This window comes from Dermacentor andersoni, chromosome 8, assembly GCF_023375885.2.
Source record: "Dermacentor andersoni chromosome 8, qqDerAnde1_hic_scaffold, whole genome shotgun sequence".
Classification (NCBI taxonomy): domain Eukaryota; kingdom Metazoa; phylum Arthropoda; class Arachnida; order Ixodida; family Ixodidae; genus Dermacentor; species Dermacentor andersoni.
Window position 1 is genome coordinate 132,148,834 of NC_092821.1, and position 144,179 is coordinate 132,293,012.

The window sequence follows — 144,179 nt, forward strand, 5'->3', positions numbered from 1 at the left end:
CTCGCTTACACCCGGCGGACAGCCCGACTGCCCGGCTTACGCCGGATGATAGATGAAGGAAACGTTCGGATTGCAAAGCACGTCCCTGCGAGAGAGAGAGAGAGAGAGAGACGTGAGAGCCAGAGACAATGCTGCCAGTGTTTCGGGAAGCGGTTGGTGGACGAATATACAGCCGGTTCGACGGTTTATTTTTATTTAGTTTGGCTGGCAGATATCCTCGACTTCTTGTTTCGAAGCACGTATATATATATATATATATATATATATATATATATATATATATATCCTTTGAACGTAGGAAACGGGGTGTCGAGTGAAGAGAGGGAAAACGTCACGGTGGGAAAGAAGTAAAGTATCGGAGAAGAAGACGGGCTCGTCATATATACTGTTCGCTGCGCTTTCGCGGTTGGAGAAAAGTGGCTCTTGGTGTATATAGCGGTATAACCGCGGGCTTTTCTTCGGCTTATCGGTATTCAGAAAGCGGTGTTTCATTTTGGAAGAGATAGCGGGCTATATGCTACGTGGCCACTCGCTTTAGTGTATATACTGAGGGATAGATTGCGTTTCGCCCGGTGTAGGGAACGAACCTGGCGGGGCAGCTACAGTTGATGAACATGATGGACACTAGGATTGTACGACGCTGAAAGTAAATCTTGCGAGCTTCATTGCGTCGAGGTATAATTACACTGAAGAACAACGAACGTACTAAGTGTATATATTCGTCGATTTCAGCCTGCTGTTTATAAATTTTTTAGCGGCATTGTTTATATAGTACCATTTCGTAGTGCTATTGTTGGCCCTTCTGTCGTTCCTGAGCTTTATGTAATTATTTCTTTCGTGGCTCACACTGAATAACGTTAATTACCCTGATACGAAATGTGCAGTGCGGCCGACTTTTGTGAGGAACGGATAATCAAGCGGAACTGGCATGGGCTCATATGCACAAGTTAACTTCTAATAAAGTAACAGTTACATGTATTCAACCTTCTCGTGGAAGAAAGAAGATGACCGATATATGAATGTTTATACAAGAATACAACGATTGACGATTATTTTGCACGATTCGGTGCAAGATGTGATCTCTAATTAGTAAGTTATGACAGTGAAAGTGGGAAAAGCTTTGACCTTTTACCATCGATTATTGTCAAAGCGTAGTTATACACTTTGAGAGTATGATCATGTGGAAACAATAACGACACCTTTGCTAGATGACGCAAAATTGAGGTTTTGGCTGAAGAGGGAAGAGGTGTTCGGAACGGAACGGCACATAAATGTGCTAAACTGATAAGGATTTCATCATTTTAAGCTTGGTTCTAAACCTCAGACCTGCGCCTGGACTATTCTACATGCCTCAGTATAGGGGAGTTCCGGATCACTTTTGATCACTCGAGGCCACTTATGAAAGAACGATTCTTTTTACCCCTTTACCCCAAAACGAAGCGCTTCCAGCTAGGAATGGTAACCCGTCATAGATGGAGTCGTTGCGCGAACATAAAAAGTTTTACCTCCGCCTTTTCTCGACACCATTCTGCGCGATCGACTTGCCTTCACTTAAAATGAAACATTTAACGCAGCAGGTAAATTTACCTAGGGGCAGGAAGTGTTTTCGTGCAGGCATCCACTAGGGTTTTAGTACGCCCACTTAAATGTGAGCCCTAGTTCGCCCGTGTGCTTTTACAGAGACGATATGTGGGACGATGGCATTTGGTGGTCCCAAAGTTTCACGAGGCTATCAAAGGGCCTCCTCAAACACAACTCACGTGTACAACGTGCACTTAACAGCGACGTGGTTAATGTCGAGAAATATATTTGGTTTTATAAAAGAAACTAAGGACAAGTGCTATAGAATGCGATGCGAAATGAAGCAGCATGAAAGTAGCCAGAACAACGTAGTCCAATATCTAGATATTGTATACATTAGTTAGCAAAGGTTGATGACTATGCAATGGCAAACTTACAAATAAGGAAAGAGCATAACCGTTTAAGAAACACTATAACCTAAATACAGAGTATTACACGCCGGTTCATTGGTTGCCAGGTTACGCAGTAGACTCCGCTTAAGCGCCACTTCGAAAGGACAGAAAATAGAGTTCCGTTTATCAGAAGTTTCGTTTATGCGAAGGATGAAAGAAATAATGAGATATCGTTTGATTTCAAAATCATCGAGTGTTTTGGTTTGACTGGGTTGAAAAAAAATACGTTATTGCACTTTTCTTCGAATATCACAACTTCTTTCGCACAATGCGCTTGTTCATGCGATCTCGCTTATTTGATATTTGACTGCCGCCATCACGGTGCACAAAGAAACGCGAAAATTAGGCGATTGAGCAACTTGAACGCCGCAGAGCAGTTCCAGTCGCCAAGACAGCGCAAATCGCTGATGGTTTGGGTTTTCTTGAGTACTTGGCACCATCATTTGACATGCTTTTTCGACATACTGCTGTGTCATATGAAGCAGTACAGCCGACGAGGCAGGTGAAGCGTTGGTTCCTCTTCCGTTCAACCGGCGTTCACTAAAAAGAAGCGTTCCGTTTCGACGAAGTTTCTAAATATTGCTCCTAGAGCTGGCGAAGCAACGTTGCTATCCTCGTCCCGTTTATCTGGCATTTCCGTTTTGTTTATCCGGAATGCAATCTAGTTAGTAGCTATGCTAAAGAAAGGCGAAAAACGAACGAAACAGCGTCAACAATACTTCCTAAGAGCCATATAATTTAGGAGGGCCTCAAAGAGAGGGTTCGCGCTGTTCCTGCATCGTAAGAACGGTCACTAGCCGAACCCGCGACCTTTCATTTAGCGACGACAGGCTAGAGCCACCGAACCAGCGAGGCAGGTGGTTACGGCACATCAATCACAAGCGAAAGCATAGGCGCCGCCTACCTGCGCAAAAACATTCCGACCAAAATGTTGCCCCCCGAGAAGGAACAAAAATACAAAAAGCGGGCTAAAGAACAAAGGAAATCAATCGATCACTCCAATGCCCGCTTTCGAGTGCGCGTTGTACGCGATGAGGGACAGAGACGAGTTCAAGGACCCGGGAATGAGGCAGCGTGGACGAATGCCGAGCGACGAATCGTGCCGTTTCAGTGGTGACGTCAGAACGTTATAGGTTAGCGTAACCTGCACGAAGGGCTGATGCAATCCGCTCTTGCTAAGAACGCGGCTCAGGTAGTACGTGTCGCGCCGAATAAGCCTTCGCCGGAGGCGACTAAAGATTGTCGCGTTTAACTGTCCCGAAACTGCACGGAAGTTTATGAAAGCCGTCTCAGTGTAAGTGTTCCGGATTAATGACGACTACCTGTTTTTTTCTTTCTTTTTTCTTAGCGTGCTTCCGGAGCATGATACCCGAGCTTCCTTGCATTCCGTCCCCATCGGAATGCGGCCGTAGTGGCAGGAGATCGAACCCTCGACATCGTGCTCGGCAGCTGAACACCCTAGCCACCACATCGGGTCGTGTAACTGGAGAAGATCGCAGACTACGTAACAGTATAAAGGAACACTTAAGTAGAAATATTAGTTGAGCCAGGATTGATTGATTACACGATTGGAACTGCCAATACGCCAAACAAAATTTGAATGAATGGATGCTTTCTAAGCAGTTAATAAATATACGGAGACATCACAGTAGCTGCAATAATTAATATGCTCAAAGCAACTCCAATATCGCACACACATGGACACGTGTAATCTCCGCGTCGTAACGGTTGCGGTGATGTCGGCGGTGGTAGGATGAGGTCGACTGACAGGACCATTCACGCTTAGAAAAATTTACACCCTTTGGGGCGTATCTTGTCCCACAACAATAATCGTCATCTGTCTTGCCCGCGTTTCCTTTCTTTAACGCTGCGAGCCCGGTGCTTCCCGTCACGAAAGGCATGCGCGTTATCAGTTGACGCAGCATTCTCGACAGCAAAGTAGCGAGCGCCGAGTTTTCAAGAAAGGAAACACAAGCAAGGCAAATGACGATTATTGTTGTGGGACAAATATACACCCCAAAGGGTGCAACCGTTTTAAGAGCGTTGCTTGTGGCAGCGCATCGCAGTAGACACAGCACCGGTCAAAACCTAAGAGCAAGTGCCGCGCGGGAGGCAGCGACGCTTTGTACACTTCGTACATTCGTGACGTGGCGCCACCTCCTCCCCATTGGCTGCGCCGTCACGTGCCCAATGACGCGCGCACTAGGCCACAGCCCCAGTCAACCAGACGGCTGCGACGTGACGTGTGCGATTGCGCACGCCCTATAGGCACGCCTTTACTCAGCCGGAACCGCGGAACCGCCATGGCGGCGGGGAAGCGCGATCGTCTAGTAATCCCCGGGCCCGGGTCACATTCCCACACAGACAGAAATGTAGCAAATTTTATTTTCAACGCCGTTAATTAACTTTGTTTACAGGAACCTACCTGACAATTTTGATGCCAACCCGAGCATTTTTTACCGTGTTCTTCTTTTTTTAGTCTTTGCGCCGTCGGCCATTTTTAGTACCATCGCTCGGTTACACCGACGCCGACGGATTTTCGCGAAATGGGGCATATGATGATTTCGCATTAAACAATTATTAATATTGCATCTGATCCCTAGTCATGGGCTACTTGGGTATTTATTAGATAAATCTCAGTTTATTATAGCAATTGGAACCGCGCACGCGACATAGTAAAAGATTGAAAAATGTGCACTAATACAAGGCACACAATGCTACTCAGAATGCTGGTGCCTCGTTATGCCAGGCCGCTAGCCTAGGGCAATAGTCTGTCATCTTATGTTATTCGCATCGCATAGCCTCACTCGCCCTACAAACGACTTGCGCATTCCAGGAACGTATCACAAGGAAACCGTGTATTCGTCAACCAGTATGTCAAAATACCTGCGCGCTTGTGTGAGAAATCTTAATAAGGCGGAAAGGTTGGACGAGCAAGCGAAAACCTCGGAATGCTATGCTACAGGTTCAATATATAACGAGAGATCAAAGGGCCGGAGAAAACAATAGAAAAGAAGGTAGACGGATTCACTCGCACAAACAACTGAGAAGGGGGCAAGCAGTGAGCATCACGAAAGGAACAAAATAGAGGTTTATGGCACCGTCAATAAACAAAATGCTATCCGTATCTGTGGTGCAGTCAAACGGACCAGGGACGGATACTATATTGTTTATTGAGGACGCCATAAACCTCCATTTAGTTCATATCGTGATGCCGACTGCTTGCCCCCTTCCGAGTTTTTTGTGCAAGTGAATCCGTTTACCTACTTTTTTATTGTTTTCTCCGGTCCTTTGATCTCTCCTTATATATTAAACCTGTAGTATAGCATCCCGAGGTTTTCGCTTGCTCGTCCAACCTTTCCACCTTATTAAAATTTCTCACACAAGCGCGCACGTAATTTGACATACTGGTTGACGAATACACGGTTTCCTTGTGATACGTTCCTGGAATGCGCAAGTCGTTTGTAGGGCGAGTGGGGCTGTGCGATGCGAACAAGATGGCAGACTATTGCCCTAGGCTAGCGGCCTGGCATAACGAGGCACAAACATTCCGAGCAGTTGACATCACAGGATCCAAATGGAGAGCATTATAGATCTTGTTGTTCCTCGCAGCATATGCGTGTGTAACTTTTCGTTTTGTGTATAAATGTTCACTTTTCTTTGTTCTTTATTTTTCTACATTTTTGCTATATTTAATTTACTACGCCACGCGCGCGCACTCGACTGCTCGAATAAATTGATAGTTACTTATTGGATCCCAATTAGCCCACGTCTACGGTAAGATGCAAAATTAAAGTTTTTGTCTGTAATACAAAACAAGCGGCATGATCTTGATGATATCTCGCGAGAAAGGGCGTTTTCTACAGAGAAACACCTTACAAACGGCAATCATTCGCAATATTACACCAGCAGGTGTCTGAAACATCAGAATAGCATAGTCGTAAGTACAAAAGCTGCCTGAATTTTTCAGTAAAAAAATGCAGTTAAAGAAAGCACCATACCTCGATGAACCCCCTCCGTGTGAGTATAATCGCTTAGCGCAAGACAGCCTCGTAATCATGCAGCAATAAGCGCCAGGTTTCTGTTTAACAACCTTTTTACGCAATAGTATTAACCAGCTCGGCGACCTGCCGAAACTCGTGCACGAAGTAATAAGCAAAAGCTGTACATTCCGGGCTAAAAAATAGAAAAGCAATCTTGCTTTTGTGGAGAATATTTAGATTACTCTGCGCAATGTTTAGACAACGCAGGCCGCATGTATATCCAGTTCTTATTTCAGGGCTAACCACTTGATGGCCACGTGTACTACCTGCCACTTCGTTGCACAAAGGGAAATCTGTGGCTTCTCTTGATAAAAAAAAAGAAAAAGGAAGATTCATCAGTTATACACGTGATTCTACCAACCCAAATATTTTGCAATTGCTGCTTCTCTTGTTTTGTTCAGAATCGATAACAATACAGATAAGACGCACGAGTTCGCGTTCACTTCGCTAAACACACGGAGCAACAAAGCTGCCTCACCTTCGCTTAAGGGTTTATCGTCACAATCGGTACCGTTTTTCTTTTATTTTTGCAGCGATAAGATAACCGGTCTCACGAGAGCTCGTTGCAATTACATATGCATCCCACTTTGTCCGCCACAGTTAACCGTGCAATCGCTATTTTCCCGCTCTCCGCCTGCCATTGAAATGTTTTGTCTTTCTTCTTTTCTCAGATGGCAGCTTGTACAAGGACATAGATAAACAAGTACCGTGATTCTGCCAGGACAGCTTCGAGCGGACCGCAGCAGCTTTCGTACCTCTTTTCGTTACGATGTCGTTATATCTGTAGTTACTTTGGCTTTGCGACAACTGTCTAGAGGGTCACGCAAAAAAAAAGAAAGGAAAAAAAGGAAAACGTTTAGGCTTTCGGTGATAATACTTGCAGATGTTATTAAATGCGCCTGTCAGCTTCAACCTTTGCCCTTCAACGGAGAGCTATTCACTGCACAAACTTAAACAGAACCCCCACCCCCCCCAAAAAAATAATAAAGAAAGGAAATAAAGAAGAAGAAAACGCTCATGTCATTTGTAGTACGGCTACGGTTCTCGCCTAGTCAGAGGCTCGCTGTGACCAACGTGTCAAAAGCAATAAAATGAAATCGTCCGCGCATGCAACCAATGTTTTTGCAATTTTTTTTTACTCTTGAAAATTAATCTATCTCCAACTGTTCACGAAGGTTAGTGGATTATGTAGGCGTAGTTCAGAACCGAGTTATTCTATATATACCGGGCGCTTTTCTTTTCTTTTTTTAATATTTCAAACGGAATGAAAAAGTCTGATGAGCGCGTGGCCGCTGCAGGACCTGTACAGGTTGGATGAGCTGAAGGGAGGGACATTAGTGGCCCGACAAACCGCAATGTCCAGGTAGGTATTTGAAATACAAAAATAGTCAGCAAGCAATTAACTTTCGCAGTATTCATTAACTAAGGGTTCGTGTCACAAACACACACACGCACACACACATAGCACGCGTCGGACTGGCCCTCTTCCACTCCGACGAAGCCGGTCACACAGCCGAAATGTCAGTAAAGTCGTCATTTTTTTCTACGTGCTTCTATTTGAACTATTTCATTGCCGAATTCTGTGATCAACGCTTCATTGATATATATATATATATATATATATATATATATATATATATATATATATATATATATATATATATATATATATATATATATATATATATATAATAAACGTTACACTTCCATCAGGAAAAAAAAAAGCACTGCGACAATGACACCAACGATGAGCGATTTTGATGTACTCTTAATTGTCAAATCGCAGCAAACTATTTCGGGGATAAGAGACGCATTCATTACAAAGCGTTCGAAATAGCACGGAGAAGAGAGAAAGCACGCGAGAAAGATACGGTTGCACGATGCAAGAATATGCGAAAGCATGCCGTATCATTCGATTAATGAGTCCCCCACAAATCGAGGCGACCGCGCACTAAATTAAAGGGCATTTACACATGCCCTAACAGCGATCGTTGCGCAAACGCTTGAACTGCAAACTTTGGAGTATTGTTAGTGCACTTCGACGAGGCGGTTCACGTGCGTGCTTCGCTTTGTGCGACATAAGGTGATTTTTTCATCATCATCATCATCATCATCATCATCATTATCATCATCATCATCAATTCATGTCCCCTGCCAAGGACGACGGCTGGTTCCACCAATCATTTATTAACCCTATCTAGCGTTAGTCGAGTGACCTGACCTAACCATGCAGTGAGAGGTCGAAAAGAGCAAGCGTAGCTTAGATCTTGCATACTGAGAGAGAGAGAGAGAGAGAACTGTTTGGTCCATTAAGGGTTTAGCGTTGGGTCTTCGTCTTCATCGTTGCAGACGCTTGACCTTCTTAGCAGGGTTGGGCAAAGATTTTGCGCCAAAAAACAACACACACAAGAAAGCCGACGACACCACGGGCGCTGTTTCGTCGTCTTTCTTGTGTGTGTTGTTTTCTGGCACAAATTCTTTTCAGTGTGCAAGATCACCAACTAGCCCAGCAGTTAACCCTTCTGTAGCTTAGATCCCTCGATTAAATAATTAATTAACCAAGTTCAACGTTCCGATGAAACACAGCAGGTGCGAGAGACGCCGTGGAATAGGCCCCCCGGGTTGCATTTCGACCGATCCACGGTTTTAGAAACAACGCGCACCGGACGCATGTACACGAGGGTTTACGAATTCTCGTTTCGGACTTTTTTCTCCCTGTGTGCGAGTCGCGGCTCTTTGGCCGAGTTACTGTGAGGTCACGATCAATTCGTGTATCAAAGAAACCCTCGAGTGGTCAGGTTAAAAAAAATAGAGAGAGAGATGACAGACGAACGCCCGTCTGCCGTCTATTTTTCTTTATCTTTTTTATATTATATCCGTTTGTGCGTAAAAATTTGTAGTGATCCCGATTTGTCGCTCGTATCATATATATTCGGTGAACGAGAAGGAGCGGAATCTAGGGGCACCATTCACCGCCATGGCTACGGGTGGCGCTGGTTAGCACTCTCAAAGTCAAATCTATACCGTACATATAGGCGAATGCGCGAGGATACCCACGTGACAACAAATGCCACCGTATCTCAATGAGTAAGAGCATCGCACGCGAAATACCGAGGACGCTGGTTAAGGATCTCATCGTCGGCAAGTAGTTTTGCGTCCACTTTTAGATCCCTTATAAAGTTTATTCAAAGTTTATTTGAAAATAGAAAGAGAGAGAGAGAGCAAATGATAAATGAAAGGTTGGGAGGTAAAAAGCTGATCTATAGTCAGCTTGATTGGCCCTTCGACTCGCCACTCTTCAAAGCAGAAAATAGTGGTATGCGGTAACGTTATTTACGACGAGCAATCAAGGTCTCTTTGCCTTATCACTTCTGCATTTTATTATAAAACAAGAAATAATATTTTTTGTTTGTTTCCATAGGCTTCTTATGCTTTATATTCGGTATACCAAACGTTTAAAGCGTTCAGATGCTTCGTCTCAGGTGACCAAGAGCGAAGTGCTCCTTTCGTCGCATTATGTAGCGATCACCTCTCTCTCTCTCTCTCTTCGCGTAACCAACACTGCCCTATGTTTAATACACGAATGCGAGATTTCACTGCAAGTTCCTATGCCTATACGCGAGTATTAAACTGACATTTTCGTGAATCGACTTCGCGACCTTCAATGCGGAGCTTACTATAGTTCGTACTTCAAAAGCTACGACAGCGGCGCTTTCCTGCTCCCGTATTTACTCGCTTAAACTCGGCGGGCGCCAAATTTGTCGTCTCGCAAAAAGTTGCTAGCGCCATGGTAATGACAACATTCATCATCATCATCATCATCATCATCATCATCATCATCATCAGCCTAGTTACGCCCACTGCAGGGCAAAGGCCTCTCCCATACTTCTCCAACTACCCCGGTCATTTACTAATTGTGGCCATGTTGTCCCTGCAAACGTCTTAATGTCATCCGCCCACCTAACTTTCTGCCGCCCCCTACTACGCTTCCCTTCCCTTGGAATCCAGTCCGTAACCCTTAATGACCATCGGTTATCTTCCCTCCTCATCACATGTCCGGCCCATGCCCATTTCTTTTTCTTGATTTCAACTAAGATGTCATTTACCCGCGTTTGTTCCCTCACCCAATCTGCTCTTTTCTTATCCTTTAACGTTACACCTATGATTCTTCTTTCCATGGCTCGTTGCGTCGTCCTCAATTTCAGCAGAACCCTTTTCGCAAGCCTCCAGGTTTCTGCCCCGTAGGTGAGTACTGGTAAGACACAGCTGTTATACACTTTCCTCTTGAGGGATAGTGGCAACCTGCTGTTCATGATTTGAGAATGCCTGCCAAACGCACCCCAGCCCATTCTTATTCTTCTGGTTATTTCAGTCTCATGATCCGGATCCGTGGTCACTACCTGCCCTAAGTAGATGTATTCCCTTACCACTTCCAGTGCCTCGCTACCTATCGTAAACTGCTGTTCTCTTCCGAGACTGTTAAACATTACTTTAGTTTTCTGTAGATTAATTTTCAGACCCACCCTTCTGCTTTGCCTCTCCAGGTCAGTGAGCATGCATTGCAATTGGTCTCCTGAGTTACTAAGCAAGGCAATATCATCAGCGAATCGCAAGTTGCTAAGGTATTCTCCATCAACTTTTATCCCCAGTTCTTCCCACTCCAGGTCTCTGAATACCTCCTGTAAACATGCTGTGAATAGCATTGGAGATATCGTATCTCCCTGTCTGACGCCTTTCTTTATTGGGATTTTGTTGCTTTCTTTGTGGAGGATTACGGTGGCTGTGGAACCGCTATAGATAGCTTCCAGTATCTTTACATATGGCTCATCTACACCCTGATTCCGTAGTGCCTCCATGACTGCTGAGGTTTCGACTGAATCAAATGCTTTTTCGTAATCAATGAAGGCTATATATAAGGGTTGGTTATATTCCGCACATTTCTCTATCACCTGATTGATAGTGTGAATATGGTCTATTGTTGAGTAGCCTTTACGGAATCCTGCCTGGTCCTTTGGTTGACAGAAGTCTAAGGTATTCCTGATTCTATTTGCGATTACATTAGTAAATACTTTGTAGGCAACGGACAGTAAGCTGATCGGTCTATAATTTTTCAAGTCTTTGGCGTCCCCTTTCTTATGGATTAGGATTATGTTAGCGTTCTTCCAAGATTCCGGCACGTTCGAGGTCATGAGGCATTGTGTATATAGGGCGGCCAACCTTTCTAGGACAGTGTTCCCGCCATCCTTCAACAAATCTGCTGTTACCTGATCCTCCCCAGCTGCCTTCCCCCTTTGCATAGCTCCCAAGCCGTTCTTTACCTCTTCCGGTGCTACTTGTGGGATTTCAAGTTCCTCTAGACTATTCTCTCTCACCTTATCGTCGTGGGTGTTACTGGTACTGTATAAATCTCTATAAAACTCTTCAGCCACTTGAACTATCTCATCCATATTAGTAACGATATTGCCGGCTTTGTCTCTTAACGCACACATCTGATTCTTGCCTATTCCTAGTTTCTTCTTTACTGCTTTTAGGCTTCCTCCGTTCCTGAGAGCCTGTTCCAATTCTATACATATTATAGTTCCTTATGTCCGCTGTCTTACGCTTGTTGATTAACTTAGAAAGTTCTGCCAGTTCTATTCTAGCTGTAGGGTTAGAGGCTTTCATGCATTGGCGTTTCTTAATCAGATCTTTCGTCTCTTGCGATAGCCTACCGGTTTCCTGTTTAACGGCGTTACCACCGACTTCTATTGCGCACTCCTTAATGATGCCCATAAGATTGTCGTTCATTGCTTCAACACTATGGTCCTCTTCCAGGGTTAAAGCCGAATACCTGTTCTGTAGCTTGATCCGGAATTCCTCTAGTTTCCCTCTTACCGCTAACTCATTGATTGGCTTCTTGTGTACCAGTTTCTTTCGTTCCCTCCTCAAGTCTAGGCTAATTCGAGTTCTTACCATCCTGTGGTCACTGCAGCGTACCTTGCCGAGCACGTCTACATCTTGAATGATGCCAGGGTTCGCGCAGAGTATGAAGTCGATTTCATTTCTAGTCTCACCATTCGGGCTCCTCCACGTCCACTTTCGGCTAACCCGCTTGCGGAAAAAGGTATTCATTATCCGCATATTATTCTGTTCTGCAAACTCTACTAATAACTCTCCTCTGCTATTCCTAGAGCCTATGCCATATTCCCCCACTGACTTGTCTCCGGCCTGCTTCTTGCCTACCCTGGCATTGAAATCGCCCATCAGTATACTGTATTTTGTTTTGACTTTACCCATCGCCGATTCCACGTAATAATAAACAATAAAAACGAAATAAAATAATAAATAATACAAACGAAAAGAAAATGAAAAAAGGAGAATAGAACTTCCGGCTCCCACAACACATATTTAACAACAAAAATCAGAGGTATAGTAATAATGATTGAGTTTTCAAACACTTCATTAATGTTGAAACTGTCACCACTCTTTTCTCTGTTCGGCAGTGCCCATACATCATTTATTCTAGATGACAATTCCTTTTGCTGCCTTTTAAGCTTCTTTTGGTTGTTGTTCCTATTCGAACTTCTATAAGATTGTGTGACTTAAGTTATTTGGCATTGTCCTCTACAAATTTTTGCTGTTTGCATATTCTATTGTTGCGTATACTTAGATGCACGTTTCACTATATTTGTTGTTGCACCACTTAACTCTTTTCAATGTTCCTTTTTTCTTGCATTGCAGAGTTACATTGATTTCATCGCGTTTCTAATTCTGTCTATGTATTCTTTTTTACGTTTACTTGTTTTCCTTGCATGCATTTCTTTTTCACTGTTTTAGTAAATAACCAAGGTCCCGTTATACTCGTCGAGATTAGGACCCTTTTCAGAATGTTAATATGCCACCTCTTTTGACATTTTCATGAACTCAATAGACATTCTGATTTATTGATTCTGCCAGAGGAAACAAAAAACGAAGTAACAGACCGCAGATTTCACTATCAGAACGCGCGCGTTAGCTACATTAAAATTTCGCTCCTTCTCTTTTTTTTTTTCTTTTTCCTGATTAACCCTTGTTCCGAAGACGTTTCTAGCACCGGACTATACAACACCTGGCGCGACAGAGTAATACACATTGTGCTGGCGCATAACTTTCCGTAGCAAATTAAAGCGAAGTCGCTGGAACGGATCTTTTGCGCACGCGCTACTCCGCCAAGTAGTCCGGCAGAGGTTGACAGCGCTTGAGGCTTCTTGAAAGCAGACACTGAATCAAAGTAGCTTCCACTACGTGCGAAGGTTTCGCATTTGCCCTAACGCCGAAAAGAAGAGAGTGAAATCGGTCAAACTTGACCCTCGAGCGTTCTATTTTCGTCTTACTCCGCAGTCGCGGTACAGCACGCATTTACGTTTTATCTTCCACGGCTTAATGTAAAGTGAATGAGAATGTCGGGACTACTTTCAGGCGCGCCTTTATACTTGCGCGGCGAGCTTTAGCCTTCATTCCCACGGAAAGATGTCCGCGAGCATGGCTTGAGCGTTTGTTTATTCGGACGAGGCAGAAAAAAATGGCGGGAGAGGGTAGACGTAGCTGCAGATCTCGTTTCTAACATTGACGTTGAAAAGGCAAGTAACAAGAAAAAAGGAAGAGAAAAACGAAAGAGAAGAGAACGAGGAAGTTAAAAGGCAGAAAGTGTAAAATGCTGGACCGCATCGGTTTCGCAAGCGTGAGTCGTGTTTGCACTTTCGCGCGTGAGGGAAGTGCGTACACACGGGGAGGAGGACGGTCTGCCTTCCGTTATCTTTGCTCTCCCTCTCCACCAGCGTCCCACCCACGTCCAACGTTTCCTAGGCACACACCTCGGCGCGAATGCCTCGAAGGTGAGTCAGGGTGTGCCGCACGCGCTATTAAGAGGAAGCCTTAGCTCGGGTCCAACTCCGACGCGGCCTATTCAAATGCATGTAAGACGCAAAAACACTTTTCTGAGATAACCCAAGGACCAATTTTAATGAAATTTGCTGCATTTGAGAGAGAAAGTTAAATTCTAGTGACTGTTCGAAGCGGAATTTCGATTTAGTACCTGAATTTCATTGAAGGAATTTTCAAACATTCGTACGTTCGAAAAAAATATATGCACCAAGTTTACAAATTCATAGCTCTCCATCAAAAGCAGATATAGCGGTTCTGTCAACGGTATTCATTAGCTCACTCAAAGAGAACAAATTAGATAGGTCAATTTATATATTACGTGAATTTGTTACGTTGGATACAAGGGTTTTGCAAAAGCTGCATTTGCACATTACTTAATTTTTTGAGAATAATGTTTAAATACCAATTTTGTCCGCTTTAGATTTACTATCAGAGGCAATTCACAGAATTCAGATATAATTTTTTCTTGCTGAGTTACAGAGTTCTAACTTGATAGTTTCGTTTCTTCAAAATGTTTGATTTTCGCCAATCTTTGATAAAAAATTGACGATCTAAATAAAAAATTTGAAACGAACAGTCACTAGATTTTAAGGTTTTCTTTTAAATGCAACGTACCTCGTCAAATTTGGTGCTGTGGTTGCCGAGAAAACGAATTCTCCTTTTACATGTATTTAGATAGGAGCACCCGAGCTAAAGCTTCCTTTTAACACGACGCCTCTTTTTCGCAAGCCTATATATACACCGCCAGCACGTTTTTGCGGGGCGCAGTCCGGCAGTTAACAGTCCAGTCGCCGCATTCACTCTTCAAACGGTTGCACCCTTTGGGGTGTATATTTGTCCCACAACGACAATTGTCATCTGCCTCGCTTGCGTTTCCTTTCTCGAAAATTCGGCGCTCGCTATGCTTTCCTGTTGAGAATGCTGTGTCACGCTGGTAACGCGCAAGCCGTTCGTGACTGGCAAGTACCGGGCTCGCTGGCGTTAAAGAAAGGGAACGCAGGCAAGTCAGAACACGATTATCGTTATGTGGCAAATATGCACCCCAACGGTGTATGTAGTACATTTGTTTAAGAGTGTACGTGTAGACGCGGGCTCAATGGGAGCTGCAATACGGTGCCCGCGTTCGAAGGTGTTTCAAGACTGCACGACAAACAAACAAACAAAAAAAGAAAGAAGAAACGTTAGAAAATGAAACACCGTTAGAAACGATTTTCTTTTTTTGCGTACGTCGACGCAGCCGTGACGTCTCGTAGCCTCAGCGCCCAGCGGGCTCCGTGTTAGAGCTCGCATTGAAGCCGACTTGCAGTAAAGTTTGCAGAAAGCGGCGCCGATTGTGAAGTACGAACCCCTCCTGGCTTGTCACGCCCCACCCCCCCCCAAAAAAAAACGGAATAAAAAGAAAGAACGCTTCCTTCTCTTTCCGCTTGCTGCCTGAATGTCCAACGATGACGGAATGTCCGATGGTGGACATTTAGTCTCGCCGCCCGTGCGACCCGCTGGGCATTCCCGTCGGACATTCGGCCTCGTTAAACGTTCACGCTCTGAACTGTTTCTGCTCCGCCGGGGAAGAGGGCTACTCTGGCACCATCACCACCATCATCCTGATTACGCCCACTGCAGGGCAAAGGCCTCTCCCATACTTCTCCAACTACCCCGGTCATGTACTAATTGTGGCCATGTTGACCCTCCAAACTTCCTAATCTCATCTGCCCACCTAACTTTCTGTCGCCCCCTGCTACGCTTCCCTTCCCTCGGAATCCAGTCCGTAACCCTTAATGACCATCGGTTATCTTCCCTCCTCATTACATGTCCTGCCCATGCCCATTTCTTTTTCTTGATTTCAACTAAGATGTCATTAACTCGCGTTTGTTCCCTCACCCAATCTGCTCTTTTCTTATCCCTTAACGTTACACCTATCATTTTTCTTTCCATAGCTCGTTGCGTCGTCCTCAATTTAAGTAGAACCCTTTTCGTAAGCCTCCAGGTTTCTGCCCCGTACGTGAGTACTGGTAAGACACAGCTGTTATACACTTTTCTCTTGAGGGATAATGGCAACCTGCTGTTCATGATCTGTGAATGCCTGCCAAACGCACCCCAGCCCATTCTTATTCTTCTGATTATTTCACTCTCATGATCTGGATCAGCAGTCACTACCTGTCCTAAGTAGATGTATTCTCTTACCACTTCCAGTGCCTCGCTACCTATCGTAAACTGCTGTTCCCTTCCGAGACTGTTAAACATTACTTTAGTTTTCTGCAGATTCATTTTTAGTCCCACCCTTCTGCTCTGCCTCTCCAGATCAGTGAGCATGCATTGCAGTTGGTCCCCTGAGTTACTAAGCAAGGCAATATCATCAGCGAAGCGCAAGTTACTAAGATATTCTCCATTTACTCTTATCCCCAATTCTTCCCAATCCAGGTCTCTGAATACCTCCTGTAAACACGCTGTGAATAGCATTGGAGAGATCGTATCTCCCTGCCTGACGCCTTTCTTTATTGGGATTTTGTTGCTTTCTTTATGGAGGAGTACAGTGGCTGTGGAGCCGCTATAGATATCTTTCAGTATTTTTACATACGGCTCGTCTACACCCTGATTCCGCAATGCCTCCATGACTGCTGAGGTTTCGACTGAATCAAACGCTTTCTCGTAATCAATGAAAGCTATATATAATGGTTGGTTATATTCCGCACATTTCTCTATCACCCGATTGATAGTGTGAATATGATCTATTGTTGAGTAGCCTTTACGGAATCCTGCTTGGTCCTTTGGTTGACGGAAGTCTAAGGTGTTCCGGATTCTATTTGCAATTACCTTAGTAAATACTTTGTAGGCAACGGACAGTAAGCTGATCGGTCTATAATTTTTCAAGTCTTTGGCGTCGCCTTTCTTATGGATTAGGATTATGTTAGCGTTCTTCCAAGATTGCGGTACGCTCGAGGTCTTGAGGCATTGCGTATAGAGGCTGGCCAGTTTTTCTAGAACAATCTGCCCACCATCCTTCAGCAAATCTGCTGTTACCTGATCCTCCCCAGCTGCCTTCCCCCTTTGCATAGCTCCCAAGGCTTTCTTTACTTCTTCCGGCGTTACTTCTGGGATATCGAATTCCTCTAGATTATTCTCTCTTCCATTATCATCGTGGGTGCCACTCGTACTGTATAAATCTCTATAGAACTCCTCAGCCACTTGAACTATCTCATCCATATTAGTAATGATATTGCCGGCTTTGTCTCTTAGCGCATACATCTGATTCTTGCCAATTCCTAGTTTCTTCTTCACTGCTTTTAGGCTTCCTCCGTTCCTGAGAGCTTGTTCAATTCTATCCATGTTATGCTTCCTTATGTCAGCTGTCTTACGCTTGTTGATTAACTTCGAAAGTTCTGCCAGTTCTATTCTAGCTGTAGGGTTAGAGGCTTTCATACATTGGCGTTTCTTGATCAGATCTTTCGTCTCCTGCGATAGCTTACTGGTATCCTGTCTAACGGAGTTACCACCGACTTCTATTGCACACTCCTTAATGATGCCCACAAGATTGTCGTTCATTGCTTCAACACTAAGATCCTCTTCGTGGCTTAAAGCCGAATACCTGTTCTGTAGCTTGATCTGGAATTCCTCTATTTTCCCTCTTAGCGCTAACTCATTGATCGGCTTCTTATGTACCAGTTTCCTCCGTTCCCTCCTCAGGTCTAGGCTAATTCGAGTTCTTACCATCCTGTGGTCACTGCAGCGCACCTTACCGAGCACGTCCACATCTTGTATGATGCCAGGGTTAGCGCAGAGTATGAAATCTATTTCATTTCTAGTCTCGCCGTTCGGGCTCCTCCATGTCCACTTTCGGTTATTCCGCTTGCGGAAGAAGGTATTCATTATCCTCATATTATTCTGTTCTGCAAACTCTACTAATACCTCCCCCCTGCTATTCCTAGTGCCTATGCCATATTCCCCCACTGCCTTGTCTCCAGCATGCTTCTTGCCTACCTTGGCATTGAAATCGCCCATCAGTATAGTGTATTTTGTTTTCACTCTACCCATCGCCGATTCCACGTCTTCGTAGAAGCTTTCGACTTCCTGGTCATCATGACTGGATGTAGGGGCGTAGACCTGTACAACCTTCATTTTGTACCTCTTATTAAGTTTCACAACAAGACATGCCACCCTCTCGTTAATGCTATAGAATTCCTGTATGTTACCAGCTATATTCTTATTAATCAGGAATCCGACTCCTAGTTCTCGTCTCTCCGCTAAGCCCCGGTAGCACAGGACGTGCCCGCTCCTTAACACTGTATATGCTTCTTTTGGCCTCCTAACTTCACTGAGCCCTATTATATCCCATTTACTGCCCTCTAATTCTTCCAATAGCACTGCTAGACTCGCCTCACTAGATAATGTTCTTGCGTTAAACGTTGCCAGGTTCATATTCCAATGGCGGCCTGTCCGGAGCCAGGGATTCTTAGCACCCTCTGCAGCGTCGCAGGTCTGACCGCCGCCGTGGTCAGTTGCTTCGCAGCTGCTGGGGACTGAGGGCCGGGGTTTGATTGTTGTGTTCATATAGGAGGTTGTGGCCAAGTACTGCACCAGGGTGGCCAATCCTGCTCTGGTGAGGGAGTGTGTTACCGGTTCTGGTCACCGGCATCAGGCCACATTCCAGGCCTGTTTATGCAATTTTATCAACACGCGGATTTTTTTTTTTTTTTTTTTAATCCGGTGGAAAATTGCGCGGCACCGGGATTCGAACCACGGACCTCTTGCACGCGAGGCGGGTGTTCTACCTCTACGCCACCGCTGCCACCTACGCCACCGCTGCCACTACGCCACCGCTGCCACGGCTACTCTGGCAAGGTAACTCAATGACTATCTGCGCACGTCTCTTTACCCTTTCTCTCCCTCCTCTCTCTCTTACCCTTCTCCATTCCCCCACGGTGGGGTAGCCAACCACACTTATGACTGGTTGACATCCCTGCCTTCCTTATATCCTCTCTCTCTCTCTCTCTCTCTCTCTCTCTGGCAAAGGTAGCGCTTTACGCAAGGCTATATAATATGCTTGATCGGACTCGCCACGTCGCTGAAGGAGTCACGGTGATGTATCGAACACCATTTGCTGGAGTATTAGAGAGTTCTTTATTGTGCACAATAATAAGGTTACAAATGGGGATTATACATACATACAGAGGAAGAGAGGTCCCATAGTCAACAGACTGTACAGGGGACCTCCCATTACAAACGAGTAGGATATGTAAATACAAGGCAGCTATGTGCAAACACACAAAACACCACATTAAGTTAGTCACTGACTAACGCTGTAAAATATTTAATGATAAAAGGCACTTATAAATATAACGTGTCGTGCACTCGGCTGCGGAGCGCAATATATTCGGTCGAATCATTCCAGCATCGAGGCGCTGAACACGCTTGTGTGTCCGTGCTTGTCAATACACTGGAGATTTAAGAGGAAAGTGATCGGGCTCCTCGTGAAACTCTTAAGTGACGTGTGGATTCTGTATGACGCAAATATACCCGGTGTTTCATCGAACACTTTCAATTTCTTCTCTCTTTCTTTAATTGCCTGAGGCACGTACTACGATTCCAGTTCGTGAGCTGGTCTACTCGAAGAGGTGGACATTACTTGCGCCGAAAATTTAAGTGCATCGTCGACTAATTAACAAAAGATCACTAATAAAGTTATTAGCTATAATGGCCTTATGGGGCATATTTCAATTTACAGATTCTAGACGGGGAGCTCGCAAGGCGGATCCACTTGGAACGTATTCTCGGAATGACATTAGCTACGACAGATTAATTCTCGAATTTTGCGGAGGAATGCACTGGCATTCCCGTTATTTTTGTACTTCAATGCATAAAACGCCGTTTTGTTAAGAAAGTAAGTGTAACTAAAGTGCGTTTTTATCGCAAGGTCGACGGCGCATATTCTTTTCAACCGCATATGCCTTGCAGTCTCATCCACCAGAATTTGTAAATTGCGTTATGTGCTATAAGGTAATTAGTCAGAAGCTTAATTAACAATTTATTGTCAATTAGTCGATTATGCATTTCACTTTTTTGTCCAAGTAATGTCCGCCTCTTCGAGTTGATCAGCTCACAGACTAGAATCGCGCTATTTGCCGCAGGCAATTAAAAAAAATTGAAAGTATTCCCCTGAAATACTCTTTAAATAAAAGTCATTTGTCTGCTCTAAAAAAAAAGTGCACGTGATACGTGACACCGTCGGCCAAAAGAATGCTCTACATTCCCAGTCGCGGCATTCAGCAGTGCTGGCTAACACTCCCATAGCTATATATCTTGTAAACACATAAATGCCGAAGACTGTGAACGTGGGAACAGCCGCCGCGTTATAAAACTGTTAATGGAACGGTCGCACGTAATGGGGAGGTTGGTGGTTTGGATCCCACCGGCGGTTAGTCGTTTTTTTTCGTCCATTTTCATTTTCCTTTGCCTCATCATTTGTATACTTCAATGAAAGCTACAAACGATATCCGTGTGCTTTTCCCTGGCTTCGTTATCTTTTGGCTTCATTTGATTGTGGCGGTGTGGATTAGAGAGCAAACGACGATGGCCGTTATTCAAGTTGGCAATAAGAGAAAATAGAATGGAGCTGGGCAGACCATGTAATGCGTAGGGTGGATAAACGATGGACTATTACAGTTACTGAATGGGTACCAGGGGAAGGGAAGCGCAGTGGAGGACGGCATAAAATTAGGTGGGGTGATGAAATTGGAAAATTTGCAAGCGCACTTTGGAAACAACTAGCGCGAGACAGGGGATAATTGCAGTGGAGATAAGAATTAGATGATGATTGTGGAGAACAAAAATGGGGTTTCCCCTTCTCTTCGTTCACTGGATTCTGTTTGTTATCTGGAACGTTTAGTAGATTCACTTCAAGAAGATGTGTCGAAGAGGTTCCCTGTAAAATAATTTACGCCCTTGTTATCATTTAGGGATGTAAATTGTTTTACAGTGTGGACGGGTCTCAGCGTGGCATCGGGCTCTGGATGGATGAAACGCGGCGGGCTATACCTAGCGAGAGTCGGTCGGGCGGAGCAATTACCGGCATACTTTTTGAAAGCCTGGATACGTATCAACACAGCCCATAAAATTTTCGCCACCGAACACATTCAGTGACGAGCCAAGAGTTTTAACGTGGTCAGCAGCTACTTGAAGAGCTGCACTTGTTGCACCTCTGAAAGAGTTGTTCGGCCGTCACTGATGACGTCGACAAATATTAGGAAATAAGCGAATGGTTTTGTCTGGATACAATGACATCATACGTTGTTTTTCGTTTTGAAGCAGTAATGTACACGTAGACGTTTCCCTCTTTAGTGACATTTTGTGTTTTACGTATGCCTGCTGCGTTTGTGACATTTGAAGCTGTGTTTACTTGCGCGACATGTTGTGCGCTGAGTATTTGTTGCATTTGTGTCACCTTAAGATGAGTTTTTTCTACTTCTTTGATGGCATATGACGTGTGATACGCATGTTTCGATTATGCTCCTGTGTGGACGAGTAGTCGGAAACATCACTTGGTGCCAACATCGCCTTAATAAGTAATGTCAAGGAAAAAAAAGCAGTGACATCATTCAGCTAGTGTACTCCACGTCTGAAATAAATGCGCGTAAGCAGTAGAGCAACTCTACTGTGGCGAATTCTCGGAATACTCGGCAGAATACTCGGCAATCAGAAGCAAGATGACCGTGGAAGTTGGAGGTGGGGGCTGGGGGGAGGGGGGGTAGCGCTGATGGCCATTTGCCCGTTAAGGCAAACAAATCCTGGCAGAACAGTCGGAATCGCTTGGTGGCTTACAAGTGGGAAACAGAAGAGGTGCCTTCCTCCCCTCTCATCTGGCATCCCTGTGGAGGGAACGCATCCAGGAGAAAGTGAAATCAGGTTTGTGGCAAGTGGGGTTGCGTTTGAGAAAAAGCTCCTCAGCCTTCAATCTCTACCGTCCTCCCCTTCCCGAAGATGTGTTAACAAGTTTGTTGCGATTCGAGCGCATCGCCACAGCGTGGCTTCTCAAGAGTAATACATTTGCGTTCGAGCAGGGTAGCCTTCATTGCGTAGTTCGGAAAAAATGATCAACAATCGCGTTATGCCCCACATTGTCCACCAGCCTCTTTTCTTCCTTTTTTTTTTTGTGAGCAGTTGAACGCGCAAGCAGCACCTGTCTCCGTTGTGCCAATTACAAAGCTTCGAGAGGAAGTGGCAGTTGTATTCGCCCAAAGGATCTCACGTTGTGCAGACAGCTATCGGTGCAGCTGGTATATGGAAAAAAAAAAAAGAACATTGAGAGTGAGAGAAAAATGTCGCGTCTTAACGCCAACCGAACAGACGAAGAGTGACAGCGGCATATCGCCGCCTCTTCATGAGCAAATTGCAAGCTCACCTTGTAGGCGCCATCGACAAGTCGCACCATTTCCTCGTACTCCGCCATGGTTGTTCCGCTCGCTGATCGGGGGCCCTCGGAATAATCCTCCGCGCACGACACAAGGGCACACGTCACCACGACGAAAAACACTTATCATACGCTGCGTCGACACACGTTCTGAGCAGTCTGCATCATCGCGCTTCTGGCAGCCGCGCAATGAAAACAATTTACGCTACGAAGGCCTGCAGCGGCGTTAAACACCGACGACAACGCAACGACGCACCCGGTAACGTGCACGCTGAGCCCGGCGCTGCGTTTCACTCCGAAAGATCCTCCGAAAGCGACGAACCCGAGCCTATCTTTCCTTCCCCGGTGAAGCGCACGCTGCCCGTAGAACAACCGCGACCGACAAGCGCTGGAAAGGCGCTGGCCAGAATCGCATACCGATGCTGGCGAGAGGAAGAGACAAGCGCGTCTGCTCTCAACTCATCCGTCCAATGGGAAAGCGATGCCGCTGCGTCACTTCCGGGAGCGGCGGCGCGGTTCGCAGCTGCGGCTTTCCGAAAGTAGACGCGCTTTCGTTTTCGTCGTCTGCTGCTGTTCTCTCTCCCCCGCCCGCGCGTGCGTCGTCTGCTATCGCGTGCTCGTCGTAGCATCTTCCTAACACGTTCCCTCACCTAGAACAGTCTAAAAGTCTCACGTGCTAATACACACAATTTGAATATGAGTCACGCCGTAGTGGAGGACTCCGGAATAATTTTGACCAGCTAGGGTTATTTAATGCTTGATTAAATCCAAGTATACAAAGGTTTCTGTATTTCGCACTATCGAAATGCGGCCACCGCGTCCGGGGTCGAACACGGCACCTAGAACTCAGCAGCGCAATAACCACTACACTATTAAAAAATTTTACACCCTTCGGGTCGCATCTTGTCCCGCAATGATAATCGTCATCTGTCTTGCCCGTATTTCCTTTCTTTAACGCTGCGAGCCCGGTAGTTCATAGTCAGGAACGGCTTGCGCGTTATCAGAGTGACGCAGCATTCTCGACAGGAAAGTACCGAGCACCGAGCTTTTAAGAAAAACGAAAACAAAGCAAATGATGATTATCGTTGTGGGACAAGATAAGCCCTAAACGGCGTAAACCTTTAAAAACGTTTACACCGTGTAAGCTGCAGCGGCGAATAACAGTTTAATGATGCAATCAAGAGCCCGTACGCAGCTGCGATCATCGAGTAACAATGACAGTGATGGAAAGCGAACCAGAACTCATATTTATGACCTTAATTGGCAGGGCTCAGAGAAAATAATGCTGCTTTATTCTCTGGTTGTTCTCATGTTCATTTTTGTTGTGCTTGTCGCCATTGCATTTTTCTAAGAATGCGGAGGCGCATTGCTCGGGAACTTAGTACATATACTAAAAGCGTAATTTTTATTCCATAAGGCAAGTGAAAATTGTCATTTAGTTAGGTTTAGTAATTGCACAAATATAGGTGCCTGGGCAACGTTAATGGCAACCTTACTGAGTGTACTATCAAAAAGTAAGAAATGTACATTTCGAAATTGTGTGGAGGAGTCGATGACATCTTTTTATTCTTCGGTGATGCAAGTCAGTAAAGGGGGCGGACATTCATATATGCAGAAGAATTACATAATAGCTAAATAACTAACCGAAATTTGCTAATGAACAAATTAGTGTTTTTTTGTGGGGCCGATATTTTATACAAACGAATCGAAGAAGTTGTAGCAAGTGCCAGAAAGTTATTGACTGGGAAGATAGTTAGCAAAAGTTAGGTTTATTTCGGTAGCACTTGTCGTAACTTAATCAAGAGGACGCTTTACTCGGACTCAACAACAATGTCGCCTATTCAAATACATGTAAAACACACAAGTGCTTTTCAGAGACAACCCCTAGGCCGATCTTAAAGAAATTTATTGCATTTGAGAGAAAAAGTTATATTCTGATGAGTGTAGGAAGTAAAAGCTTGATCGAGAGCCTGGCACATATAGAAGAGTTGTCGAAAAAAGGAAAGTCGCAAAAAGGAATATGGAACATCAATCTTTACAAATTTATAACTCTGCTCTAAATACCGATTTTACTCTTCTGTAAATTTCATCTCGTGAACGCTCCAAAGCGGAGAAACTTAATAAATGAAGTTGCAGCGTATGCGAATTTGTTACAATGCTTACAAGGGTATTGCGAAAGTCGTACTCCCATGTTAATCGTATTCTACAGAGCACTAATACGACAATTTTGTTCGCTTTAGATGCATTAGGTGCAGTTTACATAATTGTAACAACACTTTTCTTTGCTAAGTTACAAAGTCTTAAACTTAGTAGTTTAGTTTTCTGAAATTTTGCGATTCTCAACAATTTTAATCAAAAGAAATACATGATCCAAATAGAATATCCGCTTGTAACAGTAACAAGAGTTAAGTTTTTCTTGAAATGCAACAAGCCTCACCAATTTTATTGCATTGATTGCCGAGAAAAACAATTTCTCCTTTTCCATGTATTTGGATTGGAGACCAGAGCCAAAGCTTGTTCTTATTTATTTATTTATTTATTTATTTATTTATTTATTTCCTCAGAGCCAAAGGTTGTGAGAGGGGATTGGGTTACGAATGATCAGGAATTAAAAAAGAAAGATTATCAAGAGCATAAAAAAAATCTAATTATGTAATGTTAGCTACGGCGTTCTTGAACAGGTGATGGTCTGTGACGGTGGTTATCTGCGCAGGAAGGTGATTCCACTCTTCTGATGCCCGCGGTAAAAATGACTAAAGAAAGAGCGGCAGATTTGCAGACAGGAATTGCAACTTTTTGTACATATTTTAAGCGAGAGGAAACACACTGCAGAGGCAATATAAACTCTGTGCGTAGGTGAGCATGATGAAATGTGGCGTGAAACACGCTCAGACGATATAACTTACGACCAGATTCAAGGGATGATAAGTATAGCTTCATTTCTTGTAAGATATGCTCGCTCATCTGTTGAAGTTACAGAGAATGAAACTATCGGAGTTATTTTGAACAATTTGTGGCGAATCCTCGTGGCTTGGATGTTAGTCTGAGGTAGCGTATGCTAATTTAGAGCGAATTAGAGTTTTCTGCATGACTAAATTTAAGAAGGCAGGTGATTGCGCGTAATTACTGCCGTCCTCGACTGCGCTTCCCTTGGCACCCGTTCGGGTAACTTGGGTAAGTCGCCATCATCACTACAGGACATGTTGCTGCCGTCACCGTCTTGACACAGGGAAGCAGTTCCGCCGTCTGCCGGATTTGTTGTGTTTTAAGACCTCTAGCGAACGCAGCGCCCACCAGGGGACACCGGTGGAGTTGCGAATTAACCGAAGCGGCATGCCTTTCGCGTTCCAACTAAACTAGCCTTCTTTTCGCGCCCAATGTATGGTTTCCTGGCGGGACTTTCTAGTGCGTTCGAATTAAGCGAGAGGTCGAATTAACCGAGACCTTAACGAACGGGAGCCGACTGTATAAATAAAATCACCTAGTTTAGGAACCCCTTTCTCAAAAGCTACGAGAGTTACGGAGTCACGGCTTCATAAAATGACCAATGTCTGCCTCTTCAAGCCATAAAGAACTTGTGAACTTGCGAGTTATTAAAGCGATTTTTCTAAACGAAAATTAGTTAGCAGCATAGCGCCCATTATGTCGTATATATTTTTTCTTCGGGTATGTTTTGTGCCGTTGAATTTCCTGAATTATGAGTCACAAAATAGACGCGGACTAGTTTTCTGTTAGAGCCGTTGCTGATTCAGCCGCCGCGTCAGAAGCTTCCGTACACGCGGGAAACGCCGAGGTTTATGTCCAGCGATTTTGTTAGGAGCTCTCTGTGCACTCGGGTCGGTTACCTTGGAACCAACGAGGGGGTGAGGTGAGGAGGGGAACGGGCTGGAATGTATATTAGTAGGCACGTGACCGCGCAACTTACATTAGGCCTGAATCTCACTCACTTAAGATTGTTCTTTGTTTTCTTCTCTCGCGTTGTTAGTTCAACCTTCTCAGGTGGATGCTGAAAACCCCGAGCGGCTCGGAAAACGCGGGCTTTAATTTGAGCCGGGCAGCACTTAGAGTGCGCGTATCGCACTGCCCAGTCGCAGCAAAGGGGCGCAATTAGGCCATAGCGCGTTGGTGGGAATTGCATAATCTCCTCTTAGCCGACACGTTTATGCGAAAACACGCGTCGTCTCTGAAGAGAGTGCGGTTGGGAAAGGCTCTCTTTAGGCATCGCGCATGAAGGAGGAGGAGGAAGATGAAGAAGGAGGGAAACGGCAACAACAACGACAACAACAACAAGGCATCACAAAGTTTAGCTTTAAAATCCCGCAATTCAAATAGCAGTATGCGTACTACGAAGTGTTTTGATCTAAATATTTGGAACGCCTGGTCAATACATGAATACGATACAACTTCAAAATTTACTTGCTGCTTCTTTAGGTTCATTCTGTGTCGTTGTGCGTGTTTAAAGATGTTGCGTATTTATTCTTTTGTGCCTCGAAATAGTCCGCAGCAACGTTATTCATCTATGAGCCTGTTACTTTGTCTAATGCGTATGCTTCGTCGTTCCTCTTTACCAGGCTATGTTGCAACTTTATTAAACACTGGAGCGTTCACTCATCCTCAATTTTTAAGTGCATCACCGCGTATTGTAACTTTGAACAAAACGCAGCCCATGCCTTGTAACGGCTATCGGGACGCTCCGCCAAGCTGTTTCAATTATAACTATTAGTGTATAGGCAGCCACCCAGACCATTTCTGGGGAATAAAGTGAACTTGAATTCGAAGCACACTCCAAGAGTCAGTCCCGTGCGTACTCGCAGAACCGCTCGACGTTGGGTTAGTTGGTTCAATATGGCTTCTGACGGAAAAGGGTTGACCTGCCTGCCTTTTCTATCTATCTATCTATCTATCTATCTATCTATCTATCTATCTATCTATCTATCTATCTATCTATCTATCTATCTATCTATCTATCTATCTATCTATCTGTCTGTCTGTCTGTCTGTCTGTCTGTCTGTCTGTCTGTCTGTCTGTCTGTCTGTCTGTCTGTCTGTCTGTCTGTCTGTCTGTCTATCTATCTATCTATCTATCTATCTATCTATCTATCTATCTATCTATCTATCTATCTATCTATCTATCTATCTATCTATCTATCTGTCTGTCTGTCTGTCTGTCTGTCTGTCTGTCTGTCTGTCTGTCTGTCTGTCTGTCTGTCTGTCTGTCTGTCTGTCTGCCTGCCTGCCTGTTTGTCTGTCTGTCTGTCTGTCTGTCTGTCTGTCTGCCTGCCTGTCTGTCTGTCTGTCTGTCTGTCTGTCTGTCTGTCTGTCTATCTATCTATCTATCTATCTATCTATCTATCTATCTATCTATCTATCTATCTATCTATCTATCTATCTATCTATCTATCTATCTATCTATCTATCTATCTATCTATCTATCTATCTATCTATCTATCTATCTATCTATCTATCTATCTATCTATCTATCTATCTGTCTGTCTGTCTGTCTGTCTGTCTGTCTGTCTGTCTGTCTGTCTGTCTGTCTGTCTGTCTGTCTGTCTGTCTATCTATCTATCTATCTATCTATCTATCTATCTATCTATCTATCTATCTATCTATCTATCTATCTATCTATCTATCTATCTATCTATCTATCTATCTATCTATCTATCTATCTAATCTCGTTCCTGACGGACGGCGTACAAAACGAGACGGGCAGCACACATCAGACTGCATTCCTTGTGTGAGTCTTAATGTTCTGCACTGTTTGACGCCAAAGGCAGACTTACTCTTTGGAAAACGGTGAGACACTGCAATGTGGCAAGTAGCAGTTCGAACCGCAATACTTTGTTCCTACGCCGCAAATGTGGTCAAATATTCAATAAGCCTGACATACGACAGTAAACGACGCTCGGGGGCAGGCCGAGCATGCGATCGATTACGTTATTGCATAGCTAGTTATACCAACAATATGGCGCGAAAATGGTGGTTTCTGACATCAAACTTTTCTTTTTGTGCACAATGTTTTCTTTTTTTTTTTTTTTGAAAGGAGCTACGCTTGTCTTCCCTGCGCTAGTGGACTTTCGCCTCACTGGCACGAAGAATGAAAGAGATGTTGGCAGTGACCGTGGTTATTTCCTTTTGCACGCGAAACGTGGACATATATATCGCACGTCACATATCACGACAAAGGTAAAATAAGCATATCACAGGACGGCACGAGCACAACAGAAACAGCCTCTCTTTCAAAAAGGGGCACGCGGGTTAAAAGCCGAGTTAGTGCTAATTTTCGTTGCATGTAAACTTAACATAAACATAATATTTCAACTCCGTGGGTTACGTTATCCTCGTACTTTATCTTCGTATGCTCGCGCGTGTAAAATACTGCATGCTCTAGATTTTTCGACCTTATTACGCTGTCTTCTCAGTTCTATTGTTATTAATATATTAAAACAAACAGCTGTCCCCATTATAGTGCGACTACATCACTTTCGTTCATTTTCATATCAGTAAAAAAGCACATGCTTAGTCCGTAGAACGGCGCCTGTTATGGCCCCACCAACAAAACAACGGTGCAAATGTCTTCCGTTGTTTACATAACAGAGCCCAGACTTCTGGAGTGTCGTGCAGACGTTGAGAGCTAGCTTAAAGAGGAAAAGAACCCCGACTTCAGACGGGACGTGAGACGAAGTATAGTGGACAGGACGAGCGGCATGTAGGAGAAATCAGGCTCAAGAGGGGGAGAACTTTGGGCCAGTTGGTCCTACCCGTTTAAAGAGCTAGCGTTGTTTAAGCATGTTTAAATTGCTAACACGTTAAGAGACTTCATTAAAACTTCTTTCTGGGCGAGTTCATGCATGCTTGATTTGAAAATTACAACAGCGCTAACACATGCAACCGCAAAGGAACTCGTTCCTATGTGGTTGCATGTGTTAGCGCTGTTGTAATTTTCAAATCATGTTTTGGTAGCATTTTAAAATAAGTTACTCTTTAAGAGGTCTTCGGCCAAAGCGCACTATCGCGATAGCGAGCGATCGTCTCTGTATATTATAGCGAGGACAGTCACAGAGAAGGGGTTGAAGAGCCTCCTCGTTACCACAGTCATAACACGAGGCGTCGTCGGCCCATCCGATTCGGAAAGCAAAAGACTTGGTGAAAGCCACCCCTAGCCGTATTCGACAAAGCAGGGTAGCTTCGTGACGGCAGAGTCCAGCTGGAATGCTAAGGCGTAGAGTTCTACTGCGCTGTGCGGGGACAGTACGCGGCGAAAGTGACCGACTGTGATTTTATGTGTATGCTCCTTTCTTTCTTTGTCTCTACATTGTTATTATTTTACCTCCCCCTCTTCTCTTTCCCCAGCATAGGGTAGCAAGCCGGATATTCCCATCTGGTTAACCTCCCTGCCTTTCCCCTTTCATCTGTCTCTCTCTCTTCAAATCATGTTTATAGAGCTAGCGTTCGCGCGCTCAAGAGGCGGTCAACGTTTCGAGCAGAAGGTCACAGCGTCCTAGCCTTTATTTGTATACTACGGTCGCGACAGCGAGCCTTGTGACCGTCTCGGAAAAGGTCCCTCGACGCATAGCCCAGGCTGCGAGCTCGTCACGTGGCAGGCGCCGCTCGCGAATGTCACATTTGCTCGTTGCTCGTGCTTCTCTGCGTCTTCCGGCAGGGAAACACGGCTCGACCCAGATAGGCGAGGTCAGGCCAGGTGCTAAACAGGTGCGCAGACGCGGTGTTGCACGCGCATGTGGAACACGTCTGCGTAGCTTTGCCGTAGTGTCGTACCTTGAAGAGCGGAGAGATACGCACACACAAAAAAATCCGAACTAGAGTGCCTCGCACAATAGAGCGCTCTTTTTGGAGCGTCGAGCTCGCGTCACATTGGCACCATTTGGTTGTCTCGACAGAGCGCGTCTTGATGAGCGAGGACTGGGTCAGCTTGTCCGAGCGACTGCTGCTGTTTGATTCTGTTGTTCTTGTCGACGTTGTTGTTGTTGATTGCGGTTTATGTGACAAACGCTTTTCGGTAGTACCTACATTACGAAAAAAGAAAAGGACGACAGGTGAATGAGCGAGAGACGGAAAATAAAAGTAAAGCAGGTTAACTAGGTTGCACCTGGTGTCCTGCCCAATGCCGAGAGGAAGGGAAGGAATGGAAGCAGGGAAAGGAGGAGAACTCACGGGCGCGCACAACAGGGTTCACCGTGCAATCCAACGCTGTTGCACATGCCGGTAGTTTATAAAAAGTGAAGCAGGTCTCTAGTGACTTTCCCTGAAGAAGACGGGCGAGTTTGTGGCCGCAGACGAAAGGTAGCCTTTGTTGGGTGCTTCAAGCCGAATGGACAACAAAGCTTTCGAAGAAGAAATGGTACTAACACAACCCAAGAGAAGGAGCAAGGGACCGAGGACCCGACCTGGCTTTAGCGAAAACTATATTAAGCTCCATGTCCTCTCTAATACGCCCAACGCCTCTCCAACCAATTGGACTCGAGACCGTTCTCTGAGTCAAAGTTACTCAGACCATGACCACATCCGTCACTAATACCAAAAAGTGATTCGTGCACTAGTACAGCACTTGATGTGCACTGGTTACAGAGACCGCCTATAGTGGCCCTTTTCATCCCCCCACGTGCGCTTCCACAGTGAACTTTCACTTCTTCTCCCAATTTCTCCCTCCCCTTTTCCCCCTTCCCCCGTGTAGGGTAGCCAATCGGGTACAGTCCTGGTTAACCTCCTGGCCTTTAATGGATGATTTTCTTTCTGTCTCCCACGTGCACTAAGTGCTGACTCTCTTTCCCTCTTTCTATTCCCCTTTCCCTTGCCCCCTGTGCAGGGTAGCAAACCGGACGCTCGCCCGGTTGACCTCCCTTCCTTCCCTCTCCTTGGCTTCTCTGTATATTCGGCTCCACTACACAGGTGAAATAAGTTCACGCGTTCACTGCCCACCGGTTTGTGAAAGCTGGACTCTCGCAATATGCACATATACGATGGTCTTTTTAACCTACAGGGCACGCGCGGCTCATATTCAATTGGCGTGTACATACTGTGACGCTCTTCTTTAATGAATCGGCTGGCGCTTTGCCATTGGTCTTTCATCCTCGCCCGCCGCGATATAGCTCAGTGGCTGTGGCGTTGCATCGCTGAGCTCCAGGTTGTGGGTTTGATTCGGTTGCCGCATTTCCATGGCGTTCGAATGGAAAAAGAAAAGAAAAGAAAAAAAAAATACTCGCGTACCATGCTCTTCTATTGGCAGATTTTTAGGAAACCAAGGTATTCAAATCTTAGCCGTAGTCCGCCCCCTCCCCCTTCCCCGCTATGGCTTGCCTCGGAATCAGATCGTGGTGGCAGCGCGTGAAACACCCGAATATAATTTTTAAAACTGTCTTTCATTGTTTTGTATTATTCGGAATTGACAGAAGTAGTGCGCGAAAAATTAACACGAACCAGCTCCCTCAAAATGTCCCGGTCAGTGGTAAGCACGTGCGTGCCAAAACAAACGCACCCCAACGGCCGACGCGTCAGAAACACGGCCAATCGGGCGACTGTAAACGCGTGGACACTTGCTAGAAGCGCGTCGAACGCGTTCTTAGTGCGCGAAATAATCGTACTGTGAGCCGAACGGTTTCCACTGGCGTACGTTTCACTCTGCACGAACAAGTCAAAATAACTGGGAAACATATTGCCTCTCGATAAACTCACCACAGCTATTCGGCTTCACCGTGCAGCGCATTCATGCGTCCCAGCAACACATAGCCCTACACCGCCGTTCCAGTTACCAGTCCCGCCGATACACTCTTAAACCTTGTTCTACATACATCAAGCTGTATGTTTACAGCTTTCTTGCCAGGGTGGCCTTCAACACTGTACTTTGTACATGTTGTAAATAAACTTGACTTGACTTGACTTGACATAAGTTCGACTACGTAAGCTGAACATATTCGCAAATATGTTCCTTTTACTGACGGTTAAGATGGTAAACTAAGCAAGTCGGACACTTTTGCCGGTAGGTTTCACTTTAAAGGAACATCTGTGAAACGAACTTAGGAGTGCACGGATGAAAATTCTGCAATTCCAGAACCTCGCCTTCGTTTTCTATATAAGTCTTGTAGTTCTACCAAGGTCGTCGTTTTCCTTCTCATACTTGTTACTGACGTGATTTACCTAATACTATGTCGGGAACGTCCGCAACAAAACTGTCGCTGGTTTCTCCGCAACGTTCACTTGCCGTGTGAACGAAGGGATGATGTGAGGTTAAATGCATCGCTATAAATAAATTAAGTAGTCCGTTTACTACCCCCGTAGCTATATTGAAGCTCAGTTTATTCCCTTAAGCAACCCCCTCTGTTAAGGATTGCACATAAGGGGTTGGGTTACATGCTGGCGCTTTCTAGAAATACATCTGTTAGCCTTCGCAAGAACGCCGGTGAACGACTGATAGATGGACTGATAGATGCAACTTGCCGTATTGTGGAGCACTAATGGTTTTATTCTCGCAATCCCCCATCGATGATTTCTTCATTTATTTTTCTTAGCTCACTTCCATACGGTTTCATTCATCCGCTGTTGTAGCTTCGTTCATAATTACAAAGTTGAAACAAACAAGCATCGCGGGTCATTCTGTTACCAAGCTGTGAATATTGCAGGAGTCATTTCTTTCCTAACCCTCGGCACCGTGTTTTCGACACGCCGAAAGGGGCAATGCATTCTTTTTGTTTTGTCTCGTTTCGTTTTACTTTTTTTTTCTTTACTGCTCCTCGATTTCAAAGTACCGAATAGATTCGTTGTACAGGGTGGAAGCGTGGCGCGGTTCATTTCGCTAAGAGACGCCGTGGCACTGCTCGAACGCACCGGGGTTACACTGGAAGCGCGTTTGCCTCGTTACTAAGTGGCCGCATTCTCCGGCAGCCTTGCAGGGCGTCGAGACTCCGGCGTAAAATCTTAATGCTTCTCCCAACGCGCGGAGTCGTGTACATTATCTCACCCCTTATTGAACTTGCTCTCCGCGCTATAAACTTGTTTTTGTCCGCCACTATCTTTTTCATTCTTTCTTTTAGCCAGCTATTGTCCCGGCTCGGCAAAGCCAGCATCATCCCGGTCGTGATCCCCTCTCCTGCGATTTCGGTCGTTTGATTTTGTTTATTCCTCGCCTGCGCGATGATAGCGCTCGGACCAATCAGCTTAAGTTGCGGCCGAGGTCAATGTTTACTGCGCTTGAAATACTTCCCTGCTGGCCTCCCCTTGTGCTCTGTTCTGGTTCGCGACGTGACGAGAACGTAGGAGGAGAAGCTATACTATACACGAGGCAGTTTTTTCTTAGAGTTAATTTAATTGGTAAAAAAAAAAAATCTCCTGTGGGAGGTATCCCAATGCTAATAGTTGAGCTTGATTGCCCGATGATGCTAACATTACTGGCAGGACAGACAGAAATTACCTGAATGATTTACTAAGTTTTACTAAGCAACTTGAGATCTAATAACTCTAGGGCATACGTTGCAATTTGCGGATTGTAGAAGGTGAGATGGCGCGCGAAGGTCCATTTGGAACAAACCCTGAGAATGATACCGGATTTGATACATGCGCGCTCAAATTTGAAGTAATATGCGCTGTTGTTTACACTTTATTTTAAAGCGTTAGCGGTAGGAGTCTGAAGCCACCACGCCGACTTGGGCACTACCGTTTATGAACCTCGCTAGTCGCCAACTTACATCTGCTCATTCCCCGCATGTCTCTTTCCCTACTTGCATCCATTGGGCTTAGCTTCGAGGCGGAGCTACTCGTGAAGATGAGGAGTGCGTCTCTTGGTTGTCTGACCTTCAGGCGTAACAGTATATATATATATATATATATATATATATATATATATATATATATATATATATATATATATGGGCCCGATCTTTATTAGTCCTATGAAAAGAAGCCAACAAACACCGGCACCGAGGACAACATACGGGAAATTACTTGTGTTTAATAAATAAAATAAGAAATGATAAATTAATGGAAATGAAAGTTAATTAAAAAACAAGTTGCCGCAGGTGGAGAACGATTCCAATTGGTAGACTATCGCACGCGAAATGCGAAGGTTGTGGGATCATTCCCTACCTGCGGCAAGTTGTTTTTTCATCCACTTTTAACACTTTAATTTCCATTAACTTATCGTTTCTACATTCGATTTAATAAGCACAAGTAATTTCCCCTATGTTGTCTTTGGTGTCAGTGTTTGTTGGCTTCCCATGATATGACTATTAAAATCGGGCCCCTCGGTTAACCCCCTTTCTTCTCGTTTATATATATATATATATATCGCAACTGACGGTGGTCTGCTTCGGTCAGCCATCCGTTGCACCTTTGTCCTCGAAGAGGCAGGATGTGTGTCGAGTGAGCAAATGAACAACACATTGCAATGTGGTGAACGCTCTTTATAAATCGAATATGCAGCACCTCAAAGAGGTGAAGCGCAATGCCGAAAAATCATCGCTCATCTTTTTTTTTTTTATTTAACGAGACGCATTTTCGCATTCTGTGGGACAAAAATAACTGGAACTTGAATGAATTCATTTTGTCCTACAATATGAGTAGCACGACGAGCGTTCTTGTATGGGCACGTTAAACAACCGGAGGTGGCGAAAAAAAAATGTTATTCCGGTCCCTCTGCTACGGTAGCTCTCATACATCCTCGGTGCTGTTTCGGGGCATTAGGCTTTATGATTCAGTTCGCTGTACTGCGAATGCCGACGACATTGCGGTCTATGACATTACAGCGAAATACGGCAATGACACCGTAAGTTCGAGTTAATGTCCCAACCATTAGTGCACATCCGTTCGTGGAAGTACTGTGGCGCCGAGAAATACCGAACGCATTGAAAATTGAGCGGCATCTGGAATGCATAACACCATTTCCTCGCCATAAAAAAATTTTTAACGCAGAGCTGCTGGCTGTGCAAAGCCATATAACTGTACTTTTCGGAGGCCGGCTTTTCATTTGAGGCTTCGTTATTGGCCGCCCTATAAAACTCCCCCGCGAACCAAAATGGTTCGCTCGAATTGTTCGGGCGGAACGTGACTGGTGGACGCGGCGACAGATTTGGAATGAAAACTGCCACCTATGGTGAATTGCTGTTTTTTCGACAGCACTCGACGCTATTTTGTGCGCGGAAGGCGATAAAAACCGGGCATCTCCTCGTCCTCCTCATCTATATGCCACATTAAAATTCCGCCACGCGGATCAGAGTGATTGAGTTTGTTCGCGAACGAAACGTCAAAAATAAAATAAAATAAATAAAGCGAGGCTTTTCGGGAATGAAGTGAGCACTGCTTCGCAGGCAGCTTCGGTACGGTTTATCGTCGCTCATTCGTGGCCATTGCTATCTACCGACACACACACACACACGCACGCAGAGAAAATGTTCAAATTCGAAATCACCCAAGTTCGCGCATTCTGCTTTCGAAATCGAAAGAGAGATATTGCGCGAACAAACACAACTCTAGTACGAACGCAGCAGTTTTCCCTCGGTTGCGGCTTTGATGACGAATTCCGCGAATTCTCTTTGATCGCTTTGCGGTTTTGTCGCTTGCTTGCGCTCCGGCTCTTCTGAATAGATTGAAATTGGTGCCGCAGATGCGATGATAAAATGTTGAGAGGCTTTTTCGAAGGCACGAATGACACGATGAGGCAGGGAATTATCGCAAGTACTTGGCTTCAAGCATTCAAGCTGTGCTAGATGACTCGCCATTAGAGGCAGCTGCAGTGTGATGTAAGTTTGGAGGAAAAGTATAGAAGGGCCTAAATTCAAAAGCGTTTCATCTCATGAGAACTTTCTGTCATCGGTCGGCTTCCTTCGCGATAAACTCGAACATTGAAAAAGATATGCTCACTCACTCACTCACTCACTCACTCACTCACTCACTCACTCACTCACTCACTCACTCACTCACTCACTCACTCACTCACTCACTCACTCACTCACTCACTCACTCACTCACTCACTCACTCACTCACTCACTCACTCACTCACGTACAAGCGATTATGATTGGCTGACGGCCTTAAAAATAACTTAAGCGTATGAAGGACGCGCTATCAGTTGGATCAGCCGACCTTGAATGGTAGATGATAAGAGCATCATAGAATCGAGCGTAAGGAATCACTGCGGAATCGTGGCCCAAGTCTTCACATTTAATTACACTCTCTTCTGCAATCGTGCCACCTTAAGCGGGAGTCATACGACGTCACTGAGTGCCGATTAAGTCAAGGTTCGACGATGACGTAACTCAGTGCCACCAAATCATGCCACACACAAGAACGACGCAGACAAGCTGCTAGCGGAGCGATTCATTGCAGCTCAATTTGATTGGCTCCACAGTTGCCTGCGGAGTCAATCGGCGATCGGTCACGCCACGTGAATCCAGTTTTGCCAAAACAGACGGCCGTCCACGCAACGTGGAAGGAAGAGCACCCCCCCCCCCTCGCACCCCCTCTAAAGAAGAAAAAGAAGAAGTTTCGCTTTACTAGAAACTGGCGTTGGCATCAATGATTGATCCACCAGTTTGTATGTATCGCCAGATCCCCAGTGAACGTCTATGTCGTCTGAGTGACGTAGACGTTCTAGATGCTTACGTATCCTGAGTGAATAGTTACCATTCGCTCCCCTCATACGGAGGGGTGTTGCAGTAAATCCTGAAATCGAAGGTACATAGAGATCAAAGAAGCATCAGTGAACTGACCAAAGCACGCTGCTCCAGCTTCTGCGACGGACATTCACCACCTGTTGGGGCTCTGTCCAGAAACCATTAGGCTACTCGAGGAAGGACACCGAAGCTGCGGACGGATCGGACAGACAGTTATACGAGTGTGAAAGTTTATATGGACGATAAGTTCTCTAAGCCGCTACTGTAATTTCCTGCTTGAACAGGACCTGCACACTTTTATTTAAATGAGCGTCTATGGCACAGGGCAAGTTTCACAAAATATTTTCATGTCTTCAGACAAATGTTCCGCACCGTTCAATGCTTTTCGCTGTGCCGATATCGATGGCCGAGGGCCGAGAAATCTTACGAGTGTGAAAGGTCGGTGGTGATCTATTGCGTACAGTTCTTTTTGCAACCGTCGCCTGTGAAAATGCCATCTGCGGACTGATGGACCACTGATCTGCGCCGCCTCTTCTGAGTGAATAGTTACCGTTTGCTCCTCCCATAGATGGGGAGTGCTTCGGTAATTGCCAAAGTCGAAGGCAAAGCGCATACAGAAAGGTCGAAGAATTAAGCATCGAAGCACAAGTAAGAAGCGCACGCGCTAACGCGGAGTGCAGACCGCGTCGGGGGGAGAGGGGCAAATCCAGAAAGGCTTAGCGATCCAATTACGGGGCGAGCACGCATCGGTAATCTAGTTTGGCTCCCGACACCGGCTTCCGCTCCTTCTCCCCTTTCAATGCCGGGAGCCCCTTTTGCGCTCCGGTCTATACGCGGAAAGGAAGGCGCGTTAGCGTCGCTATTCGGGACGCTTGCCTTTTCCCCGATCAAGCCTGGGAACGCCGCTGTCCTCGCCCCCTTGTGGGTAGTGTCTCGTATGTACATGGAGAGCATCTAGATACGCAGTACGCTCCGCAAGTATTATGCTTGCTTTTGCTGTTTGTTTGAGTTGAGAGAGGGGAAAAATGTTTATCGATTGGAAAGGTACGCGGAGGAATCGGCCGTAGGAGCTTGTCTCTGGCTTACTATACTCAACAACTGCGTTAAAGTGTTAGGGAGAGATAGGGAAAAAAAGAGGGGAAAACGAGGTGAGTGTGCAATACTACATTGGATACTACAGTCATCAGTCCGGTGTACTGCGAACTCCATGCCCAGTTCTCACAAATACATGGCATGTGCTGTCTTCAGCTTATTTCGGACTGTATGCTACCTATAGCGATAAGGTGTCCCTATGCCCTCACGCGCAGATGTGCCCTCAATACGAAGTACACTGATTGATTGATTGATTGATTGATTGATTGATTGATTGATTGATTGATTGATTGATTGATTGATTGATTGATTGATTGATTGATTGATTGATTGATTGATTGTGGGGCAGCAAGATTGCTGCTCCGGCTTTGCGTGCGAAACCGTCTCTTCTAAGATACTGCCCTAAAGGAATGTAATGTGTTTAGAACACGTGTATTACCGCATTGACGACTGAAATCTAATAAAAGTACAATGTACTTACTATACACTAGCTTCACATCCTGGAAGATGCAAGTCAGATCGATATCACTGCAATTCCACAACAATCACAACACAGCAATCAAATTTCAATTACACAGGCTTACGAAGTCAGTAACATTCATGAAACAATACGTTCAATGCTGTGTCACAAACATGGCGATATGTAAATGAACATGCGGCAGATGTGATTGCAGATGTACATTGGATGCCTTATCGGCAGACACGGAAATGAGCGACGATTATGTAAACACGTGGCTTTATTGTTAATAAAAAAGCCCGTTAATTTGCCTACCAAAACCAGGCAGGCCGTGAAAACAAGTTTCACGTGCCCCTCAGTGACCGACACGACGGGACACTGCCATTGTCGAAGGAGTTCCTCTTCACCGAGGCGTAAGAGCTCCTCCGACAAAGCAGCTAGAAGCTCAAGAACGCAACCGCTCTAGGATGGGAAATGGGAAGTGGCAGCGACGGCCTGCGGCAATCAACTCACACCGGTTACGTCATAAAGAGAAGGCACCGGCACCCCCCCCCCGCCCCCCCCCCCTCGTAATAATGACTAGAACAAATGAAAGGATCTATTCTAAAGCCGCGAAATACGACGTACGCGGTCGTTCACCATATGACGCGATCACCAGCACATTGCCTCAGAACATGCTGATTCTTCTCTTGGAGGGAGCAGTCTGGACACGCTGTTCACCGCACCATTACGCACCGCTCCATGTGGTCTATAGTTGGAAGCAGACCCCACCCGACGCGCCACACGAAGTGGCGGAGATGGCCCGGCAGCAAAGATGCCGTTAGAGCTCCGCGTGACAGACGAATGGGACTGGCTTGATATGCCGGAAGAACTAATGGCAGTAATAAGGCTGCGTAAGGGTTAACGATGGGATTGTTAGGCACGTCTACTCCTGGACAGGTCAATTGTACATGGCCAAAAAAGAAATGCAACAGCCGTTGCATAAAATGCCGGGAGCGTTAATGACTGTGGACCCCCTGTTGAGAGGCACATTGGACATGACATTAGCTGCCGAAGACGAGTGCCCAGGAAGTAAGGCGCAAGAAATCGCGTGGGACGTGTATCTCCTTGCACTGAACGTAGCAGGAAGCACAGTGCTAGTAGCCGGCAGCGGACACACACACACACACAAGGGAAGGTAAGGCCACCCTGGAAACGCTGCTGTCCTAGTGCCGGACTGCAAACAAACTCCGTGCCATCTTGCTCAGAGAAAAGAACAGAGAAGCGACTCCATTATTGTCGCGATGCATAGGCGGAGGGGGGGGGGGATGCAACTCGTGGCAGAGATGCCACGTACGCCCACAAAAGAGTGTCTGCGCTAAGTATCTCCGGTTAAGAAGCGGAAAGTCCAAGTCCCATGCGTCTTGAATTCTTTTTGCCTTATTTCTTTAAGAACCGTCAAGCAAAGGCAGCCATAAATGCCTAGTGATTATACGCAACAACCAAAATACGAAGACATGTATCTGGTATGGTTATAAGTAGTGAGCTAATTCTGGATGCAGGGGAGCCAATGAACAAATGTAAAGATTTTGATGTTAGAGCAGCGCCAGAGATGTGACCATTACTCAACGTACAGACGTAGACAGCACGTGCGACAGGCTATCTTCAAGGGCAAGGTACACTTCTGAGGACAAATAGTATAGGGGATAAAGGACAGCCTTGATGAACCCCACAAGTAACTCGGAAGGGGGCGCTTAACCAGCCATTTAGGATCAAGGCGCTGTGTATGCCAGTCTAGACATTTACAAGTAAATCAACGAATGACTGCAGAAAGCAAAAAGCTACGAGGGGGTTGAGGTTCGAGTGCACGTACAAAAGTTTTTGCACGCGATCCTCTGCAAGCCTGTTGCGTAGCTTGGTGTGCACGTTTCCAAACTCGGACCAGCTTATTTCACATGCCGCAGAAGAAGGGGGGAATCTGCAGCACGCGACAGGCTAGATGGCTCAAGGGCTGGTTGAAGCAAAGTCTTCGCCTCCACGCGGATGCATCCAGGTGCTTCGCAGACTCCTAAACTCCTTATTTGGACCAAACTTCTAAATACATCGAAAGGAGTCGCATCGCAACAGAAGAATTCTGCGGGGAAGCTGGTTTTTGTTTCTTATTTTCTTCAATTTTATCCTGACAGAAAAAAAGTTTTCGTTCCAGAATTTTTAATGTTTTTTTTTTTCAACCACTCACATCTCTGCACAGTACACGAGCGTTTCTTGAACTCCGGCCCCATCGAAATACGGCCCCAGCTGCAGGGATTTGAACCTGCGACTTCGAGTCTAGCAGCACAACGACACAGCCACTTAGCTATACCGCGGCGGGTGAAGAGACTCTTGTAGTGGCGAGGAGGATGAGGCGCAATCGAGGTGTACATACTTGTGTTACTTTTACAACCAGATGAAGTCGACATGTTCGATATGGTTGGACTGCTCCAGTTACCTTAAATGGCCCTGCGTTCTGAGCGTATGCCGAAAATTGCTCAAATGTAACGCGGTGCTCGTGTTGAAGTTGTGCTATATGTTCTGTTAGGGATCGGGATAGTCGTGGGTCACTCATTCCCGTTCCGCGAGGCCTGCAAATGACAACAACAAATAGGAAGAAAAAGAAACCACCAATGTCTACACAAACACAGGGGGATAAATGAGCCATCGTTTGGAATATAGCAAGGTCTGCTCTGTCAAAACGGCCGTACTTCCGTGGGAGCGAAAGGCAGAAAACGCTCGCACGGGGCGAAGCTTAATCCGGAGCCTTTCACTGCAAAGTGCACGTACGGCCCCCGTATGGCGCACTGCGCAGATTGGGGCGGTTAAACTTCACCATTTAATTTATGTGTAATTTATTAATTTAAGTGTAATTTAATGACAGTTAAACAAATTAAGCCGAGTTATATTCGTGCGGGTACGTAGCTCGGTGCCTACGGGCCCATAATAACGGGACACTACTGCACACGGGCAAGGAGTGTCCAGCGAGGAAAGCATAGAAGGCTCAAGACAGGAAAGTACGCACTGAAAGCCAACCGCGCGATATAAGCGTGCTCTGGAGAGCCTAGAGTATAGCCCCCTCCCACCAGGCGCCCCCTTCCCCACGGCATCGTTTCCCCAGGGGGGGAAGCTAGTGGCCGTCACTGCCGCCATTCGAGTCCGGAACCGGAAGGGCAGCGGAAAATGAGAGTATACGTCGGCCGGAAGTGGAGCGCCGGAAGTAGTTGTTTCGCGCGCCGACTCCCTTTTTGCCCTCTCGCCGTGTGGCGTTCTCTCGGCGAGGCCAGTGGTCGGCGAGGAACCGTATTTCCCCATCGCTCCTGTCACCGTCCGCACTGTGGTGTCCATCGTCTTCCCGAATGACGCGGGAAGCGTTTTCCCGTAAACCATCACTAGGACATCGCGCTTCCGTGGCATTCATCCGTAGCGGATTTGACGTGGGCGTTGGGAACTGCCTGTCGGAGCGACGCGTTAAATATGCGACACTGTCCCCATCGCAGGGAATCCGGGTCCTAGCGGCACGTCGGCGAACCTTTGATTTGCTTACATAATTAGGAATGGGAAGTAGAAACAGAGAAATGAAAAGGCTTGTGCGATCGACAAAACCAGAGTGTGATTCGCTAAACTACGCACGAGGGGTGTGGGAATGGCAATGTTAAAATAAATTATATTCTCGGCTTTTACGTGTCAATGCCGTGATATGATTATGAGGTATGCCATAGTGAAACACTCCGGAATAATTTTGACCGATCGGGGTTATTTAACGTGCACCCAATGCACGGAACACGGTGTTTTAGCCAAAGCCACTACGCCACCGTGCCATGTGAAAAGTAATGTTCATGATGATTAGTGGGGTTCTTTATGGCGCAAGGGCCATGGAAAAGAGTAATGTTCAATGGCGAACCGAATACAAATCGAATATTGCCAGAAGAGAATTGAATCGGTTCTCCAATACCTTTCCAGTAACGGCACTCGTTTCTTTTTCAGCATTAATACAAAACGACCTTGACATCCTAGTAAATTCGCAACGTTAGCAAGTTTCCGTCATTAAAGAACAAACGTAGCATTAGGAGCAAATAAGCAGTTCCTCTGCATGCTCAAGACTCACTGGTGTGTGCACATGCTGCCGGTTTAGCCGGTAAAGTCCGGCTGCCTGGGCCGACGTAACAAGCTCCACTATACTTATTTTACCGAATTTTGTATCAGCTATGGCGGCTGGGACCAAATGTATCACACGTTCGCTTAAATTTCATGCTTGATCGCGCGCAGTTGATGATATGAAATATTCAAAAACAATTCTAAAAATATTCGTATTCACTAACAGCGACTATTCGATTCGAAGAGCTAATCGAATAGGACGATGTGGAATTCGTTATTGGATGGCTTCGAACATTCGCACACCCTTAGTATACGAACGGCGAATGAAGATAACGGCAGATTAAAAAATTTGGGGTTGTTTCAGTAGCTGCGCATCACAGACGGTAATGATGTTAGGTTAAGCTGTATTAGTAACTTACACTTTTACAAAAGGAAAACAGCCACATATATCCGCCCTCTTCCTCCAGCACAGACACAAAAACCAAAGACACTTGGCCACACCGCCATGAAGTTTCCACACCATCCCCTAGAGACGTCACTTATAATGACAACAATTGTTCAATTTGAGCAACCGTTTATTGCTAAAGAATGACTTTGGTGAATGCCAATGTAACCACAGGCTCTACCTAGCATGTTTCCAGAACTTGCTCTGTTGACCCAATTGAACAGCCCTGATTGTGAACACTGCCAGATGCCTGAAACACTGGAACACATACTGGGCGATTGCCCAGCACATATGCTGGAGCGAAGGACGTTAGAAAGTTTCCTAGCCAGAGTTGGCAGGCAACCACTGTCGGAGGAAGCTATCCTCGGCCCATGGCCTGACACGGCAACTTCAATGCGCGCAACTGAAGTGTTGAAGTTTCTGCAGGACACCAAGCTCGACGAGCGGCTCTAGCAAGGCAGCTAGCTGTCTCATGTACATAAGCACTCACCATTTCTCTTATCATCATCATCCATCCCAGTACTTTCACTCCCCTTCCCTCTTCCCCTGTGCAGAGTAGCAAACTAGAGCGCACTAGCTCAGGTCGACCTCTCTGTCTTTTGTATCAATAAATTCTTCATTCTACAGTCTGCTCTGTTGAGCCTAGGTTGAACTACTGCTGCTAGTTAGGTTGTTAGGTAGCACTAACTATGTTAAACTAGCAGTGAGGTTCTTACTCGAAATTAAGAAAGGTGCCGATAGCTTTCCTTTTCAAATTGTTAATTGTATATGTTAGGTTTGTAATAAAATGTAGCCGAATCAATCTTATCTAGCCGAGCGAATAAAGATAAGGCTTTGAATTGATTATTTGCCGGTTTAAGCTGATTTAATGTTGGTCATTAGTGCCAGTGAAATGCAACAAATTTATTTTAATTTTAAACCTTCTCTACAATTGATCACACAGTTAAACTTCAAAACAGCAGTAGTGTCTCTCCCATACGGTTTGCTCAACTTCATTGTCTGCAGGCTTCTTGTGGCTGTTATTATGCCATGCTTTGTCACATTCCATTGTTTGTACCCGACAACGGTTTGCAGGATGTTTCGAAACTGTCGCGACGATGTTTTCGCGTGTTCAAGCAGCCCCACATGCATAGGGAAGAGTGGACACCGGCGGATTCTGAAAACGACTGCTCTGGTGGCCATTGTTGCACCACGTGACCCGTTCTCTCTCAGTACAGCCCGGTCCTTCGAGATGTATGCGCGTGGCGTCCCGGCAGGGATACCGGGAGGAGGAGAGGGGCCGGTTGAAACGGCTAGAATCCAAGCCAGAGCCTGGCTGGCTTGGGGGCATGGCATCTGGACCTGTCAGGACGCGAGTCTCAGCACACCACCGCGGGGCCCCAGCCAACCCCCTCCGGTGCGACCTATTGTTCTACAGATTTGCGGGGCTACGTCTAAACCACCCCCATCACCCGAGTTCTGTGCAGCACTGTATAGGCTACGGCACGCTCGAGGCTTCAGATCGATTCGAGGCAAGTTTTTTGTTGCCAACGCACACTGAAAACAATACGAACAAAGTTGCACCACTAGGATTGTTGGAAAGTTCGGGCTCTAATAGAGAATAAATTTTGAGTCAGCTTCGGAAATTCAAAAGTTAAAGCTAGCACATCGCACGACGCTACCACACCGTTGAAAAGAAAAGAGGTAGATCACAAGTGACAGGCAATAATTGCATGCCTGTACAATTTCAACAATATAAAGAAATCTTTGGAAACGTAGAGAGTGAGAAAGATGATGCATTTAATTAAAAGCGTACATCTTTGCTTCACTGACTGATTGGCATGCCACTCCAGGTGTTGCGTCAACGATATTATGCACACCGTTATCAGACGAACACACAAACGCACACACGGCCTATGGACACATAACCCACTAAATTTGACCACAAATAACGTAGTTTGAAATAATGCTAGAAGGACTTCCGTTGCAAGAAGTGCTCAAGGACTGTTGTTCCATGGGCCAAGAATGTCGTGGAGTTTTAGCTAGACAGCCTGCTCAGTATAACGTGAATCACTTTCGATGAGAAGAGTAAAATTGGGAGCCACAGTTTTAGGTCTGCAGTGGTAATCTGTTCCGTGCAGTTGGGAGGACAGCGAACTCGTATGGAGAGCATGTGTAACCGCCGTTGCTTGCTTGATCGATTCGTTAACAAAAGGCTCTAGCGATCCAGTCGGTGCGTTGTTTAACAATGGGCTGTGATCTCAGCGTGAGAGGACAATGAGGCGTTCGTGCAATTGTTTGCAGCGTGGAGGTTCTCTGATCGTTTAGTTGGTGTTCGTCGGTTGTTGCACGGCCCGTTACCGTTGTGCTTACGTGCACAAATCACAAATATTGAATCATCATTAACAGACAGACAGACAGACAGACAGACAGACAGACAGACAGACAGACAGACAGACAGACAGACAGACAGACAGACAGACAGACAGACAGACAGACAGACACGTACATACATACATACATACATACATACATACATACATACATACATACATACATACATACATACATACATACATACATACATACATACATACATACATACATACATACATACATACATACATACATACATACATACATACATACATACATAGGTTAAGCCTTGTCAGTCGTAGCAGGTTCTGACTGCGGGCTGGTTTATACAGCGGAATAAGATATATGATAAAATCGCGTTGTCCACGCAACGCAGAGAGAAAGAGACAGAGAGTGGTGTTAAGAGAAAGGTAGGGAGGTTAACAAGGACTGACTGAGTTTGGTTATCCACCCTGCACTGGGAAAGGGGTAAAGGGAAGTAGATATTAAAAGAAGGAGAGAACGTGAAATAATCATATCACAGGTGTAATAGCGAAAATTCTGAGCACTGCATCAGAGACGGTCGCTCAGGCCGGTTGCGTGCAGGAATCCCGGCAGCGCTTTTGTGCCCTTCTCCGTGTAGCTATGATATGCAAGACTGTATTCTTAAGGAAATAGGTACACGGGTAAGGTGACAGGGCAGGAGCGCATGGACGCAGGCAGAGCCGTTTTTCTTCCTTCTTTTTTTCCCCCGGCCTTTCTTTCTTTGTCATCCTTCGCGGGGGCTCAGTGGCATTGGCCTTCTCTGGAGTACGAGGTGGCGGGTTCGATGCTCGACTGGCTGGCCTACGATCCTTTAATCACGGCGACCGAATTCTTGTGAGATCCACATCCTCTCAACGACGACGTGTCTCATAACCGACTGCGTATATTTCGCGTCACTAACGCCGTCAGTTCCATTTATTTTAATCGTTTTATGGACGCATACTTTATATTTTCTGTATTAAAACATTTTACGAAACCAAATGTAAGCTTTCTTTTTTACATGTGAATTGTCCTTCAGCTCGGTCAGCATAGGGGGTCGCTCGCTAAATTGCATGTAACGGAAACATGTAATACTTTACCGCTCTTATGTTTCTAACCATACTATCCACGCGCCTTAGTTCGCTCTCTTGTGTTGCGTTATCGTTGTGCAGAGGAAAGAAGCCATTACTCGATCGCGCATGTTCTGTCCCGCCAGACGTGAACAACCGGAGCTAAATTTAGCCCCTCACACGGCGTTCAGAGAGGCATATAGCTCGGCACTAGATTTGTCGAACCAAACGGGAGTGGTCGCGCGTCTCAGGGAGCTCACTCGGCCATAGTACTAAATAAGTATTATCCATCGAACTCAAACCTGCGTTCAGAAGGCGTTACTAGGCTTAGAAGTGCGCAATTTGTTGCAGAAATTTGTCGGTTGCTCGACTATGGCAAAGCCTGTTCGACAAGTAAAGGTCCAGAAAAGGTGCGTGGAGACTCGGGAAGAAAAGCAGAAGCGAAATGGCGCCCACCACCTTCCTTCTGCACTCTCTCTCCACTCTACTTCCAGTTGTATCAAAAATTAAGCGTGCCAGCCTAATAATGCTTCAATAAGTGCCACTTGTGCACTTGGCTTTGTCATTTCTGTACCCTAGTGCCTACGCACCCTGAGCAGCGCGCCCAAGTCATCTCTGGGCGTACCCCGCTGCGGCAGCATCCACGAGAAAGCCTACTCGATAACTTTTTAGTTCAGATTCCGGACGACCAGCGCTTAAACGAAGCGCGTACTATGCATAAGAGTGACAGACTGAGGGAACATGCCGACTGATTGAAAGGATTCGCTCCATAGCAATCTCGCCGACCACTGTAGCGAGCGCGCGCGTCCGCTACGTTTCGATGGGGCTAAGATTGTGCGAAAACGCCGACAGCAGAATGCCCTAGTAATATACGAGACGTCCTGTGTAAAAAAGAAAAAAAAAAAGAGAAAGAGGATACAGGTGCCTCGTCACGCCATATATCTGGTTCTGCACAAAAAGGAGATATTGTATCGATTGCGATGGGCTTTACATGTAACGAAGCTCAGTAATAAGTTGGCTGTACATGAAAATAAATAAATAAATAAATAAATAAATAAATAAATAAACAATCTACTTATTTCGAACCTCCTCTTTCTTCTTTCTTTAATTAAGGATGTACTAAGTTCAAGGCCCAACTTCGTACATTATTGCAGTTCCTTTATATTTTCTTACTGTTTATCTATCTTCTAATCTTTCCACAACTTATTTATTTTCATCTATTTATCAGCTGTTTTTCTTTCTTTCTTTCTTTCTTTCTTTCTTTCTTTATCTGTCAATAACAATGCCTAAACGGATGCCTCTGTCACTTTCTCAGGAGAGGCATACCGAACGAGACACGCCCGCAGTGAAAAAAAGGAAAAAAGAAAAAAACGAAAAACAGAAGAGGACACGAAGGCGTTACTGTAAGTGCGAATGAACAGCGCGACAAGCGCAAAAAACATGCGTACAGGATCCGACAGATCCACTGGAGGGGCAGCGCGGCCATTGATTTCAATCTCAGTTTCTCCTTGTCGCGCGCCCGGTGCTTGCAAAGCGAGGACGACAGCCGTTTTTCACTCCAGCCGCCTCGCCGCGTGCTCGAAAAAAAGAGCGACACGTGAGTGGTCAGCGGCCCGCGAAACAACATTTTGTGCTTTCGTTGCTTCTATATATGCATATAAAGGACGTGGGTTGTGCCTCGGTACGCTATACTGGCTGCCTTGTCGTCCCACAAGAGTACTGCGGCAAGATGCACATTTTCACAGCGTGCAAGCAACAAGATTTTTTTTACAGCGCACCGTTAGTCCGCGTGAACATGTAGCCCGTAGAAGAAAGTAATCCGTCAATATCCCACTGCGCGCTGGCGCAATGGAGTTGCGGCTGCTTCGGTCTCCCTCACACAGAAGACAGAAAAAGAGTACGACATGACCGGGGTAGTTGGAGAAGTATGGGAGAGGCCTTTGCCCTGCAGTGGGCGTAACCAGGCTGATGATGATGATGATGAGGGAGCGCTGCAAGTAACAAAGTTTGAAGTTGAAGCCAGGAACAGTCGGTCCAGCACGTCATTACGTCACGGCAAGATTTAGTGTCTTCCACAGCCACGTTACCCATCCTCAGCGGACGCTTTTCCGAAAAAACAACAACAACAACAACGGGGTGGCAGCAACTTGCGGCTGCCGCGGTAACACGGTAACAACGAAATCGATAATATGTACGTTGCAACGCAAACGAGTTAAGTTGCGCAAGCACTTCAGGAGAACGTGTGCGCAGTGCGCCGAGCCGGTTGAAAAACACAGGAACCGAACAAAGTGGGCCGAGGGTTCAATATCGCCACGCGTAAAGTCACGTGTTGGACCGACTTCATTTTTTTTTTGTGAGAGACGAAAGGCAAAGGTGACACCTTCATGAGATGTTACCTTGCAAAGGCTGGCTCTGTGACGTGATGCTCGGTCATAGCTTTTTTCCTTATTCCATGTTCCTACAAGTGCTGCAGATGCCAGACCTTTACGCTATAAACAGACAAAAGCGACATTATCCAACATCAAGGGGGAACCGACAAGAAACTTGAGGAAAAGTGCTTGACGATTGTCGATTGCCCCTGCAAGAGACATTGTCTTCGTAATCACTGGAATGAGCAGATATTGCTATGGCAAGAGTAGGGACAAAAAGAAAAGTCAATACAGACACAATCGAAGTATTACCCAATAAACTTGACATAAATGAAGAGCAATTTAGTATTCATCCTACAAGGACATACGGTTGGTTCAGCAGAAACGGCAAAGTATAACTCTGAACACTCTGAACAGCACCCTGAACTACGGCAACAGACGCGCAGCCGTTTCATGGCTTACTTGAACTATATAAGCGATATCATACCACATCCACGACAGCGTTAATATCAGTTAATATAGTTTCACGTTAATATCATGGGCCTTCGCCACCAAGTCCAATATTAAAGAACTGAATGCGCACTGTCACTGCCTTTAAGGAACGTGGAAACTAAAGAGATAATTCATGGCTAGAGGACGCCGCAGAAGCGTAACTTATCCTGCAATACATGCTTCCTTGGCCCTCTAGGCTATGTGGTCTACCTTTGTTGTCAGTAAGCATCGACTGATACGCGCTGCGCCTGTACTCCACCTAAGCAACTCTGTGCAACGCGGTGAAAGCTATACACTGTGTCAGCCTATTAGAAAGGGAAAACCGGAAGGGCTCTTTCTTCTATTGTGGGCCTCTGGTCGCCTTGTGCGAGACGGTGACTCAATGAAGGCGTTACGGAAAGGTTATTAGCTCACAACGGGCAAGGCCTCATCATCCTTTCTCTGGAACAGACAGTCCGCTCTCCTCATCTGTTTGGCTGACACGAGGCTTAGCCTTCACTGCACTGTAAGGATGTAGTGATAAGCTTAGAAGCTAGGATGAGTTTGGAAATGTAGGCATAGGTGCGGTTTCCGCGCCGCAAGCGTATCAGAGCAGCTTACAGGAAAGAATTTTTTTTTATGTGTAAACACGGTAATGCTAAAGGAGTCTCGCAAGAGTATAAAAGTGACACGGTGATTAAGAAGATCAAGGAAAGAAGTAAAGACAGGGCCACAGGCCCAATAAATGCGTAAACTTTCAAAGTTACAAGGAACAATTTTATATGAATGCTGACGAGCTCGGGCGTCCTACACATAAGGCGCCCCAGCAAACGACGTTAGCAAAGCCACTAAAAATAAAAAAAAAAAATCAAGGAAACGCTGCAGTATACAAATATCAAACCTAGGGTGCTCGGCCTTCAGACCTCTGGTGACTAACCACCACAGATCTGATAATCGTACCTTGCACCGTGCATTTTATTCTTTTTTTTTATTTAACGTTAGGTGGCACACGCAGTATCGCACCGTACAATATGACGTATGATATGTACCATATCCAAAAGTGCATTTAATTGTAGCGTGTCGTCTGTTGACCAAGCGCCTGGCATTCTTCTTCCGCTGAATGATCGGCAATCTAGTGCCAGTTAGCAACCCGTAAGTCTCCGGCTCATAGGTCATGAACGACTGGTAAAATGTAATGCGTATACCTGATAACCGGCGTCGTCTTATTAGAGTAACGAGTATTCTTCACCGTGTTTTATTTTTATTGTCGTGACCGTGCAGATAGAGACTGTGTTGGTCACGTGCGCTGGGATTGGAAGTTCGCATGTTTCTGATGCAGCGCGCTTTACAAATTTCTTAAAAATGAAACTAATATTAAAGCATAAGTACTGTGACCAGGGTCTGACGCAGCCATCGCGTCACAGTGAGGAGGAGCTTTGAGGAGGTCCTCAGGGTCTTGCCCGCGTGGCACACACGAACACACGAACTGAGGTGAAAATCTGCAAACCGATATCTCAGAACGCAGTTGAGATATCGTGCAGTCGACGAAGGTAGAATATTAGGGAGGGGGAGAGCAGAGGGTGATAAAGTTAGGAAATTCGCAGGCGCAAGTTGGAATCAGCTGTCGAAACGCGGTCACGCGAGAAGAATTCTGCCAAATGGAGTTGCGTAGGATTGCGACAGCCTGCAAGTTTCCAGTGCAAGCATGCCCGCTTACTGCAATAAAAAAAAGTTCATTATTCGATTTTAATTATTTGGCGGCTCACGGGGACAATGATTATCCAACTTTGTGCCCCCTGGCCCCATATAACTTATGCGTACAAGCGGATTTCTCTAACCTCCCAGTGCCTAATTTTAAGAAATACACGAAGCTTAATTTTGATCGCCCTGTATATTGTATAAGACTACGCCACAGTTAAGCGATGCTTTATACTTTTGCTATTTTACATTACTGCTTTTCTTCTCGTTTAGGAAGTCAAATAAATAAATAAATAAATAAATAAATAAATAAATAAATAAATAAATAAATAAATAAATAAATAAATAAATAAATAAATAAATTAATAAATAAATAAATAAATAAATAAATAAATAAGTAAATAAATAAATAAATGAACAGGCTATGGTCCGGCGGACAGCCTGTTTAGTTTCTGAGCCTCGTCTGATGACCGCGATCAAACGTGCGTTCCAGTAGGCCGTCGTTGGCTGCGACGACAGATGCGGATGCCAGCAGAAAGCGGGCTTTCTCGCATAGCCTCTAGGCGAGCAGGTGGAGCGAAAGCAAACGCAAGCTAGTACGAGAAGGCAACAGCGGCGGCACTTAGGCGGTCCTGCTCGACAAGAGGCGGGTGGGAAGTGGGGGGGGGGGGGGGGGGGGGCATCATCCAGCTACAAGCGCGTCGGGTGCCGTCTCCTGTTTCCCAGAGACGACCTACGGGTGGTCCCATCGAATTACGATATCTCCCCTATTGAGCGGATCGACGTGGCCGTTGTTTTTCTTGTGTGGGCGAAGTTGTTGCTATACGTAAACAATGACATCCATTCTTCCATTCATTCGCCGTGCTCATTTATTTATTGAACTGCAATATATCGCGTCGCAAGCCGTGCGCACCACACACACACAAAGAATCATGATCTATGTTGATCATTTGTAAGTTATGACACGTGTTTCTTCTCCTTAACGATCTGAACTTTTCTGCAAATACAAACGTGCATTTCCGGATTCATGGTACTGTTTAGCAAAGACCCTGTGGAGCTCTTTTACCTGAGGGACATAGAATCACCTAGCGCAAGACAGAGGTAATTTGAGATCGCAGGGAGAGGCCTCCGTCCTGGCAGTGGACATTAAAAAAAAAGGGGGGGGGGCTGATGATGAGGATGATGATGGAATAGAACGGCCGAGTTCTGGTTACAGTAGACTGAATATATACGACTGGTAAACATGCTTCTAGAGGTTTGTATCCTTAATGATCTGAAACGACGGAAATCGAACGTGCAGACATCAAAGGTTTCTTCCACCGGGCAAATAGAATACATGCCAAACTTCGACCCCATCGAGAGAGATAAAAAAAAAAGCCCGCCCAAAAATTTTGAAGCTGCTTCCTCTTTATTATTCGGTGATTTTATTTCGCACGACGCATGCACGAAAGAGAATGCGCCTTGAATTGGTCTTCTCGTCTTACAAGCATTACAGGTTTTTTTTTATCGATAGGGCGGCATGCAGTTCTAGCCTCTTTATTTCAAATTTTCTTCTTAACCCACGCTATGTCTCTCAGAAGAATATAGAAACACAGAATGAAGATCCCTTTGCTAGCAGAGCATGGAGGAGTTCTTGAGCAGCACAGGAAGGTACTCGGCAGAGGAGCGCTTCTGAAGACGAACCTGTACACGCGACGCATGCGCTTGGAGCTCGATAAGTAAAAACAGGATAAAAACTTGACTAGGAGAGATAATAATAAAGGCGCGACAATGACAGAGGAACTGAGAGACACTCACAATGTGATACACGTGGAAGTTGCAAGCTGTGGCATGACCCAACGTGATATGCTGTAGAAACTGAAGTTACAAAGGTTTATAAACGTTCTACAGACGTATTTACTTTCAAATGGACATTAGAGCAAAAAAATCACTGCCCAAGCACTCCTTACAGATGATTAACCAGCAAAACTGAAACGTGCCGCCCCGGTGTTAATCACTGGGTTAATCCCGACGGTTTATTAAACGACTGCTTAAGAGGCTGTCGGAATCCTCGGTAAGCAGTTGCCGCTTGCGCTCGGCTGCACGAGCCTGTTCTTGTGTCTGGGCTGCAGCATCAGTACGGTGTAGACGAGCGCGTTCCCGATTCCGTTCGCGGCGTTGCTGATCGAAAGCTGCCTGCTCCTCAGGAGTACGTATTACGCGTGGCCTACCCATTTCGGAGCCGGAGAGAAACTGCTGCACGCGCGCTCGGCTGCGAAGGAGAGCAACAACGTCACTAGTGGCGCAGCCAATCGCGCGCCTCTCTTCTTTTTTCGCGCATGCGCATGAAGTTGCGCCGGAGGAGTTTTAGGCGTACACGCGACAGACGGACGGACGGACGAATTGGGTAGCCACAAACAACTTCACTGTAATTGAGCCAAGATAAATCGATAGATTATTCGTGTAAAAGTATATCATCGTCTTTGGCGTGTCAGTGCATGGAGTTGTGGTGCAGAAAACTGCCACCGAAGGTCTCGCCTGCTGCTCTTCTATTTCGTTCACCCACGCCACAATGGGCGAGTTGATGTAATTCCCACGTGACCTACGTCTGTGCGACTCTCTGAATTAGCCAGTACTGACGTCACAGGGAAGTTACCGTAGTTCACAAGAGGTAGCGCCACTCTGATCTTCCATTTTCGTCATTTTCTCGCTTACAAAATTTCTGTACGCTCTATGGATGACGAACTCATTATTGTAGAAGCTTAACTTTCCACTTGGCTTCACTTAATATTTTCCTTTAGAGTCACTTTAAATATTTCCGTACCATCGTGTGGCGGCTGTCCTATCTACATTTCCTTAAGAGGAAGCTTTAACTCGGGCCCAGCTGCGATGCCGTCTATTCAGATACATATAACATGAAGAAACGCTTTCCTGAGTTAACCACTGGGCGAATTTTAATAAAATTTATTGGTTGTGAGAGAGAAATTTAAATTCTAGTGAATGTATGAAGCAGAATTTCGATTTTATGCCTGAATCTTTAAAGAGTATTTTAAAATTTAGTGTATCCGCAAAAAATAAAACACAGAAACACGAAGTTTACAGATCCATAACTCTGCACCACAAACAGATATCACAGTTCTGTCAACTGCATCCGCTAGAGCATCGAAATTGTAAAATTTTGATGCCTCAATTGGTATCTTATATGAATTTGTCATATTATTTACAAGGGTTTTCTAAAAGTCATATTCACATGAGAACGGTGCATGTACTGCAGAGCGGTGTTTAATGCATCACTTTTATCCTGTTCAGATGTACTATTAAATATAATTTACAGAATTGGGATTGCTGAGTTATCGACTTGTAAACGTGATATATTCGTTTTCTGAAATTTTGTACCTTTCGATAATACTTATAAGAACATTCACGGCCTAAATCGATAATCCAGTTCCAGCAGTCACTATATTTTAACGTTTACTTTTAAATAGAATAAACCTCATCAAAGTTGGTGCAGTGATTGCTGAGAAAAGCAATTTCTCCTTTTCATTCGTAATAATTAGGAACTCCCAGAGATAGAGCTTCCTCTTTAAGTTGCTCTAGAAAAGGAATTTCAAGTTAAGCCAGCAAATTAATGCTCCTGCGATAGCAATACGGCCACTCTAAATGCGAAAGAAGGCTTTGTTAGAGCCAGCAAAAAGGCAAGAATGAAAAACGGCTCGCGACAGCACCGGGAAGTTCTCGCACTATAGCTTGGCGAGACGTCATTCTGTTTCACACACTCTTACAATAAAGGTCGCTGTCCTCACTACCCAGTTGACGCACTATTTATTACCTTGATAAATAAAAAAAATGCGGTTGGTATACGTAGACTTCGTGACATTACAGACTAAACAAGCTGTTTGCTGTTACTAATCGGTTTCAGCTACCAATTCCAACGTAATTAGCATCACTACATGCAAAATTTCTAGCCTATAACGCGTATATCAGACCAGCACTGGCGTACTCCCGAGGTTGTCTGCAGAGTGTATTCCAGAGCTATAATAAGTTGCAGTTTCGCCCGCAGGGGCGAAGCATTGAGAGGTATAGCAAAGTTTAGGCAACCAAACGAAGTATAAAGTACGCAGTTTTATCGGCCATGTAAATTGCCCTAAACATTCGCTAAATGATTAAATTTCCAAATTCCCGCACAGGCAAAAAAGAACACAGTTCATGCACAGTGATGCTCGCACAGGCGAACAAGGACCATGAACACTCGCTGTTACAACACTAGAGTGACTATAAGAGCGCTGGACTTGGGGAGCAAACGCGCCCGGTTGGCGCTCGCTTAAACGCGTGTTCAGCACTTGAAATTACTCGACCTCCAACACTAAGCGTGCGGTAAGACAACGCACGTGAAGCGACCAGCCATGTCTGTTCAGGTGTCAGCCTACCTCTCTAGATAGTTACTATGGTCAGCAGCAGTTTCCCTTCCTTTCCTGTTTTTTTATTAAATGAGTAAGCCTGTCTATGCTTACCGCACGAGAAAATCGGCCATCCGTCCGTCCCGTAAGACGACCGCTTTCGAGACAGCACCCGGAGCAGCGACTGAATTGACCTTCGTGCTGCATCTCGCGTCAGCGCCAACGAAGCCGCAAGAAAGCAGTGCTGACGGAGCCTTCAGCCCACGCCTCACTCTGCCACTTTCGCAGATCGCTTTCAAGATACGGGACCGCGCGTCTATCTTCAACGCTAAGTATAAGCGGCGAAAACACAGAGCGCGAAGCTATCAGCAGTCGCCACTCTTTGTCGGCATCGCAAATCACCTTTCAAGGATTACTACTACGCGGCGGTGCCATACGAAGCCGCCACCTGAGTACGTTTGGTCACGATTCATAACGGTTCGACGCCGATGGATAAGGCGCTAAAGAGCGATAACGGCTGATAATGAGCGGCGTACCTAGCACCGCCACCTGCAGTACATTGCTTGCGTCATCAATGCTCCTTGCGCGGCCGTCTGCACCAGTTCGCGTCGCCACGATGCTGTCGTTTGTACTGGCCGGATCAAGTTTCATAACGTTGATAATGACACCAGGATGCGTGGAGATGAGAAAGTGGCGCAACGCTTACACATACTTATACAATTTCCAGATGAGTTTTTGCGTGAACTTTTTTCTACTACATATTTTAGTTAGCGACCAATTACTGCTGCACCAAACCTCGCCCAGGCTTTGCACCCGCCGCAGATTACGTCAGAGACAGGGCGCGCGGCCCGCGTATGCGCTCATCCACGCTGAAAGTCACGAGCAGTCACGGCCGGGGTAGAAAAGGAGAGGCGCGTGCAAAAACTGAACGCATACAACCGTAAGCAAAGTAGAATAAGTGCTAGCGGTTGCACAATTCACGATGCTTTCTGGAATGACACCTTTCGAGTAGTGTACTACTAACACGTGTCTTAGTTTTAGTTCTACCACTCGCGCTTAAGTTTGCGCGGGTTATACAGGCTATCGCAAAAGTACAGAGGCCAGCGCTGTTGTTGTTGTAGAGTAGTGCCAGCTCTCTGTACATGTTGTAACTAAGGGCGCTGAACTTTTGTAGTAGCGAAGTGTCAGTGAACACAGTGACCACTACTCATTTCACTACTACTACTACTGCTACTACTACTACTACTACTACTACTACTACTACTACTACTACTACTACTACTACTACTACTACACTGCTACTACTGCTGCTGCTACTGTTATACTACTACTACTACTACTACTACTACTACTACTACTACTACTACTACTACTACTACTACTACTACTAACTTTACTACTGCTCACGAGGACAGGAACACGCCGTCAGGGAAGGTGGTGGTCGTCAGGCTTTTAAGACAGAACTGTACATTGTGTCACACCAGAATCCGCGAGGGCCTCGACAGAGACGGGGGGGGGGGATGCTTTTAGCGAACGACGGCAGTCTGCCCCCATCATCTGTCTCCACGGTGGGCAAGCTTTACTCTACACACGGAAGCGCGCGAACGCCAATTTGCTCCCGCACAAATGACTGCTGGTCACGCGAACTGACACTTTTCTTCGGATAGGAAAATCACTCTGCGTGCCCTGTTTGTAGGTCGCCGTAACGACGGGCTGGATACATTGAGCAAAGAGTTTGCTTGCTGCAAGGCGCGAGGAAAGAATTATGAGGTCAGGAGGTCCTTAAGAGGAAGCCCTTTAGCTCGGGGCTCCCGTCTAAATGCGTCGCGCTACCGAGAAATCGTTTATTCTCGACAACCACCGCACCAAATTTGGTAAACCCGCTGTATATAAACAGAAAGGATAAAATCTAATTTGTGTAGGAACCAACTATTTCATTTAGCTCGTCAATTTTTTTAACAAAGTTCTTGAAAATTGCCAAATGAAAAAAAAAAGCGGAAGTGTGGAGTTCACAACTTTCTAAGACTGCAATGGAAAACGATATCGCAATTCTGTAAACTGCACCTAATAAGATGTCTAAAGTACGCAAAATTGATGTACTGCACAATGCTCCGAAGTATACCAACAGTCTGTGAGTACGACTTTTGCAAAACCCGTGTAAGTATTCTGGCAAGTTCTGTTAAGCTGTTAATTCAACATCGAAAATATTCCGGTTTAGGTGCTCTAATGCAGGTATTTTGCAACATCTGTTTTTGTGCAGAGTTACAGATTGGTAAACTTTGTGCTTCTATTTTGTTTTAAGCTTGCCGATTTTCCTCAATTCTTGGAAAAAGATCCAGGCCCTAAATAAAAATTTCACTTATTCAGGTCCCTAGAAGGCAACTTTCCTCTCAAGAGCAACAAATTCTGTTCAAAGAGGTCGGCGGGCTGTCTGATGAAAACATTTCTGCGTTTTTCATGAATTTGAATACGCGGCATTGGAGTTGACATGGACATAAAGCTTCCTCTTAAGAAGAATCTTTACCTCAGGATAAAGAGAGAGGAACGTCTCTCTCTCTCTAATATGAATGCGTGGACACGGAAAGAATTCATTGTCCGGTATCCGCTGCACAGTATTTGATCAGATTTGTTGTACTTAACAGAAAATGTTGAAACGTATGGGCTGTATGGGAGCAGATATTCAATTTATACAACCAATAAAAAATTCTTGGTAATTGCGAAATTGCTAAACATTCTCAGCAATATAAAGCGTCTAACAGTTTGGTGCACTGCATATGGTAAAACGTCCAACACGGTAAAAATTGGTATCTTATATACACCAATATGTTTTGCACCATTCTTCAAAAAACTAGGACTTACAGAGCCATCGTAAATACTGTAACAATTTCACGTAAAGCGTAAACTGATGTATCACACTTTTTCTCATTTTAGGTGCTCCAATGGATGCAATTTACAGCACATCCGTTTGTGGTGCATCGTTACATATCAGTCAACCTTGCACTTAAGTTTTTGTGAAAGCTGAAGATTTACGGCAATTTTCGTACAAACAAAAAAGAAGAGAAAAGAACTTTGAAGCTCCAAATCAAAGTTACGCATTCCAGAATTCAGATTTCTCCCCTGAATGCAACAAATTATATTAGAATTGGCATTGCGGTTCTCGAACGAGAGAATTTCGGCGCTTCACGTGTACCTGAACAGGGGAGACGGATTTGGCCCCGAACTTCCTTTTGAACTTCCTTTTGAACGCTTTTTCTAACTAATCATAGAATGACGTCGCTATTAAATTACGTCGCCTCCCGAATCTCCTGCTTAAAAATTTTTTTCGAGTCCTTCAAGCGCATGTGAAGTTGGACGTAGTTATCGGATCGATCGCCGGCTTTTTTGTCTCCACCGGCGCGCTGTAGGCTACACAGGGGAGACGGCAAGCGTGTGCCATGGAGGAATGCTCCGCTGACCCCGCCCAAAGGTTGAACGCGAGATAACGCGAGATTAACGCGAGATTAACGAGAGATTAACGCGAGGCAGATCACGGCAGCACCCCGTGGACGACATGGCATCTAAGCGAAGAATTTAATATCGGATGCCGCGTGCAGCAGATGCAGCACGTGCACCTGTCGTGTTTATACAGGCAGCGCGAAATATAACATAGATATTTTTTTTTTTTTACTTTCAGAGATCGCATACGTATATCTGTCTTTTTTGTCATTTATTTAACTCAAATGACCAATCGTTGCATTACTGAGAATGTTCTCGGTGATCACGAGATCAACCAACAACTGTGGTACAACAGCTGTTGCGGGTCAAGCTCCTAGCGATCTCGCTGCGCGACGAGATGGCAGAAGCGAGAGCGAGCGATTTTTTTTTCACTGCTTTTCAGGTGACATTCTAAATTCCCTGCTTCACACAGTGCGACAATATTTGGCTCACACGTTCACGGGAGCCTCATTAACAGATCGGCAAAGCTTTATTACCATGTTTAAAGAGTGTTTTATGGCCCCCTTATACTGTAGAATTTGTCCAGTCTCCTGCCCGACCCACGTTGAGGGGAATGGGATCGAAAGGAAAATGCGAAAGGTAGGGAGTTCAGGCAAAGTACGTTTAATAGACAATCCCCCAGAGGTTGTATGGGCCACTAACGTCTAGGCTCTACATCTACATCCACATATATAGATGCGTGCAGCATTCCAGGTCTTCTTATGAGGCACGCCAGCGCCTCATAAAGGGGAGGGTGGATCAGTATCAGCCAAGAGAAACGCAAGCTTCAAAGTTCTCCCACAGGGCAAGTGCTGTCCCCAAGGTGCTTTTCAGAGCAGGTCGCTGACCCCTGCCACAGTTATCTCGGAGGCTCAGCAACCCGGCTGATCCTGGAGATAGCAACAGCTTGCATTACGATTAAATTATAAACCAGTTTGAATTCAGGGGTTCTAGTACGTTCCAGAACCACATGAGCTGATTATGAAACACGCCGTAGTGAGGTGAACTCCGGGTTCATTTTGATCACCTGAGGTTCTCTGATGTGTAACCAATTCACCGGCACGCGAGCGTTGTTACATTCAGCCCGCCGTGGGAATGCGGCCTACGAGGCTGGGACCGAACCCGCTACCTCGAGCTCAGCGGCGCAGTGCCAAGGCGACTGGGCTACCGCGCTCAGTGAAATGACACAGCTGTTACTTTTATTTTGTGTGTGTGCCGTTCTTCTCTTTGCATTCGCGCAGTAATTCCTAAAGAAACAGTAGTATTTGGATACCTATATTTCTCTTCATTCTGATTAATGGCAAAGCATTCTGTCTCTGACAGTGCAAGGCTCTGGTAGTGCGAGCACAAAAAAGTAACGAGAAGCTAAAGAAGGAAATGAATATAAAGTACTAATATCGAAAAAGAACCAAGAAATATGCATATAGTGAACGTAGGAAAGTAAACGGAAATAAAATGAGAATTGAGAAATAAAAGAGCGAGCCAGCCTGCTTCTCTGAAAACCGTTGCCGGTTGTTCTTTTTCTTCTTTATTGCTCTTTTGGGCCTACATTTCAGTTATATCTCAGCCGAAACGACCGTCACTGCAGATGGCAGAGGGAAAAGTGCAACGATGGGGGTTGGGCGGGGAGAACCCAGGGGTCTTTGCAAGTGCTGCTTCTGCTGCGGTAAGCGTCGTCTGCTGAATTATGGGTCTTCGACGCCATGTACGAAACTGCAGCGGTGGGGAGAATGGTGGCCATAATCTTGCTTCCCCTCGTCTGCAGCAGACGACACACAAATACTTGCAGACGTGAGGCGATCCCCGTCAAGCGAGGTTTTCTTATCGCGTTACATTTGGGGTCGCTGCGGCCACGATCCTCTAAAAGACCCGTTCACTCTGTTCTCTGCATACCCTCGTCAAGTGCATACAGCCTTGCCTTTTGTGCTACGCTGGAGGATAAGACACGAAAAAAAGCATGACCCGACAAAAGGGACGTCTCGAGTATTGTACGTGAGTGACTTGAGAACAATGAATTGTTATCGTCTCTGGCTCGTGGGCTGAGATGACCGTTTTCACAGCGCCGCTTTGATCTGAATGGTTCCCTTCCGGGAACCTCTGTACCTGTCGTGGCTGAAAAAGGAAGATCTGGTTTCCGAGAATCTGCATCCCATAGGTTATTTTTCAGCGAACAATTGCATTGTACGTAGGAAATGAATGGAAGGTATACGAGAGATATTAAGTGGCAGCTGTGCTTATTAATTTCGCGTAAGGGATACAATATCAAAAAGTGAAAGGTCGTAGATCCCTGGGGTAGTTCTACGAAGCAGTACGGCAAATCCAGTTTAAAGCCTTTAGCGGCCGTCCTAGTTATAACGTCCAGCCGTGCTCTGCAACAGCCTTAGTGGAAGTGAATCGCTGTACATCCGTTGCTGCCGCCAGCGCTCGCCGGATTTGGTTGCGCGTAGATAAACCTGCTGCAGTTTCTGAAAAGAGATATTGACTCAGCAACCACAAGGTCAACGACTGGCATGAGCAGCTTCACCGTAAGTAACCCAATCACATCACCCCGAGACGTTAGTCCCATGACCTGGCACCCCAGTCATACAGCCGAACGAATGTTTACACGACCAATGATCGAGATTGGCCTTCACTGGAAACACCACTATGCCCTGGCATTCACGATACGCATTTGCGCAATGATACGTGCATTGTGTCATACTGAAGAGAAAACGAAACGGTGTCCTCATCGCAGAAGTGCTCGCGAAAGCGCTAAAAGCCACTGGGACAATCGAAAGATCCTATTGCTCCACCCAGCAGGAAGCCGCATTGCCGACAAGGCTCGTGCTTCGACACGCATATGCACTTGGGGTTCGGGCCGCAGGCCGCATTGCACAGGAACTCGTATCCTCCTGTTCTGGCACCACAAATCTAATTATGAGAAGGTATCACCGCAGCAGTCAGCGTAGTGTTGGAGGATAACGCGACAAGCTGAGTCCTTCGCCTGGAACGAGTTGAGCGTTGCCATTGTTGAGTACGGTGGCTATCGCGCCACAGCGCTTTGCCAGCGGCACTTGGTGGTGTTGTTTGTTTATTAGAAAGTTCTAGCGTACCGCGCGTAAATCTTTTTTCGTAGGCTGTAAACTAGCGCGTCCAAAATTTGTATTCGCAGAACGTCCGGAACTTTGTGGGTTACGCTCAAACCTTATTGTAGGACCTTTTTTTCCTATTAAATGTATTTAAGGAGACGTTGGTACCTATGTGTGGCGCTGGCTACTCCTCTTCTGTTACGTGGTAGTTATCGTCAGAATGTTCTTACAATCGCAAAACTAGACTAATAAACACATGAACGAACATTCCCGTACTAAGCCGCAGTACTGCAACATAAATAAATGTTCGCGCAGCAGAGAAGTCCACACAGCGTAAATACTCGCAAAACCGAAGTGTTCACACGCAACACATAAGTTCACACGCTGTATATGTTCGCAAAACCAAGATGTTCACACAGCAGATGCCGGGCATTTGCGAATTAGCTCCCTCTTGAATGCCGTACTCTAAATACAACAAATACAAATGCTACATGAACACGAAGACACAATGAACGTGTAGATAAGGGTGCCCGTTAATAATAACAATCTGATCAATAAATTTTGTATGTCTTCGCACAAATTTTGGAGGAATAAAAAATGTCACAAAAATACTGAGGTACGCGCCCAGCGATGCTTTCTCCTCCTTCGTCCCATTCCCCGTAGAGAAGCATGAACGTGAATATATGCTGGCTAATAACTCTGCTTTTCCTGACGATGCCAAAACTGACAAAAGACGCCCCCAACCGTTGCCCCGAAAGTACTTTCATTTCTACGTACTAGATGGCGTCACATTATTCGACGTTGGATATTCGTTTACCATGCGGAATGCTTTACCAAAGATCTCATCGCGAATATGCGTATAACGTAGTCGTAGCTGATTTGCTTGCATCCATCCTAATAGCCGAAGCCCTGTAAGAAATCTACCGAGTCTTTCTTTCATGGCCTCCATTTCTCTAAGTGAGCTTTTACATGGGGTCACGTTTGCTTTGTTTTTACGAGCGATAAGAGCTTGCGTAAGCTGAGAAGTACGCGTTTGCGGGAAGAGTCCCGAAACCCCTCTGCTCGAGCCTTCAGGGTCACATGAGAAGGAACCTTTTGTATGAATGAAGTTTGACCTTCAGTTCATATGTGCATTCCGTAGATTTCTTTTTTTTTCGTGTTCATTCTCCCTTCGTTTAATGACAACCGAAATGAGGACATCCGTTTACTCATACCTCTCTATCTTCGAAGGGCAGGAGTGGGAAGCTCGGCGGAAGAGAAACAAATTTGTAATTATATGTTGCCACTACTCGGAATATCCGATTATTCGCCCGACAGGGGAGAAAAAGAAAGGCGCTCTTCATCTTGCTAAGAGACTTCCGCGGAAGTTCGCTACACAAACCGTCGATTGGGGCCCAGCGGAGTCGGTACTCGGTCCGCTCGATCTCTAGCGCGCAAGCATCGAACGGTGGGTTGAGCGTGAATTCTTAATGCCTTCAACTTCATGCCCCTTCCCCCTCTCCTCATCACAAAGATCGGGCTTCGAACACTCCCCCCTGCGTGATTTATTGCACACGATCTCTTTCTCTGGTACAGTATGCTTCTAAACTATTGTTTCCGGCGAACCTGCTATGCGGGTTTCGTTCCTCACTCTTTGTCATTCAGTATCACTTTTTTTTTCTTTCCTTACAGACCAAAGCATGGGGTGGAGACGACGTGTTGAGCAACTCGAGTTTTTCGAACGTTTGAACGAGTTCGGAGTTTGATGTACACTCGCTGCTGAGCCTAGTCGATAATAATTCTCCTTCGGAGCAGAGAGATCTTTGCTGTATTGTTGCTGCGATGGAGAACATGCTCGGGTGTTTCAACACGCAGTTTTTAGATACACATGTTCAGGTGCTTGACGCTGAGAGGGGTCTCTAGCTCGGGGAAAACTCTTGACACAACCTTCTTAGCCGTCCTGCTCAGTTATGTACTCATTACTGCAAGTACGTCAATACTGACGGCTGCCGCATGGCATCGCTATTAAGCAAAAAAGAATGCCGTTTCGATTTTGTGGAGTTTACTCTAACAACGGTCATGCAGCAAATAATCTTCGATTTGTTGAACTCGATAAATCACATCATAATCTCTTCAGCGTTTGCTTAAGAAGAAGCTTTGGCTCAGGACCAAGTTAGATATTGCTCTACATGAAATACACAGAAATGCTTTTATGAAAAAAAAAAAAAAAAACATGCAACAGACCAACCTAAATGAAAATTGTTGTATTTGAGAGACAGAGTTGAATTCTAGTGTCTCTACGAAGCAGAATACTGATTTATGGTTTGCAATGCCTGACTAATATTGCTGAAAACTAGTAGGCTGAAAAAAATTGAAGCACGACAAATCCGTGAGTATGCACCAAAAATGGGAATCGCCAGTTATGTAAACTTCATCTGTTAAGCATCTCAAGCGGACGACTTTAATTTATGAATGTCTCCTATTAGAATACCTGGGAATGGAGAAGTTGTTTTTGTCGGCAACTACTGCACCGAATCTGATGAGGCCTGCCGCATTTGAAAAAGAGACTAATTACTGTAGGAAGCAGATCTTTTACTAATTGCACCTACTTGTTATAGAAAATTGGTGCAAATTTCAAAACCTAAAGAAAATCCCGAACAAACCCATGTATCAAGTTTGTAATTCTGTAACTCCGCAATAAAAAAAAATGACATCACAATTCTGTAAGCCACACCTAATAATGCATCTAAAGTGTACAGAACTAATGTTATCATGCACCACCCTGCAATTGACCACTGACTTGTTAGGACTTTTGAAAAGCTCTTCAAAACATTGCAAGGATTTCCACATGTTTAGTGCATTAATCAATCATGCGCACATACCGTAATGATTCGTGGTTTTTGTCCATTTTTGATAAGTTTTCCTCCCCCGGCAGGATTCCACAATATACTTCCAGCGTTCAGTGTCCCTGTGCTTTGAATTATCGATTACCTCAGTGTTATTACGTAATCTGCTAGCCTCCTGGTTAGCACAGATGGTAGAGGGAGTGCCCCATCTGGTTATATGGCCGCACCAGTACAAATATTGCGATGCGTTTTGTAGTGATAGCAATTACACTCTAAGAAAATTTTGCACGCTTTGAGTCGTATCTTGCCACACAAGAATAAACGTCATTTGTCATGTCCGCATTTCCTTTCTTTAACGTTGCGAGCCCGGTACTTCCCAGTAACGAACGGCATGCGCGTTATCAGCATGACATAGCATTGCCGACAGGAAAGTGGCGGGCGCGGCGTTTTCAAGAGAGGAAACGCAAGTAAAGCAGATGACGATTATTGTTGTGTGGCAGATATACAGCCCAAAGGGTGTAACCTTTTTTTAGGGTGTATGAGGAAACCCCAGGCGAATTTTAGCCATCGTCGTGATCTTCCGTATAAAGGTCGAACGCGATAAGAATCAGCGGCCCGGTGTGCCGTAGGTTGGGGTTGCGAACGCAAGCGCATAGGAGGCAGAGCAGTGAAGAATGGAGGCTTGATGAGTGCCGTCATACAGCGCAGGCCGGTGATGGAGGTTCCGTGATTGAGCGCGCGTCTCCTCCTCCAAGTAAGTCCGTGGCTGCACGCGGCTGTCCGCGCGTCTGAGCACATACGCAACATGCCCGGCTCCACGCCCCATATATTGGAGCTAATCGGCGATGGGTGCGAAGGCTAAGCGTGCGACCAGATGGCTGTTGGCGTCGTGTGCGTTGTGATCTCGCGCGCCTTTTCGGAGGTGGCGCAAAAGCAACTTTCAGAGAAGCGTTCAAATAAGAGGCAGCACGAAGCGCTCGCAAGCGGCTTACGGTGCTCTTCATATAACGGTGTTGTTACGCCAGGTAGTATTGTTTTATTTTGAGGGAAAACGTGGTGCCGGTGGACGCATTATCTGCGTGATCGAACAATAACTGGTGACATTGAACGTACACATATAATGTCCGTTCATAACTACCCCTAGCGCATGAAATAGCGCGCGCCACTCAGTGATTTGTTAGATTTTACTCATTGCTTTTATGTCTTTGGGCTGCCGAATCCTTAGGCCAATGGGTGCCACCGGATGCTCCGGCTTCTGTGGGACGCAACATTGAGCGACATTGAGCGTATTGGTATTCTGTTATGCGCAAGGAAACAATAAATCACGATATAAAAAGCTCCGCAATGTCTGCTTACAGACCTAAATATATTCGGATAAGTATCGTATTTCTCTGTACATACATCTTTTGATTCTTCCTTTGACAAATGTCCTCAAAATTCGCCTTGGACACCATGACGTCACTGCGTCGATGTCCACAGTGCGTAACCGCCTGACCATGCGTTTGCATTTCAGCATAGCTTGTGAGCTACGCACTGCTTAAACGTAAACATCGCATGAGATCAAGGTTGAGACCTGTGCGGTGAGATCGCACGTTGTTTAGGATGAAAATAACGGTTCGCACCACATTTGGGTGTGTGCCATTGGCGTTTCTGCTTCAGTAAAAATACAGTGAGTTCGCTGGATCCTAATATTTTTTTTATTTCCTCATGCAACTGCTCGCCGAATGAGACCGCACACTGAATTGCAGCCTGTTCTTCAGTGGCGCCTCCCTCGGAATCGCAATGTTCATCCGTAGATGAATGACGACGCTATCGCCGCATGCTATGTCTTGTGCTGCAGGACAGCAAATCTGCGGAATCTGTGGTGCAAAATAGGGAAGGACGGCTGCAGTATAGCTGTGTGGTAAAGGGCCAAAGAATCTGTTGAAAAGACATAATTTCTGGATCGGCAACTTTTTTTTGAGGTTTGATGGTTTGTTAGCACGAACCATGGGTAACCATGGGTGATAAAGGCAGCAGAAAGGTAATAGTAACGAGCCGGGGGGACACCAATCGCCCACCACTTTAAAAAGGGAATACTCGAAAAAATTCATTAATCCACCCATCCACCCGTCCATCCATCCATCCATCCATCCATCCATCCATCCATCCATCCATCCATCCATCCATCCATCCATCCATCCATCCATCCATCCATCCATCCATCCATCCATCAATCAATCAATCAATCCCTCCATCCATCCATCCATCCATCCATCCATCCATCCATCCATCCATCCATCCATCCATCCACCAAGGAGTTTAGGAATGGATTTGAACCGAAAGGTCATTCGCGACTATGGGGATTTGTAGCTCACTTGTTGTGTGTCTTAATCCGCCGTTTCCCTTTTCATTTGTAGCCAGTACATCGCTCGCCCCCGTTTCCTTAAACTTCAGGGAGTGGGCGGAAAGACGCGCGCCGAAACTCTCCACACCGCGGTGGGGACGAGGCACGCGCGCGCCGTAAGTAAAGGCTCACCGCCCAAAGACCTACCGAACGCGTAACGGGAGAAACGCGAGGCGTCTTGGGGCGATCCAATTACAGGGAGAGCGCGCGTCGCTAATCCAGTTTGGCCCCGGACGCGGTTTCCCTGAAGACCGTTTCGGGGTCCGATAGTGCGCACGTGGTGGCGCACGAGCGTCCGATGCGCTGCAAGTATGCCGTGCCTGGCGCTTAGTATCTTGCTTGTTTGCCTGCTTTCTTTCTTTCCCCTTTCCTTCTTTCCTTTATTTCTTATTTCTTTGTTTTCCTCATTTCCTTTCTTTCCTCATTCCCTTCTTTCGTTATTTTCTCTCCGCTTTCCTTCTTTCTTCCCTCTTTTATTTATTTCCTCCTTTCTTTCTATTTTCCTCCTTCCACTTTCTTTCCTCCTTTTCTTCCTTCTAGCTATCTTTACTCCTTCTCTCCTATTTCCTTCTTTCCATCATTTATTTTTACCTCCTTGCCCTCTTTCTTCCTTCCTTTCTGTCCCCTTTGCCTTTTTATTTCTTTCCTCCTTTCCTCAATTCCTTATTTATTTCCTCCTTTCCTTATTTTCTTCCTTATTTCAATTTCTTTCCTATTTCCTTCGTTCCATCTTTATTTCCCCATTTCCATCTTCCTTTCTTTCTTTCTTCGCTACCTTCTTTCTTTATTTCCTCCTATCTTTTCCTCATTTTCTTTTTTCCTTTCTTTCATCATTTCCTACTTCCTTTCCTACTTTCTCTCTTTCTTTCGTCCTCTCTTTCTTTCCTCCTTTCATTCCTTCCCACTTTCTTTCCACCTTTCCCCTGTCTTCCTTGCTGCCTTTCCTTCCTTCTTCCTTTCGTGTCTCCCCATTTTCTTCTTTCTTTCTTTCCTCCCTACCTTCTTTCTTTATTTCCTTTCTTTCTTTCCTCATTTCCTTCTTTCTTTTTTCTTCTTTCGCTCTTTGCTTTCTCCTTTCCGTTCTTTCCTCTTTTCCTCCTTTCTTTTTTCAGTCCTTCACTTCCTCCTTTCCATCTTGCTTTCTGTTTTGCTCCTCTTTCTTTCCGCCTTCCTTTCTTTCCTTCCTTCTTTCTTTCAGCCGTTCCTTCCATCCTCTTTCCTTCCTTCCTGCCTCCATGATTTTGCTTCATCCGTAATTTCTTCTTTCATTCTTGCTTCCTTTATTTGTTCTGCGTCTCCTTGCTTCCTTCTATTTTTTTTATTTCATCATTGGTTATTTTCTTCCTTCCTGTCTTTCGTTTCTCCTCTTTCTGCCTTTTTTTCCATCCGTACCTTCCATCTTTTAATGGGGCCTTAATTTCACCCTTTATTTTTCTTTGTTTCTTTTATTCTTTCCTTCAAGGGCAGCGCTGGTACCATTTGAAAGGCTTCAAGTATGCGTCTTGTTAGCAACGAGTGCACAACTACATGAAAACATTATAAGGCCTATATAGATGGAACGGTTCATTAGGCAGCCTACGTGCTGCGAGGCTGCATACATAGAGGCATCTTGTGGCCAGTTGCCTGCTCCTAAATGCTCACGCACTACGGGATGTTCGCCGTGGGAAGGACGGTCCACATACGCTGCTGTATCCGTGGCACGGCGCTGGCTAACACTCCTATAGCTAGGCTTATACACGTACACAAATATCCAAGGAGCGTGTGGCAGCCTAAATGGTAAAGCGCGGCACGTGCGATGCGGAAGATGTCGGTGCGGCTCCCCACCTGCGACAAGCTGCCTTTTGGTCCTCTGCCGTTTAACTTTTCCTTTTTCATTTAGACATATAATTTCTGCTATGCTTCCTCTGGCTTCGTTATCAGTTTTTTTTCTCATGCTGTCGTAATTAACCAAAACATCAAGCCACTAGGATGAACTTGTTCGTCATGCCCCAGTAGCTTTTCAACCGAGTTCTTATCACCTGATGGTGCATTATGACATATAATAATTCCTTCGTTGTTTAAATGCAACAGCACTGTCGCACCAATAAGCCTGTCCGCGATTGTGAATTAAATAAATGTTTCCGGCAGTAGGGGGTTGGCAAGGTAGTTACAAGGTAGGAACAAACCTTGCGCGCAGCACGGAGCGCTAAATGTTTAGCAAATTAGCGGTTATAAAATTTACTACAGCTGTACAACGATCGTGAAAACGGGATCTATAGTTTCGATTTCGATGTCTAGTGCGCTCCTGCCTGTTGCAGGGCTATTAGAGAGTGCTGGAGTTATATAAAGCACATGCGGCTATTTAAGATGTTCGACATTCACAAGATGTCACAGTGAAACCAATGTACTCAAAAAAAAAAAGAAAGGAAGAAGCTATCGTGTTCTCTTCAGCACACACTAAGTTCTTCGGGCGAAACTATGTATACCTGGGCGATACGTAGCTATCAGTGGTTGTAGGTTTCCGTTGCGCTTATCGTTCGTCTCCGCTCGCCGGCTTGCCGCGATGGATCGCCGGTTTCGTTGTTACGCGCTGATATCGTGGACTTGGCCTGGGCCTAGCCTCTGCGAAGCATGACGGTGCACAAGCGTGAAGAGAAGCGTAGACGTGTTGATAAGGCACATAAAAACGGAAGACGTAGGAAACGCTGCATCAGACCAAATGCCGACGTCGAGCCGGCGCATTCCATGTGCAGCTCCGTGGCGTCTTAATTTCGGGCGCAGCAGTAACACCAGGTTCCCTCGGTTACCGAATGACGATAGGTAAGCACATCTCACTCATCAACGGAACGCGATACAGCTATTCAGCCCGTTGCAAGAGCGAAAAATTTGGAATCATCGCGAAGTGCATGTTGCAGCAAAAAAAATCGCAGCTTCAACCGAAGGGCAAAGCACTGGCTGCGATAGAAAGGTTTGTCGGAGCATTTGAACTCCTCGGAGCAGTATAGGTCACTTCGTAAGTGTGCTGCTATGTAGGGTGGCCAATTGATTCAGTACTTCTTTTCAAATTTAGGTTTGGGGTTTCACGTGCCAAAACTACAATATGATCATAAAACACGCCTTAATTAGGGAGTCTGGATTAATCTTGGCCACCTGGGTTCATTTAACGTGCATGCAACGCACGGAACACCGCCATCTTAGCATTTTAGCCCCCATCGTAATGCGACCGCCGCGACCGGGATTCGATCCCGCGCCATCGGGCTTAGCAGCGCAACGCGAAAGTCACTATGCCACAACGGCTGTTGTTTTTTATATATTTCTTTTTATTTTTGCTTATCCATACTGTCAGCACATGCCAAGACTAAGACAATTTCTTCAGTGCGCATAAGTGTTTCGCTTACTTTGGTATTCATCCGCGATGGTTTCTGAAACATTTAAATGATTGTAAAGGAAATACGCACAAAGATGTATGATAACGTGTCGCACGTAAAAAGGCTCCGATATAGTCAAGCCTTCGCCAAGTCTTGGGCCAGATTTGGGGCAGTGACAAAACAGACCCCTACACTTCATCGCATAAGTCGTTTGCCGCAGCGCTGAAGGTACGAAGGGCACACAGGCATTGTGACTGCGCAGTGGAATGTATAGTTCCGGGCCTAACCGTCTGATTACTGGCGGGATTATAGAGTTTCATTGTTGCTTGGTACACGATACGTTACAGCGATACGTGACATGCTAGGACCTTCGCACACGCACGTCTTAGACCGCAAATTACTTTGGCGGCCAACAGGTGACGCGGCGCGCATGAACACATCTAGAGGAGCATTCGGCAAAGAGCAGCGTTGCTGCTCTTTGCCGCAACGCTGCAAACGACTTGCAAAATGGAGTGTAGTGCTTCAGATGTTTGACGTAATAGTTCTGCGGAAACCCTCAAGGTGGAGAGAAGTAATTAATAAAGGGAAAATCAAACATCCAGCCGTTTGTAGCAATTGCTACAAAGGAAACCCATACGGGTTCCCCGAAAGAAAAGCCTCATAGTTGAAGAAGCCTCACAGCAATTTCTACGCACGGGTGGATGTCTGATTATTTCCCTTTATTAAGTACTTCAGAAGGCTGTGAGAACTCCCTGATCCAGCTTCGCTGTCCCTGATTGATGACTTGCACGGATTCGCGCACATCAGACTCGGCTAATATTGTAGTTCGCGCAGGATTTTAGAGCGCAGCTCTCAGGCGCCCGTTCCTGGGTTGAACGCCGGCGTCCCTCGGCGTAACCTCGCGAATGCGCTGGTGCCACTGCTCGCGCGTTTGTCGCCTTCTTCCACAGGCGGCTGCAATGCCGCTCACCGTGCCAGCGTTCCCATACTGCCCCTCCCTCTGCGAAGGTGCTGACGGCACTGGCCCACTGCCAGTCGGTGCGGTGATTTCGGTGTCAAATTCTTTGCCTCGATATATCGCGAAATGGAAACCCGTATCGCGTTGCGCTCAAATATCGCATTAAGGGGTATTGTAAATGTCACCGCCCCCCCTTTGTTTTTTAACGTGCACTTAAATTTAGGTTCACGAGCGTTTTAGTATTACGCCCCCGACGCAATAGGGCCGTCTCGATGGGTAGTCGAGCCCGCAGCCTTGTGCTGGGCGGATCCGGCTCAACAGTCAGGGACGTTGAAAAAGCATAAGGGACTCTAAAAGTAAAGTGATCGATCCATACGCTGGTGTAAAGTGTCAAATTGCAACAATGAGACTTTGGGATGGAACTTTAGTTGGAGGCTCGAGATTAATCCTGACCTCCCGTTGTTTATTAAAGGCCTGTTAAGCGTAAACACTCGAGGGTTCATGCCTTTTTGTTCCCATTAGAGTCCGGCCGGGGATCGAGCTCTCGACCTGGTGCGTAGCAGCAGAGCACCTTAGCCGCAGAGCCACCACGGCGCGTGTAAGAAAGTGAAGAACATGCCAAGCATATATGTAAGGGTACGTGAATGGATATTGAGATAGACGTGCCTTCTGTATAGTAGGAGTGTTATAGTCAACCCACGTGCCCCCCGGTCAATTCCGGAAGCGGAAGGGCAGCCCAAAAATTACCGTTGTGGCAACCGGAAGTAAGGAGCAGGACCGGAAGCGGTTGCCTCGCGACCCACTTTCAGTTTTCCGGTGTGGCGGGCGTGGCAGGCGCATCACCATTCGTTCCCGTCAGTGTCGCCATAAGCGCCGCTGACCCCCTCCCCTCTCTCTCTCTCTCTCGGCACATCGAAAGATTTACCGTGTCGTGCCAGTTGATCCCACCGACCCTGCGCGGAGAAATAGGAAATGGGAGTTTCGCACTAACCTCGGGGTCAGTGATTCGACACTTGATCAGAAATGGCGCTATTACCCAGGTCTGTCAACGATCCTCCGGAGAAATAACACTAGCTCGCTTCCCTATTTAAGAGAGAGAGAGAGAGAGAGAGAGAGAGGACAACTCGGCGGGTTACGGCGATTCCATCATTTCATTACCTTCTCTTAAGGGGAAGCATTAGCTCGGGTGCTCCTATCTAAATACATGTAAAAGGAGAATTCGTTTTCTTCGGCAACCACTGCACCGAATTTGGCGAGGTCTGCTGCATTTAAAAGAAAAGCTTAAAATCTAGTGACTGTTGTTTCGAATTTTTTATTTAAGCCGTCAATTTTGTAATTCAGAATTGGCAAGATATGAAAATTTTCAGAAAACGAAACTGTCAAGTTTACGACGCTGTAACTCAGCAACAAATAATGATATCAGAATTATGTGAATTGAATATTATAGTACATCTAAAGCAAACAAAATTGATATGTTACAAATGAATCTAAAAAAATTCCGTAATGTTGGAATACAGCTTTGCAGAACCCTTGTAAATAACGTAACAAATTCACGTAAGATATAAATTAACATATCGAATTTGTCCGCTTTGAATGATCTAACGAATGCCGTTTACAGAACCGCGATATCTATCCTTGATGCTGACCTATTAAGTTGTAAACTTCCTGCTTCTATTTTCTTCAACTTTTCGAATTTTTGAAGATCTTTAAAAATATTTCAGGCCCTAATTCGAAATTCCGCTTCCAGCAGTCGCTAGAAGTTAACGTTTCCTCTCAAGTGCAAAACATTTCATTAGAATCGGTCCAGGGGTTATCTGAGAAAAACGCTTTTGTGTTTTACGTGTATTTGCATAGGCCGCGTCGAAGTTTGGCCCGAGCTACAGCTTCCTCTTAAACTCACAACATATTTTTATACTACTGCCCGATCCATTATGTATCACCCAGAGTGGATTCAGCCGTATAACCTAGGTTCGAGTAACCTGCCTCCTGTTCGGAGCTCATTTTGATAGCAGCAGGTTCTCCCAGTGGACGCATCCATCTTCTTCAGAACAACACCTTCCTTCCAATCAACAGCGGCAGAAGAGGTTTCCTCAAGAAATGTTTCCGGAGCCAACGTTTCGAGATAGGAACTTGTTTTGGGGCACGGCCACGCCTTAGGGCAGCGTCGACTTGTCAAATTCCCGTAAAAGTTTCTCGTATAGAAACGCTGGCTGAACCGACATCTTAGGCTCGACCACTGTTGGATATTTCGGGTCTCCACATTGCTAACAGCACACCTGAAAATATATTGTCAGTTGATTACTTCCTTTGCGATTCACACAATGTCGAATTGTCCCGCTACAGCACTTTCCACCCAGTGACTGATTCCGGCGATGCAAGTTGCTCGAAACTGTGGCAGACGGCTGAGGAACAAAAAAAAAGGGGGGGGGGGGGAGAATGAAGTGTATCGCTGCAAAATAAGTACCTCGCGTAACAGAGAAGTCTTTAATGGGAAACCATATTGAGCAACAGTCAATATCATCCAAGACAAATAGCGTATCTTAACCAGTCGTCTGCGTACGATCATCCGAGTAGTTGACCGTCGGGGTGCTTCAAGCAATTAGGTAGACAGCATCCGTTACAGGCATTGGTAGCGGCAGAAGGTAGATAGAGAAGTTTTGAGGAACAGAAAAAAACATTAAAGATATGCATACAAGAATGATAGAACGAAAAGCATGTATAACATACCCGAGTAACTCAAGCAGGATAGGTGACTATTTGTCACTGCCCTGTTTCAGTTTCGACGCCAATAATAATAATAATAATAATAATAATAATAATAATAATAATAATAATAATAATAATAATAATAATAATAATGTATACAGCATCCATTAAACATCCATAAACCACTCATTCACAATGTAGGCTGGCGTATACGTTACCTCGTACGCATATTTTGCAGATGCGACCAATTCGGAATTGAAGCAAGCTCATCTGTTTTGCGCATTCTGCATAAAAACTGATTGAAGCTTCAAGACTCTTCTTCATTCCTTGCTTAGAAAGACACTCAAAAGCAACGGTATAGAAGTTTCAGCCACTTGAGCTATTGCTTTTTAGGCACTAACGGGCTTGTTGGACGATCCACGATTTTGGTGAAGAAACGTACTTTGGGAAACTTTTGTCTTCTTCAAATTCGATTTTCGTTCATTTCGCGAGAAAGGGGCCATTATTGCCGAACTATACGAAGCAGGTAAATAAATAAATAAATAAATAAATAAATAGCCCTCTTCAAAGTTAGGCGGCAGCCGAAGACAAGTAGCGGTCCTACAGTGGCGGCGTTTGACTGTCTGATTGATCGTCGGCCAGACTTCGCCCGTGGAAGGGAAACGCGCTGGCGTAATCAGCCGCGCTGCGTGGAATGTTTCATTAAAAGCGCACCGGCGCTGGGAAACAAAGTGTAGCACGGGCTCAGAGCAGCGAATGCTTCGGGCCAAAGCCTCGAGCGACGACCCTGCCTGCGGCTCTCGTGTTCGGCTTCTTCCACGATCTTAGTGCAGTGCAGTGAAGGCTACGCGTCGCGTCAGCATCCAACCGGCAAGCCGAACACGAAGAACGTGTTGAATACTTCAGTTGATTTCAATCAATCAATCAATCAATCAATCAATCAATCAATCAATCAATCAATCAATCAATCAATCAATCAATCAATCAATCAATCAATCAATCAATCAATCAATCAATTACCGTATTAATGGATTAGTTTATCACTCAATCACTCAATCAATCAATGAATCAATTTGATTTCATTTTTCGGTACACATGCTGGGCCCAGTAATGTCGGGCTAAATACTACACAAGTAGCTTGACGCGTCCCAAAACACGTTACAAGGGAAAAACAATCAAGGTGCACGTGCGAAGTTACAATAATACAATATGACAGTAGCTAAAAGCGAGTGAAAGCTAGAATGGCTGAAAAATTCGAAGGCAGTTTAAAAGATAAGAGAGATATTTTAGCATTGTTATCCATAAGAGAGAGAGAGAGATCTTGATTTGTAGATCCTTGCGAACTTCACTTAGATTGGGTGTTTCCTTTTAGGTGTGCTAGGAAAACGTTATGTTATACTAGGAAAGCGCTACTATACTGGGAAACACAAACGTACGCGCGCATTCGGAAGTCATATTGCAATATGAAATTGATGGGTGTCCGAGTAATGTTGTTTTTATTACACAGTAAGCATTATTAGATTTGGCAGTCGTAGCTGTAAAGATGAACTTGGGACGACAGGGCTAGGCGAGCAGGCTTTAATTGCAGGATTTACATTTAAAACAGGACATACATTGGCAGTCTTGGGCGACTCCCATATGGAGCCCGCAAAACTAACATACAGCAAACAGTTTACGAGCACACAGCTCACTAGTACATTTCTAGTATGACAAGGAGCACTCAGCTCCCGACAACGATCACGACACGAGCACACCCTAGCAGCCGGCAAACGCTGCTTATAAGCTCTCCGCTTGACGTCATAGTTCGACGTCATCGTTCGGACGAGGACGGAGCAGGAATGGAGGGTGAAGTGTGCCGGCTTGGAGGATGAGGTGTGCCGACTTAGAGGATGGGGTATGTCGGAGCAGGAATGGTCGGGAAGGTTCGTCCAAGCATTGTAAACTTGCCGCCGCCCCGCACTAAGGCTTCGGAGTCAACGACCGAGGGGAGTCGTTCCGCAGTATCGTTTACGCCCACACACACGCAAACACCCAGGTGCGAACCCATACACACAAAGGCTCCGGAGTCGACGACCGAGGGCTTCGTAGAACTGCTCCGTCTGGTGTGGCGCGGCGGAGTGCCACGTGCCTGAGCTGACCGCGCGCCACGTGGCTGCCGGTCATCCGCAGTTCTCGGTACTGCCCAGCTTTCAGTGCCGACGTCAGAGGGCCTCGTAGAACTGCTTTGTCCCGGGTGGTGCGGCCAAGTACCAATTTCCGGAGTTGATCACGCGCCTCGTGGCTGCCGGCCGTTCGCAGCTCTCGGAAGGGCGCACCGACTGGTGGGCTTGGAACACGTGCAGCGGGCTGAAAGCTGGCACGTTGCCACCCCGCGCATGCTTAACAGCATGCGCTGTTATGTATATAAAAGAAAAACAGTATTTACCAGATGCTGAGTGTCAATAATCATGTATGGCCACACGGGTTCCGATATGAAAATTCATATGCCCCTATATAAACCCATATGAAAATATAGGATCTCTACTGCACCGAAAAAAGCCTGAACAGCATTCCGGCACATCTAAAAAAATTGGAACAACTTGCTAATCTTTATTTCTAGCCTAGAAAACGCGTTTCTACAAAATACAAGGATATCTAATTGAGGAAGCTTTAGCTCTGGGTCTCTTATCTATATAGATGGGAACCGAGAATTTGTTTTTCTCGGCAACACACTGCATGAAAGTTGATAAGGTCTATCGCATGTAAGAGAAAAAGTTAAAATGTAGCGACTGTAAGAAGCGGATTTTTTTATTTAGTTCGTGAATTTTCCGTACAAGCTTCTTGAAGTTGCAAAATAAAAAAAAAGTAATAAGTTTATAACTCCGTAACTCATAAATGAAAATATCGAAATTCTGCAAACTGCACCTACACACAATACACATGAAGCAGACAGTGGTGACACATTGGGGGTGCGCTCTGTAATATACTTCTAATTTGTAAGAATTCTATTTACGAAACCTATTTAAACATGGTAACAAATGAAGGTTAACTGTAGTTACATAAACACAGTTACCATGAATTTGTGAACGTAAAGCGCACAGTTTTGAGATTTAAATCAACATGTTTCGCTTTAGGTGTTTGAACGGATGTACTCTATATAATTGCGATCGCGTTTTTTCTGATCCAGAGTTACAGATTCCTACAGTCAATATAATTTAGCTTTCTCTCCAAATGGATTTTGAATTTCTTTTTAAATGGGCCTAGCGGTTTTCTCAAAAGGTGCATTGCGGCGTTGTACAAATATGTCTTTCAACCGGCGGAATCGGGTTTGTGGCCCGAGCTAAAGCTTTCTCTTAAACAAAAATTCAATAATGTAAGAATTATGGATTTAATTATTTAAACACAACTTAAGTTAGTCCTACAGGCCACTGTACTGCACCAGTTTTTCGATTCCTTCCAACACCAGTGGCTTCCATCGGTCTGAGGGAAAAAAAATGACCCCAAAAGTCGTGTGACAGCAGGGAAAACTGCTGCGATCAATCGTCACGTGACAATAATATAATCCAGCACATTGCCATACTAAAGCTATTGGGAGACCACAAATATTTTTCTGCAGAACATCAGCAGCAACCACTGGATGCCGGATTACAGAGAGCAAGCTCCCAAAGGTGCGATTAATGGGTGTAATGCGTCATCTTTCATACAGACAAAACACTAGAAAACACTGCTATGGATAACAAAAGAAAAGGCACATCTTGCTTGGTCACTTCAACCACTATTGCTCACCATTCCCTTGGTTCCTTGTTCTATAGGAGAACATTCCTCCTTCCATTTCTGGAACATTTCCCCAGCTCTCGTTACCGATGAGCTTGACACAAGCCTCAGGTTTTGCCGCACTGCACAAATGTAGGGAGGCGGAGCACAGCCGGTGACACGGAAACAATTGCAAGGGAAGCCAGAAAGTGGGAGAAACAGAGAGAGAGAGAGAGAGAGAGAGGAACGAATTATAAGTAAAGAGCACGCGGTTGTCAGTCGGTAGATCCGAAAGTTGGCGACCTTTGGCGAGTTGAAGAATGCGCCTAATAGTGCCTCATAGCTTTTTTTAGTGGTGTTTACTGCTGCAAGGATGTATCAGGCCAAAGAGCGCCATGACAACGATTTTACCTTGACACTGAAAAAACATATGAAGCTACACATGTGCAGATTTATAGTATGATAAAGGAGCTACACAAGCATAAAGCTAAGATTATCGGGTATATAGCCACGGTAAATCATTTAATCAGAATTCTTCCTGACCTGTCAGAATTAGACTGGCGACAATGACACTAAATGATACCGTTAAAAAAATGATCCAAGCTTTCAAACTAATTTAAAAGAGTTTCAATAGAAAACATAGCAACCACCGTAGTAGAACGCCCCCTTCCTCCCCTCCTACTGGTGCCTTGCGAGCGACGGAAGGCGGTGCGGTTCCTCCCCTCTTTCCTCCCTTGCACGCGCGACAATGAGCCGACGGTGGCTGCACCTTTGCACACTTTCACTCGCACATACAGCATACGGCACGCGGCGACGATGTTATCGCCCCTGGACTTTAAACAGAACATCACGGCGACGGCGGTGGCATGAATGCGCCTGGAGTGTCCATATAATTGCTATCGCAATATGGCTGCACTAGGAGAACAATGCTTCGCATCGAGAAGCTCAGTTTCAAGTCAGTACTTGCCTCCGCTATCTTCATATCCCTATCAGCCTTTCGCGCGGTTCGCTTCCTAAGAAATACCCGATGTCCCCATCGTGCGTAAGGGGGTCGGAGTCGCGTTTGCTAACAGATGTAAGGCGAGGAAATGCTATGCGTAGAGGACGCGAGCGTAACGAAAAAAAGCGAGCCGCTTCGAACTAAGAGCAGGTGGACGGCAGCGCATCAGGCCTCACCGAGAGTTATGACACCAGCGATATATCAGCGTTCCCTGTTCACCCCGATGGCTTCTCTCTCTCTGTATCTGCGGACGTCGCGCATGGGTACGCATTGAGAGCTTGGTGCTCGCGACGACCGCTAGGGCGGCGTTGTGTGGGTTCACTCTGCCAAAGTCCCTGTTTCTTCTTGTGACAGTTGCCTCTCGGAATTCATCCCCCAGAATTGGCAGCCATGAGCTGTGTGCGAGACGATCGCGACGACCGCTAGGGCGGCGTTGTGTGGGTTCACTCTGCCAAAGTCCCTGTTTCTTCTTGTGACAGTTGCTTCTCGGAATTCATCCCCCAGAATGGGCAGCCATGAGCTGCGTACGAGACGAGCAGTAGGATTGCACTGGATTGTCAATGAATGCAGCTTGGCGATGGCGTAATTGTTATTGCACTTGTTGCTGCTGTTCCTTCTGCGAAGCGCTGTAGTAGTAGCAGTAGGAATTGTAGTAGTAGTAGTACAATAGTAATGGTATCGTAGTAGTATAGTAATAGTACAGTAGTAGTAGTACTAGTTGTAGTTGTAGTAATAGTAGTAGCTTCGGGCGACATTAGAATGGATGAAAAATTTTCCTTTTCGTGAACTATTCCTGACCTTGCGGGTTTGCACAGAAGTGATTTGCCATATTGTATATAACTGATTTGCCTGAGATTCGCGTTGTCGAATAATTCTCCGTTGCGCTACGCGTACTCAAAAACGCTGCTAAGAAAAGCAGTTTCTGCCCCGACGAAGACCAGTCTCCTTGTCCAAACGTACACTTCCGCGACGTTCCATGTTCGAGCACTGTTAATCACTTCAAGCCTCTGTCTTCCTGCAAACTTTTATCGTGTGTTTCCTTGGGACGTTAAAGGAAACCAATGGATCTTCACGGACGCAGCAATTTAGTGGCAAGGAGAAGTTCCGCGTGGCATTACCGTGCGCCTTACTTCGGTCCCCTTGAGCCATATGTACTTGAGCTGGGTGTTTTAAGACCACTATGCTAGAGCCATTGCATGTATCGTCGGCAGTTACGAGCAAGCGACCAGCCATGCTAGTATGCGAGCCTGAAAAAAAATATGGCTTGCAAAAAAAGGAAAGAAAAAAGAAAAGAAAACGACCTTCGGCTTCTTACACGGGATCAGAAAGTCGAGAGGTCTGGCTGAACCAAAATAAATGGCCCGAGATAACTGCGCGATAGCCTATTGTGGAAACGGCGTATAAGGATTTAGAGCTCGAGCGATTAAGGATTATACAGAAGCTATTATATGCAGCCGCGTAAGCTTTGCGCCATATGATAGTGCGGCTGTAGAGCTTTGCGGTGTAGTAATCTAAGAGGCCTTTATGGCCAACCACCAGAGAGCATGGTGCGGCAGTCAATGCATGGTAGACGCCAAGAGGGCGGCGCATGCCTTGAATGCGTGCTTCTAACGTGTTCTGACAATAGCATTAAGAGAAGTGAGGCGAAAATATTACGAGACTGCGGAGCAGAATGAATACTTGCAGGTTTAAACAAGCTTGCCCTTTGCAGAAGTATGAGAGAGAGACAGATATGCAGGGCTGGCTTAACTCGCAACTAGACACTAAATTTTATAGCACATCTGTGGCTTTATGTAAGTTGATTGGTTCCTTTTTTTAATACGTAAGCATTTCCATGCCTACGCATCAAAAAGTAAGCATTTCCATGCTTACCAAACGAGAAAAACTGTCCCTCACGTAAGACAAAAATGTGGGTCAATGCCGGAGATAGTACGTTTTTTTGGAATTTGGAATTTGGCATACGTCTTTTTTGGAATTCCGGATGCAATGTAGATAGAGCCCGCAGCAGCGAGGGGTTTTACCTTCGTGCTGCCTGTCGCTTCCACGCGAACGAAGCGGCGCTCGCAAACCTCTCGGCACCAGCCGCACCCTGCCCCTTTCGCAGATCGCTTTCAAGATATGGGCCCGCGCGTCTCTCTTCAACGCGGAGCGGCGAGAACACAGCGCGCGAAACCCAGGTGGTCGAAATTTCCGGAGTCCTCCACTACGGCGTGCCTCATAATCAGAAAGTGGTTTCGACACGTAAAACCCCACAACTTAAAAACGTACACACACAAAAAAAAACTAAGCTCTTCAATTTAAAAAAAAAAGCTTACACTCTTTGGGATTATCTTGTCCCACAAAAATAATCGTTATCTGCCTTGCTTGCGTTTCCTTTCTTGAAAAACTCAGTGCTCGCTAGTTTCCTGTCGAGAATGCTGCGTCACGCTGATAACGCGCAAGCCACCCATGACTTAGCAGTACGGGGCTCGCAGAGGTAAAGAAACGAAATGCGGGCCAGACAGATGACGATCATTGCTTTGGGAAAAGATACGACCGAAAGGACGCAAACCTTTTTAAGAGTGTTAAAAGAGTTTTAAGGGTATAAATTGGCTTATAACTTCTACCCTTGACCTAATAGTTCTGTGGAAACCCGCAAGGTGGCGAGAAGTAATTAATAGAGAGAAAATGAGGCATCCACCCAAACGTAGCTAAGTGCCGGACCAGGACGAATTTTTTTTTAACTGCAACGCTATTCTTTCGAGGAACCCGATTGTGTTTCATTTGTAGCAGTTAGCTACTTTGGGTCGATGTCTTATTTTGCCTTCATTAATTAACTTCTACCCTTACACCCTTTGATGGGTGGGACGTTACAAACCTTGGTGTAAAGGTGCGCCCCGGTGCTTGCCTCATTCAGGAATTTCTGCGCTTTATATATTTTCGAATAGGCAAATCGGAGTTGGCCCCGAGCTAAATCCTCCGCTTAAGGTATGTCGATACCCTTAAAATCATCATGTTTTTTCTGAAGAAATGACATCTTCATCTTTATTTTCGAGGTAGCCCCATGCGCTACCCTATCCGTCTCAAAAATAAATATTTTACCTTGTACCGTTAAGAAGTTACAGAACAATTTGTGGAGTCCTCCATGCTGTGTAAAACTAAAGTTGGAAGTCTAGGTACCATGTTTTCAACGATATTAATTTCCTTGCTTTAGTGCCATATTCACTTTCAATGTTCTCTCATGGTAGTATTATATTGCTACGGCACAATATGCGCGATCACGAAAGGCCAGCAGTGTGAAGACGACGACGACGATTAGAAGCTAGCGCGGGCTGTTGCCTCTTGGCCAAGCGCAGCGTATTTTCCTTGTAAATATATTTGTACATAGCTTTTCGTCTGCGTCTTCCTACGTAACATATCTGGTGGAGGTGGACGTTCCCTGTACCTCGTCACGGAGCTTCGCAGTGGACGGTACGTCGAGCCTTCCTTCATGGCTCCCGGCGACGACAACCCGACTCCGCCGGCTCCGACACCTGCTGCCACTTCGACGACCTACATCACTCTCCCCGCTCCCCGTGATCCTGGCGTATTCTCGGGCCAAGATGGGGAAGACGTCGATGACTGGATCAGCCTGTATGAACACGTCAGCCGCAATAACCGGTGGGACCCTACTATTATGCTCGCCAACGTAGTCTTTTACCTCGGTGGCACACCTCGAGTTTGGTATCGCACGCACGAAGATGAGCTCACCAGTTGGGATTCACTTAAGACACAGCTTCGAGACTTGTTCGGCGACCCCTACGGTCAACAACTTGCCGCGCAGAAGGCGCTTTCCGGCCGTGTGCAGACGTCAACAGAGCCCTATGTCACGTACATTCAGGACGTCTTGGCTCTGTGCCGCAAAGTTGACACCCACATGACTGAGTCAGACAAGGTTTCCCACATCCTCAAAGGCATTGCCGATGACGCCTTCAACTTGCTCGTTTGCAACAACGTAGCGACGGTGGATGCTGTTATAAGAGAGTGCCGCCGCCTGGAACTCGCCAAAAGCCGACGTATTGACCAGCAGTTTGCCCGTCTGCCCAACACCCCAGCGACATCTTCCTGTGCCGACGCTCCTCGTCCCAACAACACTGCCGATGTTACCAGGATCGTCCGGCGTGAGATCGAGGCCGCCTATCCGGCTGCCTTCGACTCCAGTCCCACCAACACATCTGCAGTCACGGTCTCACTGATCCAGGCAGTTGTCCGCCAGGAGTTTGAAAACATGGGTCTTCACACCATCTGCTCGGCCCATCGCCCTAATACCCGCCCGGCTTCTTCGATTTCGCCCCGTCCCGCATCTTCTTACCCACCACGTTTCCGCAACCCATCTGAATGGCGCACTGCTGACGACAAGCCTATTTGTTTCCACTGCCATCGAATCGGGCACATTTCTCGGCACTGTCGTAGTCGCTGGAGTTCCCCGAGCCGGCCTACTTATACTGCCTACTCTCGCCCCTCAGGTGGCCCTTCTCCTCCCTATGCCGCACGCTCCGATAATGCCGCCACTGATTCTCCTGCAACGAACCGCCCCTATTCTCGTTCGCCTTCGCCCCAACGACGACAATCTCGCTCTCCCCAGCCCCGTCGCTCCTATTCGCCGACTCCCTTCGGACGCCGCTCCCAGCCGGAAAACTAGACGATGCAGCGCCTCGAGGTGACGCTGCATTGCTCCCTACGCCGCCAAATCCTCTACTGACTTTGCCCACTCATCTGAACCTTCTTGACGTGCAAGTCGACGGTGTTTCTGTGTCTGCTCTCATAGACACTGGGGCGCATTTGTCCGTAATGAGCGCTGACCTTCGTAACCGGCTCAAGAAAATTATCACGCCCGCCACGACGCCTGTTGTCCGTGTCGCCGATGGCGGAACAGCCCCCGTAATTGGTATGTGTACCGCCCGCGTCTCCTTCGCCGATCGCTCAACAATCGTGCTATTCACAGTCATCGCCCACTGTCCCCACGACATCATCCTCGGCTTAGACTTCCTTTCCGCACATTCTGCTCTCATCGATTGTTCCGCCAGTACTCTCCGCCTTGACCTGCCTGTTCTGGATCCTGCTGAACCACACCCCAGTCGCCTCAGTTCCGCCGACTTCGTTCGCTTGCCACCTTCGGCACTGACCTACGTTGACCTAGTGTCATCCCCACCAGTCCCTGACGGTCACTACATCGCGGCTCCTATGCAAGACGTCCTCCTTACACATGGGATCACAGTACCCCATACAGTTTTATCTATTACGGCGAATTGCGTCTGCCTGCCAGTGGTCAACTTTGGCTTGACGACACAAGTGCTGCCACGTGGGATGTCTTTGGCCCAGCTTTGTTCATTCGAGGATCACTCAGTAGCATCCATTGCAGTAGACGACACTTCATCCGATACTCCTCTACCATCGCAGTCGGCAAATTGTACCATCGCTGACTTACGGAAAATGATTGCCCCCGACTTGCCCTCCGAGCACGCTCGTGAACTCTACCGCGTTCTGTTTTCCTACCACGATATTTTTGACTTTAACGATCGTCCTTTAGCCCAAACTACAGCTGTCAAACATCGCATTAATACCGGCGATGCCCCTCCTATTCATCGCCGCCCGTATCGAGTGTCACCAGCTGAGCGTCAAGTTATTCACGCAGAAGTTCGCAAAATGCTTGCCAAGAACATTATTGAACCATCATATAGTCCATGGGCGTCACCTGTAGTACTGGTCAAAAAGAAGGATGGCTCATGGCGCTTTTGCGTGGATTATCGGCACCTTAACAGGGTTACCAAAAAGGACGTGTATCCCCTACCTCGGATTGATGACGCCCTTGACTGCCTCCACGGTGCTCGCTATTTCTCTTCTATTGACCTTCGCTCCGGCTACTGGCAGATTGCCGTGGACGATCTCGACCGCGAGAAGACTGCTTTTGTCACACCCGACGGTCTTTATCAATTCAAAGTGATGCCGTTCGGTCTATGTAACGCCCCTGCCACTTTTGAACGCATGATGGACTCCCTTCTTCACGGTTTCAAATGGTCCACGTGCCTGTGCTACTTGGACGACGTTATCGTATTCTCCCCAACGTTCGCTACGCACCTCCAGCGCCTCTCAGCAGTCCTGGACGTTTTTCGGCGAGCCGGTCTGCAACTCAACGCATCGAAGTGCCAATTCGGCCGTCGCCAGATTACCGTCCTTGGACATCTCGTTGACGCGAACGGAGTGCAACCGGACCCAGGCAAGATCCATGCTGTTACGCACTTCCCTGTTCCGAAGTGTGTCAAGGATGTGCGCAGCTTCATCGGCCTTTGTTCGTACTTCCGCCGTTTCGTGAGAAATTTCGCCGCCATAGCACGACCACTAACCGACCTTTTGAAAAAAGACGCTCCTTTCCAGTGGGGCGATAACGAGGCCTCTGCATTCTCTCATCTAATCGACATTCTCACAACGCCTCCCGTTTTGGCCCATTTCGATCCTTCTGCGCCTACCGAAGTCCGTACTGATGCCAGCGGTCACGGAATTGGAGCAGTACTGGCACAACGCCAGCGTGGCCACGACCGTGTTATCGCTTACGCCAGCAGGCTCCTCTCACCCGCGGAGCGCAACTATTCCATCACTGAGCGTGAGTGTCTGGCCCTAGTTTGGGCGGTTGCGAAATTCCGCCCATACTTATATGGCCGATCCTTTTCCGTTGTCACAGACCATCACGCGCTTTGCTGGTTATGCTCACTGAAAGATCCTACAGGAAGACTTGGTCGCTGGGCCTTACGCCTCCAAGAATATTCGTATACTGTCACCTATAAATCTGGCCGACTACACAAGGACGCTGACTGCCTGTCTCGCTACCCGGTCGACGAGCCTGACGACGCCGACAGTAGTAGCGCCAACGGCATTTTCTCTGTCTCTGCCTTCGGTAACATCGCCGATGAGCAGTACCGAGACCTATCGCTGCGAGCACTTATCGAGCGTCTGCGCTCTACACCTACCGACGCATCCGTTCGCCGATATGTCCTCCAGGGTGGCATTCTGTATCGAAGGAACTTCCTCCCTGACGGCTCTGACCTTCTTCTTGTCGTGCCAAAACAGCTACGACAGACTGTGCTCTTTGAGATGCATGACGCACCCACTTCAGGACATCTTGGGGTAACCCGCACGTACGACCGCGTCCGCCGCCGCTTCTATTGGCCTGGTCTCGCTCGCTCCGTTCGACGCTATGTTGCTGCCTGTGATCCCTGCCAGCGTCGGAAGACACCTCAGGTGCTACCTGCCGGTCATCTCCAGCCGATCACCGTCCCTGTGGAACCGTTCTTTCGTGTTGGATTAGACCTGCTCGGTCCCTTTCCCACGTCATCTTCTGGGAACAAATGGGTAGCCGTCGCGACTGATTACGCCACCCGATACGCTATCACTCGGGCTCTCCCTACCAGCTGCGCCACTGACGTCGCGGACTTTCTCTTGCGTGACATTATCTTGCTTCATGGCGCCCCGCGACAGCTGCTGACTGACCGTGGTCGAAACTTCCTCTCGAAAGTTATCGCTGACATTGTGCGTTCCTGCTCCATTCAACACAAACTGACTACTTCATACCATCCTCAAACCAATGGCCTGACAGAGCGGTTAAACCGTACTCTTACCGATATGCTGGCCAAGTACGTTTCCAAGGACCACCACGACTGGGACATTGCCCTTCCTTACGTAACATTTGCGTACAATTCTTCCCGGCACGACACCGCCGGATTTTCTCCCTTTTATCTACTGTACGGTCGCGAACCTACCTTGCCCCTAGACACGGCACTTCCTCCTGCTGCGGTCTCAACAAGCGAGTATGCGCGCGACGCCATCGCCCTCGCTGACCATGCACGCCAGCTTGCCCGTGCTCGACTGACGGCCTCACAGACCACTCAGCAGTGTCAGTACAACGCCCGCCATCGTGACGTACAGTTTCCACCTGGTGCGCTCGTGCTCCTGTGGTCGCCCTCTCGTCACGTCGGACTTTCAGAGAAGCTCCTTTCGCGATACACAGGGCCCTACCGCGTGCTGCGCCAGGTGACGCCTGTGACTTACGAAATTGCTCCTGTGGCCTCAACCTCGTCCTCTCCTGTGGCATCTAGTGATGTCGTACACGTCAGTAGGCTCAAGGCCTACTACACTGCTTCCGAGTCCGATCTTTAGTCGCTCCGGGACGGCGCTTTTGCAGCCGGGGGTAGTGCTACGGCACAATATGCGCGATCACGAAAGGCCAGCAGTGTGAAGACGACGACGACGATTAGAAGCTAGCGCGGGCTGTTGCCTCTTGGCCAAGCGCAGCGTATTTTCCTTGTAAATATATTTGTACATAGCTTTTCGTCTGCGTTTTCCAAACGCACCATAATTCGACATATAATAACCCTTCTTAGGAAGGTAATCCCAACAACTCTGTGAGTTTGTTTGCATTTATTTTGTCGAATACCGGTGCTCATAGAGCAACGCCTTCCCGTTTCCACGGTGAGTGAGTGAGTGAGTGAGTGAGTGAGTGAGTGAGTGAGTGAGTGAGTGAGTGAGTGAGTGAGTGAGTGAGTGAAGAAACTTTGTTATAAATGCCTGCAGAACGGTTAGCCTTCGCCTGTTAGGGAGGCGTCACCGTGACGCGGCCATGACGTCATCGCGGCGTGTGGCGCCTCTACTTCGGCCGCGGCCGCACTACTCCCTTTGGTGGATTTTCTTATCAGCATCGCAAGCGAAATCACCAGAAACCAGCCGCCACTGTTTAGGGCGAGAAATGGTGAAAGCAATAATTTGCAGGCCACAGACACGAGGGAAATGACAACACGCACACGTGACCAAGAAGTCTTAGTGTATAAGTGGCCGTAAATATAAAACAGAATCACGAGACGAGGTCAAAGTTCAAGAGCACTCTTCTGTAAGTCTGGAGAACTTTATCCGACTAGCATTCTCCTTTCTTACGTACGTTGCAATTTATCGTCTTTTATTTTTCTTGAAATATGAATTAGTTCCTTTTTTTTTGTTACGGCAAGAGTGTTAAAATTTCACTCAATCAAGATTTTCTCTTGTAACCTTGCAGGTTGATTTCACACCTACTAATGCGCGCAATGAACTAGGAACGTTTAAATAGACTGATAATTTTTTTCTAATACCATGGCTTGTTATCTATACGCCGATATCTGTACGCTGCACATAATCATACATCTAAAGCGGGGCAAAGTTAATGTATTGTACAGCGCATCACAAGTATATTACATCTTTTCTGTAAGACCCTCGCGAAACCTCATTTTCTGTCCCAATTTCTCTTTCTGCCAGTTATTCTCCACGGGCTCCTTCGCGAGCTGCACTCTTGGCGAGGCCCGACCGAACGTTAAGTAAGCCACGCTGAAAGTGCTCGGCCCCCAAAACATTGCCGCGCACTCCAAGATGCATGCGCGGATGCGAGAGGAACGCTCCGAGTCTGGGTGAATTAAGCGAACCCGCGTGTGGGACGAGCAGACGCGGTTTAATTAAAAAGAGAAGCGGCAGCTGTCCGAACAACTATTGCGCAAAAGTAAGTTAAGGAAGCCTGTCGAGACGGTGAGAACAAAGCCGGAACGACGTGTAGGTGCCCAACAGAGTGCGGAACGGGTTCGCTAGTTTTCAGGGTGCAGCAACTGCAGGAAAAGAAAGAAGAAGTGCGGAGGAGTGAGACATGAGCTAGGCTGTGTTGTGAGAAGGCTTGAAGCTTGCCTCACAGTTCTGGCGAAAAGTTGGAATTTTTTATTTTTTATTTTGGGTGTATGTCGCGCGTTCATTCGTAGTTGCTTTTGCCAGCTGTTCGGCCAGTCAGCTGACCTCTGGTATACTATGCGCGTGCTGCATAAAACCAGCCCATATTTTGCGTCAGCAGAATGCTAAATTGCTAAAATTGCTGCAATTTTTAGTACCTTCACTATCGTATTCTCCAGAAGCTTTGCAAATGCTGAGTTTTTCGTTGTTGTTGTTTTCGGGTATTATATAACTGCTTGGGGAGAGAGGAAATGTTGACTGGCAGGATCCGCTTAATTAATTACGTGAGAGCGTTGATGGTTTATTTCTGCAAGAATGATGTGGAGTATTCGTTACTTCTGCAGGGTAGGTCGAGAATCTAGATTTATTTTAAGCTTGTGACGCGAATTTTGTAAGCCCGTATGGTCGTGATTATGGAAAAAATTGCTGCGTATAATCTGTCGGATTCCTCAATAAGTGACTTACGCGTACAAATAGGTAACAATCAAATTATTTCGCTAATGCAAATTCCGGGCAACGCTGTTTTGATAGCACTGCCAATGAACAGCATTCACTAACGATGCTATCTGTATACTACAACCTGGAAGGAACGAGAAGGTTATAACTGTAATGGAATCGTGTACTGATCGATCGGTTGATTTGGTTTAACTAACTTGTACCTTTGTCACAGACACCCGTGGTGTCAATAGGATTGATATTGAGGTTCTCTAAAATGCATTCAAAGATCAGGACGCGAGCGCTAATTTTTATTCTTCCGCCAAACGATACCACCGCGGCCTAGCATCTCCTCCGCTACGTCCCCCGCAGAGACTGCAGGCACTATATGCGCTCACTATGGCAAATCAGGCGGCTAGCAGGCCTTCTGATCAGACGCTTGAGTGAACTCACGCGTCAGAAAGGCGTTGGTCGCTGGTTCGATCTCTCAATAAGCGCTAACTTTAGAGCATACGAAAAAAAACAAAAACAAGAAAGCTATCTTTGGGTGCCGTTTCGCACGGTGCAGCACCCCAGACCGGACCGTTTGCCGGCGCGAAAGGACAGCGACATCACTGGAGGAGAACAGAGCGCTCGCTGATTGGCCCGCGCCCGCGTCTCCGTTACGACTGATGCCACTCGGGGAAGGCCCCAATTTGCATACATTTCTTGCATGACGGCCACAACGCACCACTGGCGCTCCCAAAGAAAATATAGGCCTCGAATACCGCAAGGCCAAAGGTGTCCAAATAGTGCGTGCTTTGACGTACGGTCTCATTCAAAAGTTGCCGTTGTAGTAAATTGAAACTTCATTATAACGAAACAGGTTGTAACGAAATATTTGGTTATGATGAAGTTAGCGAAATTACCCTTGAGATCATCTTAGAGATACATGCTGCAGTATACATGCTATAGTGGATATCACGAAGTCATTCTGGGCGCCCCATTCAATTTCGTTATAAAGGGGTTTTACAGCGTACGAAGCAGTTACTCCTTAGAAACCGTCTCAGATAGCGCAGAACTGCACGATAAAACGCGCGGAGGGTTAATTCTAGAAGCCTGGCTGTTCGCATAGCTTCCGCTTCACTGCCATGGTAGGTATGAAACGGAATAGAGATTGTTGAGACACATGCAGGTGCGAGCTTCGTGTCATTCGAAAGTTTAGATGCTATGATCCGTGGTGGAGCTGTGTCGCATATCTCCACCGCCTGGCCCACGGTCTAAGCCTCGTTTTCTAGAACGTCCCTCCACTCGACACTTCAGCTTGCCTCAAGACACGCGATGGCAACGCGCCCTCTCCTCTGCGTAAGTGTCACTGCGCTTCATTGACACTCGATGCCAATTCTTGACGCCGAGTGTTCGTGACCCCGAGTTGTCACGTCTTCGTGGTCACGCGGTCAACATTCGGTCGTGCCGTTATCGTGCCGTTATCTGACGTCGTCGTGCCGTAATCGTCACGCCGTCGTGCCGTCTTCTAGTAATGCACGACGTCTCGCGCCGCCGTCATCAAACGCCGTCATGGGAGGTCAGAAGTACATTTTCGAAAGTACTGCTACAGCATGTTCGCTTGGATTCTGCGGTCCGCAGAAGCTACATTTTCTTACTCTGGCAATCATTCTTGATCGTTACTGCACTAAGTTTTCTTCGACTACGAAGCCTTCCTTCTGAGAAAAATGATGCGGGTTTCCTTAGTAGCTTCGTGATGCTTTCGGTTTACTGACAATTTTCTCTTTCATATCCGCTGAGCGAACCATGGTGGTTTCGTTTTCGTTCATTCTCTTCTTTCTTGTTTGTTTGTGTCGCCGTCACTGACATCGGCATCACAATCATACATAGTGGTGGATGAGTGATCTGTGTGGCATTGAATAACAGAACACAAAATGGCGATTATTAAGAGTAAAAGACGTGAATCTTTCATTCCGAGGAAGGGAGGCTCCCGGCGCAAATAAACGAATTCATTATTAATGGCTTCGAAAGACGCGGCTGCGATGGGTGAAGTCGACGGGCCATCCAATGCAATACGCCGAGACCGCGCGCGGCGCTGGCTGTGGCATTGCAGCTGGGTGAAAAGCGTCATCTGCGGAGAAGCGATTGCGAAAGCATCGAGACAAGATGCGCAGCCCTGCTTACGTCTTGGAGACTACAGCGCAGAAGCCGAGCCACCGACTGAGATAGGATCCTATTTTCCAACTGGGGCAGCGTCTACATTGCTTTGATATGCTTCTGGGAGGGTCGTCGGCACGGTGTCGTAACTACCGGAACACGAGTGGGTGTGCCTCAAAAAGCTCGCAAGGAAAGACGTTTTCTGGCAGAGCTTGGAGGAAAATAAAGAAAACACAGCGATTGCCGCTCGGGCTGAAAATGACAGACGACCACACAGACAGATGGACAGGCAGACGGATGGATGGACTGATGGATGGACAGGAAAGCACGAAAAAATTATGCAGAACATAGCGCTCATGTCTGCTGATGTAGGCGAAGCTTTCTAAATTTTGAAGAACGGTGAGTTAAAACAGATTTATTGTACGTATATTGTAATGTACATATTGCAGTACTGTGGCGGTGGTACAGTATGACGAGAGGCACGGAACGAATTCCCTCAGCTTCTATTGCGGACATTGCAGAGCAAGGATAAGTTTTATTCAGCATTATAACGGAAAGCCTCACTTCAAAGGCCTTCCGTTTTCGTGGGAGAAGGGATGGACGGTAAAACATGGAATGAACGCGCATTCGTTATATCGACGACAGCACAGAGTACGGATCAGTGTCGCGACAAAAGCGACTCGTCCGGAAGAGTCGCTTACTGCTCCCCGCGTTGCTATCAGGAGCGATACTAGGTGTCTTAACTGCTCATCGGAGAAGACGACAATGATAATAAGGTGTTTCAACTCTGCTCGGCATCTGTAGAAGTAGAGAACGGCGTTGGAGGCAGCGTAGTGAGCCTGTGTGAGCGCGCGCCTCGTGCGTTTATTCTCGCTATCTCTCTTTCCTCGCACCGCGGCTCGCTTTTTCGCGAAATGAACCACTGGCAAATACGTATCGCAACCCTCGTCGTCGTCGGTGGCAAAAAGCAGGACCTCCGATATCATTACCCCGTGTACTGAAGATCTCCGAGGCCACGGGAAAGAAAGGGAGACGAATATCAAATGGACACCCTGAGAAACAAAGAGCGTCCCAAGACGAGACCGGCGAGCCGAGCGCTCCGCGGCGCCGACGATAAATCTGGGTTTACGTGTCCGCGTTGGTCGCATCTGTCTTGGCATCCGCCGACAGGCGTGAGTGTAGGACTCGCCTCTGTCACGGCTGAGAGTGCCGCGATGTCCTCTGTCGCCATCGTCCACGACCAAGCCGCGACGTGGCGCTCCTTGGAACATCTCTGCGGCATCCTTCCTCGGTGACACTCGCGTGGCTCGCAACGCGTCCCTGGAGTGGTCGGTGGGGGCGGTGGCGCAGCCGCAACCTGTCAACGCGCACCTCGCGGAGCTAACGCATCGAGAGGAGTCGGGCGAACAGGCGAAGGGGCCACACATCAGGGGTTTCGCAAATGCGGTCGGAGCACTGTAGCACGCCGTCGGAACTTCGGTTGCCCCACTGGCAGGACCACGTTCGCGGCCGATCGCTTTTAGGGGACAGAGTTTTTACGCCGCCCGGATGTGCCATTATCATCTATACAGAATACCGTAACCAAGGAGAAAGGAAAAAAGCTAGGAGGGAGCGCTACATCACTCAGCAATAGCCTTCGTTAGTCGACTTCTTTTTTTGTGGGTGAAATTGGTGATTGTAGCTGTGTGGCTGTTCAGTTCACTAAGATGGCAACATACGCCTTCGTCGTCCAGCGGTTAATCAAAATTGAATTTCAATGTGCCCCCAAGGTATCTATGAAGTCACGCCCGCTGGTTGTTGCATCCTTGGATATCTGTCCGGGCGACACTCCCGATACGCGCACTGCTTTGAAACCGAACGCCGTGCATCAATGCGCGGCGGCGTGTGCTTTTAACCTGGGCTAACTGCCGTAAACAATTTCTCGTACAGTTGCGATCTTTCGACTGGAGCCTCTAAAACGAACACAACAAAGCCACAATCGAACACCAGCAAGTATGCGACCTGTATGGTGATCAACGTGGCAAAAAAGAACGTGAAGCGGAAAGTCAGAGAGACAGATAATCTCATGGGTGGCGGCAATGGATAAGACTTTGCTATAAGTAACACCTTAAGAGGAAAAAACTAAGTCAGGAAAGAAACAATTTATGATAACTCAAAGGGAATTAACTCATTACATTTCGACGCGAGATCAGGATGCCTTAGAACACGCACTTATAAAGCCAGATATAAGAAGGAAGAAGAAACATATGTGCTTGCTCCGGTAAAGCTAGGGAAACGATGGAGCATGTTTTATTAGAATGTGAGGATATTTGCCAACCGGTCGATATAGAAATTTCTGGCCTCCTTGAAGCCCTTGGTTTCAGCGAGAGCAGGGGGAAAGTAAACATGTCCGCAGTAGAGATTGGTAAGCGGCGATTGGAAGATTGGTGGAAGAAAAGTATGGAAATGACAAACAGCGGAGGTGTTCACAATAGCAGTTCACAATAGGAGTTCGCAATAGAAGTTCAGAAAGTTTGGTTATGGGAATTCATCGTGGTTTCTTTTTTCCTTCCCTTTTCTTTTCTTTTTTAACATAGGTAGGACATTAGGTAATACCACAAGAAGAGCTTGGTGGCGCAACCCACCACGCCGTTCCAAAGGGGACGCTCATAGCATGCATCCATCCATCCTCTCTCACTCGCTTTCCGTGCACTACCTGTATCACGCACGCGCTGCCGAGCGTGTTTCAGGCGTTCGTAAGCATCGAGGACTTCGCCGTCTACAGGCAGATCGCGATAACGTGAGAAGCCAAGCAAGCATTGGCTATTCGTCGAAGAAGCTGATCGGAGGTGGCGGTGGGGGAGAAAAGCCAAGCCAAGCAGTTACTGTGCGCAGAGCAGCCACGCAGAATAATTTCTAAACATGCACAGAGGCAGCTTTGCTTTGATGCCAAGGAACACAGATGCAAACTAGCTATTGAGAAATGCTGCAAGGAATTGCAAGTCTGTCGTCTCAATCGGCTTTACAACTAAGTGGAGACAACAGCAAATTCCGTTCTGCGTACCGACCAGGGCGTCCATGGGCAGGTATGCGGGACATCTCTATGCTTTCGCAGAGGTTTCCTAATGAAAAAAAAAAAAAAAAAAAACATCGAATGCTAATAGCGGAGGACGTCCTGAGGATGTTCTCGGGCTTGATTAGGATGTTTCGAGGCCTCTGCAGGGATGCCCTGAGGATGTCCTAACGTACTCGACTGTAAGTCCTTAGGACGTCCTCAGAATTTCATTGTGTTGTTTGCGAAGGATCAGTGTCGATGAGAGCGCTACAGGTCTCTCCCTGTCGACTTTCAACCGCAGAAGGCTGAGTCCTGCGGCCCGCTACAAATGATGACGTAGCAACAAAAGATGTTGATGCAGCACACCACCCCAGTCAAACGATCTACACAAACTGGAGTAACAAGTGTGTCGCCTGAAAAATGTACTCACAAACGTACTCGAAAAAAGTGAGGCTATCCTAAATTTCACCTAATTTACATCAATGAAATACATTTTAATAGGTAACTTCGGACCCTTTATCATTTTCCGCCTTTCATGCCCAAGGAAAAAAACTGAAAAAAAAACATTCTTCCCAAAATTTTCATTTTTTTCCGGCCCCTCACATCTATAGTTGTTACTTGTTGAAGATTTTGTTACGGAAATAAACCAAACAGGAAGAACCCAAGACCGAAGCCTCTAAAGCACTACAACATAACTGTAGTGCCCGTGGTATCCTGGTGTGTGTTATTTGGGTATGTTCTGATTGCGCTACAATGGCTTTCACGAAGTACGTTTCATTAAGGCCGCGCTTGCCCTGACTCTCGCGTTCAATGCGTTCAAAACTTACTTCCTATTTGCGTTGGCTAATCTCTCTGTTAGCGACCATTAGAGTCACTCTAGCGTCTGCAGCAATGACGCGCCATCTCAATGAGACCACGTTACTCAAAACGGGCAGTAGAGCCTTCCTGAACATGGCCTCAGAGATTGCTTCCCGCCCTTAGGCGGGAAACCTTGTGGCGGGCGCGGCGTATTCAGTCCCCATTTTTGATACCGCGCACTCCTCTCTTTATGTAAACAACGTCTCCAGCTATACGTCCCTAGAACGACAATCTACTAATCTAGAAGATTAAGTTAGCATCTACAAGTGTGCAGTAATAATAATCAAACATATGAACATCATCATAGATGCGCAAACGGTAATTTTTGAGAACGAATCGAATACGAATCAAATAGTGCCAGAAGCGAACCGAATGACATATCGAATATTTTTCGAATGGATTGCAAAAGAAGTGCCAGCCTTCTGGTCAACAATTTTCCCATCCTGGTACTCAAACAATGGGAGGTTTCGCATTGCAATGTACATTATTAAGTATGATTTATGAAAACTACGAAGGGAGATATAGAGTAACAAAGCAGATTGTTCGCTAACTCTTACCTCTTCGGAGGATACGCGGTCTTGCACTATTATATGACCTTGCTGACGGTACAGTTGTTAGTCAATTAATATCTGTGTTTGCCTCGGTGACCAAACGAAACGTGCGTGTTGTATGCGGCGATGAAACAGTAAGAGAAAAAAGAAAGGCACAGTTTTTCTCTGGCTCGAATGGTCAAGGCAGATGGATGGTACCGCTATTGTATATATTATCTTGTAATGAAAGCCATTCTGATTTATAGCGACTGTAGACAACCCGGATGCTTAATTTATAAAGAGTGCCAAACGAAATAATCTGCCAGATGCTGTGTCGGAAAATATTTTATCGCGAGCGATCGTGTTCTGCTGGAAAAGTTCGACTGGGTGACGCAGCGTGGGCTAGTACAATAAAAATTTTTTTTCACTTGGACATACATACACACATACACATACATACATACATACATACATACATACATACATACATACATACATACATACATACATACATACATACATACATACATACATACATACATACATACATACATACATACATGGTGTCCCTAACTTTAGCGAGGGTTTAAAAATATGCAGATGCCATTATAGCTGGACAGAACGAAGGTAATGTTGTTTGCCGTCGCTTGGAGATACTCAAACAATTTTTTTCATTCCGCCTCATTAGAAAATTAGCCTTATTTATTGAATTAACTTCTCAAGTATTATAATTAGAAGTGTCAGTGAGAAAATTGTAGAGCGACATGAAACACTGCCGGTACAGCTTTCTGTTGCTCAATACGTGCTACATAAAAGCTTTTACGTGGCCGCTAATGGATCCGCTACACACAGGTTAACATTCCAGGTGAAAGTATCTCTCGCGTGCGTAGACACACGCTGAGACAGCACGTGAGAGAAAATTATCTCTAAAGCACGAAATGCGTTACTGAAAATGCGAGCTATTTACAATTACACGAGTTTTCTTCAACATTGCTGTTGCAAAAAGAGAAACTGTGAATAAAGAGAAAAAAAAATAGAGAAATCCCAGTGACGGGGAAGTTTTCGTACTGTAAAAGGGAAATGGCTTGGCGCAGCTGGAAGATAATGTGCTATTTTGTTATGTGGTAGAACAATTACGTAATGTTATTGCATGACTGGACACTTAGCGTGCTATGGCAATATCACTTAGCCATTACTAACAGGGCTTTGTACGTACAGTTGCAACTGTCGATACTTCACCTTTTTCTCGCGCAGTAAAAAAGAAAAAAAAAACACATGTACTGTGTAATTTCAAGTCCTTACCAGAACGGCCGACGAAGACAGCTGATGAAGCCACAATAGCTATCAGCAACACGATGGCCAAGGTAGTGCCCAAATAGATCGTTAGGTGACTGCGATCTCTGCAGTTGGAGAGAAATTGCGATATTGTTGCGATATTGTTGCGATATTATTGCGACATTGTTTCTAGGAATGTTCCAAAAATGAAGTTTAAGAATTGATTAGTATACAAATGTTCGAGAAACACGATCTTCGATTATTTGAACTGACTAACGAATATTTTCACGTTTCCAAAGAATGTAAAATGTAAGGGTTGCGCGGGGTCTATATATACTCAAGATGAAATAAAAGACAAATATATTTTTCATCCTTTCACACATGCGTGAAGCTGTTTACAGCGCTTTCAGATACGCGAAAAGTCTGAGGCGAGCGCACATCTAGCAGAACAATCACAGTTGTGAAAGATGAAATAGTCTGCAGGCAACAAATCCCTTTGACTAAATCGTGAAAATAATTTCGAAGGCCCGCTAAAGGTGAGCCATCCTTATTGAATATTTGTGAGTTATTAACCCCCAAGTGATAAAGCCAACAGGCAATGAAGCCAAGGAAAGCATAGGGGTAATTAGCTGTGGTTTAAGTTGAATTGTGTAAAAAGAGCCCATAAGCTTCGCGTAATAGGAAAGTTGTGGCCTAGGTCCTCACGTGCTACAAGTTATCTTTTCTTGCACTTTTGTTTCCAATTTGTTCATTATTTTCTGCATTTCAATTTCAACCACAGATAATTACCCATACGCTTTCCTTGGCTTCATTGCCTGTTGGCTTTATAGGATCGTTATTCCCAAAAATTGAACGCCTCCTTTTTCATTCTGTTCATTTAACATATCTGCTTCATGCTCATGTTCAGCAAGCACGTGTTCAGTAAAATGTGCTTGCTCGTATAGCAGTCGTGGCTCCACCGCAACAGAATCATTCGAAGCACTTAACATCGCACCTGGCTGTCTCTGCGTAGACTCCGATGAGTGTCGTCATCCCTTAGGTGCATTCGGAAAAAAAAACTAACATTCAACAACATTCACGAGCGAGTTCTCGAATTGAATGAAATGTGAAAGGTTGTTCGAGTCATATTCGTAACTCCGAACATTCGCGCACCCCTATACACTAGGATTAAAACTATTGAGCATCTTGAATTTACCGCAGTTATGCAGGGACCGTGACTTGTGTTTTCATTCCAACGACATAAAAACGATTTTAGGTTGCCTTCTTCGTGCTGAAAGTTCTCAACAACTTCGTATGTTATGGTCCGCATGAATAAACAGCAAAATTGAAATTAATAAATAGATGATCTTTTTCTGAAAAAGAAACACCAACTGTGGCAAACGCAAAAGCCAGCTACACCAGAACGTGGAATTGTTTCACATTGCGTCGGCAACTAAACAACACAGCGTGGATATCGCATGACCTCCAAGATCGGTGGCATACGCTGTCAGCGCGCGGCGCTTGATTTTGAAGAAGATGGATATCGCGTGTGTAGAGTGACTTCGACGGGCTGAGCAGCTTCGTTACAATCATGTTTCAACGAATGCCAAATTGTTTAACTCTAAACTAAAACAAAAAGAAGGTTTCGTCCTGCAGTGCACCTAAACAGCTTCATCATGGTAACGACGTTGCATCTGTCTCGAAGCGTAATCAAGCGTTCATCCGCCGCAGCTCCCGAGTTTGGCTAATTTGTGGCCGTATGCGCCTGCATAGTGTTATTGAACTTATATCCTCCTCCGGCTGATAAATCTTGTGAAGATAATTGTACTCGCGTTGCCTCTCCAATAAACATCGAACTTTCATTGTGCAGGCCTTTCAATAGTGATCAGGGAAGTTCTATCCTGCATGCAAGTAGAATTTAAGAAAGGAAGTGATAAGCGCGATCGTCTGGGAAATACTTACTTCACTCCTTCGTTTCCTACATTATTGAGACATAAAAAGATAATTCCGTTAAGTTGCACACTTCTTATCTAGTTGCAGCAGATTTAGCCATACTTTACAACAGGATACGATTTTAGGGAGATTTTACCTTTTCTAGGTAAGTGCACGAAGTATAGCAAATTGCGGGAAATTGTTATTGTCCGAAGAAAGCACTCCGACCAATAGCTTTGCAGTGAAATGATTCCGTAACAAAACATTTGTCCTAAATGTTTATGGGGGTACTGCCAAGGAAGGTTAAGCTAGACAAAAAAGAAAACGCAAACATTCTGTTGCAACCTGAAAACACGTACCACGTTGTTGGACTATCTCAGTTTACCGGTTGGTAACTTCCTTCCTCCGTCTCTTTCAAAAATTACAAGGGCGTTATGTCACGTTCTATATTGTCAGCATCTGCATGACGTTATGTGCGATACTAATATCAGGTGTATTACAAGGCGTTTTCTCCGCTACTTTCCCGTGAGCATCGCCCTGTTCGATTGTGAGACTCTAGTGAAGCGACAAACCAGAACACTGTTAAAGATTCAAGTCTTTATTGGGCGAACTTGTGCCTACGAGGACGAGTGACCCTCAAAGGACAACGATGACGACGAATGCAACCACTCGCCGAACGCAACGATCGTCGAACGCAACGATCGTCGAACGCAACGATCGTCGAACGCAACGATCGTCGAACGTAACGATCGTCGAACGTAACGATCGTCGAACGAACGCTACGATCGTCGAACGAATGCAACGATCGTCGAAACCTGCGCTGCGGGTCAAGCGCGTCGGGTCAAGCGCGACATGACTCGTCGAAGCTCCCAGTGTTATCGCTACTGCTCGTGTTCGTTCCAGAATGTACAACACTATTCGCGTCGCACTCGCCGTGGTCGCTCAGTGGTTATGGTGTTGGGCTGCTGAGCACGCGGTCGCGGGATCGAATCCCGGCCACGGCGGCCGCATTTCGATGGGGACGAAATGCGAAAACGCCCGTGTACTTAGATTTAGGTGCACGTTAAAGAATCCCAGGTAGTCGAAATTTCCGGAGCCCTCCACTACGGCGTGCCTCATAATCAGAGAGTGGTTTTGGCACGTAAAACCCCGTAATTTTTTTTTCATTCCCGTCGCACATACACAATTACACAAGCTTTGGCCGACAACATAGACTGCAGATAAAATGTGCGACAATATTAGATAACAGTAAGATGCATGCAGGGGCGTCTTGCGCCGAGCGATAACGTTAGCAGTTGAGCAGGGGAACAGCGGTCACCGAAAAAAAGGGTAAGCAGTACACCCGTGTCACTATTTACCTACTAATTATCCGCTAATTAAGAAAAAGGCTGTGAAAAGGCAGTGATAGTGAACCTCACTAGCGTACCTGTGCTAGTCGAGGCCTGCGACGCGCCTTGTCCCTCTGTAAAGTAAGTGCACACAGAGTTTGCGGCGTGATCCCAAGATGAGCCTCGAAGAGCGCGTACACCTCTTGCAATGTACCCATTGGGTCCTTTCAGGTTATTACCTACATACATATTTATTACATACATATTTATAATAACAATAATGTTAAACGAAGGTTAAAAGCTCCTGTTTTGTATATTGTGCCAACACTGTGTCGGGAACGCTGGGAAACGATACACTTTGAATGCTGCTTTACGTCGGTACAAGTGGTAGGCTACCAGAATTTAAGGTTACAGAACAGAGTTTCACTGTGACATCACTAGGGGAAAAAATGTTGGGCTGCTGTTCTAGAGTTACCATAGGAATCAGGCACGTACCCAGGATTTTTTTTCGGGAGGGGCCCAACCCAAGGTAACTTTTCTGTGCAAATGAGGGGGGAGGGTACCTTTACTAGTACAAATATGAATAGCGCCCAGCATTCGCCATATAAACGCGTAAACCCACAAAAGAGAAATGAAATAAGGTGTATTTTACAGGTACGCCTGTGCGATACGCCTCTCCTTTACTTGGCAAAGAAGGAACCACGTCATATGTACTCGTGCAGCAAAGAAGCGCAGGAATAACACTGCCAAGAACAAGTACAGAAGCGAACGTGTAACATAAATATTGCTTTAGTAGAATAGAACTTTTAGAAACAGCAGTTGACAACAAAGGCACACGGACTGCGCGGAGTTGTGTTACTCCGCCAGCCAATCACAGAAGCAAATAAAATCGTCGTCATGCGGCCTTTTCAATATGGCGTCGTACTTGATACCTCCGGAGCGTCTGCTATTCTTCAAGGGTCTTTTCATCGGCGGAAGCAATGAGGTGTGCAACAGACATGGACAAAATGTATGGAATCTGAGCATTTCACTCTTCAAAATCTGCTGTGCAGTTCATTTCACTGCTGAACCCGTTTTACTCATGAAACTTCACGGCCAACTGAAGTGAAACTTCACAACGAATAGTTGTAGCGAAGCGAGCATGTTATTGCAGTTAAATAATGAATTAGGCATTCGCCATTCCACTATAATAGGCGAGGGGAAAGGTATAAAATTACGCGCTAATAATTTTATTTTAGTAGTTACCGCCTTATTTGGGTAACAGAAAATGTTTGAAGTACGAATTATTTGCAACCTCGCGGAGGAGCAGTGGCTGGCGGTTATGAGGGCGTGGGCGGGGCTTCATTACAGACTTAAGTGGAATCTGTAGCTCGGGTGCTCCTATCTAAATATATGTAATGTAAAAGTATAATTCGTTTTCCTCAGCAACCACTGCACCAAATTTGGCAAGCTTTGTTGCATTTAAAAGAAAAACGTAACTCCAGTGACCGCTGGCTTCGAATTTTTCCTTTAGATTTGCAATGTTTTATTAAAAATTGGCAAAAATCGAAAATTGTCAGAAAACGAGACTATCAAGTTTGCAACTCTGTCTTTCGGCAACTAGAAATGATATCACAATTCTGTAAATCGCACCTAATAGTACATCTAAAGCGTACAAAATTGCATGAATCTAGAAAAAAAATTTAGTAACACGGAAATACAGCTTGGAAATACGGAAATACAGAAAGTTGGAAGGAGAAGTCGGACGTTATACCTTTAGTCACAGCCTACTTTATTTTCGCAAATTCATATCGCTAAATAAATTGCGAGCATTTCTTCTCGTCGCTAGGCGACTTGACGCTGCTGTCAATAAAGGCCGAAAGATTCTGAATAAAAAGAAGGTCTTCATAGTTCCCGAAGAAAATATTCGGAAAGCAGGGAGTCGCTTCTCCGATCCCCATGATTCTGGTCATTGCAAGCGTATAGTCAATATCCGTGTAGTTCGCCTTTACTTTGCAGAGCTGAAAAAAAAAGAAAGGTGCAAACGCCAAGTTTGGTCACTGATTCAACTTTGACAACATAAATTACATTCTTCAATGCCAGCTTCATGACCAGCTTCATCACTAGGCGCGTCATGCCCTTGTCACGTTGCTATTAGGCGGTGGTCGGCGGCACCAAGAGAGAGAGAGAGAGAGAGAGAATAAACTTTTATATCCTCTTAAGACCCCTTGTACATTATATTGCACAGGAAAATCTTACTCGAAGAGTGGGGCCTTAAGCCCACGGCTCCATTGCGAATCTCGACTTCGCGAGCCCTCTGGATCAGCCGTTGTTTGAGCTGAGCAGCGCGGACTCCCAAGAGGAAAGGTTGTAGGGTTGGGAGTTGGAAGAACATCCGTAGGATTGTGGCATTCTCATGCGTAGAGTGATACACCGTGGGTTCGGCCCCACAACAGTGACAGTAGGAATGGTATAGACCTTTTCGTCGGGCGAGGAGGAGAGCGCGCGCGGCGAGCCTTTCATCCTCTCTGGCTAGGCCGATCCGGCGCGGCGCTGCTTGGTAGTATTGCTGTCGCGTGCTGCGGAACGATTTCGGCATGTTTTAGATCGTACTTTGAGAAATTTACGCCATGTCCGTTCATATAAGGTCGTCAGGGATGCCTTTCGGTGCATCGGTAACTACAGTGGACGGAAATATGTCTTGGGGGCGATAAAATGTGACGCGCTTTATCAGCCGCGGTGTACGCGCATTATCAGTCGTGGTGTGTGTATGTGTTGTGAATTATAATGCTTACATCGGCTTTAATTCAATGAAGAAAACCGGTGGCTCTTTATTACCAGCATTAAATGGTAAATCAGCTCACTGTCTGATCACTTGGCGTAGGGAGTAAAACATAAAACTCAATAGCGCATGCTCGTGCACGGCCAACCTTAGCCAACCATGTAACATCTAAGCGGCAGGCGCTATCAAATATTTGTGACACACCGGCATCGTTCTCACGCATTTCAAATCTAGTAGGCTTGAAATTACTATATTTCTACACTAGCCTTCCTGCATGAGGCTGATGGCTCTGCTCAACACAGTGATCACTGCGGTTGGTGAACTAGTACGATACATATATGAACTGTGTGCTGCGGCATTCCCTTTTTGGCCTGTATACAGCCATAATATATGGGAGGGATTGTATAAAAAGAATACGATGGCTATTTTTGAGGACACGATTTTCGTAATACGTGTGAGTGCGTCGTAGAGAACGGAACGAACACGCACAAAAAAACGGTTACGATCCGCTTTCTCGGAAAAGCAAGAGAAAACGGGCTAACGCCTCAATACGACCTCGCATAGTCACGCCGCACAACGTTTATAGATATATAACCGCTGATGCCCTATGCTTGAACCATGCGCTATATTGAACAAAGATATCTGTAATCCAGCACCTACCACTGCTTAGGACGCTCGCGCAGTTCGTAAATGGTTGCTTTGATGGGCAAGCTTAATTCAGACTGTGAGGTATGCTGCTATTACTTGCCAAAACTATTTTATTCAGGGGCGGGAACCTCATACATCGAACCAAGTAGCCACTCAATGTAACCTGCAGCGAACAATTTGAACGCTTGTCAAAGTATAACAGCACAGCTCCTATCGTATCGCAGAACAGTACCCACGCTGTTACGATTGTCGCGTATGTTTCATTTCTCCTAAACCGCAGCTTAGAACTAGAGAATACTGCAATAATGTCACATTAGTGAATGGAACATTCAGAAATACACAATTGATCTCCGAGGCTGATTGTAGGCTCAAATACATGCGCGCGCACATCGCGCTGCGTGCTCCGTCCGCCTCAATGCCAGCAGAAAGTCCGGCCATACCGACTTAAACCACTTCAGTACGTCTCCCAGAACTGTTTAGCGCGTAGAAGACGCATGTCATGTTACTATACCACGTGAACGCGAAAACAAACACCAGAAACTATCGCCGAACGTATACCTGCCATGCAAAACGGAGCGCTCGCCCAAGCCAGCATCCCGACTGCCTATAGATGGCGCCACTGCGTAGCAATATGGTGGCGCCCATGAAAAAAACGGTGTATAGGGTGGCATGAAAGAGACGCAGCATGATGAACCAAAGAAATGAATGTGTCTGCCTTTCCTACCAGGTGGCGGTATCTGCCCTAATAAGCGAAGAATAAGGAAAGGGATAGATATGGCGGCCCCTGCGGTGGCACTTGAGCGTCGCGGTGTAGTGTAGGGGTTCTGTCGGTGTCTCGTCTGGTTTGCACAGCTCTTCCGATGGTGCTCGACCGGTCGGAGCTCAGGCGACCGCAATAACGCGTTCGTCATCGTAGAGAGAGGCGGGTCCAGGAGTTCGGACGATGTGCACTCTGCCTAAGGCGGAACGGGAGACAGAGGGGAGGATTTGATGTTTGTGTGCAGAGCCACAAGTTCCCGCGCGAACGTCCGGCAGCCTGTCTGCGCGCCGGTCATCACAATGGTGACGGGGGTGTGATGTGCAGGAAGGATTGACGCGTGGACAGTGGCAAGGGCAATAGCTGCCTCCTTTGCGGAGCCACTGTCAATAGAGTGAACGGAGGCAGACACCCTAAGCGCATCTGTGTTATCAATTACATGTAATAACATAGCGTGCATTTCTGGGTAGAGGCCATGTCAGTGGTAAGAGCCGGTGTCTCTGTGGCCCTATTTCCAAAGATACGTGCCAGGACCCTTCTTGGGGCACGTCGCCGGCTGGAATGTCGCTCGGGATGCATAGTTCGGAGAATCGGAGTTACTTGAATGCTAGCACGTAGAGCAGGAACAAACCGTTATCGTGGGACCTACAGCTTCTGCAGAACCCTTGTAACCAACGTAACGAAGTCACGTAACACGTAAAATCACATGTCGAATTTGTCCGCTTTGAATGATCTAATGGATTCCGTTTACAGAACCGCGATATCTGTTCTTGATGCAAAGCTATGAATTGGTAAACTTCGTGCTTCTATTTTTTTCGAACGGTCGAATGTTTGAAAATCTTCTTAAGAAAATTCAGGACATAAATCGAAATGACGCTTCCAACAGTCACTAGAATTTAACTTTCACTCTCACATGCATCAAATTTCATTAAAATTGGTTCAGAGGTTATCTCAGAAAAACGTTTTTGCGTTTTACGTGTATTCGAATAGGCCGCATCGGAGTTGGGCCCGAACTAAAGCTTCCTCTTAAGTCATTTCTTGTTCAAAACATGGCTCCCTTGACGTGCTTCCGGCTCCATTGCTTCACGCGGGAGCCGTCCGCAAAAAGGAATTCTTCGAGCGTGGCTTCTGTTACTCGTAGGGAGTCATCATCGGCGTGTGAATTTGGACAGCGCCAATTATTGGCATATAGCGCCGCAGGGATAACGCGGAACACGTTCGTTCGGCTGCCGCCCGGTGGTCTCGATGACTTTTAATACACTTTCGTTTTCCCATTTCAATGTCACTTCTCCTCGCCAAACAAAACCAAGTATTTTTTTTTCCTATATTTCATTGGCTTCAATGTTTGTTCGCTTCGTGAAGCTGTCCCTAACAAGAAGCGAGCCCTTTCGGTTGCCTTTATTCTCGCTCCTACAGTGAACGCAATTTTCTTGCACGAGGGAAGCCCGGCACGTTTTGTCGACGTGGCGAGACGTGTGGCGTACCGAAGAAAGAAATTTTGTTCAGAGATTAGGGCGACACCTGAAGCACCGTCTAACCTGGTGAATCTCGGAGCGTGTAAGCTTCTTTGACTACGCTTTACTACGCTCAACAAGGCCCAGCACTACTGCGTAGTACGTGGACGCGCGATACAAAACAAGCTAAAATTACAGCACTGGCTATGTATACCTACCTTTCGCTGAAGCAAGTTTGGGCTGTCCAATACGTACACTTCTTTAGTTTTTGCGTTATCAATCCTGTAAGTCTCGAAGTCGGAGACCTGTACCGGCCTCGAGCCCTTCATGAAGCTTTCGGAGCAAATCTTTGGGTGGAGTGTAAAGAGAAGAAAGCATGAAACATATCAGTGCATGACGCCTCGGATGAACATGTAATCAATCAACCAACCCCGTCGCCCGTCCGCTGAGACCTATCAGTCAGTCTGTTGGGCGTGAAGTTCCTTGTCCCGCAAATATAACCTGCGCGTTTCCGCTCGGCGCTACAGTTGGCTGGGAAAGTTCCGGACAAGAAAAAAAAAGAAAAGAAAGACGCCAAATGCGGAGAAAGACGCAACGATGGTGCATAAACATGCTACACCTTATTCGCTGCAATGAGACAGATTTATCGCGATTGTTAGGATCGCTCGCCCTCCAGGATCGGCTCGCGTTACAATCCGCACGAAAACCTTTGCGACGAAAATTTACTCTCCGTTTGCGTCACAATCGGCCCACTGAGTCCCCGCCTTCGACTAGAGTATCTGGGTTAGGTCCAGTTTTGATGACACCATCTGCGGGATCGGTCTGGTAAGCTAATACAACTGCCCTTGATTTTGGCGCAATTTTGGTTGCATTATCGCCAGGATCTGTCCAATAAACTATGAGACTACATTGGGAATCGGCTTCTTAGTGGTGGGCCCAATTTGATATTACAGCGTCTCCGGGATTAGCCCCCTTTTTATTGCGCCAACTCCGCCATTGGGCTAGTAAACTATTACATCACTCGCTGATTTTGGCGCAGTTTTCGCTGCCCCAACACCTAGATCTGCCCAGTTTATTATTATACTGTTCTACTATTGGCCCACTTTCTGTTACACGACCTCCGGGATCGGCCTGGTAAAGTATTAAAGTGCCTCTATTATTGAGCTATTATTGGTTTCTGTTTCTGGGATCGGACACAGATATGCCCAGTATTACACTGTTCCTGGGATAAGACAAATTTTTATTACAGCATCTTTGCGATCAACCCAGATAAAATTAAACTGCCTCCTATATTGGCCCAGTGTTGATTACACTATTGCCGGAATCGGCCCAATAAACTTTCCATCGTCAACTACACCATCTCAGAGATGATTCCAGTAAACTTTAAACCGAAACTTAGTTACAAGTTCTGATTACATAACACCGGGATTGAGCCAGCAATTTATCGAACCGTCTCTGGGATCAGCCAACTGGGAGGACGGCCTAGTTTAATATTACAGTGTCTCCGTGATCACCCTAGCTATTATCACGCCACATCCGGGAGAAGCCCAGTAAACGTATATCACCGATATAGGCCCAGTTTCGGTTACACCACTGGCGAGATCAGCCCAGTTTAGTATTACACTGTCTCTGCGATTGGATTTCAATACATCAACTCAGAAATCGGCACAGTTGATTATTCAGTGCCTCTAATACCGGGCTATTTGCATAGCACGATCTGCGTGATTGAACTTCTGCGAGTTTCACCATCTCTGGATCCACCTAGTTTACCGTTACATTATCTCCAAGACCGACAAATTTTACTTCGCGAGAAGTCGATCACTATCCAAGCACGCCGCAGTTCGGGGAAATAAGCAAGGATATGCTATCTTTAAAAAAAAAAAGAAATTGGCGAAAGGGTTCTTTTAAAACAGGACGTGCTCGTACTTCGCGGCAGAGCGGCAAAGGAATGAATATAAACCTACCCGAGAGGTAGTTTTGTAGTAGAAGTCTTCTTCGCTTATACCGGCCATGGTGCAGTTGTCCAACAGGTTCATTCCATTAACGGCCTTGTAGTACCTTCCATTAAGTGTCGCAAAAAGGGCCAGCTTCATTTGAAGTTTCGCGTTCGACATGCACTTCAGAAGCTCCACAGCCTGACCCTGGAAGGAGATGAATCGCAAATCAGCCTCTCGCGTGAACACTTACTGCTTGTGGCACAACACAGACATTGCAGAAATGAGAACGAAAGTATTGCATGCGAGCACGTGCAAGAAGGGCGCAGCAGATCATGATGAATTTGTTGCTGGCTAGGCTAAGTGACATTTATATATATATGCACCGATCTTCACCAGGGTTTAAAAGAAGTTTTTCTTGTAAAGCCTGATGAGGATCATTCCACCGGTCGAAACTGTTGTCATTAAATACTTGTTCTGTTTACCTTTTCGCATCGCTCAAGTTCTTGACGTTTGAAAAGTAGCCTGCAGAATTTCCCTCTTATATATATATATATATATATATATATATATATATATATATATATTTGTGCCAGCATAGTATTTGCCTTCATATGCCCTGAGCTACCATTGCCGACAAACTGAAGTCAGCATCAGTATTTTTTTTCGCCATTCTAATGAGGCCCATACCATCAACACTCTTACTATAAGGCCGGTCAAGTGTTGCAGTAAACAAAAAAAATACTTTAACACTTGCTTCTTCGAAATAATTTTGATATCAGTGTCCAGGCGGTCGACGTGTAATGACGTCATGGCAAATTGGTTCGCACTGTTTACGCGATCGCTGTGGCCTGCGAGGACATCTAGAACGAATGCACGCAGTCAAGTCTTTGCTTGTTACCATCTCTGACTAGTGACGTCACTGTACCTGGCCTTACTGCTGCAGGATGTCAGCAAACTTAGGTCCGCGTTATGACGTCACGGTAACCTGCATGAGGCCAAGGCTGGACTCACGAACTCTTTCGACGACAGAAATTTGTGTTGTAAAGGCACTGACATTTCTGCAGGGGGGGGGGGGGGGGGATCCATTTTCTTGGCGCCGAGATTGAATGCGATTCAATCGTGACGACAGCAATTTTTACCCCCCCCCCCCCTCCGCGCCTGCGTTACGTTACGTCATGTTTCAAGAAGTCGAGCTCTGGCGTGACTGCTGAAAACTTTGCCATCGCGAGGAGATTAACTATTACAATATTGTTTCTGTTGAGGTGTGTTGGCTGCCTTGTTGATCAGTGGCCAGTGATTAGACCCAACAAAAGGAAAATTGGAAATATTAACGTCTTGAAAGGGCACAGTAGGCTGCGGGCGAGGACGTGGTGGAAAGCTCCGTATCTATTTTGACTACACGTGCTTATTTACTGCAGGCCCAAAGCGTGGTACGCAGGGTTTCTTGAATTTAACTTCCGTCATAATGTGGCAGCCACAACCGATAGTCGAACTCGAGACCTCGTGCTCGGAATCCGCGCACCAGAGCAGCGGACACGCCGAACCCACGTAGCATGCGGCTTTGTGCTGCGGAGCTCCATATCGCGGCTTCGATCCCGGCCACGGTGGCCGTTTTCTTTTTCTTCTTTCGACGTAGACGAGATTTGAAAAATAAAGGAATAAAGCTCGTTTGCGTAGATTTAAGTGCTCGGTATATATATATATATATGTATATATAATCAGGAACATAAAATCGTACCGGAGTTCTCCCCTACGGCGTGCATTATATTTAGACAGTAAAACACCGGGACGTAAAACATCGGAATTCATTTTAGTTCTTGAAATCGCGGCAGGCGCTTAGTGGGCACACAATAGGAGTACACCTTTCGTTCATATTTCAATTTATGTTCGGCGAGTTTTTATTTAGGGAGTCGCTTTCACGTGCAATATTCTCCTTCAAGTCTATGGCAAGGACACAAGCACTTAGCCCTTCTTTTTTTGTCAGAAGTGTTAAGTAACCTAACACGCAACCTCGCATCCGGAAGAAATTGCGGCACAACCTATCTCCCGATGAATGTCGACGGTAATTAGTTAGCATTTTATCAATGTAGCGACACAACATATTGCACACCATCGAAACGAGCTATGTGTGAGGCATATACACCAGGAGGACTCCTCTTTCGCGCTTCCCTAAGAACAACCGGCGCCACCTGGCACCGCCGCCGTAGTGAAGCCTGCGCTTGGCCTCCGAGATTCATGGCGCGCCGGTGCCTTGCGAATGCTGTTAAACGCGTCATGCGGCAGCCTAAAACCCCTTAAACTTCGTAAAGTAGTGCCACGCTTTAAAGAATGCCGCCTCCTCCTCGCGCGCTCTGGCCGAGGCCGACGCCGCGTCGCTATTGGCCTAATAGCATCACGTGGGCCCTCGCGCCGTGCATCAGTGCCATTTTTGCTCTAGAAGCGTCTACGGAGTGGCGATGAGCGCATGTTGGCGCCGTTGCTACGCTCGAGCAGTGTAGGCAGCGCCACGGTCTAGGAGAGAGCGTGAAAGAGAGGAGAAATGAGGAGGAGTGAAGGCGGAGGAGGAGAGTGTCACTACTTTACGAAGTTTGAGGGGCTTTACGGCAGCCCGGCTCCTCTCTCGCACTTCTTTCTGGACACGTTGCGCCGTCTGGTGGCACCGCCGAGAAGTGCGCGCTTGACCTCTGAGACGAGAGGCGTGGCGCCCCGGTGCCTGCGAACACTGAGAATTGTTTCCCTGTTTGCCGCACACTCAGTGGCACATACTCGTTGACTCAAGTTGAGGAGAGTTTCATTGAAGGGCGACGCATACCCAATGCGTTCACGGCGCGGCTCGCTAAAACTCTGGCGTGAAAGGCGTTCTTTGAAAAGCGGCACACAATTAGTGCACTCCTGGCACCGCCTGCTAGTGAATCGCGTTGCTGCCCTTGAGGAACCCTAGCGACGTGGGTTCGCTTACGTTCAGCAACGGAGGTTCTAAAGGATACCTTTCGTAATTGTGCAGCGGCACATTTCAAAGCTGGCGTCAAAGACGTTCATTGAAGAGCGGCACGCAAACCACGGGCACATAGCTAGTGACCCAAGTTGCCATCAAAAACGTTCGTCGAAGACCAGCACTGATCGAGTACGTGGCCCATGCACAGTGCTCCAAGCCGGCGTCGCAGAGACCCTTCGAATAGGGACGCCTACTCACACCCGCATATCGAAGAGCGGCACGATTGTCACGCACGGCCAGCTACTCAGTGAGCCAAGTTGGCCCGACGGTTGGTTTCGAACCCTGATACCTCAGCACAGCAGCCTAATGCGCTACCCGTTCGACCACCGAACTACCTAGTGACTCAGGAAGGCGGGAAAACGGTTGGGTAGAAACTTGAGATGCTAATATACAAGCAAACGAACAAGCCTATAAACAGATAGATAACCACCGCAAAGTTGGCGAAGTACCCTGAACATGCGAACGCATTAAAACTGAATACGGTTGCATCACGCCCATAGTTTACCTAATATTTACTTACAATTGAGTGACCGAAAGGCAGCGGCTGCTTAGTCATCGTGTTTGGGTCTTGCAGGAACTGTGGGACTAATATTCTGCAGTTGTCATCCTGGTCATCAAAGATTGTCTCATGTGCAAACGAAAGAAATATATCCGGGACGAAAATATCTCTGTAACAAAAATAGAAGACACGGACTCATCAGACGTTAGTGAATTACTGTGCTAAGCTGAACCGCAGCGTAGTGCGAATAAGTACTGCTTTGTCACTACAAGTGTAGTAATTTTAACCATTATACAAAGGCATTTCATTTGTAAAAATGCGTGATTCCATGAAAATTTATAGTTTTCTATGTTTTTTAACGAGGCGCAGTACGCCAGCGTTTCTTTATGACGCGCTATTATGCGGATTATCTGCGTATTATAACTGCGAAAGGTTGGAAAGCTGGGCGAGCTGGTACGGTAATATATCTTTGGTTTGTAGCGCGAAGAGACACAGAGGAAGAATTAGAAGCAGGCAGAATCAGCGCTAACTCTCAGCTAAACATTTATTGAAACAATCAACATATATAAGTGACTGCAATAACCTAAGCAAACCATGTGATGTTTCTTTGCTTAGGTTTTCGCAATCTCATATATGTCGATCGTTTCAATAAAGATTTAGTTGAGAGTTAGCGCTCGTCCTGTCTGCTTCTAGTGTTCGTTGGTGTCCCTTCGCGCGACAAATTAAAAATATATTGTCACTTCATTTGGCCGACGAATCATCACTGCTTTCGCGCTATATAGCCATAGTAGCACTTGCGCCAATAAACTTCATCAGTAATCATCAAGCAGCTCTGCTATACAATGTACCTATTCACTGGACCTAGCAAGTCATACAACCCAACAAAGGCTCACGTAAGCAATGCTCAAAATTGGTCTCGCCTTGAACGCAACTGCTCATTCTTGTTACTCTACGACCCTGCAAGCGAGCGAATTCACCCAAAGAATTATCGTCAACATGCGTAGGATGCATGACGGTATACGCGTGGCCGTGAAGTTGCAAATATCTATGGCGTTACATTGAACAAGGATGTGTTGTAAGCAGCGGCGATCTTGGACGAAACCATGATCTTACGGTATACCCCCGATACCTAGCTCATGACTTCTTAGCTTAGTAACAAATAAAGGGAGAATAGAGAAGAGGAGAGTGGGGACATCACTACCTGAAACATCCAGCAACGGCGATTAATTACGGTTAACGCAAGAAATAGCGAAAACCTGGGGGAGTGATACGATGATGGCGATGACCTAATGTCATGACGATGGATGAGAAAATTTACGGCAGCATTGCGTGGTCGCTAATGGAGATAACCCGGGCGCCTAGTAAAACACGTTGTTGGGCTAGCTGGTGCATTGCATTTAAGAAAAACCCAGCCAGAAAAAACGTAAACAGGAAACGTACAAGAAGGCAGGAAAGAGGCTGGCCTACCAACTGTTGATTCGACAGAACGTACTGCTAACATTTCCATCACTGGGCTTAGGCAAAGATAGATGTGAGATCCCTTGGAAGATAGAAGGTGCATGCGGCCTTTGGAATTTACTGCTGTTTTTCTTCGCGGTCGGTTGCGATAAGCCGATTGTGCGATGACCATGCGACAGAGTGCCTTTATACATTATAGCCCCCCTTTCTGGAATAAAAAGTTGGTAGTCCAGCCTATTTCCTGTCTTCTTGTGTGTTTCCTGTGTGCGTCTTCTTTTGGCTGGCTCTTTCTTTAAAAAATTGGGGCGCCCTTCTTCGCACAGCCCTTGCCACTCCCGGGCATACTCATTGTGAGCTTTCAGTGCAATCCCTCCCTCTCCAGAAGCAGCTCGTGCAAAAGAAAAATAATAACAACAATAACTATGCACCGGTTGTGTCGTTTATGGAGAGGTCATGCGAAGGCACAAACACCTTGTAAATTAATTTTCTGACAGCCGGTGGAGCATATCTTATGTAGCTATGCAATGGTAAGGCAGCCATGGCGAGCCAGTGTGGTAGGTACGCCCACACTTTGATAGGCTATGAAATTTACGAATACTTCATGAATTAGAAATGCGAAGAATAATGAATAACGATGCGTTGTTAACGTTGTTATATGATGTTATACGAGGGGACCCAACAAAATAGGGCGTATAGTATTATGACAGGACCCCTCACCGTAGTGAGTGCCTAACATTCCACGTTTAGATCGCATTTTGCCATACCTCTGTTGTTGGCCCCCTTTTCTGCATTTTTAAAAGTGTTAGCGTTGTGCTCGTCTTTTTCGTCGCCTGTGCATCATCTCCAGTTGAGTTCATCACTTAACCAAGCAGTGCTTAGCTCAAGATTAAGCTTAGCAAATGAAAGCAACTCGCGCACTTTAAGTGATCTTGTGGCATGCAGTTAGTTAGATTTGTGATAGAACCTTTGCAGAACCCTTGGAGCACTTTTAATAATTCTATGTCAGTACCAAACTTATATTTATTGTTTTATTTGCTCACGTGACCATGTATGTCCCTTGAAGAGCCCTTAGTAAAGGCGGTAACATATTACGCGGAGCAGGAAAAAAATCTATCAAATAAAAAGGTAAGGAATGTTATACATACAAAATTTACAAACGGAGTTATATTACACTGAAACACAATTGAACATGATCCGGCGTATAGCACATTAAAAAAAATTAATATTAAATTACGGGGTTTTATGTGCCAAAACCACTTTCTGATTATGAGGCACGCCGTATATACTAGAGGAATCCGGAAATTTGGACCACCTGGGGATCTTTAACAGGCACCTAGATCTAAGTACACGGGTGTTTTCGCATTTAGCCTCCATCGAAATGCGGCCGCCGTGGCCGGGATTCGATCCCACGACCTCGTGCTCAGCAGCCCGACATATAGCACATTCAGGTCATTGCGAAATGTGTAGGCGTTTAGGCACGGATGCTATGTAGTCCGGAATATCGTTAAATTAAAAATTAAATTTTCGTATCTTACGCGCCAAAGTGACGATATAATTCTGAGATACGTCGTAGTGGGGGCTCCGGAATAATTTTGACCGCCTGCGGTTCTCTAACATTCACTAAATGCACGCTACGTGGGGCATTTGCGCATTTCGCCCCGATTCAAGTGTGGCCTCAGTGATCGGGGATACGATCTTGCACTCTCGGGCTTAGCGGCACAACGCCAGCACGGAGGGTGAAGATCCTCCCTATGCGCGAGTTAACGGAGTTAAGTTAAATGCTTGCGTTTGCCCGTGTATGCGCACGAAACTAAGCCTACTGTGAAGGCGTCATGATCGTGCATTCATACTGGTGGATTATGCGCCAGAGTAACCTGTTGGTGTAAACCTACCGGAAAGCAGCAAGAGACCTGATGTAAATACCTGTATGTGTGAGAGATAACTCCTAAGATATAACTTTTCTTTTTAGATATGAAAATATGTTTGCCGATTCGATGTACTGAGGCAAGTTAACTCGAATATTTCTATTCGTCTTGCGAATTTCAATTCGCTCCACCCCCAGGTATGCCCCGCTATGGGCCGAAAAACCAATGTTGTTACCTCGTTTCAGCCCCACAAAGCAATTCCCTTCACTGCACCTCACACCCCAAAGTGTTATTGGAATGGACGACTTACTTTAGGTATTGAATTAGGTAGCCACAAACCTCGCTGGACTTGCCGTACAGTGCGATAGCCATGATGCCCAGTGGAACTTTGTTCGCCTTCGTCACAAACTCCTTCAACTTCTGAAAATTCACAGGATTAGAGCGCGTAAGAGAACATCGGTACTTCTTATACCTGGTCTTACGTATGACTAGACTATTAGCTCTACGCAATGCAAGAATGTCCGTGGAAAGTCGTCGAACTTCAAAAGACTTGCGCCACGTACGTCCATGTTCCTTATGTTCGTCCACTATAGTTCCGTCAGTGTAACACTAAGTGCAATACAGTAGTGAACGTCCACCAACTAGCCCCATTCACTGCTTCAAAAGACTGATTTTCATCCCCTGCCTCGTTCCTCAAAAAAGCTGCGCTCTTCACATCATGCGCTGAGCCGCCTATCCTGTCACCAGTGGCGTAGCCAGAAATTTCGTTCGGGGGGAGGGGGGGGGGCTCATGTTGCAGCTCGGCCTCCTCCTTAAGAGGAAGCTTTAGCTCGGGCTCAACTCCGACGCGGCCTATTCAGATACATGTAAAACGCAAAAACGTTTTTCTGAGATAACCCCTGGACCGATTTTAATGAAGTTTGTTGCATTTGAGAGAGAAAGTTAAATTCTAGTGGCTGTTGGAAGCGGAATTTCGATTTAGGTCATGGATCTTGTTAAAATAATTTTCATAAATTCGGAAGTTCGAAAAAGAATAGAAGAACGAAGTTTACAAATTCATAACTCTGCATCAAAAACAGATATCACGGTTCTGTAAACGGCATACATTAGATCATTGAAAGCGGACAAATTTGATATGTCATTTTATGTCTTACATGAATTTGTTACGTTGTTTACAAAGGTTCTGCAAAAGGTGTATTTCCATATGACTAGATTTTTTTTAGATTCATGTATAGCATATCAATTTTGTCCGCTTTAGATGCACTATTAGATGCAATTCAAAGAATTTTATTATCGTTTTTCGTTTTAGAGTTACAGAGTTGTAAACTTCATAGTTTCTTTTTTTGAAAATTTGCAATATTTGTCAAATTTTAATAAAAAATTAAGGACCTAAATCAAAAATTCGAAACCAACAGTCACTAGATTTTAAGTTTTTCTTTTAAAAGCAACAAACCTCGTCAAATTTGGTGCAGTGGTTGCCGAGAAAGACGAATTCTCCTTTTACATGTATTTAGATAGGAGCACCCGAGCTAAAGCTTCCTCTTAAGAGGAAGCTTTAGCTCGGGTGCTGCTATTTAAATACATGTAAAAGGGTAATTCGTTTTTCCTCGCAACAACTGCACCACATTTGACGATGTTTGTTGAATATAAAAGAAAAACTTAAATTCTAGTGAGTGTTGGTTTCGAATTTTTTATTTAGGTCCTTAATTTTTTATTAAAATTTGACAAATATCGCAAATTTTCAAAAAAAGAAACTATGAAGTTTACAACTCTGTAACTCTAAAACGAAAAACGATAATAAAATTCTTTGAATTGCATCTAATAGTACATCTACAGCGGCCAAAATAGATATGTTAAACATGAATCTCGAAGAAAATTTGTATTATGGAAATACGACTTTTGCAGAACCCTTGTACACAACGTAACCAATTCACGCAAGATACAAATTGACACACCAAATTTGTCCGCATTGACTTTCCTAATAGTTGCCGTTTACAGAACCGAGATATCTGTTCTGGGTACATAGCTATTATTTTGTAGACGTCGTGCTTCTATTTTTTCGAAATTTCAAATTTTTCAAAATATTTTATGCAAAATTCAGGCCGTAAATCGAGATTCCGTTTCCAACAGACGCTATAATTTACCTTCTCTCTCAAATGCAAGAAATTTTATTAAAAACGATTAGCAGGATTATCTCAGAAAAGCGTTTCTGCGTTTTACATGTATTTGAATAGGCCGCGTCGGATTGGGCCCCAGCTAAAGCTTCCTCTTAAACAATGTCGAGGGATCAAATACATGAATAATAACTGCATTACCATTGTCAAAAATGCTGTAAACGAATTCTTGAAGGCTACGCACTGTCCAAACAAGTAGAATGTGTATTTCTTCATGAAGGAATATTCTCGTATGTGCCAAAAATTGTGCCCAAAGTAACTGATATCAATGCTTCCATGTTTTTGTCTATTTAATAAGTAAAGAAAATATCACACGAACTTTAGAACTATATCAGTTCGAAACCAGGAAAGCAGCGCATGCCGCTGATATGAAAAATGAAAAGGCCATGAAATGAACAAGTTGAGGACAAATATGTTAATGAAACTTAGTCATTAAAGAACCGTGTTTACATTCTTGTATATATGTAATGGCCAGTGAAATATCTCCATGACGCTGTCATTTCTTCCGATGTATTACGCAGGAGCAGCTGTCACCGTTCGTGAATCGTGAGTAATTGCACCGAAATTATAGTCGCAACAGAGAGCACGTATAAAAAGCAGGAGTTCTGCAAGCTATACGAGGGCGAGTCAAATAAATGTGAGCCAATGCGAATATATGTCAAACGGGGTATCTTATTAAAAAGTAGTCTCCATGAGAATTTAGACATTTGCCCCATCGACTAACGAGTCGCGTGATTCCCGTCTCATGAAATTCCTTAGGTTGCTGCTTCAAAAAGTCTGTAACTGACTATTTCACGTCACCGTCCGGCACGAATCTAGTTAAATTGAGCTGTTTTTCGGTTGCCCCAAAATGTGGAAGTTGGAAGGGGACAGGTCTGAGCTGTATGACGGATGTTGCAGGGTTTCCCACTTGAACTTTGCCAGTTTTGTATTAACCACGTCAGCGACGTGGGGACGGGCATTGTCGTGGAACAAGATGGCCCAATTCGTCAATTTTCCACGTAGCTTGTTCTTGATTGCGACACGCAGTGGTTCCGGCGTTTCACAATATCGGAAACAATTGATAGTCTCTCAAGATTGAGCAAATTCTATCAGTAATGGCCCTGACGATCGAAATAAAAGTCAACACCACCTTTCCGGTGAAAATGACGGCCTTTGCGTTCGTTGGCCGTGGTAAATTCGAATGTTTCCACTGTAAGCTTTGCCGTCGTGTTTCAGACTTGTAGTAGTGGCACCATGGTTCGTCCCCGATCACAATAGCAAACAAGAAATCGTCATCCTCATTGTGATACCGGATCAGATTAGTCAAAGCAGCGCCAAACTTCTCCGTCTTCTGGCGGTGGATCAAAATCTTGGGCATCAATTGCGCACACAAGAGCCGATAACCGAGGTGCCCATGAATTATGGCGTGAACCGAGCCGTGACTGATTTTCACACGCTCTGCCAGTTCATCGATGCTTGTCCTCCATTCTTGTCTCATCAGCTCATCAACCTTTGAAATTGTGCGGGATGTGATTGCACGATGGCTTTGGCCCGGTCTTGGAATGTCTTTGCAACTTTCCCATTCTTCTTTGAACCGTTTGCTCCCACGCTTTACAGTGACCAATGAAATGCAATGTTCAACGTACACGGCACCCGTACGGCGATTAATTTCTTTTTGGGAAACACCTTTACAGGTTAAATGCATGACTAGCTTAAGAAATATGGACGATTGCTATAAATGACAGTGACGAAACTATAATATCTAATAACATTAAGAATATAATAATAATATTTATTTCCACAAGAGAGGCTAACCATGAGCGGCGTGCGAGGCTCAGCAGAAAGCTGAAAAACCCTACGGCAAGTGCGCCTGCCGTGGGCCTACGCTCCTGCAGTATGGATAGCGCGTATTGATACGGTCTTCTTGTTACAAGTATATATATATATATATATATACATATATATATACACACACACATTCACAGCACACGCATGGCGATGGACGAACCAGGCTAGCGCTAAGATTGAATTTCCTGCGGCAATTTCCATTCCACGTTCAGTAATCACACAGATCATTTGCCGCTTCGTTCAGGGGCAGGCGCGGGCTTTCGGAATGGTGCTTGTTGTTGCGTTTGGTGCAAGAATATGGCTAGGAGCAGGCACCGCATATGCGCTATCACGAGCAATATACACACATCATTTCTCCAGAAGCTGACGCCGAGCACGGGTAGCGCGAGGATTTGTAGGGCTGACACGACGACATCGGGGCAGTCGAACTCCGAATACTACATATGCAGTGAGGGTAGATATATGAACTTGTCTATAGGTCATCTTGTAGATTGTTGTAGCGCAGGCAGAACGAAGCGGTCATAGAAGGCAGATGAGACAACATACAGCGCTGAACCATAGAATAAAGGGCTGAACCACCTGTGAACAGCTGTTACAGCTGTTTACGTGCGCCATGTCACACTGAACTTCAGAAACCACCGTCGCGCACTCCAACACAAATCCTAGCTAACACGTTTTTAAATTACTAAACGTGCATATTATTTGCTCCTAATCATGAAAAGTCAATAATATTATAATTTAAACGTTTTATTCTTTACAAAAAAAGAATTATGCTGCGTCTGCCATGAAACCTGGCAGTAAGCAACCCTGGGCGTCACACCAGTCGCATTGTTGAAATCGCAATCATGTAAAATGGGCCCTCTAAATATCTCATTGCGACTGCACCAATTTTCGTTGTCCCAGTCGCAGCATGTGAAACAGCCGTGAGGCGTTCGTGCAAAATCCCTCACAATAAAAAAAAATTGCCCTCCTGAACCGATTTTGTAGGATTCGCTCACCTCCTCTTTTATTAATAGCAACACATCTGGAATGACATGAATTTGAAGTCACCAACGATTTTATCGTAAGATTTTTTTTTTTTTTGTAACCACGCGGCGCTGTCATTTTGTTGCATGTCCATTTCCCATTGAAACAAAAGGCGAGCTCCTGAGCTGTGCACGACGGATCACTTTTCCGCACCTAAAAGCTCCGTAAGTTAGCAATAAATGGCTGAAATGTCTCTATACTAGTCCCCCATATACTCACCTTCATGTTCTCAAGCTGACGTTTCATTTCGTCTTCGTTTAGATTCCGTTCCGTGATATCCAATAAAGCGAAGTTGGCATTCGCAGGTTCCACTAGAGTCCACAAGTTATTTGCACCGGCACTTGTTCCAATATCGGTTAGAAAATCTTCGAAACCTCTGGAAAAAAAATTGGAAATGAAGGTAGGATGGGGGAAGGGGGGTGGAGCCGATTTAGAAATACCGCTCGAGCAGGTATGGTTTAAAGTTGGCCTACCTTATCCCTACTTCCTTCTGACAAATACGCAAAAGCTTGCACTGCAAAGAAACTAGGCTAAATTTCTTTCAACGAAAAACTTGGTTTGGTGAGCCAATGACACACCCAAGACTTTTTTTTACCAACTCGTCTGCTTTTTAGGTGACCATTCCCTTCATACCTTGAGTTATGATTTAATTACAATTATTATTGCATTCGTCACATCAGCCGGTAAAGAAAGGCCTGTCACAAAGAACTGAAGTTACACCTGTCTTCTGGCACCTGACTTGGCCCATTACCCGGAAATTTCGAACTATCATCACAGCGCACAATGCGTTTCTCTTCCCACGACACCCATTACGTCATCGTGATAAACTGCCGCTCATCTGTTGTAAGCATTTTGGGTAAGCTAGGAGTCTAACTACTTCTTCAACGGGATTATTATCTCCCGTATGTTGTACATGAAAGAAAGAAAAAAATTTATGATACCACGCGCAGTGGAAATATATATAGTTCGGAGCGTTTTTCAGTGGCTATGCAGCATTGTTTGCTTTTAGTGTATGTGTGCTCCAGCACTCAGACTGTAACAGTAAATAGATGATTGATTGATTGATTGATTGATTGATTGATTGATTGATTGATTGATTGATTGATTGATTGATTGATTGATTGATTGATTGATCTTCAATTGCATTTACTGTCCACCTAAGTACGCTACTGTTCATGAGTGGGCCGACAGACAAAGAACTTTAATGTGGGCCGACAGAAGCAGGGCATAAATACCGGACTGGGCGAACAATAAAACACCCATGACCTGTTACGAGTATTTTTGTTCATATAAGTCAGCCGTAATTTTCCCGACCCTCCAAGGTACTCGAATTGAGCGATACGTAGGAAGCAGTAGTCTCATTGCACTTGTTCATGCATACACGCGAAGCTGCGTGATTTCACATTTTTCAACCTGTAAGGAGAGCGTTCTCTATATAAATATGAAGTACCCTTTGCACACGTAAGCGTTTTTGTATTTTTCCCCTGCGGTTTTATGGCTGTTTATGTAGGCTGTTGGCTTAGACCACGAAGAACTGTTATAGAGCATCTGTGGCAGATAGCGTGATTATAGTAATTGAGCTTGATTACTCAAAGAGGCGGCAATTACTTGAACGAGAAATCAAAATGCATAAAGAATTAATGAAATAGATCACAAATTTTGTTTTTTAATCAATTATGTTGCAGCACATATTGCAGCTAACGAATTTCATCCGCTGAGTTCACAAGACTCGGAATGAATGGATGCGTCTTGAGAACTTCTTGAAAGTTTCGATGATTATATGAATGAATGAATGAATGAATGAATGAATGAATGAATGAATGAATGAATGAATTACCATAGTATGTGACGAAGTGCATGCGCTTTGCAGTTACTTCTGTGCTTCGATCCATTTAACGGAAGATGGCACAACAAGCAAGTGGAAAAATAGCGCATTTTTCGCCCCCAAGTGTCACGGCGCATATCTTGAAACCCGTGCGATCGTTAGAATTCGTCCTCAGCGAATACGCCCTGCGAACACACCTGCTAAAACGGGTAGATTGAAACACGTGCCGCGATGATGAATAATTAAAAATTAATTAAATAGGTGCTGTTAATTATCTCATTATGCATATTGACTTTTGCGGGAGTAATACCAGCCACTGCAGGCAATTACGCTATCTGCCACAAGGAATTTCAAACAAATATGTATGGCCCGAAAGGAAAGCACTCCGCATTAATTTACCTAATCTTCGTACCTTCACCGGGTTTATATATATATATATATCGATATATCGCGTCACTGCGTATGTTCCCGAAGCTGCCTTGCGTAATAGAAAACTTGGGCCACCCGCATGTGTGCCAATTCTCGAACAGTGCCACGGAATGCACGAGCTACTGAGACTCAAGTGGCGTGACGCCTTCAATGTATTTACATATGCGCCGCATCTCTGTACCCATTCTTCCATCGACAAGAATCATACATCACGTTAGTCGCCGTGCGGATGACAGCCATCCGGCGCAGTTCAATTGACACGGCGCTCCTGTCGCCTGCTACTTCGCCAAGTTAAACAAGCTTCACGTCATTTAGATTGCAACATTGCGCCGGCTCTGCATATCTTCTGCTAGGTCCTCTTGCTTTAAGTGGTGTTTTCTTTTTATCTGGCTTCTTAGTTGTACTGACTTCTGCTAAGCGACCTACTGCACACTGTGCAAACGTTTTTTCTCCCTCCTTTCTTTTTTCAGCATTTGCATTCACCGAAACTGATTTTGGTCCTCTTTAGCGATAATTTACTGTTTCTACCTCTTCTTCTGGTATCTTCTCTTTCGTAATCCTTGGCAATATATATGTTCCGTACTAATCTTCTATGTATTGTAACTTGAATCCAGTGCAACGTTAATATCGTAAAAAAATACTTTGTGTTATGCTTACAGTATGCTTTTCTTTGCAAACTTGTAAATTTTTCTTGTTATTGAATAATGCACACTATATACAATAGTTTTACTACTTCAGTACAATATATTTCCTAATTGTTATAATACTGGTCTATTGTATTACTTTACGATTGCACTTGAAACTTAAAATAAATAAAACAGAAAAACAAAACGTCAGTATGTCACGGCCTATAACAATGAACCTCAGTGTGAAGTTGAATCTCGTCATGGTCTGAACGGTCGTCCTATTTTATTACTTGACGCCAAGCGCCTTTTAAACAAAAAGAAAAAAATAATAATGGCAGAATTCTGTAGAAAGCATATCAGTATTTATCGCGAAAAGATTTACGTAAAGTGAATGTTATACTCACTCATGCGCGACGCCGTAGCCCAAATTCGTGAACTTCAAAGATTTGCCCTTTTCAACAAAAGGCTTCGTCGCCTTGTGGATGTTGCGGGCTATGTTGTTGTACGCACCACCCGCGAAGGCATAGAGCGAGTCCAGCAATATGTATCTGCAGGTGCCGTCCGGAGGAAACACCATCGCGGGGTACTTCCAAAGCATAGTGCAGACCAACAGGGGCGGCACTGTAACGAAACGATGGGAAATACCGCGACTGAACGCCTCAAAAATCATCGCGAGAGAGAGAGAGAGAGAGAGAGAAATAACAGAAAGGGGATAGGCAGGGAGGTTAACTAGATGGGTAGATCCGGTTTGCTACCCTACGCTGAGGATAGAGGGGAGGGGAGGTAAAGTGTTGGCAAAGTAGAGATAAAGAAATAAAGCAGCATAGACATACAATCACAGTCACATACCGTCCCCGTATGCCGTCACCACACAGCACAGTAGCACTTGCAGCGCTATAAACATCTGTTCAGACTACAGCCGCTTGTCTAATTCTCTCCAATTGTCCAATCCTTGCGATGGTGGCGAAACACTATATGGGCCCTGTAGCTTGCGTCATTACAGCATGAGTAAATTAACCTCCGCATAATCTTTGTTCCGACCGCAGCTAGAATTCCCTTCGGCACTCTGGTCTCCCCACAAAAGGTATCTCGTTTAGCCGGTTAGAATCGGTTTCAAAAAACGGGGTCGTGCGACTTAAATCGCGGAACGACAGCAGACGTGCTGCATTGTTGCCACACTTAACCAGCAACTTGAGCTGCGGCTGCTGAGTACCCCTCACTTCAGTCCGCTTTTGTTTCAACTACACGAATCCGTTCACCACCTGCAGTTGCGGCAGTAAGCTATTGAGGCTCCTGTGCACCTATGTAGACGTCCTTAGGGGTGCATATGCTTAGGGGTGCATATGGGCTTATTGATTAAGCAATAAACGCATCCTCCATGTCCCACCGTCTTCATAAGTGGCAGTAACCATTTCCTTCCGAACTTGGAACAGATATTGTATTTTTCCGCAACGATTAATTTCGTGGCTTTGCATTGCATACTGGGTAGTATTGCACTGTAGAGACCCCTTTTCGTTGAGATCCTGTGGGCGTGCCATGTTCATGATCACGTGGTGGCTGGTCCATTGTTTGTCTCGGCTGCCTCCGTAATTACAGTGGATGAACGGGTGACACCGGTGCCGCTTTGCAAACCCCTCTTTCGGCGGATGGCGACAGAGCGAACGACGCGAAGCTTTGGCCAGAGCTTCGGAGGACATGCAAGCGCTTTTTTTTTAGCTCATTACGTATTGTCCAAGCCACAAGCGCCGCGTACGAGGTGCTCGTACTATAGAAGCGGCGCTATAGAAGCGGAAAGACTGAATGCGCCGTAAGAAAGTCGAGTCTGAGATTACTAATGGTCATGGGGACTGGGTCATGGTCAGCACTGTAAGAACAGGAACGTGGCGGTCGGCGATACTGATACGGGAAGGAAGGAAGGAAGGAAATCAACTTTATTCAGGTCCTGCAGGCCACGAGAGCTTTGGGCTATCATGGAGTGGGCGTCTCCCACGACGGAACCGGGAGGTTGAGTTTCCTGGCGGCGTCGTGGACCTGCTGGACGGCCCAGAGTTGGGGAGCGAGTTCTTCGCTCCGGATTGCCTCTTCAAACTTGCGCTTGTCCTGTTCGTAGTTTACGTGAGCTTGCGAGCACGGCCAGAGTAAATGATAAACGTTAAGGGATGTATTGCAATTGGTGCAATAAGACTTGTCGTAGAGCTCAGGCATGTAATGGTGTAATCTGTTTTGAGTGGGGTATGTGTCTGTTTGTAGCATTCTGAGTGTAACCGCTTGAGCTCGAGTGAGCGTGCGGTGTGGCGTGCTATATTGTCTGCGTTGTAGGTAGTAGTGTTTAGTGACTTCGTTGTATGTAGTGGGCGCGTCCTTATTCTCCGAGTGGTCGGGTGAAGCCGCGCGGTCTGTAAGCGCGCGCGCAGCCTCGTGTGCCGCCTCGTTAAGGTTGGGGACGTCGCCGAGCTTTGGTCCTAAGTGTGCCGGGAACCAGTATATGAAGTGTTTCTTAATCTCTTTCTTTGAAACAATTTTGAGAGCCTGTGCGCAGACCGTGCCCTTCTGGAAAGCTCTGATACCGGCTATGGAGTCGCTGTAGATACGGGAAGTACACATTCCAGTGACGTCAACAGGGCTACCATCGACCACGCGTACGGCTCGAGTAGTAGGAGGCGGGAGAACTTTCCTCAGTCGACGACGAGTTTACAACTCATTACGGGCACCTGAGCTCCAGTATCTATTAACGCCGTCAAAGAGACACCGTCGACGTGAACATCGAGTAGGTTCTGGCTCGTTGGGAGCTTCAATGGAGGATTTCTACACGACGAAGATAATGCAGCAATATATTCCAAGCTTTCTAAACTCTCTGCTTCTGAATTAAATCAAGATTGCTGTCTCTTACCTTTCATTTTTCTTTTTTTCATTTCCCAAACACTTTGAGCGGATTTCTCATGTTTCTGAGCCGGTAAGTCTCCCAGGCGCGCTCGCTGTCTTATTGCGTATATTTTCTCCCTAATGGCTCGCCTGTATGCGCACTTGCGGTAGATTTGTTCCAGCCGTGCAAAAAGGGGTCGGGACGTAGATGCTTCGGACTTTGTCATGCTTTTTTATTTAATTTATTTACGGTACTGTTAAAGATCCTACAGGGGTATTACATAAGGGGGAGGGGAAAACATTGTTGCACACTTACAGATAACACAAGAAGGAGCAAAAGCACGGGCTTATACAAAAGATACAGCGGCGCAAAATGCGTCAGAATTTTTGATAGACGCAACGTCTTTCGGCAGTTCATTCCAAAGTTTAATAGCTAAAAGCAGAGCATACTTTGTAGCATACTTCGCAGCAAAGCATTTTAGCAAGCATACATAGCAAGCATCATCATCATCAGCCTGGGTTACGCCCACTGCAGTGCAAAGGCCTCTCCCATACTTCTCCAACCACCCCGGTCATGTACTAATTGTCGCCATGTTGTCCCTGCAAACTTCTGAATCTCATCCGCCCACCTAACTTTCTGCCATCCCCTGCTACACTTCCCTTCTGTTGGAATCTAGTCCGTAACCCTTAATCACCATCAGTTATCTTCCCTCCTCATTACATGTCCTGCCCATGCCCATTTCTTTTTCTTGATTTCAACTAAGATGTCATTAACTCGCGTTTCTCCCCTCACTCAATCTGCTCTTTTCTTATCCCTTAACGTTACACCTACCATGCTTCTTTCCATAGCTCGTTGCGTCGTCCTCAATTTAAGCAGAACCATTTTCGTAAGCCTCCAGGTTTCTGCCCTGTATGTGAGTACTGGTAAGGCACCCCTATTATACACTTTTCTCTTGAGGGATAATGGCAACCTGCTGTTCATGATCTGAGAATTCCTGCCAAACGCACCCCAGCCCACTCATATTCTTCTGATTATTTCAGTCTCATGATCCGGACCTACGGTCACTACCTGTCCTAAGTAGATGTATTCCCTTACCACTTCCAGTGCCTCGCTACCTATCGTAAACTGCTGCTCTCTTTCGAGACTGTTAGACATTACTTTAGTTTTCTGCAGATTAATTTTTAGACCGACCCTTCTGCTTTGCCTCTCCAGGGCAGTGAGCATGCATTGCAATTGGTCCCCTGAGTTACTAAGCAAGGCAATATCATCAGCGAATCGCAAGTTACTAAGGTATTCTCCATTAACTTTTATCCGCAATTCTTCCCACTCCAGATCTCTGAATACCTCCTGTAAACACGCTGTGAATAGCATTGGAGAAATCGTATCTCCCTGCCTGACGCCTTTCTTTATTGGGATTTTGTTGTTTCTTTACGGAGTACTAGGCTGGCTGTGGACCCGTTAGAGATATCTTTCAGTATTTTTACATACGGCTTATCTACACCCTGATTCCGTAATGCCTCCATGACTGCTGAGGTTCCGACTGAATCAAACGCTTTCTCGCAATCAATGAAAGCTATATAGAAGGGTTGGTTATATTCCGCACATTTCTCTATCACCTGATTGATAGTGTGAATATGGTCTATTGTTGAATAGAGGGAAAATCAGACATCCACCCGTTCGTAGCAATTGCTTTAGACAACATTGGCGATGTGCTGTGGGGCATCGTGGACGACTAACGGCCGTCCCCGGACGAGAACCATCGTAGCTCACGTGAAGTTCATTAATGCTGTTAGCATTGTTTGCGAGCTTCACCCAGTCTGCGGTATGCCTCCTCGTATTTGTGTATCTATGTATGCATGTCAGCGCCTGACCTCTTTCCCGCCAATTTGGGTGTCTGGTTAGTCCATGGTCAAATGAGCAGAGCCTCGAGCTGCTGTGCAGAGCAAACCGGAGCTCATAACCAACCATGGAGAGAACTTAATTAATTCACCGGGTATGTGACTCTGTATATGCGCTGCTCTTCAATGAGCCTCTTTGACAACTTCGGTCACTGCTTATGTGCTACTCCTCAGTGACCCTCTTTGATGCTAACTTGGGTCACTGGGAATGGGATGCTTTTCATATCTATTTTATAAACATATTGTTACGAAGAGGAAACTCGATGCGCAAGTATAGGCACTACTATTTACAAGGGGAAAAGTTTGCGGTAATTGCGCAGGGTGGTACAAAGGTCACGGCTCCAGGAGACAGTCTACCACGGTAACAATCTACCGTATTATCAATCTACCAGGCTCAAAACCAACCATAGAGAGAACTTAATTGGTTCACCGGGTATGTGACTCTGTATATGCGGTGCTCTTCAATGAGCCTCTTTGACAACTTCGGTCACGGCTTATGTGCTACTCCTCAGTGGCCCTCTTTGATGCTAACTTGGGTCACTGTGAATGTGCTGCCTTTGTCTACCACTTCATCTTCGCCTTCCTCTTGCGCGCACGGTCCTGTCCAATTTCACCGTAGCAACATCAACATTTACGCGCCAACCATCGGTTAGAGCGCTAACATAAAGCCGCGAATGATCTCTTAAGGATGGACGCATCGCCAATTTTTTAACTTTGGCGACGAATGACGGCATTAATCGAATACGGTCTGCCGGCGGATTTGTTAACTGCATTGAAGAATTTTGTTTTTCACTTTTATTGACCTCCAAGTAAGGACTTCACCTCAATTCCGCATCAACGTATCTTCTGGTTTTTATACAGTGAATATGCATTATGCGCATCCAATGGTGCACATATCGCATTCATGGATGTGTTTTACTACATTGTATACGAACGCACACGCGTTGGCTATAATTTCGTGCCGAAATTGTGCATAGTAATGGTGATTGACTACAAAAATCTTATAGATTTGCGTAATGCTGATGGAAAATGCTTACGTAAAACAATTGCTTGCGCGATGTTCTAACAAAAATTCGCACTTAGTCATCTTCCAGCTTGTAATGTCCCTACCGTACGTCACGTGTACAAACGTTTAAAAACCAGCGCGCAAGCTCCGACACCGCGGAGTTCGGCAAGTTCATATGAAAAATGAAAAACGCACGCCATATTACAGGCAGTACAGGAAGCTTTCGATTAAGCAACAAATCTATATGCACGTCTTGAGTATATGTGAATGTTCAAGTGCATATTATAAAGGCAATTTCGAAAAAAATCACTCACAGTCACCAACAGCCGCCCAATGGCTGCCCAGTGCTGCAAAAATATCGCGCTTACCTGTCGTAGTCGTAGGCGTTGGAGTGGTCGTAGGTTTCGGAGTAGGCTTTGGAGTGGGCTTTGGGGTAGGTTTTGGGGTAGGCTTCGGAGTAGGTTTTGGTGTAGGCTTTGGTGTAGGTTTTGGGGTAAGCTTTGGAGCAGGTTTTGGAGTAGGCTTGGGGGTAGGCTTTGGAGTTGGCTTTGGAGTAGTGGTCGGAGGCGGCTTAGGGACCGTAGGGTTTGCAGTTGTTTCTTCCTTCTCTTTTGGTTCCATTATCTCGACCGACGTTACCTTCGGCGTCGTGGTTGGCGTTGGTGGCTTCTTTGTTGTGGTTGCCTCCTGTTTGGTCATTTTAACTCCTTGAGTAGCTGCTGCTGTCGTGGCCTTATTCCCTCCTCCTCCTCCTCCACCTCCTCCTCCGCCTCCTCCTCCTCCTGGCGGATGTTTAGCGTACTGACTCTTGTCTTTATTACTGTCATCGTTGTCTCCTCCCTGATCTGAAATGCGGAGTGTAGGAAGCAATATTATTTCGCTCTCCAGAATGCAGTACTTAAATTGTCCCAACGAATCGCAAGTCATGAGCTACTGCCGAAAAATTGTGTATCGTTTCAGAAGTTTATTCCGATATCCAACAGAACCCAGTGAAAGGAAACCACGATGATAGTCGAGCATTTTGTAATGAGTCTTTTCATAATGGAAAGATTTAGGGTGTCTGCAAAGTTCTTACTGATTCCGGTTTGGGGGGGGGGGGGGGGGGTTTACCTGAGAGGTGTAAGGTATATGATGAAGATGATTTATGGGGCAGTGACATATAGTCGCCTAGCCTGCTTGATTTATTCATGTGTGCTATACATGTTTTCCCACGTAGTATTTTTTATACAACTCCTTAATCTCTTTTCTCCCTCTAAAATTCTCCCCCTACCTTGTACCGCTACCGATGCCGGTACGTGATCCAGTCGGATCAATCTTTTCCCTGCTTCTTTTCCACCAATACTCTGCACGTCTATGTCTTTGTCCTTAGGCAACTACCTCGGGCTTCGAATAGAAAGGTATTTTCCTTCGTTTATCCTACAGATTTTCCCTTCCAATTTCTTTTTTTTTCACGTTCTTGTAAATCTCCATGGTGAGATTAGTGGCAGGTTAACGATTATGTGTCTACGAATGCCTTCAATCAGACGATAAGTAGAACGCATGCGTCACTGCATTATTAGTTTTCCGGGCTCTCTGATTAGGCACTGCGTGACAAGATGTCGCTACAATGTTGTTGCTGCTGCCGTACGCCTCTACGGTAACCTGGTAACCGCTAACGGTAAAATCTCTGCAGACGTGCTAGAGCTCTCCAATTACACAGTAGTAAAACACTGGCTTACCCTACATTTAGATTCATCGCTTCTTTTTTTTTTTGCAAATAAAATCAATTCACTTGCCGGAAAGAACAAAAAATTATTTCTCTCAACTGTCACTGATGTGTGGGACACATCTAACTGCCCCCCGAACCTTAAGAAAAATGTTGAAAGTTGAAGTGAAATGCGGCCACAAATTTAGTACGCCAATTTTACGTGGAGATCAGGGTGCCTTCTTTATCACCGCGGGACATTAATGACAGAAAAAATTAAAAAAAAATGACAGAAAAAAGGTCGCGCACACAAACGATTGCACAGTCTGAAAATGATGCATAACTGCGAGTCGGCCTAGTTGGAACAGATTCATCTTAAAACTTTTTGTGCGCAAACAAACATGGACGAAGAATAGGGGCAACACAAGAACAAAGCGCTCGTCCTTGTGTTGCCCCTATTCTTCGTCCCTGTTTGTTTGCGCACAAAAAGTTTTAAGATGAAAATAATGGTTGACGTAGTGCATTGTGCAAGAGGGCGAAGTAGGGGCTAATTGGTTGAGCGTCGTTCCGAGAAAAAGAAAGAGCGCAAGAAAGACAAAACGACACAGACGCTGGTTGCCACATTGTACTTGGTGTTTCTGCGAAGACCTTTAGCAATCTTTAAATATCACCTGGGGGGCAGGTAACACAATACTAAACCTTAAGCTGGATTGCTCATAGAGGCGGCCGTTATCCGCATAAAAATCAATATGCATAATCATCTAATAAAAATGCAACAATCAAGTTTTTAATTATTTACCTTGCGGCACATATTGCAATTCATCAATCGCAGCCGGGGATTTCGTAAGAGGGAACTTTGCGAAGAAGTATATTGGCGGTCCAGTTACTTTCGTGCTTCAATGCATAAACTGGCGTTTTGTTAAGAAATAAGTAAGTGGAATGAAGTGTATTTTAGCCAGGTTTTAAGGGGCATATCTCGAGAATGGTGTCATCTACACAATTCTTTTCAAGTGGATATGCCTTGCAGTCTCACTAGCTAGAATTCATAAATTGCAAGATGGGCAGCAAGGCAGCACTTTAAAAACCTACTTAGAATTTTTTCCTAATTAGTCGATTTATGCACTTCGATTCCTCGTGCAAGTAATGTCTGCCTCTTCAAGTCGATCACAGGTGATTTTTAAAAAATTGCTTAACGTCTTCGCGGAAACACTTGGTACGTACTTATATGTAACTTACGTAACACTTGTATTAATACAAAGCGGAAAGATACTAAAGGCAACAACATCGCATCGGCGGGAGAACGACAAATATAGATAGGGAAAGAAGAGCCAAAGTTGCTTAAAGCGACAGCCAGTGTTCTTGCGTTTTTTTTTTCCTCGTAGATCTCGTCACCAGCCCTGCTACCGCTGGCACTTTTACTTTTGTTGCTGTGACATTTTTGTTGTCGTTGTTGGCATTCGTTTATGATTTTTGTATTATCTTTGCTAGTTTTCTATGTATTTGGTTTTTCGAATAGTACCATATTCGTCCACCTGATAAAGTGCACTTCGCTTCACCAGTGTTGTCGGCCTCGTGTCTCTTTTTTTCTCGTTTGTTATTTCATTCTTAGTGTTCATTGTTCACGTGAAGATGTAAGGTTGCCATCTTCAATAGCTCTTAGAAATATCTGTAGGTATTTCAGTCCTATTTATATTGCGTGAGTAGATATCATTGATCGTCAGCGCCTGTGTTCTCCTTTCTTGAGTCCAGTTGCTGCGCAGTTCTTTTTTCAGAATGACGTACTCGGATCAACACTTGTAAAGATATATCATTCACTTCAGTGCTACTAGCTGATGCCATGGTTCATCAAGCTTTGAGATCATCAGCTAAAGTTATCACGAGCTGTATAAGTTGTGCAGAATTTTTGGAATCATATCTTTCAAAAAGCTTTTTTATTTGATGATGATGATGATGAAATTTTTATTTATCCCTCTTTAAAGGGAAGGGGGTAACGGATAGAGGGTGGGGAGAGGAACTACTTGAAGTAGGCCTCCTCTATCCTCTCAGCCCACTCCAGGATGGCATCCTGAAGGTCGGGCCTCGAGCTGCGCAAGGCAGCCTCCCACTGATCTTCACTAGGTATTAATTGCTTTAGGAAAGAGTATATTATGTTGTGTTGCATGTCCTGATTATTTGAATGGTGCAATGAACAATTTCTTAATAGTCACCGTTATCCCTTTATTCATTTGAATTTAGTGGTTTTTCAGAACCACAACAATTCGTCGTTTTATATATGACGTAATTTTCACGCCGTTGACGTTGTTGCCGTTGTCGTCATGCCGCTGTCCGTGTCCTGGCGTCATCTTTATGCCGCAGTCATTATTATTATCGTTGTGGTCAGTCTATTGTCATCGCCGTGGCATCATATTTATGATGCTATCATGGTTATTACCGGTGTTATCAGCCCAATGTCCTTGATGTGGCACCATCACCATGCCGCACTCATTGCTACTGCCGTCGTTCTCAACCCACTGTCCTTGCCATGGCGTCTTCATGCAGAATTCATTGTGATAGTGCCGGCACCGTTATACCGCTGTCCTTGTCACGGCATCGACTACGTTGTTGTGATGATGCAATCATTGGTATTACTGTCGTCATCAACTCGGTCTTTGTCCTGGCGTCAAGCCTCATCGTCATGCCGCAGCCGTCGTTGTGGTTGTTTCGTCATTATGAACCCATTGCTCTTGTCTTGGCTTCATCAGGATGCAGCAGTCACGTTGTGTTTGTGCCGTCGTCATCAATCCGCTGTACTTGTTGTGGGGTCGTCGCCATACCGCAGTCGTCAACTGCCTGTCCTTGCCTCATCATCATCATGTCGCACTAATCGTTGTGACTGTACTACCGTCGTCAATTTTCTGTCTTTGTCGCGGCGTCATCGTCGGGCCGCAGTCGTCACTTTTTGCTTGTGTCATCGTCGACAAATCACCATCCTGTCATGGCGTCATCACTAGTTCACACAAGCCGTCCTCACCGCACAATTTGTTTTCTCAAATATATGTACACAACAGCCGCATAGCTTATCGGCTATGGTACTGAGCTGCTGAGGTAAAGCAGCAAGCTCGATACCACCTGTGGCAGCTGCATTTTGATCGGAGCAAAATGCAAAAACTCTCGTGTACTCAGATTTAGGCGTACGCTAACGAACTCCGCCATGATGGAAATTAATCCCGAGTTCCCCACTACGGTGTGCCTCGAAAACATTGCTTTTGAGCACGTAAGACCACCAAATCAAAACTTATTAAAGCCGCAATGTCTGGACGTGTTTCTTCGCTTATACGTTTGTATTAAAGAAGAGCAAGCAATTATACCTATCTATATGTATACAACAATCAAACCCTGGCTCTCAGTACCCAGCATCTGCGAAGCAGCGGACCACGGCGGCGGTGAGACCTGTGACGCAGCAGAGGGTGCTAAGAATCTCTGGGTTCGGACAGGCCGCCATTGGAATCTGAACCTGGCAACGTTTAACGCTAGAAAATTATTTAGTGAGGCGAGTCTACCAGTGCTATTGGAGGAATCAGCAGGCATTAAATCGGATATAACAGGGCTCAGAAAGGTTAGGAGGACAAATGAAGCATATACAGTGCTAAAAAGCGGGCACGTCCTGTGCTACCGGGGCTTAGCGGAGAGACGAGAACTAGGAGTCGGATTCCTGATTAATAAGGATATAGCTCGTAACATACAGGAATTCTATAGCATTAACGAAGGGTGGCACGTCATGTTGCGAAACTTAATAAAAGGTGCAAATTGAAGGTCGTACAGGTGTACGCGCCTACATCTAGTCATGACGACCAGCAAGTCGAAAGCTTCTATGAATACGTAGAATCGGCGATGGGTAAAGTGAAAACAATATACAATATACTGATGGGCGACTTCAATGCCAGGGTAGGGAAGAAGCAGGCTGGAGTCAAGTCAGCGGAGGAATATGCCATAGGCTCTAGGAATAGCAGGGGAGAGTTATTGGTAGAGTTTGTAGAACCGAATAATATGCGGATAATGAATACCTTCTTCCGCAAGCGGGATAGCCGAAAGTGGACGTGGAGGAACCCGAATGGCGAGACTAGAAATGAAATAGACTTTACACTCTGCGCTAACCCTGGCATCATACAAGATGTGGACGTGCTCGGCAAAGTCTGTACTAATGATGAATGACGAAATAAAAACGTATTTGAAAGGTAAAAAAAAAGTGCGCTGCAGTTACCATAGGATGGTAAGAACTCGAATTAGGCTAGACGTGAGGAGGGAACTGAAGAACCTGGTACATAAGAAGCCGATCAATGAGTTAGCGGTATGAGGGAAAATATAGGAATGCCGGATCAGGCTACAGAACAGGAATTCGGCTTTAACTCAAGAAGAGGACCTTAGTGTTGAAGCAATGAACGACCATCTTATGGGCATCATTAAGGAGTGTGCAATAGAAGTCGGTGGTAACTTCGTTAGACAGCATACCGGTAAGCTATCGCAGGAGACGAAAGATCTGATTAAGAAACGCCAATGTATGAAAGCCTCTAACCCTACAGCTAGAATAGAACTGGCAGAACTTTCGAAGTTAATCAACAAGCGTAAGACAGCTGACATAAAAAAGTATAATATGGATAGAATTGAACATGCTCTCAGGAACGGAGGAAGCCTAAAAACAGTGAAGAAAAAACTAGGAATAGGCAAGAATGAGATCTATGCCTTAAGAGACAAAGCCGGCAATAGCATTACTAATATGGATAAGATAGTTCAAGTGGCTAAGGAGTTGTATAGATACATATGCAGTACCAGTGGCACCCATAACGATAAGGGAAGAGGGCATAATATAGAAGAACTTGACATCCCACAAGTAACGCCGGAAGGAGTAAAGAAAACATTGGCAGCTATGCAAAGGGGGAAAGCAGCTGGGGAGGATCAGGTAACAGCAGATCTGTTGAAGGATGGTAGGCAGATTGTTCTAGAGAAACTGGCCACCCTGTATAGGCAATGCCTCATGACTTCGAGCGTACCGAAATCTTGGAAGAACGCCAACATAATCTTAATCCATAAGAAAGCGGACGCCAAAGACTTGAAAAATTATGGACCGATCAGTTTACTGTGCGTTGCCTGCAAATTATTTTCTAAGGTAATCGCAAATAGAATCAAGAACACCTTAGAATTCTGTCAACCAAAGGGCCAGGCAGGATTTCGTAAAGGCTACTCAACATTATACCATATTCACACTATCAATCAGGTCATAAAGAAATGTGCGGAATATAACCAAATCTTTTATATAGATTTCATTGATTAGAAGAAAGCGTTTGATTCAGTCGAAACCTCAGCAGTCATGCAGGCATTACGGAATCAGGGTGTAGACGAGCCGTATGTAAAAATACTGAAAGATATCTATAGCGGCTTCACAACCACCGTAGTCCTCGATAAAGAAAGCAATAAAATCCCAATAAAGAAAGGCGTCAGGCAGGGAGATACGATCTCTCCAATGCTATTCACAGCGTGTTTACAGGAGGTATTCAGAGACCTGGATTGGGAAGAATTGGGCATAAGGGTTAATGGAGAATACCTTAGTAACTCGCGATTCGTGGATGATATTGCCTTGCTTAGTAACTCAAGGAACCAATTGCAATGCATGCTCACTGACCTGGACAGGCAAAGGAGAAGGATGGGTCTAAAAATTAATCTGCAGTAAACTATATTAATGTTTAACAGTCTCGGAAGAGAACAGGAACTTACGATAGGTAGCGAGGTACTGTAAGTGGTACGGGAATACATCTACTTAGGGCAGGTAGTGACTGCGGATCCGGATCATGAGACTGAAATAATCAGAAGAATAAAAATGGGCTGGGGTACGTTTGGCAGGCATTCTCAGATCATGAACATCAGGTTGCAATTATCCCTCAAGAGAAAAGTGTATAACAGCTGTGTCTTCCCAGCACTCTCGTATCGGGCGGAAACTTGGAGGCTTACGAAAGGGGTTCTGCTTAAATTAAGGACGACGCAACGAGCTATGGAAAGACGAATGATGGGTGCAACGTTAAAGGTATAAGAAGAGACGAGATTGGGTGAGGGAACAAACGCGGGTTAATGACACCTTTGTTGAAATCAAGAAAAAGAAATGGGCATTGGCAGGACATGTAATGAGGAAGGGAGATAACCGATGGTCATTAATGGTTACGGATTGCATTCCAAAAGAAGGGAAGCGTAGCAGGGGGCGGCAGAAAGTTAGGTGGACGGATGGGATTAAGAAGTTTGCAGTGAGAACATGGTCACAATTAGCACATGACTGGGGTAGTTGGAGAAGTATAGGAGAGGCTGCCATGCAGTGGGCGTAGCCAGGGTGATGATGACGACGATGTTGATTATTATTATTATTATTATTATTATTATTATTATTATTATTATTATTATTATTATTATTATTACGCTCCACACCTTGCAGTGAACGACCTAAACGTCGGTTTAGGTCGTTCAGTCTGTTTCGTTTTTTTACTTGGTGTATGAGTTTATTACCGCATTATGTAGGGCCATTCGACCTCATGAATACGTGGGATACGTTGAAGCTGAAAAGCCATCAACAACGCATCCTGTAAAGTTCAAACTGGCAATTTGATCTTTAATAAAACGGTTAGAAATGGGCGATCCGTAGACTTACGTACCAACTGCAGTTCCAGTGCCAAAGAGGTCCGTTGCTGCAAGCAGCGCAGCTACAAGCAGCAAAGCGCAACAGGTGGTGCCGAAGTAGACCAAGAACCGGCTGCGATCTCTGCAGGGAGGCAGAATAGCGCGTCATTACAGGCTGCATTTCGAAACAGAAACGATGGGTACAAACTTCTGTACAGTACTTACTGTTCCTCTCCTAATTAGGACACAAAATGTATTCGCATTCATTGGCACACTTTCTCTGCAATAATGTTGCAGCAGCTTAACCAAACCTTTAATTAGTCTCCGGGGATAAGAAAGTCGCAGCAATTGGAAATAAGTGCGGCCTCTGTTGTTATCTTTATTGTTATATTGTTGCTATTTATCTCATTCTTTTGTTGTGCCCTTCCTGCCTGGAGCTAAACCATGATCTGCAGTATGTAAATAAATAAATAAATAAATAAATAAATAACCGCAAAAAGCATAGAAAAAATAAATGACAATTTTTTTATGACCGATTGTCAAATGCGCGAAATAGGGAAACAGCACACCACACAAGTAGAGACAAACAGTAAGATCGAGCGCAGACTACCAACTGGTTTATTTAAACGTTAGGCGTTACAAAATATAGCATAACGTGGCAGCCCAAATGCGCAGGTGCATACAAACAGGAAGAAAGATAGACACCCTTCCCTATGTACCCACCGACCTGTCTAATGCGCCTCTCTTTCTAATTTCCAACTTTCTAGTTCTCACTTTCGGGCATTTCGCAACAAGTCATTAGAAAGAATCAACTAGCCTCTCAAGACATTCTAAATGTCGATTCTTTATTTCTTGAAAAGGCGTATTTACAGCCCACTAACCATCTACAATAGATATACAATATATAGATATGCGATACCTTGAAGTGGACCAAATGAGCGCAATTCGATAAACTACACGCACGTGCAATCATTGTCAGTATCTCTAAGCAATCCTTGCTATCCTGTCTTTGCACTTTCTTTGTCGAATGAAATGACTCGTTAATCTGCTCGGTTTAATTGAATGACGCTTCAAATGCCTAAAATTCAGCGCACCACCCGATACACTTGGTACGTGATGAGACAACCTCTCTGTCTTCAGTCTGATCTCCTGGTTGATCACCTCTCCGCAACTGGATAACTTCGTAGCGAGAACAGTTATAGTAAATTTGTACAGAGGAGCTGATTTACGCAGCAGCTTAAAGGCGGGCAAAATAAACGTATTGCGTTGCAGCCTACAGACCCGAGCTGTATGATATGTAGTCTAGAGTTCGGCGAGAGTTCGCCTGGTCTGGCAACACGATGATGAACAAATTGCGGGAACTGACCAACTGAAGGTAAAAAACAAACGCAGATGTTTCGGGACCTGTATGGATTCCTTGACCAATCTAAAAAAAATGTTTTTAGTGTGATCAGGAAACCCGTACGGGTCCCGAAACATCTGCGCTTGTTTTTTCACCATCAGTTGTTCTGTTCCCGCAATTTGTTCATAAAGAACCAGCTACCTCTCTCAAAATTAATGAGTGTTTCTTGTATATTTTTGCCCCCTGTTCGTCTCAAAGGCTTCGGCCTTCTGCCTCATCGAAAACCGTGTTGTCATGTGCATCATTCTCTGCGGTACTACACAGGAAGTTTATTACGGGGAGATCTCTTTGTCTTTTACGTCAACCTCCGTCCTTTCTTGGCCAATGGTTAGTTAGCGCTATATATACGAGAGCTAAGGAAAGATATACGCAATGAACTGAATATACAAAATACCTGTTCTACTTGAGGCCTGCGATTCGTCAAATCCCGCTGGAAAAAAAAGAAGCGGGCACTACATTTACAACATGAATCCAACAATTGTTTCAAGGCCTCTTTTCTCTCTGTCTCTTTCTTTTTTTCGCTGAGTTGTGCAAACTTGAAAAACATGGCCGCGGAAAAAAAAAGCTGTGATGAACCGAGACAGAAAATGCCCTACGGATACATCATAAGAAGCCAACAAACAGATGAGACAAAGGTCAACATAGGAAAAATTACTCGTGCTTACTAATTGAGGTAAAGAAATGAATGCCAATGAAAGTGGATGAAAAAGAACTTGCCGCAAGTGAGGAACGATCCGACGTCTTCGCATTACGCGTGCGATGCTCTAACCATTTGAGCTACCGTGGCGCCATTTCCCCCTCCGCTTTCTTGAGTATTCATGCTTTACTACTAACCTTGGGTGTATTAGCGAGTGCCACCATTCACAAACCTTGGCGGCCGATGACATCCTTTCTGGCGCAGGCGTCACGGGTACGTGATCTGACTGGGTGAAGGCAAGTGGGCAATAAACCCACACATGCTACTCGATGACATCAATGTTGCCGGATTCGAGACCCTCGTTATGTAAGGGTTAACCCCCTTTTTCTCTTACGGATATATGTAACATTGCAAGAGTTACGCGGTTTCCCATTAGCAGTGTTAGCGAGAAATCTGAAACAGCGCACATTCAGCCACGAGAATCATAGGTAATTGTTTCTAGAACTGCATCCCATGAGTCACGCCTATTTTTTTTCTTTTTTTTGGGGGGAGGAGGGGGAGTCTGCTTGACACTGCGTAACTGAATGGGCGTCACACTTTAAAAAAACTTTTGGAGGACACTTAAGTTTCGCTTTTAAAGGGACTGACAACTGGATAGAATGTGTTGGGAGGCGTTGACGTAAATCAAACGGCCATGACTTATAGTGATAGAATCCAGCACGCTGTTCGCGATTTAAGTCGGAATTGTAACTTTAAATTGGCAAAGAAAGTTTCGAAAACCAGTAAGTGGCGAGACCTGGCGGTGAAATCTTCGTACTTAGGATGTATTCTATGAGATTAATGTCTGTAAGTTGACTGTTATTAAGTACAGCATAATTATTGCGTAACATTGCAGTTGCTTCACGCAACAATGCATTATACTATGCTTCGGAAATCGAAAAACCCACGCGTGCCTATGGCAACAAGCTGAACTCCGTATCACGTGTGGAGGCGTCGTTTCGTTTTCGATCTGATTGGTATCGGTTTGAATGGTTAAATACCAAAGCAGTTGAACAGGAGACAACGAGAACACGCGGTTGTTATCGCAGAAATCATTTAACAATTCAGAGAACATGAATCGCAGGAACATCGGCTGGATAAACGAAATCATACTTCCTCAGAGATACGGCCACACTTGTCGTCTGCCTCCCACTAATGCCGCCGTATAATCGCTGTCGAGCTCACCTATCCCCGCGGTCAGCATGCTTCCGGTGAACTACTACATCCTCACTGCAGATCGAAAACTTCTGGTAAAAAAATTTTCCACGGCATTTCCTGCGTTAGTACCTCATGATTAGGCACTCTTACGGGTAAGCTTTCCATTGCACTAAGAAAAATGGGTACTATCAAAATTGCTTGTCAGTCCCTTTAAGAATGAAACGCGATAGCGCTCAGAGATCCCCGACTGTTTGTTATGCTTCGCTGCAACCGCAGCTTTCTCGCGCATGCGCTGAGGCGAGCGCCATCTGGATGGTGTCGCAAGGAACCGAACGGACCGCGCCTCTCAATGAATGGTAGAAACGCTGGAAAAGGATTTTGTGTTTGGGTTTCCGCGTAACAGAATTTTATTTTCTGCTATATCCAAATTACAACCCGGCTCTACGATGTGTGTAGGTTGTGTTTAGGTCATACTTTACGATTTTTCTGACGCATTTTGCTTTGAGAAATTGAATTATTTCGGTAACGCCTCTGCGCCACACGCCGGGCCTGCGTGGTTGTTGTTCGGACTAACTTTTCGCCAAACGACGCCCGACGCAATATGCCGACACCGGATTTTTTGCGGCATGGAGCCCTTAACGCTGTCGCGTTAAAATCGAATTCCTCTAAAGAACTTCATCATCAATTATGACTCCATAAATAAACGGAAACGACCTATGCGGAGATTATTCCACGGTAGATATTCCAGCAACATGGCGATAAGGCACCAAGCTTCCTGACAGTTTGATTACATCAAGTGGTGGAACACTGAAGTGACAAACTGCGACTGGCATTCTTTGGGAGCTTTGCCCAATTTGCGATATGTTTTTGTTTATTTGACCCTATCAAACTTTTTCACACCTGTGCCGATTCAAATCTTCTACTTGATTAGGGCATTCGGCAGTTGCTGGTGGCTCTCCAGTCAAGCAGACAAGAATGACGACTGGATGTACGCCCGAATAGACAACTTGCTGCTTGCTGTTTCCTGGCCTAGTAGACAACTTGGGTCAGGGGGCAGGGTACCCCAGGGAGTGTTCGTATATAGAACAACTAAAGATAGCCCTTCAAGTTTTAAGAAAACGCTCCGCATTTGTACACATCTGAACTCTGTCTCTGTCGCCTCATTTCCACCGCCATAATCATCGCAATAATGATCATAATATAACGTATCACCACCAATTATACACTTACACACCCATCATAAGTTAGATTGCTAATCACAATAACGCAGTCCGTCATTACCGCATTCCGTCATCATCTTATATTGCACCGTCTTTCTTTAACAATTTTCCCCGTGGAACAGGTTGCGTAGCGTTAGCTGGGACACACGGTCTAAAAATAACCATTATTGTGCATTACAATGACAATCTCAAAAGACCTGTGAGTTTCAATCTCGCTTTATAATTTCCAAAGCATACTTTTCGTCAGGAGGAACATTATAATGCGAGTAAAAGAGGAAAACAAATTACTGGTACTGAACACAAATCTTTTTTTTTGTTATTATTATATGAAATTTATGACATGTCGCCTTTACATGGCGCAGGCTACTCCTTTTCACACAGGGATCTAAAAAAACGAATAAATCGTAAGAAAAATGGTGAAATAAAAAAAAAACAAAATTCCGGGAACATAAGTACACTAATGTCACACTATAACTTAAAGACAACTCCAAATTATGAAAACACCAAGTCCACTTACGTGTGCAGACTAACGCCACACTCAAACTGAAAGTCAACTCAGTAACACAGCAACACAGTCCACTCGCATATGCGCACTAAAGTAAACACAAAATCCGGTAACTTAGCTAGACTAAAATAAGCGCACACAGGAAATCACGGATTAAAGTCTTATGAAGTTACAAAAAGCCGGCATAGAATTGAACAGAAATTTTGCATTGCGTTTTATATTGGCACTCTTTATGTGCTGAGCCACCTACGTTCCTCCCTATAGCCTACAATGTCAACGCACTAAATACACCGATGCGGATGCCGACACAATTAGCAATTCTTTTTTTTTTTTTTGCGATATGTCGTCGCAGATAGTTGCGCAGGAAATCTTACTTGACTGCGTCGCTGAAAAAGCAATAAGACAGAGGTTACACTTCCTCAAACCCAAGCGTTTAATTACATATCGGAATTATTCCCTGCAAAATATTTCACATGGAGTCCTAAGGGACCGTACTGATCGAAAGTATACACGCTGAAAACCCGCTAAAGTGAAATCACTATTTGCGCCTTCGATTTTCCGTCTTATATATACCGCCATCACACAACACTTCTGGTACTATTAACACAGAGGTCCAAGCAATCTGTAAAAGGCTAACACCTTGCAGGATACTGAAACACAGGAGGGACAAACACAATGGTGGTGCCACCTTGTTGGCGCATGGCCCAACTTCAACAAGAGCAGACCAAACTACTATGGTTTAAATGACCACGCTATATCCCTATCTACTTGTGCAAAGGCGTTGGCAGCAGCAAGCATTAGCCTGTAGTGCTTTTCTTTCCCTTTTGTTCCTATTCTACAATAAAACAACGAAGGAACTCACAAATGTTTCTAACGCCTCCTGTTTAAAGACAGCATAGCGAGATGGCGCTACCAACACTGCTGCTGCCGGCAATATGTTCCTGGTGTCCCGGTGTTACTTAAATTTTACTGCCGTTTGCATACAAGGTAAGAATCCTCTAAAAAACAGGGTAATTTCTGAGATTTACTCGGCGAAAAAATTGCTGCCGATTATACCGCTTTTTCTGACAGCCGTAACTTCTACAGGCTTTGCCTTGCAATATTATCATTCTGTCCTGAATCTGCATTAATTAATACGATTACCCCCAACCCTGAGCCTTCTGCCAAAGTGTCGTTTTAAAAAGAAAGCATAAATTCGTGGCTGACAAACAAAACGGGCCACTTTGGAGATCTTTCACTTACATCCGGTCTCATAAGCACTTCGGTCTGAAAGACAATAGACACAGCACGCAAATTAGAAAGCGTCAAGGCAGTTCTTGTGTTTCTGTATTGCTTCAATATCCACTCATCGTCACATAAACCTTGTTTAGTTGTCATTTTCTCGTGTTTTGGAGTTATCATTTATTGGAAGCAAGCATGCTAAGTGAAGGAATGATTATCTCTGTTACTTTAGTGGCTAGACTTGTCTCAAATGGTTCCACAACGATTTTTTACTATGGGATGTGATGATAGGATGCCAGCCGTCAGTTGCATGCCTGGATAAACCCTAAAATCCTCGAATTTTGGGCGAGCGTTTTTGTTGGTGTAAGTCGCCTAACAATATAGAACGTTGCACCAGCGCTATAGATATACAACAGGCTGCCCAAACAACGCGTATGAGTGCGATATCGCGAGGCAATACATTAAAAAGATTACTCCACAACCCATATCTCACGTTGACTGTCGACGGTAATGCGATTAGCATTCAATCAATGTACAGGCACACTCTGTTACTGAAGTCATGTTTATTTAATATCTGTGATGGTCATTCTGAGACTCTCCTTGCTTCGGCTGTAGACGATATGCAGCGTCTCCACTATCATCTGACATTGCTGTGGTACTCGCTTTCCAAATTCGTCAACGATCGTGACGGCGGGAGGAAGACTCTACGATCACGACGCAGTTCCTATGATGAAGTGACGGAGGCGAGATTACGTCGATGGAACGCGAAGGCGGTGTGACGCTTAGACTGTGTGACGACAACGATACTATAACGATGATGGTTTAACGAGCACAGCCTGACGACGCCGACATAATGTCAATGAGACGATGACACGTGCGTGACAACAATGGCGTGAGGACGATGGTATGACAAAAACGGGATGTCATAGCTGAATGCCGACGATGTAACAAACACGACGAAATGACGACAGTAGTACGACAACCTGTACCTGAGAACCAATATCGGACGACGATGCAGTCAGGACGCCGGCATGACGACAGCGGCAAAATGACGATTAACTGACGACAGCACGATTACGATGGATTGATGGAGACGAAATGACGTCAATGAAGCGACGTAAGTAGTATAATGATGGCATGAGTACAATGAGTTGTCGTTCGAGAGTAGGATGACGAAGTTAGGACGACGACGACGACGACTACGAAACTACCATGATAGCATCACGACGACGGTATGACAACGAACACCTGACGACAACTGTATGACGACGATGGGTTGACAACGATGGCGTTGAGGCGAAAGCGTAACGAGAGGCTTATGATGACACTTCTGGAGGGACGACAAACAAACGACCACAACCGCATCACGATGACGTTACTATAACGAATGCATCACAACTGTGTGACGACGACGGCATGATGAGAGGTAAATGACAGTGGAATGACTGACAACAACGCAACGACTACAACAGCTACCAGACCATCA

The 144,179-nt window shown here is 45.6% G+C and overlaps 2 protein-coding genes across 6 annotated transcripts in view; both read right to left on the bottom strand.

Moving 5' to 3' along the window:
* Positions 1–22,727, bottom strand: part of IRSp53 (Insulin receptor substrate 53 kDa) — a 234,108-nt gene extending 211,381 nt beyond the window's left edge. For 4 of the 5 annotated variants that reach the window (XM_050173608.3, XM_050173609.3, XM_050173607.3 and 1 more), the window contains exon 1: positions 22,311–22,726. In XM_050173608.3, the coding sequence (XP_050029565.1) occupies positions 22,311–22,358 (48 nt within the window). In that variant the 5' untranslated portion in view covers positions 22,359–22,726. Of the gene's footprint in view, positions 1–22,310 lie in introns of all 5 variants that reach the window. The other variant, XM_050173611.3, reaches the window with a different exon arrangement.
* Positions 22,728–52,616: 29,889 nt separating this feature from the next.
* LOC129383402 (uncharacterized) lies at positions 52,617–120,016 on the bottom strand. The gene is made up of 6 exons (XM_055067963.1): positions 119,764–120,016; positions 114,825–114,934; positions 111,213–111,360; positions 107,725–107,901; positions 105,979–106,107; positions 52,617–52,688 (listed from the first exon to the last, which is right to left on the bottom strand). Exons 1-6 carry the CDS (start codon positions 119,788–119,790, stop codon positions 52,617–52,619), a joined length of 663 nt encoding a protein of 220 aa, XP_054923938.1. The 5' UTR covers positions 119,791–120,016.
* Positions 120,017–144,179: the final 24,163 nt, after the last annotated feature.

Coding starts and splice junctions, on each gene's coding strand:
- LOC129383402 (XM_055067963.1), bottom strand. CDS start 119,790: ATGAAACGTCAGCTTGAGAACATGAAG. Junction 114,935..119,763: donor GTCAGCTTGAGAACATGAAG/GTGAGTATATGG, acceptor GTGAATTTTCAG/AAGTTGAAGGAGTTTGTGAC. Junction 107,902..111,212: donor TGCCTTTCGGTCACTCAATT/GTAAGTAAATAT, acceptor ATCTCCTTCCAG/GGTCAGGCTGTGGAGCTTCT.